This window comes from Mytilus trossulus, chromosome 12 (genome assembly GCF_036588685.1).
Source record: "Mytilus trossulus isolate FHL-02 chromosome 12, PNRI_Mtr1.1.1.hap1, whole genome shotgun sequence".
Lineage (NCBI taxonomy): Eukaryota > Metazoa > Mollusca > Bivalvia > Mytilida > Mytilidae > Mytilus > Mytilus trossulus.
Window position 1 is genome coordinate 51,516,639 of NC_086384.1, and position 121,272 is coordinate 51,637,910.

The 121,272-nt window shown below is 32.3% G+C and overlaps 2 protein-coding genes across 10 annotated transcripts; one reads left to right on the forward strand and one right to left on the reverse strand.

Moving 5' to 3' along the window:
- Window positions 1-18,056: 18,056 nt before the first annotated feature.
- LOC134692796 (tripartite motif-containing protein 2-like) lies at window positions 18,057-79,487 on the forward strand. Of its 7 annotated transcripts, XM_063553339.1 has the most exons (8): window positions 18,057-18,128; window positions 18,299-18,353; window positions 29,219-29,341; window positions 39,692-39,780; window positions 56,857-57,013; window positions 63,889-63,929; window positions 70,821-72,857; window positions 73,702-79,487. In XM_063553339.1, the coding sequence occupies exon 7, from the start codon at window positions 70,823-70,825 to the stop codon at window positions 72,854-72,856; it is 2,034 nt and encodes a 677-aa protein (XP_063409409.1). In that variant the 5' UTR covers window positions 18,057-18,128; window positions 18,299-18,353; window positions 29,219-29,341; window positions 39,692-39,780; window positions 56,857-57,013; window positions 63,889-63,929; window positions 70,821-70,822; the 3' UTR covers window position 72,857; window positions 73,702-79,487. The 7 variants fall into 7 exon arrangements, with proteins under 7 accessions (XP_063409409.1, XP_063409408.1, XP_063409407.1 ...); XM_063553338.1 differs by lacking the exon at window positions 29,219-29,341; XM_063553337.1 differs by lacking the exons at window positions 29,219-29,341; window positions 63,889-63,929.
- A 4,260-nt stretch (window positions 79,488-83,747) lies between these two features.
- Window positions 83,748-106,672, reverse strand: LOC134692798 (uncharacterized). Of its 3 annotated transcripts, none has more exons than XM_063553343.1 (3): window positions 106,389-106,672; window positions 88,071-88,404; window positions 83,748-86,812 (listed from the first exon to the last, which is right to left on the reverse strand). In XM_063553343.1, the coding sequence occupies exons 2-3, from the start codon at window positions 88,351-88,353 to the stop codon at window positions 85,635-85,637; spliced, it is 1,461 nt and encodes a 486-aa protein (XP_063409413.1). In that variant the 5' UTR covers window positions 88,354-88,404; window positions 106,389-106,672; the 3' UTR covers window positions 83,748-85,634. The 3 variants fall into 3 exon arrangements, with proteins under 3 accessions (XP_063409413.1, XP_063409415.1, XP_063409414.1); XM_063553345.1 differs by lacking the exon at window positions 106,389-106,672 and adding an exon at window positions 96,822-96,904; XM_063553344.1 differs by lacking the exon at window positions 106,389-106,672 and adding an exon at window positions 95,298-95,481.
- Window positions 106,673-121,272: the final 14,600 nt, after the last annotated feature.

Here is a 121,272-nt window from a genome sequence, read left to right on the forward strand (position 1 = left end):
TTTGCTGGAAAGGAACTATGTTGGTGACATGGACGGTGTTTAAAAATGTGACATTTATAATAATGATTAATCAGCCAACATCACCAGATATGGATTTGACAATTTCATTGATAGAACGATACGTCTTTTGTTGTAAGTTTGAACAAACTTATCAGATGGGGTTCACGAAGTAAGAAAAATGTGTTTTTGGAGGAGGAAATACCTATTGAGGCTTTAACCACGACTCGGTCTAGTATTTTTCAGCAAGTAAAACGTGCAATGTAACATGGCGGGTGCGAATGAGTAACAAGCTAACTGGTCCATTGCTTATGAATGGCGAAGGGATAAATATGATCCATGGGAACCCTTTTGGACAACTCTTTGTGAGGCCATCTTTATATCAGGAGCTTTTACATTATAGATATAAGAAAAAATACCACGATGTTTGTAAATTTCGAAAAGGTCTCCGATTGTGAATAAACATGTATTTGCGGCCATAAATAAGTCATTCTAAAGAAGTTTAAGAACTTTAGAGATTTTATTTTGTTTTAATCAATCTACCTAAAACTCTACATCGAAGTAATGGTTTGAGGACTCATCTTTGTAAGTAACACCATTTTGGTTTTTTTTTACCGGAAGTTTTATCTTTGTATTTATACATATAAAGCTGAATAGAATTAGTGGTTTTGAGGATGACTAAAAACCAAACGTTTAATGGCCAGCTTAAAAAAAAAACATTTTATTTACATTCTAAAAAAAGTTGAAAATTAAAATGAAAAAGTATCAATATTTCAATGTCCGCCATATTGGATATCACCGGAAGCAAGTGTTTTAAAGACATATGTCTTATACTTTGTATCTATGACAATCACCAAAGAAAGGTTCCTGCACATTATAATGATAGTAGCAAAACTTTAAAACACATTTCAATTACCCTCCCTAAAAATAAATTTATTTTAGTCCAATGTCCACCATGTTGGATTTTACCGGAAGACGGGTTTTGAAGACATCTAATCTATATCATATATCGAAAAGTAGTACATAACAAGGTTTGTACCATATATTATGATAGTAGCATGTTAAAAACACCTTTGCACATACTAGCCTTTTATATTGGGCTAATTTAAGTTTTTGGATTTTACCGGAAGTGAGACTTTTTTTCAAATGCCTTCCTATCTTAAATTTAAGAGCAATAATTGAGGAATGTCTATGCCAAATTTCATGCTTGCAGCAGGATGTGCACTATTTTTCACAAAGCCGCCGTACTAATTCTAGAGGCTGAATGAATCAGATGGGGATACTTAAAAATTCCAAAGATCTTTTAGAGTACATACAATCCTAACCCTCGTTCATCTTGTAATAGTATTAAAACATTTGACTTTTCTACACTATAAACAAGTATTCCACATTCTAAACTAAAAGACACATTAAAAGATTTGGTATTGCTTTGTTTCATAAAAAAGAATGGCCAACGTAGATACAAGTATCTTGTTTTAGGGAGGGACAAATCCTACTTTGTAACGGCTCACTCTGATTTAAACAAAAATTTCTCTGAAACTGACATTATCAAGATGCTTGATTTCTTGATTGACAACATATTTGTTACGTTCGGAGGACGTGTCTCTCGACAAACTGTCGGCATTCCAATGGGAACAAATTGTGTCCCTCTTCTTGTCAACTTGTTTCTTTATTATTATGAGGCTGATTACATACAGGAACTTCTTAGGAAGAAAGATAAGAAGTTAGCATTATCCTTTAACTCTACTTTCCGCTATATAGATGATGTCGGTGATTTAGAGACAGTTTAACTTTCGCGTCAAACGTTAACACTACTTTTAACGCCGTTTCCATTCACATTGTTAACGTCATCATTATGATTGTAGCTGCAAAGATGGAAGAGATAATCCAAGTCTAAATGAATGCTTAGAATCACACCCACCTGTTATGAATGATATTACGGGAATACTTATGAGATTTCGCGCTAAGAAATATGCTACAACTTCAGATTTAGAAAAGGCATTTCTACAAATACAGCTCGACGAGAAAGACCGAGATGCAACGAGGTTCTTATGGCTTAGCGATCCTACAAACACATCAAGTCCGCTAATAACATATCGCTTTAAGTCCGTACTCTTCGGAGCTACATGTTCGCCATTCATTTTGAGCGCCACACTTCTCAAGCACTTTAAAGATAATCCGGGGAAACTTTCAGATACACTTGAAAATGGGTTATATGTGGACAACATTTTAACTAGCTTTGATAACGAAAATGACGTAATAGATTATTACAGGAGATCGAGAGAATTACTTATGAAAGGCGGATTCAACCTACGCTCATGGAATTCAAATAGTCCAAAATTACAAGAAATCGCTAGCAAAGAACAAACCTTAGACAAAGATGAGCTTACTAAAATTCTTGGTATGCAATGGAACGCTAAATCGGACAAGCTGTTTTATCAAAGTAACACGTTCGAGATGGACAAAAAAGGAAAACTGACTAAAAGATATATTTTACGGCAATCATCCAAGATTTTCGATCCGTTAGGACTATTAACCCTCTTGCTGCCAAAGGGACATTTATGGCTTCTACACATAAATCTTGTTGATTGTGTAGAACGTCAAAGGTCCATTGTAACGTCACAATACTCAGGGGCATCGACAACGTCAAAAGACGCCGTCAAAAGGGCGATTTTGGCGGGAATGAAACAAACTGAATAAAATGCTTTAAAAGTATACTTAAAACGGATGTCAAGAAATGATACAGGATCATAAGCTTGTTAGTACTATAATACCAACTTATCTAAAGTGTTTAACAACTATCTAGCTCGTTATTTTCATGTAAAATGTTGTATTCTTTCAAGAAATTTGTTTTACGGTTTTTTTCGTACATCTATCAATCAGAATGGCAGAACATCTCATATATAAATCAAAAATCTTATACCTGTTAAGTAATCATAAAAAAGGTAACTATTATACTTGATTACGAGAAATATTAATATTCATTCACAATATACCATATTTTAGTGGACCTAAATGGTTAAACAGCAAAGAAGATTGGCCGACATGGAACGGAAATAACGTAACGTCTAGTGTATGTACAACTATGTCGGAGAACGATGACAAAATTGAGTCTATGGAGAAAAATCAAAATGTATGTATTGGTATAGGAGAAATCATAGATATTGAACGGTACAATTCTTATATAAAACTAACCCGCATTACCGCATATGTAATGAGATTCGCAACAAACTGCAGAGCAACGGAAACCTAACGAAAGAAAGATTTGTTACGTAGTGATGAAATTGAAAATGCAAAATTCCTATGGATAAGATATACACAAGGTAAAATATTTAGTGACGAAATAAATTGTATAGATAATTCTACAAAACGTAAAACACTTGTGCGACAATTAAAGCTCTTTCTAGACGAAAAGCAATGTTTACGATGTGGTGGCCGCCGAATAGACAATGCGACAGTAGGAGAAACAGTCAAGTTTCCATATCTGTTACCGGCAAAGGACCGTCTCACACATTTGATAGTGTTAGAAGCACATGAGAATACACTACATTCAGGAATAAATATCACTCTAGCATACATACAACAAACATTTTGGATTCCGAAATTAAGACAGTGCGTCAAATCTATATTGATGAAATGTGTAACGTGCCGAAAAGTAATCGGAAAATCTTATCCCGCACCAGAAATTCCACCATTACCAAAAGAGAGAGTTCAAGATGCCACACCCTTTAGCATAACCGGTGTAGACTTCACAGGTGCGCTAACGACAAGAAACAGACACAACGAAGAATCGAAGGTTTACATTTGCCTATTTACATGTGCTGTCACTCGAGCCGTACATTTGGAATTAGTTTACGATCTCAGCGAAGAATCTTTTTTATTGTGTTTCCGGAGATTTGTAAGTCGACGATCAGTGCCGAAAATAATGATGTCAGATAATGCGCTAACATTTTTAAAAAGCTGCTTCAAACGAAATTTCACGACTTTGCAATTCTAGAAAAGTTAAAGAAAATATTCAGAATTATGGCATTGAATGGAAGTTCATCCCAAATAGAGCTCCATGGTTCGGAGGCATGTGGGAAAGAATGATTGGCTTAACAAAAATATCACTTAAGAAAGTATTAGGACGTGCACATGTCAACAATGAGACTCTAAGGACTGTATTAACAGAGATCGAAGCCACACTCAACGATCGACCAGTGACGTATATTTCAACAGATATCAGAGATCCGGAGCCGCTTACACCATCCCATCTTATACATGGACGAAGGATAACAACTTTACCGTATGGATCGTCAAAAAGTGCTATTGACAATCTAAAAATTTGTGAATTAACACACACAAACTTGAACAATCAAGCGATACGACAGAGACAATTGATTGAGAACTTCTGGACAAGATGGAAAGGAGAATACCTTACTTCATTGCGAGAATATCACCAAAGAGCTGAGGTCGACGTTCGGAAGATCAAAGAAGGCGATGTCGTTCAGATACACGACGAATCAAAGCGCGTACATTGGAAACTTGGAGTTGTGCAGGACACTATTAAAGGCAAGGACGGCTTAGTACGCGTCGCTATGGTGCGTACCAAATCAGGAATTACAAATCGACCCGTGACGAAACTCTACCCATTAGAAGTCAACAGCATGGACTGTTATCTGAGACGAAGTGAACGAAGAAACTAACGTGTGTGAACAGACTTGTTAATTTTTCTTATTTGTGAAAAGACTGTAAATTCAAAGAGTTTTTTACGTAATTTAATAATTTAATCCTTTTTTCATTATTTGTGAGATCAATCTATTTTTGTTCTTTCCGCATGCCACTACATATCACAGCTAATGGACATTGCATCTGGTGGCCCCGAGTATGTCGGTGATTTAGAGACAGTTTAACTTATATATACGCGTCAAACGTTAACACTACTTTCAACGCCGTTTCCATTCACATTGTTAACGTCATCATTATCTTCTGTTAACGTTGTGCTATTTAAGGAATAACAGTACTGTAGTTGAAGAGTTGCCACCGTCAATTGTAGATTTGACGGTCGCAAATGCAGTTTTACTGGCGACGCGTAGCGGAGACAGTAAAACGGAGATTTGCGACCGTCAAATCAAAATTGACGGTGGCAACTCTTCAACTACAGTACTGTTATTCCGATTCTAATGCATTACAAAAAGAAAAAATACGATAAAACTTGATAAAATGTCTAAATTTGTCAAATAAAAAAAAAACCGCGAAACTTTATGAATGATTCTGGCACAAAGACGTCATGGCTAAACGTGACGTCATACAAACGAAAACTTACAAACTGGAGGTTCTTACGTTACCTGTACGCTTCAAATTTGGATAAAATTACATTAAAACGGCCTTTTCGAGGTAGGTGTTGTTTTATTTTCGATTATATAGTAGTAATCGGACATTTGTTAATTCATCAATTCAAAATGGTGGGTCTCTCCTTAGTTACGCCTGGTCAACTGTGGATTTGACGGCAACTTTTAGCCAATGAAAAATGTTGTTACATAAAGATTGCATTAGAATGTTATGTATCATGTTGCTATATTGAGTTGACATTATACGATCAAACGAACCAGACGTTGTTTTACTGCCTGTCTAGACTTTTAGTTAACTTTAGTCACAGATGATGTTCTTTCACTAAATAATTCAAAATTTGGTGACTATGTTGAACACATCTATCTCATCGAACTAGAAATAAAGGATACTACAGATACAGTTAAGTCGGCCTCATATCTTGACTTACATCTAGAAATTGACAATGAGTGTCGGTTGAAAACAAAACTTTACGACAAAAGAGATGATTTCAGCTTACCAATCGTGAACTTAACATTTCTAAGTAGCAACATTCCAGCAGCACCTGCATACGGGAGATATATCTCCCAATTGATACGATATTCCCGTGCTTGAATTTCCTATCATGATTTTCTTGATAGAGGGTTGCTTTTCACAAGGAATATATCAAACCAAGAGTTGCAAATAGTGAGGTTGAAATCATCCCTTCGTAAATTTTACGGACGCCATCACGAGTTGGTTGACCGTTATGGAATAACCGTTTCACAAATGATATCGAATATGTTCCTTACGTCGTAACTTTAATCCCCTTCCCTTTTATAAATGTGACCTACAGAATTAGGCTATTTACCGGATTTGTTATAACATGAGCAACACGATGGGTGCCACATGTGGAACAGGGTCTGCTTACCCTTACCCTGAGATCGCACCCAGTTTTTGGTTGGGTTCGTGTTGCTTATTCTTGAGTTTTCTACATGTATGTTGTGTCATGTGTACTATTGTTTGTCTCTTTCATTTTTAGCCATGGCGTTGTCAGTTTATTTACGATTTAGGAGTTTGACTGTCCCTCTGGTATCTTCCGACCCTCTTTTAAAAGATCAAACAAAATACGAAGTTGGAGGGCATAAAACACTTCAATTGATCTAAATCGAAATTTTATTTTGGCAGACATTGGAAGTCCCCTACCTTTCATTTGTTTTTGATTGAAAACTAGAAATGAAAATGAACACCTAAAATACTTAGTACTTATTTCAACGTTATGGCATTCATTAGACATCTTCTGTTTAAAGTATGGTAACCACAAAATTAATGATTAAAAAAATCTTTCGTTGAAAAAAACCTTGATTCCATTTTTAAATACTTGTATGTGCTGAACTCTTGTATATTAAAAAAATATAATTAAGTTTCTGAAGGTTTTCCAGTTCCTTATATAATCCAGAGACAGTGTATATATGTCTCTGTATCATCCATCTTTGATTAAGTGGCCGTATTTTTGTTCTTTGTGTTTTTGGTTTTTTTTTGGGTTTTTTTTTATGGTTCGTTATTTTCAAAAAAATATTCATAATATCGTTGGTAACACAGTGTAAAATTTCATGCAATTACCATTTAGTGATGAACGATTAACTATGGCTATATAGTGGAGGACCTGCTGGACTGTTGACCGATTTACAAATATTATAAATCCAAAGAGAACATACATACGTATCGGGCCTTTTATAGCTGACTATGAGGTATAGGCTTTGCTCATTGTTGAAGGCAGTTCGCCTACCTATAGTTGTTAATGTTTGTGTCATTTTGGTCTTTTGTGGATAGTTGTCTCATTGACAATCATACCACATCTTCTTTTATTTATATACAAACAATATAAAACAGGAAACCTGATGGGGAGGTGTGAGGTCGAACGAAAACGAGTTCATCGAAATGTAAGACGACAAAAGCCCTGTGCATACCAATAGTATAAATGATCTAGACACCATGGTTCAGTAATTCTGTGTTTGTCAGCACAACAAGTCGTCTGTTTGGTCTTTAGTTTTTTATGCATAAAATATTGATTATATATATATATATAACATCTTCATGCCTTATATATCATGTACTGTAGTACGCCGCTAGATTAAAACTGACGTGGAAAGGTAACACATGGCCAACGCAAGCTCTTTTTTTGAGAGCCTAGGTGGTCGTGTGGTCTAGCGGGACGGCTGCAGTGCAGGCGATTTGGTGTCACGATATCACAGTAGCATGGGTTCGAATCCCGGCGAGGGAAGAACCAAAAATTTGCGAAAGCATATTTACAGATCTAACATTGTTGGGTTGATGTTTAGAAGAGTTGTATATATATTTATACCAGTGGTAGAATATGTTTAGTAATTAACCTATGTCGAGTATATCAAGGATTTGCCGACTTTCTAATGTTAAAAGCTTAATAATAAGAGACTTTTCCTCGGTGTTCGATATTTTTGTTATTTATTTTTTGATCAACACTTCCTCTGCTTAATTTGAATTAAAGTTATCATACCGTACTTATCAGGGACATTCTCAACACTATGTATATGATTGATTAAATTAAAGAATAAAGATGTGGCAATTGCACAGGCGTAAGTAGGACGTTTCACGGCTATTCTCAATGAATCAGCTAAGTATTCTTCTGAAATTTTCCAGAAATAAGACGGCCGCTAAGGCTGTGACAGACTCCAAGAGCTGATTTCAAATTAAGCAAGGGTCGAACAACTGAAAACATATAATATATCGTTTGAATCTTGCATTCTCTGTTATATCAAAAAGCACACTGAAAAACGTGTGTGAAGATCTTGATACAACCTATGAAATCATAAAACTTGTTCAAAAGTATCACAACTATAGACTTTGAAAACTCAGTCATAAAATCTGACGATAGCAATACCTCCCTAGCAGTTACTAAGGAATACGTTCATGTTGACCTTCAAGATGGACAGTCCACAGCTGATGTTAGCGATATCAAACAATCAAAGAATATTTAAAACTTAAATAAACCATTTGGTAAATACAATCGAGTATAGGTTTCTTTTCTTCCAATTTTGCCATTAATGAAAATACAGAACAATGACTATTTTTTTTTTATTCAATTTAAGAATTATTAAAACGGTGTAAAGCTGCTTAAACATCTGAAAATAACATTTTGTAAAAGACTGAGAGTATCTACAACAATACAAGAGTTGTTTTTCTTTGGTCAGTTTTAGACTACTCAGTATACATAACTATCCAGATCGAGTAAATAATTTTAAAACGAAAGTAATTAGTATTAGGGAGCTACCATTTGATTTTTATGTGGTGGAGAAGGGGAGGGAAAAAATATTTTCAAAAAGGCAAGAGAGTGGGTTTTTTTTCAAAACAGAATGAGCAACTTTACTACAAAAAAGGCAGGATGACATTTTAAAATGTAAAATATAGTCTGTAAAGGCAGGATGACATTTTAAAATGTAAAATATAGTCTGTAAAGGCAGGATGACATTTTAAAATGTAAAATATAGTCTGTAAAGGCAGGATGACATTTTAAAATGTAAAATATAGTCTGTAAAGGCAGGATGACATTTTAAAATGTAAAATATAGTCTGTAAATGCAGGATGACATTTTAAAATGTAAAATATAGTCTGTAAAGGCAGGACCGAATAGAGTATAAATAACAACGCAGGATAGAGATGGCAACCTAAACAAATGCAGGCCAAAAATGTTCATCTTTGTCCACCCATAAAATCAAATGGTAACTCCTTTAGATGAGAACGATCAAAGGAAGTAAATTCAAGCTCACAATTGGTGCAATTTTTGGAAAATTAACGGTTCCATGTTTTCTACACATGGCAAAAACATCGGAAAGAGATTAATTATTTTCCAAACTAGTTATTATTACTTGACCGTTTACCATTTAAAAAAATGTTCAGCTCGATCATAATACGACAGGCAAAACTTCTTTTGTCTAGAAAAAGTAAAATCATAAAAATAATGAACTCCGAGTAATCTCAAAACGGACAGGCCCTAATCAAATGCCCAAATCCAAAACAAAAACATCAAACGATTGGATGACACTGAACTGTAATATTTTATCATAATTTGGTACATGTACAGGCATTTTCTTATGTAATAAATGATTTATAAAACCTGGTTTTATAGCTGGGTAAACCTTTCATTTGTATGAAAGTGGCATCAAACTTTCAGAATATTGACAACGAACAAAATAAACAGACATAATAGCCAGGTAAAATGACAAAAATTGGGGTACAGCAGTCAACATTGTGTTATAATCTTAATCACTATAAAACCAAACAAATATATAACAATAAAGCACAAAAAGGTATATAGGCAAGGCACATAGGCAAACTTGACAGACAGAATACACAAATTTACAATAGCACAATAACACAATGATAAGATGTATCATCTTCAAATAGAAATCGATAAGTCTGCTGAAAATGTGAACTAAGGTGAGGAATTTAAATTAACAAGGTGCATCGAAATTTGACGGGACAAATTGAATAAATACAAACACAATTTTATAATAAGTTGCTTACCATAGGACATAAACTCATCATAGATAACAGGATCAATATTCTGTATGTCAGATGCACGTTTCGTTTACAAAGAAAAGTAAATTCACAAAAAATCTGAACTCCGATGAAAATTCAAAACAGTAAGTCCCTAAACAAATGACAAAATCCTCAAATACATCAAACGAATGTACAACACTGAACTGTAATATTCCAAACTTGGTACATGTACAGGCATTTTCTTATGGAGAAAATGGCGGATTAAACCTGGTTTTATAGCTACATGTAGCTAAACACGCACTTGTGTGACAGTAGCATTAAATTCCAGTATATTGTCAACGAACAAAACAAACGGACATAATAGCCAGGCAGTCAACATTGTGTTATAATCTTAATCACTATAAATTCATACAAATATATTACAAAGTAGCACAAAAAGGCATATAGGCAATGCACGGCATTATCAAAACTGAGAGGCAGAATGCAAAAAATTACGATAAGACATAAAATCATTATAGATAACAGGATCAATATTGTGTACGTCCGAGTCACGTTTCGTTTACAAAAAAAGTAACCCAAAAAATCTGAACTACGAGGAAAATTTAAAACGGAAAGTCCCTAAATGGCAAAATCAAATAATAAAACAAACTAAACTGTCATCATGTATTCCTAACTTGGTACAGGCATTTTCAAATGTAGAAAATGGTGGATTAAACCTGGTTTTATATATAGCGCTAAACCTCTCAGTTGTTTGGCAGTTGCATCAAATTACATTAGATGAACGATGCGTGAAAACAAAATGTCACAAATAGGGGTACATCAACAACACGAACCCCACCAGGAACTGGGGTGAATGCAGGTTGACACGTATTTAGCGTATATATTATACTTAGGGCGATTCTTCAGAATTTGCAAATGGCAAACAGTCCATATTAACATTTGCACTTTTCACTTCCTATACAAGTGTAATAATTCAATTATGTTCCAACAAAGAGAAATATAGTTTATGTCAATAAAACGAGGGTGCGCTATTAGCGATACAGACATAACCCCTGATGTTACATCTTATACCGTACAGCTAGTGTCTGAAGAAAAATTAAGTATAAATGAATTCAATTAACTTTTGGCAATAACATGCTGTAAATCTTATTGTTGATAAATATTACAATTGTATGAATCTAGAGGAAACTGCTGACACAGTAAAAGTCAATACTCCATTTTAACATGAAGGTCAAAATAGTTCAAATGGACGAATGCATGGATGTTTAACGTTCAGCGGCAAAAATTCCAATGGAAAACATGATAATATGATATAAATATAAAACTGTGCTTTGTACAAGAGCATTATTCTTACTCCGAGCCGACCAGTCTCAGTTGTTTTCACTTTTTTATGCCACGAAAAAGCAATAATCAAATGACCATCTTATAAGTTTTGGTTTGACTCTGCTTAGGCTCGAAGCCACAATCATTCGAACTCTATAGAACATATGGAACGCCAAATCTATCTTATGTGGAATTCTGATATTACGTTATGTTGTTTTAGTATTAATTGATGATAGTTTGTCTTTACATAATATGTTTTGACATTACATAATGATGTTTTGATATAACTCAATATGGAATAGTCATTACTAAATGATATTTCGATATTACATGATATAGTTTCGTATTGACTTGATAAAGTTTTCAATTTGTTAGTAATCATACTATAACTTCATATTTTTATACTAGACCACCGAGCTAGTAAGAGTAACTTTGATGAAACTCATTAATACTGTAGGCATGGTGCATTCTTCTGGTGTTTTCTATAATGAAAAACCTTCACTTTTTTAATGTACAATCGGCAAAGTTCTGCAGATTTCGCTTATAGAGGTGTACCGAAGACAAGGCTTAAAGAAGTGTAAAGATCTACTCCAAAATTTGCATTCAAAATCTACTCTTTTGAAGCAATTTCAAACAAAACAAAAAAAAACATGACAGTTGCTATTTCCCACGAGCAATTGAAGGATCAACTAAATTTTCTAAATAAACAGAAGTTTTTCGAAAAAATAAGGATTTTCTTATCCCAGGAATAGATTACCTTAGCCGTATTTGATGTATTAAAACATCATCGGGCAAACGTGGATACAGATTCCTTTTGTTATTGTTTCCATTGCTTCCGACAACAAATACATCAAAGAAGATGATGTCATCAAACTGCTGGACCTTTTTTTTGTTTGTTTTATGGAATAATATTTCCGCTAACAGTTGGTATTACAATGGATACTAATTGTGCACCATTACTGGCCAACTTGTTTTCGTAATTATATGCAGCAGAATTCCTACGACACATTATCAAAGACGAATAGAAAAGTCATCTTGCGAAGTTCTTTAATGTTACTTTCAGAGTTTGTGTTGTACCGTCACTCAATAATCTACATATATGAGTTCTAACATTTCGGCATACATCCCATTGAACTTGATAGATTGATTGATTGGTTTATTTTATAGCCTCTTTGGCAATTTGGCACATCTTCGTATAATGTTTGTTGTTAGTCATGCTTATGTATGTATGTTTAGACAATAAAATGTAGAGTTACTGAGGTTCACAGCCAATTGACCTAACAAATAAATCACATAGCTAGTGTCAGCAAAAGTTAGCAACAAACAAATTTTTACCTTCTAAACTTGTTTAAGAGCAACCGTTAAAGAAGTAAACTACATTTTACAACTGGTGTATTTAAGAAATAATTCATGGAAGCCATAGATTTGTTGGAAATTTACACATGGCCTGGACCGTGATATTCGAATTTTATCCTGAGCGTTAGCGAGGGATAAAATTAACGAATATCACGGCCCAGGTCATGTGTAAATTTACAACAAATCTATGGCTTCCATGAATTATTTCGATTCTAATAGGACAAATAAGTTAATTTAAATACTGAAGCGAGGGTTGGTATGCCGTGTGTGGAGCTGTTCTTTTTTACTCCTTGTTGGATAAAGCTCAAATATTCTCATACATCTTTAACTTGCATTAATTATTTCGTTAATAACCGCTAGAAAAAATATGTTTAATTCTCAAACCCAATATTTCCAATTTTTAATTTACATGTTTTCTCGTAAGCTACCGTCAAATCCAAAATTGACATTTCGTAAAGAAGGAGCTGCCATGTTGACTCGCTGAATCAAAGGCAATAGAATAGAAAACCTCAGAATTCCATTTTAATACTATATTATACGAACTTCGTTGGTTACAAAAAAGTTTTTATTTTTGTGATATTGACTAAATATTGTTTTTATACTGCAACTTAAATTAGTATATTGATATTTTTTTTAAATCGTAACATAAATATCAAGCTTATTTGCATCCCTTAATGAACCCCTCATTGTAGAGAAAGTGTTCCATGATGAAATTGACATTGCACAAAATATACAGTGTTACTATATTTAGGAAATAAACAAAACTAGTTGCAATACATTAATTCTTTTTATTATGCATCTGATTAAGAATAAAAGTTCTGTAATGTTTTTTGTTTAATTAAAATTAGTAATACAATAAATTTGGCAAAGCGTTTGCAATGTAGGTTCAAATACATGTGGATTTACGTGGGAGGTATATTGTAACATCCATTATTATGTATATCTCTGAGTCTGCGCTAAGTATAGATATATCGAGAATTTTCACACAGTGTTGTTTACAAAGCGAAAGAAGCACGTCATATTAGAATTAAAGGGAAAACATTAACTGCTTTCCGAGTATTTTGTCGTGTATATAAAAATTTCACCAAATTGCAAGGATTGTACTTCTAGTTACTCTTTGATGACGGTGAACCAGAATGTCCTTCGTAACTTTTCCAGGACTTTCTTATAAATGCAGAATATCTAGTATAGTATAAGATATATGTATCTAATTCTGATCACAAGCCGATAAACTTACATTTTATCAGTCAGTGAACTCTCGTTTTATATATACTTCCTGATAAAATCAAACCATAAGTGAGGTCAAACCAAGAATGCAATTGGGTTCAAGGTCATATACTTATATACGGTGATATTTGTAGTTTTGCTTGTTGTTAATAATGCTTATGTATGTATGTATATTTTTAGATGTAGGCTTCTCTCATATGAGGGACGCCAGTCCCGAAAATATGATACGACTACAACTGAATTACATAGAATTGATAACTAATAAAAAAAAATGTCCTTAAAAGAGCAAAAAGTTGTGTTAAAACAGGAATCGTTTAATTATCTCAAATTAAGCAGATTTGTTCTTTGTTAGTCTTGTATTGTTTTTTTTTTGTTGGAAATTTAAGTTCATTTATATGTTTTGAAGTTTAGTGTGACGTCCGCATTTAAGGGGCTAGCTGAAGGCCGTATCCAGGTGCGGGGTTTTCTCGCTATGCTGAAGATCCATTGGTGGCCTTTGGCTTAGCTTTAGGATTGTTGCCTCTTTGACTCATTCCCTCTTTCCATTTTCTATTTTATTTTTATCTCAAATTTAACAGATGACCACTTTCAAAAGATGTTTTACAGTTATGGTTAATTAGAAAGGAAATCTAAATTGCTACTTTTTTCCGTCACCAAATTGATACTTGATTACTTTGTATGGCAATAAGAATGACTGTTCTATTTTGTCTTTTTTCTGGTTTAAGTGACTATTGTTTCAGAAAAGGGAGAAGGTTTGGCACCAATTAAACATTTAATTCCGCTGCAAATGTTTGCACCTGCCTTAAGTCAGGAATCTCATGTTAAGTGGTTGTCGTCTGTTAATGTGGTTCATATACCTGTTTCTCGTTTCTCGTTTTTATATAGATTATACCGTGGGTTTTCCCGTTCGAATGGTTTTACACTAGGTAATTTTTGGGGCCCTTTATAGCTTGCTGTTCTTTAAAACTGTTGTGCAAAAACAACTAAAGGAGAGATTTTTTTTAAGTATGAAATTGAATAATGAGTTTTTATTTTTAAATAATATGGCTAAACTCATATCTCCGATGTTATTTTATTATACTTTGGTCAAAATATTAAAAATTAAAAAGCATCTTCTTGTATAGCGAAAATTTAAAAAAAAAAGTGCGTTATACTATACTAAGATGATTTTTTATTGAATAATTCTTTAAGTTCAAATTGACCTTCTAAAATAACGAATTGACCTAATAAAATAACGAATTGACCTAATAAAATAACGATTTTTTCATAAGTTGAACAGATGTTATATCACATTAGTAATATATATATATATACACAAACATATTTACTTTTTAAATTTAGAGATTACAGTTCTTCTATTGAGATAATCATTTATAATTTTGGCTAGAAACCAGATTCTATGAAGTATTAAGAAGGTGGTTGTTTTCACAGCATTCCATGAACATCTCCAAAAAGGTATGCGGGCAAAGTTTAAGTTTCTTGTGGATTTCAAAAAAAATAAAGAGAATCAAATGGTGAATCATACCGCCACTAGTCTAACTGTATACATCTTACATTTTAAAGAATTTGATAAATTTTCTTTAAAATTGAAAATGAAATTGTGGAATGAAAAAAAAAATGAAAAAAAAACCGAACGAACAGCAGAAAACTGAAGCCGCTAAGGGCCATTCAAATTTTTTTTATGTCGTTATAACGACAAAGCATGTCGTAATTTCGACATAACATGTCGTTGTAACGACATCGCTATGTCGTAATATCGTGTGATGACGTATAGCTGTTTATTTCTGTGTCATTTAGTCTCTTGAGTGACAATCATTATACATATTCTTTTATATATAGTGATGTCGTTATTACGACATGATATGTCGTTACAACGACATAGTGATGTCGTTATTACGACAAAAGTCACATGCTATGTCGAAATTACGACAAAGCGATGACGTTATAACGACATATCATGTCGTAATAACGACATCGCTATATATAAAAGAATATGTATAATGATTGTCAAGAGACTAAATGACACAGAAATAAACAGCTATACGTCATCACATGATATTATGTCGTAATAACGACATGTTATGTCGAAATAACGACATGCTATGTCGTAATTACGACATAATTTATTTATTTTGAATGGCCCTTATCGGCTTCCGTAGTACGAAAACAGATCAAAGCCTATTTATCTATATTGATTTTAAAACATCAGATTCGATATTTCAGGATTTAAGAATCATATTTTAAAGGAATATCTTTTACAGAATGGACATATTCTATCCATGCATACTCGCTTCCTCCTTTTATCGATTGGAAAAATTACCGAGGTTGACATATGGGGTGGGAGAATATATAGCTAACTCTTTGTCGTTGCAATTCAGAGCTTCTCGGGGTTTTGAAGAGGTTCGTTTTTTTGGCTCGGTCTTAAAAGTTTTCTTCGTTTAGCTGTCAAAGACCACAGCGCATGTTGACCTTAGTCCTGGTCTATTGAGGGCTTGACCATAGTATGAAGCCACTGAAGCAAGCAAGTTTACCACAGTCTTATGTCTATTTAAAATGCTTAGCCATAATTTGTAGCTTCCACGGACCGCATGTTTGACCCCAGTCTTGGGTCTATTTAGCGCTTGGTCATGATAAATGATGTTAATTGTTGAAGACCGCACGCTGACCTCGGTTGCCTGGGATCTCGTTATGTCCAATTAGGTTTTTCGTCGACAAGTTGAACCAGCACCCTAGGCTAATATGGCGGTAAGCGGACAGTAAGTCAAACTTGATAAATGAAGATTTATATATATTAAATTTCAGTCATGCAAAGGATATATTTCTTAACACGTTTAAGTAGCAAGTCACTTTTGGCCACATTTTGGTTCCTCAACAGCTATTATTGATATTTTTTAAATAAATTTTGTTTAAAAATTTAGTTTATACTAAACAAATATAAAATCGAGAACAATACTATAATGAAACATGTTTGTCATAATCAGAGGCCAGGCAGCTGAAGTCCGGGGGAGGGGGGCTCCTGATAATCCTTCCGGGTATAACTGTACCAACAGCACTTGCCAAAGCATACCCTGTTCTAAACAGAAATGTTTGAAAAACATACCCTGTTCTAGACCCGCTCAGAAAATGTATACCCTGTTCAAGACACGTTTTTTTAACTACAATTTACCAATGAAGAATGAAAGCAAAACAAAAGATGTCTGATCAACTCGTTTTGCTCTTATAAACAGTTAAATATGTGATCCTGTTAAATTATACAAATACATGTACTGTGTTTAAAAAAAAGACCGTTTTCATTAGCAGAGCACAAAGGCACTTGTCTCAGAAAAAAAATCCTATATACCTAGTATATATAGGAAAAAAAATTCTGAGACAAGTGCCTGTGGCAGAGCATGACAAATCGACCCTGTTCTAACCAGCAAGGCATGAAAAAGGGACCCTGTATTGCGGCATACTCGTACCACTAAAAATATAGGAAGTCCCCCACCCTACCCCCGTCTGCCTCCAGGTGCGAGATTTCAAAGTCTCGGCTTACACTTTGTTGGCTTTCGACTGTTTTTGACTCTGGCCGGGTTGTTATCTCTTTAGCACAATTCCCATTTTCATTTTCAGCCATTTAAAGAAAATAACTGAATTCTTACTGTTTCATGGTCTGTGGGGTTTTTCTCCGTGTCTTTTGTCTGTGGCTAGCATTTTCCCCCTGATTTTTGTCAGTGAAATTTTTACAGTGCCTCAGCTTTGACTCTCAGCCTTATCCTGTGTGACTTTCTGTCAGGCTACTTTGAGTTTCGGCTAATATACATTTTACCCTATTTCACATGGGCCAAGCAATGCAAGGATTTGTATACTAGTAATTTAACTGTGTTAGCAGGTATTATAGTGATCGAATCCTTGCCATGTCATAGTATAATATTATTGATAGAAGTTGATGAACGTCTAGTGCATGTGGACTGACTTAGGGCACGTTTACAGACCAAGATCCTGTTCTAATGATGAATAAGAGGTCAAAGTATAATCAAAACAAAAACAAGATAACATTTCCAGACATACAATGCAATGTATATGTAGCGCACGCACGAAGTTTTTCAAAAAAAGGTAAACTTTTATTATGCTCATCAGTTTGAAAACCTAAACTGATGCAAAATGTGAATTTCCATTTAGTTACAACGTGTCTTCAAGTAGCTGGACATAGATATCATACCGCTTTGTAACTAGATCTATGTAAATATAAACAAATAAACAGGTAAAAAAGATCAATCATTTTCAACAATCAGCTGATGTTTGAACTTAATACTAGGGTCATATTTTTATCCAATCATAGCCCATGTTACAACAACTTATCCTAAAAATAGAAAATCCTATTTACTGGTTGGAGTATTTCAATGAAAATGTTATGGTTTTTGGTGTGTAATCTTTAGAAATATTGTGTTTAAATTTATTAATTTTTATTCATCTCAGTTCAGATTTTTACTTATGTTTGTGAAAAATCGTGAGGATTATGACTCAGTTCTTTTGTATCGATTTGTGAAATGCACAACCTAAAATAAACTGAATATTTTTTTGTATTTTATAGCAACTGCCTGAAGATATGTTTCAATGACAAGGAAATAATTAAACCTGTACAAAGGGTAAGTAAATATAGCTTATTACTATGTACTTTTAGTTTTGTCATCAACACAATGTCAACATAAATATTTGAAGGACAGTCAGTGTACAGTTCTGACAGTGATAGACAGAAGAAGCCATTCAGTACCTTGATAAGATTGTGCACACCAGGAACATGTTGTTAAATTAATTTAATTTGAATCTTCTGTAAGTGTCAGACTATGAAACAAAGAATCCAGACTTGGGGTAGATTTATGTCTGATAATTTTAACACAAGAACATATTAATGTCAACAGTTATGTTTAATTATTTTATCCTTAGTAACTATTTATACTATGATGGGGGTCTCATTGGGGGGTTCTGATCCCGGATCCCGCTTACTGTTTTGTCAGATTCATGTATCCCGCTTTCACTATATACGTAAGCAATTTTCATTTTTTTGTCATTTCCCAGGTGCCGCTAGACCTCATTTCCCGTTTTTTCATGACACAATAATTTGACTTTCACGTGTCTCGCTTACAAAAAATCAGCATTCCCGTGTCACGCTTAGACACCAAATAGACCCACTATGGTACCATGTAACTATTTGGGTTATTTTTGTGGTTCCTCACATTTCCTTGTATTGTTCAATCAACTCAATATATATACACCTTTAAGATTCTGTGCATCAATTGCAAAAAAGCTTGCACATAGGCAGATCCAGGGAGGCTAAGGACAGGCCCCCCTTTTTTTATAGGAAAAATTTGGTTGATTATATAGGAAATCACTGGAGCATGACTGGAGTGGCCCCCCCCCCCCCTTTTAGGTCAGTCAGAGGGCCCCCCTAAGGAAAAGTTCTGGATCCACCACTGTTGCATGTACAAAATGTACCTATGCCAGTGGTGAATCAAGAAATTTTCATACAGGGTGTGTTGGGGGGGGGGGGGGGGACTGACTGCCAAAAGAGTGGGCCCTCACAGTGGTTCCCTACCTTATCAACCAATTTTTCAGCTGTCTACATACATACAACTGTATAATGTAAGCGGGACTTGTACTATCAGTTTGATACAAGTTTTTTGGATCAAGCCATACATTGTTTGATAGCCTTCAGTCAAATGGAAAATAGGTTAGATATATTTTTAAACCAAAAATAGGTTAGATATATATTTTTAAACTAAAAATAGGTTAGATATATTTTTAAACAGAGATACAGATGTTTGTGACACCTGGTTTCTTTATATAGACAACATTGGACAAAGGACTATCTATTTAAATGTACACAATCTCATGCGGTTTGTACACACTAGTTGTACACTGTACATACATGTATAATGTATTTTTGTTAATATGTTATTTTCATTTGACTATTACAATATATCTGTCACGTTATATACTGTACAATGTCTCATGTTTGTTGCTTATAGATAATACTATCATAATTGATAATTGTAAATGCCCCCTGTGAGACCTTGATTGGAATAATAAAAAAATATAAGCAATTTGCTACATGTACATCGTATCTATAGTCCTTAGATGAACTCTGTGAATGTCCCTTACATTTAAGACAAAATAGAATACTATGGATTCATTAATATTCATTGGATATCAATTTTCGTGGATTTCGTGGGTACAAGAGAACCACGAAGTTAAAAGTTCAAAGAATTACAAATATTCTGATGGAATGTATGCAGACTTTGTCAAAACCACGAAATTAAATATCCACGAATATACAGGTTTTTCCTCAAACCATGAAAAATTGATAACCATGAAAAAAAATGAATCCACAGTATAATAATTGAAAAGTGGATATAAAACAGGGCAAACAAATAAGGAAGAGAAAAAATTGGCAAAAATAATTATAAAATAAGAGATTTATAAATGACATGGGGTGTAAAATAAGTAAAAATTATAAAAAAATATAGACAACAGAGAGGGGGGATAGGACCTTTATCGGGACTCTGGGATCGGGTGTTTTTAAGCTCGGGATTTCGGGATCCAGGAATTCTTTTTCAAATTTCGGGACATCAGGATCTGGTGTATTTAAGCATGGGATTTCGGGATCAGGACCCCTCTTACCCTCCGTCAACAGAGAAAATGGTCTTAGAATGAAGAAATGAAGTATGAATTTAAATTAAAAAGTTTTCAATATACAATATAAGACCACCAGGAACTGATTTCAAGTCTAAAATAAGTTATAAAGTAGAGCTAGAACATAACTATAAAATTACAAATGCCAAAAAAAAAAAAATCAGACTGTTTGAAAAAGGTATGTTCATGCCTGCGTGTATTAAACTTGGTAACCTATAATATCCAACCTTTAAACAAAATATAATTTAGTTAAAAAAGAACAGCAAGATTTTAAATAAATTATTTTTACTTTTAAACTGTGAATGAAATTTTTAGCATGTCTTGAAATCAGAGAAAGGATGCAACATTTGTTTTTATAGATACATGCATGTACATCGTATGTTCCATTAACACTAACATTAAATGTGTTTCTTGTTTTTATAAAGATTAGACCGCTGGTTTTCCTGTTTGAATGGTTTTACACTAGTAATTTTTCGGGCCCTTTATAGCTTGCTGTTTGGTGTGAACCAAGGTTCTGTGTTGAAGGCTGTACCTTGACCTATACTAGTTTAATTTATAAATTGTTACTTGTATGGAGAGTGGTCTCATTGGCACTCATACCACATCTTCCTTTATCTAAATACATCGTATGTTACATCGTATGTTACATATATTTATAATTTCCCCCTACATTGTACATTGCATATGAAGGCAAACCAACTTGAGTCTTATAAAACTATAAATCATTAGATATGATTTAGTAGTGTTTTATATTTATATCATATTATCATTTCAAGGTCAATGCACTTTTAAGTTTAAGAGTTAAAATGTGTTTTATGTTAAAATATTCTGACCTGATTTTAAGACGCAGATTCAGTGAATCATGGATATAGAGATTGCATCATATTGCATAATGAAAGAAATTTAAATAGCCATGTGCAATTATGTGGTTGATATTTTATGATGTGTTAAATATGACTGCGGTTATATTTTATGTAGATCAAGTTATGAATATGTCTATCGAAGCTCATATGGTTTATTATTTATAATTAATGTACAATATGCTCTATTATCAATGTGCTCAGAGATGACATTCTTAAGATATGTTGTATCAAATTGGTTATAATTAGCAACACAAAATTTCCAGAAGAAAATTGGGTATTTTGGGGATTATAAGGCATGAGGTTATTTGGTTCATTTTTCTGAAGAATTGACAAGACTTCAATGATTTGCTTGTCATTATAATTACTCTTTTATAAACATTTTATAGCCATTTTGGATTCTTCACTTTTTATCTGGATTTTAGTCATTATATTTATTTTTTAATTAAGGGTTAATTTTGTAACTTGCTATTCATGTATGTCTTTTCCACTTTTGGTCATTGTTGAAGGCTGTACATTACAGACTGACCAATAGTTGTTTAGTTCTACCTCATTTAGTCTCTGGCAGAGCTTAGCTGAGTGTTCTGTGAATTTTTTCTCAGTGACTTTTTGTCTTTGGCTTTTTTTCCTCTGACATATTTTGTCAGTGACCTTTTTTAACAGTGCCTCCCCATCAGCTTTGACCCTCAGCTTTGTCCTGTGTGTCTTCTTTCCTACTTTTGGCTAATATATATTTACCATATTTCCCATGGTCAAGGATTTGTATAGTGAATCCTTGCCATGTTGTATATTATTGATAGAAGTTAATGAACGTCTTGTGCATGTGGACTGAATTAGGGCATGTGTACAGACAAAGATCTTATTAGCCTTCATTTCACATCTTTTAATTTGTATAATGTTTGTTATGGTGCAGTGGATATGTACAATTGTACTACCTTGACGTGCAGAAGGATTTACAAGTAAAAACAAAGTATATTTAGGTGAACTATGAAACTTTTTACAAATGAGAGGACAAACATGTTTGAGGATCTACATGGTGTTTACATGTACAGAATAGAAAATAATTAAATAAATAAATAGACCATAAACAAATCTCAAAAATAGAAAAATATGGGGGTTCATTAATACTACATTTGGAATTTTGGATTCATTATTATTTGTTGGATACAAATTTTTTGTGGACTTATTTTCATGTGAAACCTGTAAACATTTTTTTTAATTTTTATGTGAGCATGCATGTATTTTAATTTTCAAATTTTCTATCTGTTTATTGCATCAGGTTTTTTATATATATGAGGTATATATAATACTTTATACCTGTACATGCATGGACATTGCATTTTCTCTCAAAATACAAGTTTATTGGATCAGTAGGTGATTTAAATACGGAAAAGGTATGGAATCCCAAGTATAGCCATAAATTTTTACAAACAACTGACATTTTTATTATGAAGATTGTTTAAATACTTTATATATTATTATTTTAAAAGCTGGTATTTGGCAGTTTACAATGACACTACCTACAATGACCTGTACTTCAATTATAGTATAAGATTTTGAGTAATGACTGGTTTTCTGTTACCAGTAACTGGTTTCCTGTTACTCTTTGTATATAAAGACAGGTGTTAATTTGAAGAGGGCTTATACTGTCCTGACTTAGACATTTATGGCAGAAAGACTTATAATAGACAATGAAATCATCCATTAGTTATTTAATGAAAAATCCATGGCAGACAGTCACATTAAATATTAATAGATGATTGACCATCATAGATATATAGAAGTGTTGTTATCATAAAAAACTTCCCTTACACAAACTTTTCATTGTTCCAACATTCGTTACTTTATGACCTCAATGCATGATTAAAATTCAAAACCGTGAGATGATCATTATGGAGGCAGATCTTTGAAATAGTCTTTTGCAAGTTATTTATTTGATTTTGATATTTTGGTGTTTTAACGCCACATTAAAGAACAGCTTTTGGTCTATTTCGTGACGGCCAGTTTTCAATGGTGGAGGAAGCCGGAGTCCCTGGAGATTAACCATCAACCTTCTATAATAGGAAAACTGACAATCCTTAAAGATTGGAGTCCAGTGCACATGAACAAGCAGGGTGGAACCAACTCACGTACACAACCTCATTGTTGATTGGTTAAAGTAGTAACTACTTAGACCACTGGGCCCCCTAGGCCCCTTTCATGTTATTTACAAGTGTGGAGGAGGAATAAAGGGGGATGTAGACCCCACCCTTTTTAAATGATGGAGCTATATTAATGGTTAATGCATAGACCTTAAACCAATCTCAGCCATATATAACATTGCTCTGATGCATGGGTCTGTACTTTATCAAAATCTTGGAGCCAGAACTGAGCAGAACTGTTCCAGACTCCTTTTGATTTACAGCTTGATTTATTGTATAGGCCCTGTACCATGTATATGATTCTAGTTAAGACCCAGGTATATAGTATGATTTATAGCTTGATGTATTGTATAGGCCCTGTATTATCAGTGTCATGCTTCTAGTTAAGACCCAGGTACATGTACGGTATGTAGTATTTCAGATGGGTTGTTGTTTTTTTTGGCTGCTATAATGAGTGTATGATTTGTTCCTCACAGCATCTTTAAATAATATTTTTAATTGTCTATTGTCTACCGTATATACTACTAGACAAAATACTTTACTAATACTAAATATATTAGATAATTATTAAAATTCATTTACAAATTTCGTCTTTTATTGATCAGCCAACTTTCAGAATGAGTTTACTTTGAGTCGATCTTTAATAAATTTAAGTCTATTAATTTTTGGTAAAACAAGCTTAAGAAAATAAGGAAACTTTGACAAATGACAAGTTCTGACTGACTTCTAGAAAAGAATTGATTTATTTGAAGTTTATTGAAGTGCTGAGTTTTGTCTCTCAGACTTTAACAATATCTGCATCATCAGTATTGATTTCTGATTGGTGAAATTCTAAATGAATCTTTCAGACATGATGTATCTAGCGAATGCATAGTTAAATATGTTTTTCTGCAATGCATTAGAAAACATTCTGAGATATATTGAAGAAAATAATTGTCCTGTTCATTGTTGTAAACATGTATTTATGAATGTCATTTCAAGGACAGATCTGAGTCAGAAATCTAATGTAATCGGGAAATTATAATTGATAATCAATTTTATTTTCAATTGAACTGATCGACTTTATAAAAATTCAACTTGATGTTTTAAATATTGGCAATTGGAAGTGACAGAACAGAAAACAGAAACATTTTCAAATCTATCATTCGTCAACTTCACAATGTTTAGGATACCTATCTTAAGCAGGGTTTCTTAATGAGAAATAGCTCATAGTAGGGGCCGATCCAGCCATTTTAAAAAGGGGAGTCCCAACCAAGGACAAAGGGGGTTCCAACTATATGTCCCAATTCAAATGCATTGTCGTCCAGAAAAAGGGGGGTTCCAACCCTCAAAAGCCTCCTCCTGGATCGGCCACTGCCTAGTAAAAGTCATCTTGTTCTGACAGTCACGTACTGTAATTGTTTTTGATTGCTTTCTCATTGAGATAAAACAGAATCTTTTATTCATAGTTTTATTTCCCACATTTTGATACATAAATTTTGTCAACATTGTAATGTTGTTGTTTATAAAAATCAATTGACCCACGTCTGTACGTGTATATACAAGCTGGCGTACATGTAACAGTTGTATCTATTGACGTAAGTACCAGGTCAAGTTGACTGTTACAATGATGCAATACATGTATACTTATTGAAGACAATGCTTGTGAGGCTCTGCATAGGGTTTGTGTTTATCAAACAATCAAAGATTCTTTGATATTTAACGCAACTTAGCACTATTGCAGGGGTTGATTCAGCCATTTTAAAAAGGAGGGGTTCCAAATTCATGACCCCATTCAAATGCATTGACCGTCCAAAATAAAATGGGGTAAATTCCCCCCCCCCCCCCCCCCCTATAGCTGACTAGAGGGGCCTCAGTGGCCAAATGGCCTAAGTAGTTACTACTGCAAGAACTAGCCATCAACACTGAGGTTGTGAGTTTGAACCCCAATTGTTGGGGTGCTCTTGACTCCAATCTTAATTGACAAGGATTGTTAGTTTTCCTACTGAAGGTCTGTGGTTTCTCAGGGCACTCTGAGCTACTTCCACCCCAAAAAAACTGGCCGCCATGAAATAGTCCAAAAGCAGTACTTAAAAGGGGCGTTCAAACACCAAAAATTAAAAAAATTATTACAGCTGGCTAGTATTCAGTATGGGTTTTGCTCATTGTTGAAGGCTGTATGGTTAGCTATATAGCTATCAATTTCCTTATCATTTGGTCTCTTGAGAAGAGTTGTTTCATTGGCAATCATACCACATCTTCTATTTAACATAAAGCTCTTAAAAATTTGTTAATTTTGTTCTATGTTACAGACATGCAGACTCATTCTCTTACTAGTGATATGCATATCTGGTTCAGGCTTCTGCAACCTATAAAAAATCAACAAATTTACATGCCAGTAACACTTAAATTGAGAAGGAAATATGTTTTTCATTACATATTTTCATTTTAATTTACACATTACTTTTGAATTAGTTTTCTTGTTAAAAACTAGTTTGTTGTTATAGATATTTTAAAATTTATTTTTAATTGTATGTAAATTATATCTGAAAAAAATAATTTGGGTTCACAATTTAGGTGTTCAATGATCCATATTTTACAGCTGAGTAAAGTTACTAGTCATAAACTATATAATATATTGCTGAATTTAAGTTTTACACTTTCAATTGGTATGAATAAAATTAGTGACCCTATCAAGATCATATCTGTTGATAAAGTTTGTGGCCCATTTGTACTGAAAGGTTTAGGAGTTTATCTTTATGAATAAATAAATACATTCCAAGGAAAATGAAATGAAAAATGTTCTTTTGTTGAAATTTAATGTCCATTCTTGTAAGATCCTTGAATTTGACGTTTGAACTCTCTGAGAAGGTTAAACTGTATGTTAAGGTATTAAACTGTATGTTAAGGTAAATTTGCATTGAAATTTTTTATTCATTCTGGGAATCCGTTTATACTTGCTTTATTTGTTGTTCTTTGAAGTCTCAGGCGAGAAAGTTATTGACTAAATAGTTTATTTTATTTCATATTGTTTGGAATTAATAACCCACATTTCATGATCTGTCATTGTGAAGATTAACCGATATATGTAATGTTAGTATTGATGAATAAACCAATGTTGATATCAGTACTTCAGTACACCTACACTGCATTGGATCAATATTATTATACATTTGTACAAAATAGAAAATATTTATGTTGGTGATCTGTTTGTTTGTTTATAAGTTAACATCTATTGATGATAAAAGTAAATTAAATTTTTATAAAGCACTTGAGCCAAATCTATTGATCAAACCTTACCTCTCTAACCCAAACTTTGAATTTAGAAAATTAATTACAAAACTTAGAATCAGTGACCATTCATTATTAATTGAAAAAGGGAGGCATTTTAAAATTCCTCGCGAAGAGAGACTTTGCAAAAAATGTAAAGTACTAGATGATGAGAATCATTTCCTAATAAATTGTTCTCATAATTCAAATATTAGATTAACATATTTTGATTGCATTAATAGAGAAAGTAATTTATTTGCTAATCTCACTGACAATGACAAAGTTATATATATACTTAACCCATCAACACCAACACAAGTGAATAAACTAGGATCCTTTATAAAAAAGTCAATGGAACTGAGGACAGGGGACCCTTTAATATTTACCTGAATTTGTGTATATATATTGAGTTACTTAGTTATTGTCTTTATTTGTTTTTGTTGTTGTTATATGTCACAAACTGTAAAGTTTATATGGCAATAAAACTTTGAATTTATAGATTGATCGGTACATTTTTCAAAAATATTGGATTTTAAAATAATTATGCAGCTAAATTATATATTCCTCTTGGTTGAAAGTTGAGGTGTGTTGGGTGTGAAGAGAGGTTGTCAGAGGCAGCTTTAGGGCCCAGTCCCCTTTTTGGGTACAAATTTGGTTGCTTTAATAGGGAATTACTGGATTATGACCAGAGCAGGCCCCCTCTTTGGCAGTCAGTTAGTTAGTTTAAACATATTTATTTAAAGTGGATTGGAAAATAAGTTTTACAACGTATATTAATCCCTTTCCACTTTGCGGATGCGAGTGCTACCTTGTAGCAGCATTAGCCTACTCTTTTTCGAAATCTACAAGTGTGTCTTTAACGTGCAAGAGATATGGCTCTCTCTATTAACACGGTCCAGCCATTTATCGTCCCCGTCCGACGGACTATCATCGTTTCCTCAAGACCATACTCGCAAATGGTGTCAAGGGAGAGCCGAAAATTGAGTTCCTGAAATTTTCATCCCAAACGGGAATCGAACCAGGAACCTATTTGTTAGTAGTCCGATGCACTAACCACTACACCACGGCTCTCTTTGGCAGTCAGTGCCCCCTCTTATGAAAATTTCTGGATCCGCCTCTGGTTGTATTGCTTTTTACTGGACCCAAAAAAGCAGTATGGTAAATAAAACAATTAGGTTGCTGCCTCATTCCCATTGATATTGATTGTACAAATACATAGGTTATGAATTATTTGACTGAGAATAAATAGATGATAAATGTTATGTAATTTTAAGAATGAGGAAGTTAGAACCATGATGACCGATTTTAATTTGATAAAAACAGAATTTTTAAATGGTTGGATCTAGTTTTATGCATTATGTAACAATGAGTGATGAATAAGATGCATTAGTTTTAAAGGAATAAATCAAGTTGTTTTGACTTTACTGCCTGCTCCTCATTTGTTCAAGATATATATCGGTCAAATATGTGATTGTGTGTGACAATAATGAAAGAAGCACCTCTAATTGACTTCTTTAAAGGGGTATATTGTCATGATTGTTGATTATTTTAAGATAGAGTAACAGAAATTACCTATTTAAAAACATTTTGACAATTATCCATTGTTGAAGATTTGTTTTTAATTCCATGTTACAATGGTTCTCATGATGTAGCAGATTTTTTAGTCTGTAGCTGATCCAGGACTTTTCATTAAGGAAGGGGGGGTGGGTAAGGTTATTTGTGGCACCTTTTGCATTGCAGGCTAACTACATATCCCCAACTTGATATTTAATAGGGAGGGCAATACTGAGAAATTTTGGAGTACCGGGTACCTGATTTTGATGCAAAATTTATTGTAAATTTAACGTCTCACCTCAGAGTTCCTAGCAGAATTATTCATGCATTTTTTTAAACTAATAACCTGATTCTGTGACCCCTATTGAGATTCATATGAAAAAAATATATACATATCAAGTCACAATTTATAAAATTAAATATGTATGTATTAATTAAGATATATGAGGATAATTTTATAGGAATAGAATATATGCATAAAATTGACCCAACAATCACTAAATCTCCTGATCAGTAGTGCATATAATAATCAGTTGTAGCAATTGTGACTTAATACCTTATCTACATCTGCTCTCTGTACAATGTACACTAATTAACATACTCTGGGAGGAAGATGTTTCTCAGAGATTTAATTTCATCTAATTTAACCAGGAAGTTAATTGTTTCCTGTATGTTTGCCAGATGTGAAACAAATAATTAACTCATTAATGGACTGGCTTTGAGCAACTTTGATGCACAAAATTCCATTTGGTTGGAAATCAAATAAAAATTCAATGTCCCTCTGGGAATCAACAAGAATATTATTGAAAATTGGCATTCAGCAAATTAGACTCAGATAGCTGTCAGGTAAATTGGACATGATTTATTTATCTATGTTTTTTTTTAAAGTTATATTTTGTACCTAGAAAACAATATAACAGAAAGAAAGCAAGTTATGAAATACAGACATGCATTTTCATGTTTTGGAGTTAGGTGTGACCTCCATTTTCACTGAAGTTGTACACATTTTTTATTAAGGTCCAGCTAAAGTCAGTCTATGGGACAAGTCTAGGTGTGAGATTTTCTTGCTGTGCTGAAGACCCATTGGTGGCACTCAACTGCAATCTTAATTGACTAGGATTGTCAGTTTTCCTTTAGAAGGTCAGGGCACATGGTTATTCTGGCTTCCTCCACCAATAAAAACTGGCTACATCAAAATAGAACATTTTCCGGCCAAAATTTCAATTGCTATTTCGAAAACAAGCACATTGACCTTATGTCCTATATATTTTTTTTACTCTTTTGGTTCCTTTATAAATCTCCAATCACTTATTTTGAATCTGAGTAGCGAACCTCCTTAAACAGTTAAGTGTCCATACAATACTCCGTGGTATCATAAGAAGTACAAATATTCACAATGCCAAAAATGTAGATTACATGTGAATCATGGCTACAAATATAGTTTACATCTGTCCAGCCCTGTCAGGTGTTCTTTGTCAAGCTTAATTGCATTAAGTTCAGGTGTCATAATAGATAGGGTGGTGTTTCCCTGACTTTCATGTTACAAATATCATTAAGGTGTAAAGTTGTTCACACTGAAAACCAATTGACAGTATGGTGGTCAGATGGATCATTGACCTTTAATTGGCTTTAATCACTTTTCTAAGCCTGCTGATGCAGCAAAGGGCATAACTCTAAGTGCTTTGTCTTCCCTCACCATAATAACAGATTCTGCACGGTGTCCTTACACTCCCTGGTATTGGGATGGAGATTGTTCTTATAAAAATTGAACATTTTAAAAACGTTATTAAGTGACACATTTTTATTATGTAATCCTGATAGGGAGTGTACACAGATTCCACTGTACTCTCCCAGCTCTCAAGGGGTGCTCTCTAAATGGAAGGATCTACATACAAAAAAACATTACATTTATTGCAGAATTAAATGTGGTCAGATGGATCATTTAAAATATCTTTGACTTTAATGACTTCTCTAGGCCTGAACTGCTGATGCAGCTAAAGATATATAACATTTATAGCCATTTGGTCCCTAACATTTATAGCTATTTGGACCATAACATATATAGCCTTTTGAGTTTTGGACCATTAACATTTATAGTTATTTGTACCATTACATTAAGTATAGCCCCCACCCCACCCCACCACCCCTAACCAAAATCCATAAAGTGTGTCATACCCCCTCACAGTTAGAGTTGCTTTCTTGTAGGAGTTGTATTATTCTTACTAAATCATCTTAACCTAGTTATTCAATGCACTGAATGATTCCCTAAGTACAGATTTACTTACAGTGCATGATGTGGTTTGTAGATATGTCATACATCAAATATCAAAATAAAATACTTGTAGGATTTGATTTAGTAATTAGCCTACAACACCTGTCTGTTATGATTTAGAACATGAATTGTCTTCATTACTCTTGATACCAGATCAAGTCAAGAGTCAGCAAACAAATACAGCTGAGCTTTTAGTTTCTTGTTCTTTAAGGTTTGTTTGTTGTTTTTAGCTTACCTGGCGACAAGGGCTAAGTGAGATTTTCTCATCACTTGGGGTCCGTTGTCTTCGTCCGTCGACAACATCGTTAACATTCGACATTTTGAACTTCTTCTAGAGAACCACTGAATAGAATGAAACCAAACATGACATGAATGTTCCTTATGAGGTGCTGACCAAGTTTTGTTTCTTTGTAGCTGATTCATCATCCAAGATGGCGGCCAGCAGGGGACTTAGTTTAACATAGGACCATATGGGAAATGCATACAAAAGTCTTCTTCTAGAGAACATAACCGAATTGAATGAAACCAAACATAGCATGAACGTTTCTTTCCTTTATGAGGTGCTGGCCAAGTGTTGTTACTTTGTAGCCAAATTTGATCTTTTTATACGACCGCAAAATTTGAAAAAAATTTCTTCGTATAATGCTATCATGTTGGCGTCGTCATCGTCATCGTCGTCCGAATACTTTTAGTTTTCGCACTCTAACTTTAGTAAAAGTGAATAGAAATCTATGAAATTTGTAACAAGGTTTATGACCACAAAAGGAAGGTTGGTATAGATTTTGGGAGTTTTGGTCCCAACATTTTAGGAATTAGGGGCCAAAAAGGGCCCAAATAAGCATTTTCTTGGTTTTCGCACTATAACTTTAGTTTATGTTAATAGAAATCTATGAAATTCTGACACAAGGTTTATGACCACAAAAGAAAGGTTGGGATTGATTTTAGGAGTTTTGGTTTCAACAGTTTAGGAATTAAGGGCCAAAAAAGGGCCCAAATAAGCATTATTCTTGGTTTTCGCACAATTACTTTAGTTAAAGTGAATAGAAATCAATGAAATTTAAACACAATGTTTATGACCACAAAAGGAAGGTTGGTATTGATTTTGGGAGTTTAGGTCCCAACAGTTTAGGAATTAGGGGTCAAAAAGGGACCCAAATAAGCTTTTTTCTTGGTTATCGCACCATAACGTTAGTATAAGTAAATAGAAATCTATGAAATTTAAACACAAGGTTTATGACCATAAAAGGAAGGTTGGTATTGATTTTGGGAGTTTTGGTCCCAACAGGTTAGGAATAAGGGGCCCAAAGGGTCCAAAATTAAACTTTGTTTGATTTCATCAAAATTGAATAATTGGGGTTCTTTGATATGCCGAATCTAACTGTGTATGTAGATTCTTAACTTTTGGTGCCGTTTTCATATTGGTCTACATTAAGGTCCAAAGGGTCCAAAATTAAACTTAGTTTGATTTTGACAAAAAATGAATTGGTTGGGTTCTTTGATATGCTGAATCTAAAAATGTACTTAGATTCTTGATTATTGGCCAAGTTTTCAAGTTGGTCCAAATTGGGGTCCAAAATTAAACTTTGTTTGATTTCATCAAAAATTGAATAAATGGGGTTCTTTGATATGCCAAATCTAACTGTGTATGTAGATTCTTCATTTTTGGTCCTCTTTTCAAATTGGTCTACATTAAAGTCCAAAAGGTCCAAAATTAAACTAAGTTTGATTTTAACAAAAATTGAAATCTTGGGGTTCTTTGATATGCCGAATCCAAACATGTACTTAGATTTTTGATTATGGGCCCAGTTTTCAAGTTGGTCCAAATCAGGATCTAAAATTATTATATTAAGTATTGTGCAATAGCAAGTCTTTTCAATTGTATTGCACAATGGCAAGAAATATCTTATTGCACAGTATTGTGAAATAGCAATTTTTTTTTTTTTAATTAGAGTTATCTTTCTTTGTCCAGAATAGTAAGCAAGAAATATCTAATTGCAAAATATTGTGCAATAGCAAGAATTTTTTTTAATTGGAGTTATCTTTCTTTGTCCAGAATCAACTTAAATCTTTGTTATATACAATATACAATGTATGTTCACTTTTTACTACCAACTGATAAATTAAAATAATCTTTACCATTCAGTGATAACAAGCAGTTTTTTTACATCTTAATATTTTATGATGTATTTAAATGAGTAGTTATTGTTGCAAACTCCATTAGAAATTTTAATTGAGATTAGTTTTGGAATAAGGGAAAGGGGGATGTGATAAAAAAAAAATGGGTTCAATTTTTCTCATTTGAAATTTCATAAATAAAAAGAAAATTTCTTCAAACATTTTTTTGAGAGGATTAATATTCAACAGCATAGTGAATTGCTCTAAGAGAAAACAAAAATTTTAAGTTCATTAGAACACATTCATTCTGTGTCAGAAACCTATGCTGTGTCAACCATTTAATCACAATCCAAATTTAGAGCTGAATCCAGCTTGAATGTTGTGTCCATACTTGCCCCAACCGTTCAGGGTTCAACCTCTGCGGTCATATAAAGCTACGCCCTGCGGAGCATCTGGTTTTATATGATTTCAAAAACCCAAATAGATTAACGTGAGCGATACAGGCTCTTGAGAACCTTTAGTTTAAATAAATCATTTGATATCATGAGCAAGATAATACATTGGAGAGAGGGGTTGAAAACGGACATGTGAGGTCATAAGTGAACCTGACTATGAGGGGTAGGAAACTTGAGACTTGAGTCACAAGGGGAAGGAAGAGGGAATCTGTAGCAGGAAAGGGGGGGGGGTACGAAAAATGGATAATGATAAAACAAAAATTGGACTGGTCTTAATTGTTCTGGCAGAGGTAGTTCATCCCTCAGAAAATCACATTGTCACCTAGGGACCCAACACCTCTGTGTTCTAGTAGTCCTAGTGTTCTGATAAAAAATCTTAAGAAATTCTTTCACTCTTCAGGTCAAGGCTTTAAGCTAAGAATCTACTTCAAATCAAGGGAAGAAATCCGGTCACACTTTTTAGTACTCATTGCATTTTAAAGATGACTGTATCAAGTACTTCAAGTTCATTTAGGCATTAAGTTTTGTTATTATTGAACAGGACACATAGGATTGAATTCTTCAGGGGCGAATCCAATCATTTTACAAAGGTTGTCCCAACCCAGGATAAAAGTGGGTAACTTCCAACTATATGTCTCAATTAAAATATATTGATCATCCAAAAAGCCGGGTTCCTAACCAGTTGCAACCCCCAACAATAAAATTGAGAATGGAAATGGGGAATGTGTAAGCAACAACAGCCTGACCATAGAGCAGACAACAACTGAAAACCACCAATGTGTCTTCAATGTAGCTAGAAACTACCACACCAAGAGGCGCCCCTAAACAAATATACATACTAGTTCAGTTCTAAACTCCAAATTATACATAAGAAACTAACTAACGCCAATGACCCTGGGTCTGCCACTGTTCTACTTGATAAGACAGTAAGTTTGTTTAGGCAGTGGAAATATCCAGCAACCTTCTTTAAGATCTGAATATGCAATATTTTGTTTACTCACGAGTCATGCACTGACAATAACTTTGACCTTGAACTCGAAGGAGTTTTTAATTTTTTTTTCGAAAGGTATCAGAGGGGGGCTTAAATTTAACTTAGAATGAACATCATAAGTATTATTTAGGCATCATAATTTACATAAAATAGGTGCATCTGAACCTGGTTCAAAAAATTTGTTTGAGTCCTTTTAAAATGTTTTGTAGTCCAATTTCTGTGATCTAAAGCATATGCCAATCCAGAGACAATCTTTTTTCTGTCAAACTGACATTTTACCACAGAAACAATAAAATACCATCAATCAGACGAAATTAATGTCACTGGAATTAGTCACCATATTAATTACAATAATGGAACAGTATATTGTCTAATCAAGCAGAACCATGTGATGACATTTATGTATATTTAATAAAAAAAACATCTATTACTTATATATTGATTATACAAGGGCTGTATAGTTTATGGTCTTTTAAGTATGTTTTATATATATATTGAAAAGATATATAGGGACTGATTAATAGACATATATATATGTATCATCATTGATTGAATTGAACTCTTCCTGAACTTTTTACCTTTATATATATAGACTGTTGGGTATATATGGTACAACATATATGGTACAGGATAGCTATGTTTGCATTTTAGTACAATTGTCAAACTTGAAGATAACTTTCTCTAACATTAACAATTAGAATAAACTACACCATGTAAAGAACTGTTTGCTCAGTAGACTGTGTGAAAGAGATCTTTTTTTTCATATACAGAAAAGGGGGAAATAATATTTTATTATCCAATCAGGCCCTACAGGGGGCATACAAAATAGCTTGCATTCATATAAGTTTATATAAAATAATTCTCATTGCCACAAAAAATTTATTATTTTCACCTTTTTTTATTACAATCAATGCAAATGGGGACCCCGCTTTTATTCTGGGTTTAGGACCCCCCATTAAAAATATCTGGATACACACCTGTAACTATACATTCCTTGATAATAATCACAATAAATCACATTCGTTTGTCCTTGGCACTATGTTAGTTTGAATTATGATATTAAAATGTAATATTTTTTTCAACCAATCAAGTGATCAAAAACCTTAAGAAAATAGAATATTTCCTAAAATATAGCATATTTTTCATAAATTTGTATTTAGTTGTCCTCGAATAAATTAAGTTATGTTCACTCTGGTTGCAGATTATCCTGTACTGTAAATTCAGAAATTGTTGCGTGCATTTATTATTGCGATTTTGACATTTTAGACTAAAACGCAATTTAGTTTTTGCAATATTATGAAAAATCCTGTTTAAATCTGATTTTTTTTTATTAAATGCGATTTTAAATTAGTCGCATTTTTGGCATTACTAAAAACATCACAATAATTTCTTCTAAAAGATGTGTATTTTATTACAATTCTGCATTTACAGTATATGAAATGTATTGGTGTAGATATCTTTCCCTAGTTGTACATTATATGTCTTGCTCATGTATAAATTTACATTGTAAGAAGAAGAAAAAAAAATGGAAAACTCATCATGGAATTTTTACACTTGTTACTCTATAAGGTCAGAGTACACTTCGTACTATAATAGATTTACTATTACATGAATACTTAGTTGTGGTTGTACAGATATGGTAATGTGTAACCTAATTTGAGGTTTATCATATTTCACACTCATAAGTTACATAAGAGATTATTTACCTGGTGACATAATTACAGGTACACACAAGTATAATCAATGTTTACATTCTGTCCTCATGCAAAGGTATGTGGTACTACATTTGTTGTATTTCCCCATGTTTGAATGTTTATCTTAGAATGCATTATAAAAACTGGAATTTAAACTACTTAAATCATATTTAAATGCTTTCAAATTGTTAAAGTTTTGTTCTGAGAAGTTCTATGAATTGCAACAGAAAATTGTGTGACTGCGTAAAATAAGGAAATGGCGTAGGATTGCTAATGAGCTAACTATATTGTACCATTTCCTGATGTTTTGTAATGTTTATCTGAAATGCATTAAAATAGAATTCATTTACTTCAAATTGGATTTAAATGCTTTCAAATTTTTAGGGTATTGCTCTCTGAAAGAAGTTCTTTGTAATTGCAAATGTTTCATCAGTTGTCTCTGAAAATCAAAATAAGGAGAGAAGATGTGGTATGAGAACCATTGAAGAAGCCAACTTATAATCAACCAGAGTCCAATTGGCCCAACAGTGACCTTGAATTAAGCAATTAAAGGTCACTGTAGGGCCTTCTACACTGTGAGCAAAACCCATATCACATATATCTTTATAAAATGCACTGACATGACAAAGTGCCAACCACATATATAACTTCCTTGATATTTGAACATGACCTTGCTTTGAACTGTTTTGTTTACATGTATTGTTTTTATTATCTTCCTGGTCCTGCTTAGTGACAGGTCAAATAAGTTAAATGAGTCTTTCCCTGTACCATACAGAATACTTGATTTAAGTTTAAATGTAAATTCAGAAATTATTGCGAAAAATGAAAAGTTGTAAACGCAATAATTAAAACTATTATGTATGAATTAAATAGGATTTTTTTTCAAAATAGTAAAAATTTAAAATCGCATTTTAGTATAAAATGACAAAATCCCAATAATAAATTCCCAAAATTTATGAACTTATAGTATGTAAACTTCCACTAGCCATGGTAGCCAAAATGGCAAGAAATTGTAGATGAAATATAAAACTACCTGTGGTGGAATAGCCAATGGTGCTGAAATTAAAGTAAACAGCAACACTCAATCAAGCAATGTTATTTAAACTAAAATATATTAAAGTTGTTCAATAATTTATGGCAGGTTCTTTCAGCAATTAAACATTTTTAAGGGGCACTAGCTACGAGATATATAAAAAATCAAAAGTAAATTTTTTTTTTGTTCAATCATTAATGAAAGTGAAAAAGTGAAATAATAATTTGCTTTTATAATGGTTCAATTTTGTCAAATTAATCTATAAACATTGATAATGAGTTATTCACTTGCAAGTGAATAAGTCCACCTTATTAAACCTGTATTCATGTGAACTCAAATTTAACCCCGTAGTAAGAGATAGAAAAAAGCATGCAATGTCCCTGTATGTATTTAAAGGAAAAGAAAGTCATCATTGAAAGCGAAACACAGGTAAATAATTTGATTAACTGATTTGATCCACAAAAAGTCGATCATTCTTAAAAAGGTAAAAACGGCGGTAAACATATATTTTGAATCTATAATACAAAATTTAACAGACTTTTAAAATCCAATTGCACATGTTGCTTAATCTATTTATATCTGTATTTATGTTTATATCACTTATATGGTCATAAAAGGTCAACTCAATAGTTAATTAGATGGCGTTTTGACTAAAATTGTCCTGAATTGAAGCTACATATTATTGAGACCATGTCCAATAAATTGTTTAGTTTATACTTTTGATAGTTTGAAAAAATGTTGTTATAAATAAACTGAGAACTGAAGTCAAATCTGTGAACATTAATTTGGCAGGACGGTAGTGCCCCTTAAAATGTTATTTGTATATGCTAGATATCCAATTTACTGTTTCAGTATCTAATGCATTCTGGGTTATATTTCCAAAGGGGTACATCACAACATTGTGATTGGGCCTTAAAACAATACATCATCAGTTAATGATTGCATTGATGTCTGTGTGATCACTTTCCATTTACTGGTCTTTAAAACAAAGGTCCTTTCTAAGTAGGTCTATCTGTGTTATAAGTATATATATATACATGGTGTACATTTTCTGCCCTTTGATGTCAATTTCACCCTCAAATGGTTTGTAACATATTTATCAAAGGGACAGTTTATTATAGGTCGACTTGATCTGATAAAAAATGGTGTCTGTTTCAACTTGTTTTGCTACTATAGGAGTAATTTACTATATTAAAAGTAGGTTAAATGCTGACTTGACATTTTTTTTAAATGCTACTGTGGATTCATTAATATTCGTTGGATACCAATTTTCGTGGATTTCGTGGGTACAGTAGAACCACGAATTCAAATGTTCAACGAAATACACATTTTGTAAAGGAATGAATGTAAACTTTGCCAAAACCACGAAATTAAATATCCACGAATATGTAAGTTTCACTCAAACCACGAAAATTGGTACCCACGAAAATAAATGAATCCACAGTTTTTTAAATTTTAGTACTACTGTGTGAAGGATTTAGATTTATTTCCCCAAAGTTATCAATTCTTTGATTCAGAAGTTGTTTTTTGATTGATACTTAATTTCTTGACATTTTTCTAAAGACTGTACACATACAAGCCAGGTATGAAAACAGAGAAAGTTGTTTTTAATAATAATACAGCATATTGTTACATATATATATATTTTTCATGAAAATATTTAACATAGAAAACAATATAGTGGAAATATCCTGGACTGGTTTACTTTATTAATTGTTACTGGGATGGAGAGTAACGTATATGTCTTTGGCACTGACCTACCACATCTTCCTATATCTTTTTCATTCAAACATTCTGATCTTTAAAATCAATTTAAAAAGGTGGGGTCTACAAACCTGACTCACTGAAACCTGAAGTAGACAGTGGTAATTTTGAAAGAAATTTTGTATCTGCAGAAGTATATAATAGCTGGTCAATTTCTTTCCATTCTATTCTACAAAATACTCATCAGATGGTCCGGATACTTGGTATGGTAATTTTCTAGTCGACTTACCCTGTCATTATAACTGGTATATTTAGCAAGCCTGTGTTCTGTTGACTACCCTATCATTATTACTGGTATATTTAGCATGCCTTGTATTATTTGTTTGACTTTGACATAATTGAGATCTAGAAGACAGATTAATGAATGGTTAGCCAAATGAGGCATACACATTGACTAAATGAGGCATACCTGATCAGGTTTGGTCACTGTAATCAGACACACATGACAACAGCTATAATTTGTCACCTTGTTTGACCTTTATAATGTACTGTAGGATTAACTTGTTACTGTGTTTGATCAAATACAAAAGAAAGAGTATCTTGAATTACTATGAAAGAATGACTTATGTGACAGCATGCTTTCATGTTACCATAAACCATTAAATACTATGGTACAGCCATTTTATGAAGAAAAAAGACTATAAGGCTTAATTCTGATTGGTCCTTGTGTGCAGCAAGTATTTATTTACTTGTCAATTTCGTGCACTCTGCATTATATCAGTCTAAATCCTGAGCCCCAAAGGAAGAAGTTTTTTCTACGTTATGTGAAGAGACTTTTTAAGAGCAGATTTGATAGGCAAGGGAAATAGGTACAAATTGCATGAAGAAAAGCAATCATCATAGACTTAATGGACTTAAAATAAATTATGTTTACAGTCTAGCAAAATTTCCTTCTTAAAATCAACTTTGTCTGTAGTTCATAAAAGGCTGCAATGTTGGCCTACGGGGAAATTAATTGCGTTTTGCAATCTTTATCCTTGTTATTTTTTCTTCATGAGTTGTTTCCCTTTAGCTTAAGAAGTAATTTCCTTTTCAGCAGGTCTTTCAAATAGTGCAACAAGTCTACACTAAGGGGTTGCATTTAATGTGAAACGTTCCAAGACTTGAAAGTGGTCTTGCTAATGTATTAAATTGTATAATTTAAATTTGAATCTTTTATTTGACAGGTTGGCTGCAAACCAGCACTACCAGTAGCTCACAACAAACTTGTCTCAGAAACTGGTAACAGTATTAACTGACAGATTCATTGTAAAAGGTAAGATTGAATAAACAATAATTTTGTGATACTGGATTGTTTCCCTTCATTAGTGGATACTTATAATGTCAGCCATAAGCAGTTGAGCAAAGGTAGTACTTCTTTAGCTCAGTCGGTTTGCACCTTGTAACACATATTTTTTTTAGGTTAAAGGCTGATGGAGACAATGTGATTTTTGTCCAGCCTTAGTAACAACTTAAGTCGAAAAAGCGAGACTTAGCAATCCTACATTCCATTGGTGTCGTGGTTATTAGATTCATAAAATATCCTGGATTTTTACCAGACTTGGACAGATAATAAGCATCTCACAAGCAAAGGATAGTATTGAGAGGAATATTTTTAGTAATTTTTTCCTGATTTTTGTTGAGCCTGCGATTAACAGCAAAAGTAGGCGAGACACTGGGTTCCGTGGAACCCTTACAATTTTTTACATAAGAATTATGCTCTCTGGTTACAGTAGTATCTTCTTCAATTCTGGAATATATATGCATGGTGACATCTCAATTTACATCATTCCAAAAAAAATAGAATTTTAAGAAAGGGTCAGTTAATAGTGTATTATTTGCCATTTTAAAAAAAAAAGTTATATAGCTTATTTTGCTGAAAAACATGAAAAATATTTTTTTTAAATTTATTTAACATTTTTCATTAAACTTAATTACTCTTCAAAAATCTTTTGTATTTCTAAGATAAGCAATACCCAAAAGATGTCCGAAAAACATAAAAATGCGGTAAAGAAGCGATGAGTCAGTTTTAATGAAACTTGTTATATAATAATTATATAAAGTAATTAATTCGTGAGTCAGATTGTTAAATAATTGTGCAAAAAATATGAATTCTCAAGTGACAACAAGTTTATTTTTGACATATATAATAAACTTGAGGTTAAAAGGTCAATAATTAGATTAATTAATGAAATCAGATGTGTCAAGGATCTAGACAAAAATGTTCACTCAGATTAGGGTTCAGAGTTCATATTTCTTATAACTCAAATAGATTTCGACTTCAGTGATAAATTAGTTCTTTTGTACTTTATCACTGAATTATCAAAAATAAATTAAATCAAATTGTGAAAAACAAGACTGCCAATCAGCATTTTTTTCTAGCAGTATATAAAAACCATTGATATATAATGGTGCTTTTGTATTTGTTATTTCATTCAAGTAATTTTCAATCAGATAAATTATAGTCTAACCAATTATTTAAACTTTAAACATATATTTTTAATTTAAATTTAAATCAAGGTGACAAATTGTTACATTGTGTTTTTGCACAATAAAAATGTTGACAGATTAAGAGATTTGTGTTAAAAGTTAAGTTTGGATTTATACAGTCAATGACCAGGTAATGACCATCACTGACCACACACACTTATAATGTACTGGCTTAGAAACAGGTCTGTTTTATTAACATATAGAAATTATGATAGTTAGTTTAATTTGTTGGCTTTAGACATATTACGTAACTTTGTACCATACATCTATCAGTTTTTCAGTGTTTTCTATCAGTTTCATAATAGAATATCCGCTTCGCTTACACATTGCCAAAATTTAATTAATTAAATTGCGACTATGAAATCAACAATTGATGCCACTATGGAGCTTATAATAAACTTTATTGAAAAGCACTTTACGCCCATATGGACCAATGGCTTAAAACATTATACATAATATACAGTTTACATAAAACAATGAAAATAAACAATGGACACACTTTGAACTATAATTTGTCTTTTTTTTAAATCAATATTTGTCTTTTTTTTAAATCAATATAAATGCGTTTTGTTTAAATACACTTTTTCACTCTTTTGGTCTTTTGGAAAATGTTGTTTGTGCTGTTTTTAGACCCTTCTACAACGAAATTTGTTTGACATGCACACGTATAAAAATTGCGGTTTTTATCCAACGCAGTCATAGGTTTGAACGTAGTTTTCAATTTAGACTCGTATATATATATATATATATATAAGAGATTCAAATTATATCAAGGATTCCCTGCCCTCAGTCTTAGTGACATATATACATTACAGTTATCATCTAACTGTCATTTATAGAATGTAAAATTATTTTGCAAGAACTTGGCCAGTATGATATAATGTAATTGTTACATTAACTTATATTGTATATATTTTTGAGAGCTATTCAGTTTTCTGTCGTCATTGACACGGAGGACTGACAATAATTGAAGGCTAGACGATCATAAAGGTCAGTTTATAACTTCCTAAAAATTGTCTCCCCCTAATGACCAATATTTTGCCTGATAACTTGTTTTGAAAGACAACACCTGCTCTTGGGTCAGTTTATTTGGTCTGATATCTTAATGGATATGTAATAAATAATAAATAAGTGACATTGTGATGTGCTGTATTGCCAGAGACTAAACCAGTATACATATCTATTCATAACTTGATCAGTGGGATGTGAATTATGAAGTATTCATGGGATGATAATATTACTCTGTTTATTGGTTGTGGGAGGCTTTATTTTATTGATATAATGATATAGATACATAAGTTTTAATGGGTTGCATTCTAAATCATTGAGGTGCTAGAGTTTTTGCTGTTTTGAGGTATAACTAAAATAATACACTCAATGCTGCCTCATTTAGCTCAGTTGAATTTAAGATCTATAATATATGTTAGTAAGATCTGTCCAGGCCAGGCTAGGAAACTGTAAAGGCAAATGCTCACATTAAATTTGAACCAATACAGTGTGTTTAATGTCCTAGTACTCCTTTACACTTTTTACTTAGTACCTACCCTAAAAATTCATATCTACCGTAACATATTTCATGGACTTTGATGAGTTACTGCATATATATCCTGGGAAGATGGTTTAGTTTAATGAAACAAAATTCAATAAATTCAATATTTTTTATTGGAAAGAGCACAATAGAGGCGTGATCCAAATACAGACAATTATAATATTAAAACAACATATAAATGAAATAAAGATTCATGTAACAAGTCATGAGCCAATTCTATGTATACAAATACATTATAGACTGATATTGATACCATAGACTTATATTTCAGTATTATTATAGATTTTCGTATATTTACTTAAAACACACAATACAAGATATTTATATATATATATATATGTATATGCACAAACTACTGTAAAAGATTATTATCTGATGAAACGGTATGGTGGTCTCTCAAATCAAGAGCTTCTTCAATATACATACAAATAGATTTTAATTCCTTTTCAGACATAGGATTTAACATTTTGGTAAAATTTTCATCCAAATTATTTGAATTAATATCATTTATTTTATATTTAGATCTAATGTTTTTATATTGCGGACATTCAATCAAGAAATGAATCTCATTTTCAATTTTTTCTACAAAATAAAGTAAGAAAAAACATTCAGTTTATGATTGACCCAATGTTGTTCAGTTTGAAATTATTTTAAAATTAGGAAGGGTTTGGAAATTGTACTTCTGAAGCTTATTTTAATTGTGGGGGTAGCAAGGTAGGTTGAAATATGCTGCTTTACATTTGCACCTTAACTATTTACCTTTTGACCCCGATTTACTTTTAAGCTTAGTCAGCAATAATTAACCTTGATGTAATGTGCCATAGGTTTTGGTATGGACAGAGCCCTCTATAAAATGTCTATATCAAAGTGATTTTTTCTCATAAACATGCAATTTCTACATTAAACTGCCACTTTTAGTACTTAGAGACGATATGATAATTCCAGCTGTGTGCTTTATGGCCAATGGTCAAGTTAAGCACATCAAAGCCAAGGGAAATTAGTTTTTATCAGCAGCTATCAGAATTAATGAATATTTTCTCAATATCATTATATGAACCATGAAATTAAACTGATAAAAAAGAAGCAGAAATTGTTTAATAATTAAGACCATGGGGAAGTTATTGGCTGTCTGATCCTGACCGAAATTATAGTTCAAAGTGTGTCCATTGTTTATTTTCATTGTTTTATGTAAACTGTATATTATGTATAATGTTTTAAGCCATTGGTCCATATGGGCGTAAAGTGCTTTTCAAATAAAGATATTTGACCTTGAAGCTTAGTGAGCAGTAAATTAGTCATATCAGGGTTTCTCAGTGTAAAATTTATGGACCAGTAAATTAGTTAGCAGTAAACTAATGTCCCTCCCCCACTTCAACTTAGAAAGATAAATAGAATGAAATGTCAAGAATGGAGTATTAGAATGATAGAATGTCAATCTTTAAACGTTTGTCAGGTAATTGCTGTTTGATTATTTTTGGTGGCAAATATTTCTGGTAAAATCCAAGTCGGTACCCCAAAAAACTTAAATAAATTGTCAATTAGAAAAAACAATAAGGTCTTTTCTCAATAGGGGAAGACCTTCAGGTAGGTTTATATCTACCTAATAAAGGAAATTAGAGTTGAGATATATATTTGAACCCTGATTAACGTTAATGTACCAGGAACAAGATCTGCTATAACTAAAATTAAGAATGGAATCTGGGAATGTGTTTAAGAGTCAACTTCTCTATCAGAGAGTTGAAAAAAGCCCAATGGTTACCCAATGGGTCTTTAAGGGCATACGATACAGTTACAGGGAAAGTAATGACGTTGCTAACGTAATTTGTTATTTTCGCAACGTCAAACTGTGACATATCAGGAAAAGATGCATTTTTCGACTGATTTTTATCATTCAAACTGATTTAATTTGAAAACGAGTTCATGGACCCCTATTTTTTTAAACGGCATTTGGTTTCATTTTGCAGGGAGATTATGTGACCCAAATTTTATAAAACTGTAAATAGAGGATTTTTTAAAATTTTGATAAACATGCAGTAAAAAATGACGTTTTTTCCTCAATTCATGAGCAGAGGCGGATTTAGGGGGGGGAGGGGCCCAGGCCCCCCCCCCCTTTTTTGGAAAAAATTTGGTTGCTTATATAGGGAATCACTGAAGTGTGACTGGAGCGGGCCCCCTCTTAGGTCAGTCAGTGGGCCCCCACTTATGAAAATTTCTAGATCCGCCACTGATGAGCATTTGATAAATATGAGTTATTTCTGAATAAAAAATTGAATATTTTTTTATGATATTTATAAAATTAAGAAATAACCGATTATTTAACAGAAAACAATTTGTGTTTATCTTTTATAACAAAAAAGTTATGTCTGCAATTCTTTCGAAAACGAAATTACGGCCACAAATCTGAATTTTGAGCAAATTTACAAAATTTTGACCTCATTTTACTCAAAAAGTAGCACATGAAGGTATATTTTTTATTACATTTTTCATTAAATCAGGTAGAAAATAGCCTATATGCAAATTTTCATGAACTTGTAAATACAGGATCAAAACTGTATCGTATGCCCTTAACACTTTGAGAAAATCCTGCATCTGGAGACAGGCTTTAACTGGCCATATCAGGCTTCAATGCAGATTTTGTCATCAACAAAAATATAAGTTTTCCTCAATCAATTTTTACTGGATTGTTTTAACTTTTTGGTTTGGAATAACATTGGTCAGATCTGATCAGTTTGATCAAAATGGCAACAAGAATGGTCTAGATCCATTTACAACCTTCTGATTGAGAACAAGATTATCAGTTTCCAGTTAAGTGGACATTCAAGTGGTCAGTTTATTGACAGTCAGTTACTTACTAATGGTCAACTAGAAACAAGGATCTTGAATTGTTTTTGAATTATGGTCCATTATCTCAAAGTTTTCATTGAAGTGGTCATCCCTTTGTAACAAGTGTTTGACCAGTATATAAGATAGTTTTATGATGAAACTTAGATGGAAAAGTCTTGTAGTTGTAGAGTGAGAAATAAAACTTTCTACGATAAACAGGTCAGTTGTTGAAGTGCTTTCAGATGTTATACTGAAACAGTTTTTGGAAAGTTTGCCATGAATCATTTTTGCACAATAAAAATGTTGACAGATTAAGATAATCATGCACCAGGTACAAAACATTATAAGTATACAGTACTGTGGATTTATTATTATTCCTTGGATAACAATTTTGTGGATTTCTGGGGTACCGGTAAACCATGAAATTTAATGTTCTACAAATGATAAATGTTCCTTAGGCTAGTGTGCAGACTTTGGCAAAACCATGAAATTAAATATCCATGAACATACAAGTTTTCCTTAAACAAGGAAAATTGATATCTACGAAACAGAACGAATCCACAGTAATAGTATGGTTCTCCCCTGATTCCATTTTTTGCTGAGTGTGGCCCAAAAAAAAACCTAAAAGTTCTATAAGTATGATGGATGAGTATGATGAAATATGGAATTCATTAGATTTCTGACAGAAAATACAACATGTACAAGGTGCTTTAGTTTAATTAAGATCACTGAAGGTTAAAAAAATGATTTTCTGTGACCTTGTAATCACTCAAAAGTCACAGTATTTAATGATAACTTAAAAAAAAATTAATTTATTGATCATGGAAAAGCTTCTGTTTGTTTCTGTCAAGGTTTGACAAACAATCTGATGTTATAAAAAAATCTTTAACCAGCTAACCAACTGAACCCTACACCACAGAATGAAAGGTCATTATGTCTTGCTCGATTAAAATTCACCCTAAAAGATTTGCAGACTCAACAAAGACCACAAACTTGACCAAATTAATGTGGATCCAGGCCCCCGTTTTGTGGCAAAATGTGGTTGCTTATATAGGGAATCACTGAAGCATGGTGGGAGCGGGCCCCTCCATAGGTCAGACAGCCTTATAAAAAGTTCTAGATCTTCCACTGCAAGTCCAATTTGGTCTCAGCTACATTTGTATGCATGTACAACAGCAAATTTCAATGAAAGACATATCATGCCATGTCCTATGTACTAAAGTGTATCTACAAAGTACTGCATGGTGATAGAATTAATGACATGAATGAATCCATGTACCACTAAACTACCTATTCAATTCCAGTTTAGGTCATTCACTGAAGCATTATAAACACTTACCCTGTAATTACATGGTGACTGATTTAATAACATGTAATTATATGGTCGTTATAACATAACATACAATCATTGTCAACACCTTATACAATATTTTATGGTTTAAATCCATTATTTTACTCCTGATTTAAACATAGGAGATAATCAAGTACACCTTTATGAGGTAATCAAGTAGGCCTTAATGTCTTAAGCCCATTACTTAGACCATACCTTTACTGATTGAAGTACTCTGATTATAAATACCTATTTCCGTTCCCCGCCCCCAAGGTATTGTTGAGCGTACTGTTACATTTCTTTGTTCATACTATGAATTAACATAGTGTTAAGATTTTCTTTTCATTCTAACATCTTTGAATTAAACCTACCAGGCGTATTATTACATAGTTGTTTTTACACCTATTGTTAAAATCTCCTTACCCTAGGGGTCTATAGCTGTATAGTCCTCCCCTCTTTAACACACCAGGTAATTGTTTGTGTGTAACTACTTGACTTTGAGGCTTAAGTTTGTCTTGGTTCATTAATAATATTAGGGAACTGTTACAGTTAAATCAACCAGTTTAAAACATGAATGTACTGGATTTCTGGTGTGTATGTAAAATCGGCAGAGCCAGTTTTTTTGTGTGTCTGAAGGTTGTTATGCATTAAAATTTAGATTGGACTTAACTATGAAGAGGTACATGTAGAATGAATAAGAAATTTTGAAAGTTTTAAGTGATTGAAAACTTGTAATTTTAATAAATAAAATTATGGAATTTTATTATCTTGTACATGTTGTATGAATTATAAGTATTTTCTTTTCATTTGTAAAAACATATAAGTTATAAGCTAATAACTTTCACATAAGTAGTTGGTGCTTTTTGTGAAAGGATATTTGTAAAAATTAAAAAAAACTAGAAATAAAAGAAGTAAACGATCTTGTCTAAACACAATGTAGACCTCAAATAATATCTGAACTTATATATAGAAAATAAATTATCAGCTATAATTATGTACTAAACATGCCTTTACATGTGATTACACAAGAGAGACCACTGATAAATAATTTGAGCCAAGGTTAATTGTTAATTATTAAGGAGTAATTGGATCGGAATCATTAACCTAATTCTTACTTTGACCTTGACCTTACTTTGACATTGTTGGTATAAATCTGTGACCTGGTAATTTACAACATTCTATACTTTGAATACCAGGACCAAGATATTTATTACATAATTCTTAAGAAATTGGTCACTGCATGGATCAATTCCTAAGAATTGTTCAAAGTTATATTAATAATTCATTTGAAGGCAATAAATGTTATTTATGTAGTAATAAATGTACACATCTAATGGTCTGGATTGGCCTCTTTAATTTCTGTATTCATTGATATTATTTTTGAGGTCATTTTTCTCTATTTTTTACCCATTTCTTTCTGGATTATATTGCCCCATTAATCTCTATTCTGTAAACCCCATCATTTCGCCTTTAGAATAAAGCCCAATGATGGAAAACAAAGATTTATGTATTTATGCCTACAGCATAGAGAAAAAGCATAAAATTGGATTAAAAAAAGATTTGTTTTTCCTGTCCCTGCCGTCACAGAGGGGACATTAACTTTCACCCTACTATGTGTGTCCCATAAATGGTTTCCATTCTCTTACTCTAGTGTTGCATGAAGAGAGCCGTGGTGTAGTGGTTAGAGCATCAGACTACTAACACAAAGGTTACTGGTTCGATTCACATTCTGGATGAAAATTTCAGGAACTCAATTTTCGGCTCTCCCTTGACACCATTTGCGAGTATGGTCTTAAGCCAAGTTAAGGAAACGATGATAGTCTGTCAGAAGAGGACGATAAATGGCTGACCCGTGTTAAGAAAGAGCCATATCTCTTGCACGCTAAAGACACCCTTGTAGATTTAGAAAAAGAGTAGGCTAATGCTGCTACAAGGCAGCACTCACACCCGCAAAGTGGAAAGGGATTAATATAAGTTGCAAAACTTGTTTCCCAATCCACTACATGTATAAATAAAAATGTTTAAACTAAACTAAAACTAAACTCAACCAAATGTTCTGAAACTTATCCACAATGCTTATATTAACTCACTGGTGCACAAAACTCAGATCTAGAACAATTTTGGTAGGGTCACTTTTACAGTTCTTGAGTATGTCACTTTATTATGTTATATGCTAGTGGGGGCATTATCAATGTCCCATGGACTAGATTCCTATTTCTTTTATTATGATTTTAACTTTATACACTTTTACTGACTTTAAACATCTAGTGAAATAGTCCCCAGAAGATTACCCATTCAAGAGCTAGGACACTTTGAATAAGTAGGGTTCAAGTTATATAGGTCATTGCTGCCAAATTCTAAATTTAGCAAACATGACTTTGCAGCCAAGCCACAACAATAGAATAGTGAAAAAAATAGTATCCCAATGAGAAAGCAATTACTATTTGATGTATAGTTTGGAATAACATCAAAAACATTGTTTGCTTTTTAGCATCAGTGGTTTTAATTGTATCTGTTTGTAATTGGTACAATACTTTGTGACTGACAGTTTGTTAAGTCTAATTGAGTATGAAATCTACATTGATTAATTATTTACCTACAAATACCAATTTTTAGTCTGACTTCTTTGATGAGAAAATTATTTGTAGTTTATGATTAAAGTTATTTTTTTAAAAGTTCATATTTCAAATAGAAACCCTCTAGAAAAATGCTTCACTTGAAGGTTTTATACTTTGATGGAGAGCCTCAGCCTCAGTTAACAGAATGTGCTGTTGGTTCATGGAGCATTATGGCTCTTGCATTTAAAGATACTGTGGCCTGAGTGAATGATCTCCATGGCCTCTTTTAACGATGGCACCTTGTCATTGTTAAAAGAGGCCATGGAGATCATTCACTCAGGCCACAGTATCTTTAAATGTAGGTAATCATCTAATTGCGCCAATTCTATTTATTTTTCTCATCCGTCGTCCGGCGTTAACTTTTACAAAATTCTTCTCCTCTGAAACTGCTGGGCCAAATTTAACCAAACTTGGCCACAATCATCATTGATGTATCTAGTTTAAAATTTGTGTTTTTTGACCCGGCCAACCAACCAAGATGGCCGCCATGGCTAAAAATAGAACATAGGGGTAAAATGCAGTTTTTGGCTTATAACTCAAAATCCATAGCATTTAGAGCAAATCTGACAAGCGGTAAAATTGTTTATCAGGTCAAGTTCTATCTGCCCTGAAATTTTCAGATGAATCAGACAACCCATTGTTGCTTTGCTGCCCCTAAATTGGTAATTTTAAGGAAATTTTACTGTTTTTTTGGTTATTATCTTGAATATTATTATAGATGGAGATAAACTGTAAACAGCAATAATGTTCAGCAAAGTAAGATTTACAAAAAAGTCAACATGACCAAAATGGTCAGTTTACCCCTTTAGGAGTTATTGCCCTTTATATTCAATTTTTAACCATTTTTCGTAAATCTCCATGATCTTTTACAAGAATCTTCTCCTCTGAATCTACTGGGCCAAATTAATCCAAACTTGGCCACAATCATCATTGATGAATCTAGTTTAAAATTTGTGTTTTTTGACCCGGCCAACCAACCAAGATGGCCGCCACGGCTAAAAATGGAACATGGTGGTTAAATGCAGTATTTGGTTATTACTCAAAAACCAAAGCATTTAGAGCAAATCTGACATTGGGTTAAATTGTGTATCTGGTAAAGGTCTATCTGCCCTGAAATTTTAAGATGAATGGGACAACCCGTTGTTGGGTTGCTGCCCCTGAATTGGTAATTTTAAGGAAATTTTGCTGTTTTTGGATTATTATCTTGAACATTATTATAGATAGAGATAAACTGTAAACAGCAAAAATGTTCAGCAAAGTAAGATTTACAAATAAGTCAACAGGACCAAATGGTCAGTTGGCCCCTTTAAGAGTTATTGCCCTTTATAGTCAATTTTTATGAAAATCTTCTCCTCTGAAACTACTGGGCCAAATTTTACCAAACATATAGCCAGAATCATTATTAGGCTATCTAGTTTAAAAAATTGTGTTTTGTGACCGGGCAAACAAACCAAGATGGCTGCTACGGCTAAAAATAGAACATAGGGGTAAAATGCAGTTTTTGGCTTATAACTCAAAATCCAAAGCATTCAGAGCAAATCTGACAAGGAGTAAATTTGTTTATCTGGTCAGGATCTATCTGCCTTGAAATGTTTACATGAATCGGACAACTCGTTGTTAGGTTGCTGCCTCAAAATTGGTAATTTTAAGGAAATTTTGCTGTTTTGGGTTATTATCTTGAACATTATTATAGATAGAGATAAACTGTAAACAGCAATAATGTACAGCAATTTAAAAGACTCAAAAATAAGTCAAAATTACCAAAATGGTCAATTGACCCCCTAAGAAGTTATTGTTCTTTATAATCAATTTTTAACAATTTTCATAAAATTTGTAAATTTTTACTAACATTTTCCACTGTAACTACACGGACAAGTTCATTATAGATAGAGATAATTGTGAGCAGCAAGAATGTTCAGTAAAGGAAGATGTACAAACACAACACAATCACCTAAACACAATTTTGTCATGAACTGTCTGCTTCCTTTGTGTAATTCACATATGCCAAGGTGAGGGACATTATTTATATAACAAATAAATGATTGACTTCCCTCCTTCTTTATCCAGGCTTGGGACCAGTTATCCGCAGTTCTCAAAATTTGACTTTCTAATTTCTTGACATTTGTTTCATGAATATGATATAATTTTCTATTCAAAATAATTGTACACGATTCACCTGTTAATAACTTAGCACAACACGACTTAACTGTACATCTCCACTTTATTTCCCTAGTTTTCTTTACAAATGCCTGACGGAATTTATGTTCCACAATGATGACCGTTTTTCCTCTATCAGACTCTATTTTCTTGAATGCTGGGTATGATCAGACATCTTGACTCGTGAAAAAATATTCTATAATTACTAAACAATTTATTTTTTTGTGAGTTTTCTTAAATTTAATGAGTGTTCTGTTAAATCTTAAGTGGGAAGTTAATTATAGTACATGTATGATATAGGTAAAACATGTACAGGTATGATATAGGTAAAAAAGTATTAACAGGTAATTGTGGCGCTATTTCATTTCATTTATTGGCGCAATTAATACCATCAAAATAAAAGAGAATGGAGCAATCAATACCTTTTCAAAACTGCAATTGGTGCAAATTGATTCTGCCCGTTCAACTGACTTTACAATGAGTGTCTTTATGACTGTTGACCTTGGGCAGTATGCTCCTAAGGCTTTTGTCAGTATGCCCCATGGCCTTGGTCATTATGCCCCTAATTAAGGCATTGGTCAGTATGCCCCTAGACCTTGGTCATTTTGCTCCTAGGCCTTGGTCAGTACGCCCCTAAGCCCTGGGTCTTTATGACTGTTGACCTTGGGCCGTTTGCCCCATGGCCTTGGTCATTATGCCCCTAAGGCATTGGTCATTTTGCTCCTAGGCCTTGGTCAGTACACCCTAAGCCCTGGGTCTTTATGACTGTTGACTTAAGACAAGTCAAGTCTTACTTTTTATTTGGTATCCTAAATTAAACGGTTGGTAATTCAGAACCCGGGAAGTTAAAGCGAAACTCATAAAAATATTTAATATTTCAAAAACGGCACGAAAAATTCACACTCAATGAAAAACTGTGTGTCTGATAATCATGATGGGTATACTGTAATAATGTTTAAATAACATAGCACATATTGCATAATCATTTTACTAACTAAGTCTACATTAAATGTCAAATATAATGCTCATCCACATAATTCAAGCTGATTAAATATTTGAAATTTTATCAAGTTTCAAGGAGAACTGAAATTAGTAAATAAAACATGAAGCCATGATTTGTTAAAAGTACATCGTATGATTTTGCATTTCCTAGCTTTTTTTTCCACCAGAAGACATGCATGCATGCAGCATGATACTTGCTGTCTTAAATTTCAAAACAGTGTTATTTTTCACTTGCAGGTGTAGGGTTATAAATAAGTTTTTTATGCTAAGTTTTATCAGTATTTAATCTTTATGAAGGTTGAAATTTCCATAATTTTGTAATAAGTTGTCTATTTGATATAGCTGTAGATTAGGATTACTGTTATAGGTGTATAATAACACCATGATTTATAGAGGTACTTGTGTGAAAGGACTAATTCATGGTGAGGTTGCTTGTTGGGCATCTTTTATCTCTCAGAAATGTGTGAAATAATCTATTTTAAATGTATATTTATTTGGTATCTTCCAAACATGTCCATCAGAATGCAGGATTATGCATTTTAGTAAAAAAAAAAATTAATTGGGGGGGGGGGGGTGTCATGTCCCAATAGACCACTTTCGAGTTCATCCGTCACCGGCAAAAACTCGTCAATTATGCACACCTTTATGACGTCATTTACCAGATAGAGGGGCTCGCCTGTATCCCTGCACTATTTACGTTCATCAAGCGTCTTAGTGATCGTTTTTGTGCAGGATAAACTAGAAATAATGATTGCTCTGTAGGTACTTACTGACAATTCCCTAATGACAGCAGTGTTGATTGTCTATTTTTAGAATTCAATTTGCCGAAAATAATTTGTACAATATAGAATTATAATTTTCCAACCACTCGCTCAACCTTGTAAGGAAGTGACGACGCCCCTAAACGCACAGATGACTGCGATAAAGGCGCGTATAATTGACGAGTTTTTTCCGGTGACGGATGAACTCGAAAGTTGTCTATTACTCCCAAGAAAATTTCGCACCTGTGGCGCTCACCAGTGATCCAATACTACTGAAAAATACTGATTGACTAAACTAGAAGTAAACACCTCTGCAAGTGCTCTCCCAATGTCATTCAAGTAAAGAACACAACAAAAACATGCATCATGCAATGACCGCTCAGCCACTTTGACATAAATTTATTATTTTTCTGTTAAAAAAATATTTTAATCTAAAGTTAATGTCTATCAAAAATATAAATAGATTGAGAGAAATGTTATTTTCTTAAAAAAATTTTTTTTTAAAATAATTTAATCTAATATTCTAAGAAAATTAGTAGAATTTCTACTAGGAAAAAACAATCATTTGTTTTTATCATATGAATAACCTTGAATGAGGAATGTGTGGTTTGTCAAGTTACAATTCAATTAACCAAAGTTAAGTGCATCTGTCTACCATTTTACATCTCAAGGTCTTATACAGTTCCAAGGTCATATTTCAAGAAGTGTTTAATAATATTTAGGTCTGATCAATACGAAGTGAGATGACAATTACACAGGGACAACACAAGATGACAGGATTTTTAGGATTTTCAGGATGAGGATTTAGAAATCAACTGTAAAATCATGAAAGTGAGACATTATATCCCAAACAACAGATTTATTGATTCTAAAATCTTTAGAAATAAAAAGAACAAGACAGAGATATTTTGTTTCAAATTTATGAATTTCATAGTGAATGGTGTCTCAGCCACAAATTTATGTGGTTATAGATTACAGTACTGATTCCATACCTGCAGGGGTGAAAACTTTTGCCTAACCACAAAATTACGCAAAAAATTCAATTGTTCCTAAATATGCAGGGGTTTAATGGTACCCAAGAAAATAAATGAACTGAACATTAAATAAAGCAGGATTTTGTGGGTTGATTTATTTTCTATGTCCCTGTAAATACGACAAGCCACAATTAAATATACATGTACTCAAATATAAAAGGCGGTAAATATATAAAAAAAAATGTTACTAATGTGTGGCATTCTTGTTAAACATAAATATTCAATTATCCATAGACTGAAAGTGCTACATAAAGACATCATGGAATGAATAATTTAAGTAGTAAAACATTGGTTTATGTCTTAAATTTGATAAAATACTGCCATGTTGTATGTGGAAAATCTCACAGTCTGCAACAATATGGTGTAAAAATCTTCATTGATTTAACGTAAACTCTGAATCGGGTAGGCTAACTTGAAGCTAGGTGACTGACTGTGCAAGAAAATTATTAGTTTGAGACTGCTTATAGAAATGGATATATGAATGAAAAGAGATTTTTAGGTATTAAGTATTTGTTAATGTGACAGCAACATTTAAACACAAGAAAACCTACAAACTTTAGTTAAATAAAAAAAAGGTGTTAAGGAGAGGGGAGGGATAGATAAACTAGTGAAGAGCAAATTATATATATCAGGGGCTGATCCAGCTATTTTACAAAGGGGGTATTCCAACAACATGTTCCCATTCAAATGCATTGATTGTCCGAAAAAGGGGGGAGTTCCAACCCTCAGGCCTCCCCCAAAGATCCGCCAATGTATATTTTCTTTTCTGATAGGACTGATTAAACATATGTAATTATTAGGACTTGTGGGGATTTCTTCTACTGATGAAGATAAAAGCAATACACCATTTGTATTTATAAGAACAAGAAGGTTCATTTCATGATCTATAAAGCTTGATAGAGTTATAATTCAGACTTTTTGTAGAATAATAGTCCTTAATCTGATATTTGTAAAAAGAAATAAAAAGTTAAGTTCAGACTAACTTCCCTCTTCTTCCAGGGAATCCCCCTTCTCCTGGTTCTACTCCTACAAACTTATTAAGTGTTTTAAAGAACATTACAATTCAATTAGGAGCTTGGAAGAAAAGCTTTTAGTATGCATTTTCATATTGATTGATATTTATATGTAGATAAAGCTTTCAATCTGACTTTGAAAGAAAATACTAATGTCATATTACTCTTGAGTTAAATTATATCCTATATCCTCTATAAAACTTTTGTATTTTTCTTCCATACCTCTTGGGCCTGAATGCTGATCTGACATGCAATATTTAGAAAGTTACGTAACATTATAATATTAGGCCTTATCACAAAACTGTCAGTTGTATTTTAGACAAAGATCAAATAAATGGTTAGGCGGAAAGCAAAATTATACCTGTCTTGATAAGTCTAAATACTATAATGCATATTTCACAGATTATAGGTGTTAGAATTCATAAAGATCAAGTTACATTTTATATTGGCTTCAGGCATGTACTTTAATCCAAATGCATTTAACCTACAATTTTGTATATATTAAGTTTGCTTTTACATTGTAATTGTTTCTTGGAAAAACAGCTACCCGTGAGATAAGACATTAGGTAACATTTTATTTTTTGAGTAGCTAATCCATCAAACATTGACATTTAAGCAAGCATACTAAAATCTGGACAAATGTGTGTAAGTAGAAGTATAGACAAGCTGACTATGCAGTATGGGCTTTGCTAATTGTTGAAGGCTGTATGGTGACCTATAGTTGTTAATGTCTGTGTCATTTTGTGGACAGTTGTCTCATTGGCAATCATATCACATCTTCTTCTTTTTTTTTATAAGAAAGTGTTTTAGTGAGGGATTTAACTGCAATGCAATTTTAATCTTCAGTTTTATTCTGCATTTTATAGAAAAGTTAACCAAATTGCATCCAAAAACAGAACATTAGTATACTGATATATACTGCTGTCAGATCATTAGTATACTGATATATACTGCTGTCAGATCATTAGTGTACTGATATATACTGCTGTCAGATCATTAGTATACTGATATATACTGCTGTCAGATCATTAGTATACTGATATATACTGCTGTCAGATCATTAGTATACTGATATATACTGCTGTCAGATCATTAGTGTACTGATATATACTGCTGTCAGATCATTAGTATACTGATATATACTGCTGTCAGATCATTAGTATACTGATATATACTGCTGTCAGATCATTTCTTTGTACATTGTACCAGGGACATATAATGTTCCCAGAATGCACCAGACATGTTGCTACTTAATGGATTATTGCATTGACAACTTTAGGTGTGACATATATTGCTTTAAAATTTATCATTGAAGAAATTTGAAACAATTAATTACAAGTATATATAACTACTTTATTTACTAAAAGTTATTTCTGAAAGATTACTTTCTGATAATTGTTCGGAACTTGATGAACAGGTACCAAGTATATTGTTATAGAATAAATCAAATGAATACCATTATCAAGTTTGTTCTAACAATATATCAGTAGGAAATAATAGATGATTTAACTTTTCTTTTGATAGATGCTTAGAAATTGTAGAAAATAATAGATGATTTTGTTTTTCTTTTGTCAGATGCTAAGAAATTGATATTGATTGCTGAGATAAGAGCCACTAGAACAGATTGCAATTATTTGCTTGGTTACCATGAAAGCATTCTTGCAACCCAGATGATCAGGATCATCTTAACTCTTCCACTTAAGGCTTCCTAGCCCAACAAATTAATTTTCAGGTAAGCTTGTGTAAATTGTCAATCAATTCTGGTTCTGTCTAATGAAAATAGATTCATAATTCTATTTCTGAACTTCATAGCAAGAAAGGCCATGTAGTGTTCAAGTTTGGCCATTGATTTAACCTTAGTATTCACTACATGCTATTCAGGTCTTAATGTATAAAACAGGTATACACAAAAACCAATAGCCATTAAAAACATGCATACATTTTTTGTACATACAATAGCATAAAAATTGATCATTAAAAAGTTAAGATAATGCTACACAAACTTATCCAGGAAGGTGTATGTGTATTATGTTACAGTCAGGACATTAAAACCATTGTTTTTTTCAAGAAATTTTGTCCTGTAATTTATTAAAACAGGATATTCTTTAAGGGAGGGAACTATTTTACTACATTTGTACAAGGGGATCAGCAATATTTTTATTTGGTAAGTTAATAATAAGTAAAAAATAATTGAACAAAAAAAATGTTTTTGCATCCAATGGATAAATATATACACACTTTAAGGTACAAATTAAATTTGCATTAAAGTTTGATAAAAAGCATTCTAAAATATTAATGCACTGTTTAAGAAACGAATAGTTGTATGCCTTAACTTTTAAGGTTAAAAAAATCCACTTCCAAGGATTATCAACAGTATTAAATTGTTTGTCGACTCTCTTGTTGGCAAAAAATTTGGTAATAATTTTTGACTTGTACCATTTAACCTGGTTCACACTTAAACATTGAATTACCAAACAAATTTGTGATGCTCCTAGAAAAACTATTACTAAAAGGAATTTTTAATCTAAAAATTAGCAATATGTTTGAACTGATTAAATTTACATTCCTGTTTACAGTTAAGTTGTAAGGGAAAGTTAATTTTGTTTCTAAGTGAATCTAACGGAACATTTGATAGCGGTGTTTGGTCAAGTTTTGTCGTGTAGCAAGATAATATGCTTCCTGAAATACCATTCATTCGAAAGTATAAAAGATTACCCATGTTATTATATTTTAGTATTAACATGATAAAGGTGAAAAGAATTTAGATTTGTTTGTTTGGACAGGGATATGAAAATTGATTTAGATATTTACTCGCTCAGTTCTCACATAAATGAGATAAAATAATCATGAAGAATTCGGACAAGGGACTTAATAGATATTATAAATAAAAACAATTATTATGACTTTCACACAAAGGATGTTACTTAATTTTTGTTTGTCCGATACAAACATTTGACTTGTTTGGACAGTGTGCCATGTTGGTCAATAGTTTTATGTGTTAGTTCGTATCAGTTGAACGTTTTGATGGGGAATCAATATTACTATTGGCTTAATCAAGAGTAGTGCATAGGCCAATTATTACAGTGACTAGCGAAGGTTATACTTATACCTATTCAATGACTTTCTCTTCCATGCAAGTTATGTATCGTTACTAATGAGATGTTTAGCCTGTTGCAAATTGTAAGTTATTTCTAATATTTTTTATTATTTATATGAAATCATTATCTTTTTGGATTCTTTTCTTTCATATTTAGGTAAGTTGACAAAAAGAAAAAAGTAATATTCAAAGTTTTTTTGTTTCAAAGTTTTTATGGTGTTTACTATCAGAATTTTAGAAGTCAGAAATTTGCAAGGAAATTTTTAACTTGATTATTTTGTAAGCATGGAATGAAAGACATGTGCAATGTATATATTTATATTCAAGGGATATTTTTCTAATTAATTAGAGCTGCTTAGATAAGCTCTAAAATCAGTTTGCAGCCCCTAAAAAACTGTATGTTGAAACAGAAATTCCCAATTCACAAATTTTTAGGAAATGTTTCTGCAGCTGATTAAGGCAACTACAAGGTACAATTTTTCATAGCTTCGTTGCTCAAGTTTTTAAAATCTTGAAAAGGATGCTGTTGATAATCACATTTTAAAAATTTTTTTTTGTAAAAGGTTACCATACTGTAGCTCAAGATGCAAATATTTTCATGTATCAACTTGTAGAAAATTGATGGATCTCCTTTTGACATTGTACTACAAGGTTCCATATCACAAAGGGAAGGCTGGGATTGAGTTTGGGGTAATTTTAAGTGGAGCACAATGAAAAGCTGTTCCTTTATTTTGGAAAGAGAAGTTTAAAAATACAATTGGTCCGCCCCTTTTTCTGTCCATACTAATTTTCAAATCATGCAAATTGATTTTTTTTTTAAATTTTCTGAACAATTTGTAACTGGACATTAGGACTTTGGACTAACAGACCTTTCAATACTATTTTCTGTTTGTATTATCATATTTTTATGGGCCAGCTGAATTAAGCCCTCCTGTGGCTCAAGATTTTTGTGCTGTGTTTAAGACCCATTGGTGGATTTGGGCTGTTTTTTGCTCTTTGGTTAGGTTGTTGTCTCTTTATCACATTATCCTTTTCCATTCTCTATGAGAATTTCAAAAAATTGTTTTATTGATGTAGATATAAATCTAATCTACCATTTATCTTGATATTAACATCAATATCATATAGACAATGGTGTTTCTATTGAATGTGTAAAGCCCATTTATAAAACTTTACATTATATCGATGAAAATATTAAAAAATGATATAAAGTACACTTGTTCAGGTAGTTTGAATCAATGTTATACAGCATCCCAGTGGATCAAGGGATACAAACTTCATGCCTTTTACATTAATAATTTAAATTTAAGTCTTCCATGCTTTATTGAATGGTGTTAAAATTTAAAAGGTTATTATGTGAGATATAAAATATTAACATCATTTTATGATATCAAAACAAACAGAAAGGCTTCTAGTATTTAATAGTATCTAAACTATTGATCTTACAATTGTCAGCTTTTCAAATAAAAATGAGGAGAAGTTAGGTGTGGATTTAAGGGGGGTCTAGCTTGCTGTGCAAAGCCCTTATGGAGCATCAACAAAGGGGGCGGGGGGGGGGGGGGGGGGGGGGGGGCTAACTTGCTGTGCCTGCGTGGCCCTTATGGAGCTACATGTACATATTTGGTTAATGCATAGACTTTTTACATGTCCCATACCAAACCATTTTTACTTTGTTAAGTTAGAAGTCCTCCCCTTGTTTATTATTTTGGATCTGAATACCAAGGTGACAACTTTCCACGGGAGACCAAATGACATATAATAAGCAACTATAGGTATTCAACAATGAGCAAAACTGACGCCATGAAGATAGACATACCGGTAAAAGACCATAAAATGACATGTAAAATAATTCAATAAAAAAACCAATGGTCTTTAAACTAGCTTTGTATTACAAACAATAAAAACCTATATGACAGTCAGCTATTGCTGCAATGGCAACCACTGGGCATAAACAACTGAGGGTCAAAATTAATTTTGTTTCTCATAGAAACTCAAAAACTTGAAACAGAAACAAACTAACATAATCAGAAATATAAATTTGCATAACAAAGTTGTGAAGTATTTTCCAGATTTTTTGCATAGTTTGTTTGATTAGCAAAATTCAAAATAGAACTTGAGGAAATTTAAAGCATCTGTTCTGAATTAAAAAAAAAACCAAACCAAAATGAAAATAAGCATAAGCCTTTTGTTTATAATTGTCTTATATAACAGATGCTAATTATTGATTCCTCTCATGGCGTTCCATAGATATTGAACTATTCCAGGCTTTATTTTTGTTAATTGTTTACATTAATCGTTACTGGATTATGTAATTACTGTCTCGCAGGCATTTAAACGAGAATTAGTTCTTTTAGTTCTGGTTTTGATGTATGACGTCTGTGTTATTTTCATTGATTTAAGGAACTTCGATCAAAAATATAAGTTTACACAACAAAGTTGTGAAGTATTTTCCAGATTTTTTGCATAGTTCATTAGAAATTTGATCACTTTAAAGTACGGAAGGACCATTTTGGGGATGTCAAGATTGCTGGGTCTTTATTTTTTGTGGGAATTCAGGGTTTCAACGAGGATAGCTCGGTTTAAATACACTTTACATCCTCATATACCAAATTAGGGGGGTGGAGGACCTTTTTCAGGATGTCATGGATCAGGTGTTTTTAAGCTTGCGATTTCGGGATTGACCCTTTCAGGATGTCAGGATTTCATGTTTTTAAGCACGAAATTTGGGAATCAGGACCACTCCAATACCTCCTCCCCAAACTCCCCCATTATAACTCTCTGTGTATAATTTGTTGAAGCTTTAAATTTAAAGCTGTTACAATTTCGTCGGTTTCTTGTATTACATTTGAATGTCAAACTCGTGGTATTTCTAGAAAACTGTTCTGATGCCTGTTATTAAACATGTTGCTTATGTATTTTAACCGAATTTTCAACTTCTTCTCCTTAAAATATATTTTCATTGCTGTCATGGTAATTACTTTTGAATGCTGAATTCCTAATGTTGCAAAATATCTGTCACAGATCTAGGGAGAAACTGAAAGATTAGTAACAATTTTAATTGATATTTTTGCCTATTTTAGCAATAAATTGTTTTTCCGTCTCTTTAGGAATAATCTAAACAGACCCACTATAAATCAATCATTTTCTACTGAATGACAGTATTCTTTAGAATTATGCAACAATAACAAAGCTATACTGGTGGGAAGTATCGACTATACAGAATTAGTATGCAAAGCTTCGGCAGTTTTCTAGAGAACCCTTGTACTTGAAAGAGAGACTTGTAATTCTCTGACGCATGTAGATATATTTATATATTTGTGTGCAGTCAGAGACAATTAGATTTTCATTGTGATTATTTACGACCATATTGTCATCTCACTGAATCTTTTGCTGAGGCTGACAATATATTATTGACCTCCAGCTGAACTCTCTAGGTGTATTATTGGATATTGGGAGTAAATGAAGAATGTGGATCTTTTTCTGATATTTTTAGTGATATTGACTTTTCAAAATGATGGCCACATTTTCTCCAGAGGAAGGTCAGTGAATTTTACTTGTATAATATGTACAAATTTAGTATTATACACAGATATTTTCAATGTACACACTTCAGTGTTTATAATTCAAAAAGGGGGGGGGGATGGAATTGAAAGAGTATATTTATTTGGTTGACAGAGAAATAAAGGGGATGGGGCTGTCATACTTCACTATTGATTTAGTTTGTTAATTCTACATGTATAATATGTACAAATGTTAAGTATTATACAAAGATATTTCCAATGTAACACACTGGATTGTTTATATGCAAAAGGGGATATGGGAATTAAAAGGGTATATTATTTGGTTGAAGAGAAATAAAGGTGATGGGGCTGTCATAGATAGATGGATAGTTTATTCTCATAAAACCATGAGGGTATAAAGGATACAGAGAAATTAAAAATTATATACATAAAAAAATACATTAAAAATGCATAAAATTCAAAATTCATTAGTCTCGTACTTTACTATTGATTTAGTTTGTAAAAACTGAAGGTCATTTATTACTGCAACACTTGAATTATATACATTATAATCAAGAAGCTATTATGCTCACAAATCAATAAAACAGTGAACAAATAAGTAGCAGTATGAATGCATATTCTTTTACATGTTTTATTGATGTCATCAGTTTTCAATAGGGTTAGGTCATTGAAATATATCAAAACCTGATTGGAAGGTGGATTAGGGAGAGGGCATTTTGCTTCCCCTCCTTTTGGGGGAAAAATTGGATGATTATCTAGGGAATCATTATAAAGCATGACTCCACCAGGGCCCCCTTTAATGACAGTCAGTAGGTTCCACTTTATGAGAGTTTCTGAGGCTCTTCCACTATTATAAAGATTGTATTTATTTACTGATCTCTGAAGGTGGTACCCAACACTTTCACTAAAATTAATTTGGCTCGTTTAATTTTCATAAAATTTTGACAAAGTATTTTCTTTGACCCTTTGAAATAAATATAAAAATATAAAAAAAATTGAACCAACCATTTTATCAGAAAAATTACACTGGTTATATAGCAGTTTGACAGACACTAATTTTGATCATTGAGAAGCTTAATATTCCCTTACAACGCAACGTAATTAAAACGTTTAGCTGATTTTACAGAGTGATCTCCCTGTAGTGTAAGGTACCACCTATGGACATATGTCTGAATGTCCCTTGTAGAATCTTAAAAAGAGAGTTTTCAAACAAACCAAAGAATGATCTAAATGTTTTACTATAAATAAGATAAGATATTTTTATTCCAATTAAACTGGGCCCATGAAGAGCAAAATAATAACCGGTATATGAATACTAATTATAGATATTTTCTAGTACAATGTATCTTTAAAATTCGAACAATTAACAGTATAACCTCATAATAACTGGTATGACGTACCTTATAGAAGTTTTCTGAAACTTTGCCCAAAGTAAAAAAAATAAAAAATAATGTGTACGACAAAAAAAATATTTTATAAAACTTTGCAATTAAGTGGTTAAAAGCAAGTTGAGTTAGTATTTATGTAATATTGTCTTCAAATTTTTGACGAAAAATGTAATCTCTGAACACAGGATTAATAGCTGAGATCATTACTATTTGTGGGGAAAAAAGAATTCTGTTTTTTTGAGCCCTCATAGTTGCATACTGATTCCTGTTTTCAGAAACAAGGAAGAAAATACATGTTATCAGCTAGTTTCTATAAAAAAAAAGTCAAGGTTATTGCATGTTTTATATAAAATGAGTTAAAATCAATGATTTAGTGCACATTACAGATAAAATATCGCATAGTCAGGACATGTGTTCGTGCATCATTTATTTCCTAACTGTTCATTCACCTACCAAATAACAGCTGTCATTTTAATGAGAGATTATCCCCCTTGGCTATCACACCAGCTGGTTTAGAGATTATTGACCAGAGTTTTATTACCCTCAAGATAAATTGACTTGTCCAGTTTTGTTTTACATGGTTTAGATTTCTTTTAAACAGGATCTTTTGGAGTTAAAAGTGAAATTACTCAAGTGTACAATGTAAGTACTTTTAGAGAGTTGGCACTGTGTTTTGGACTTTGGTACTTTTCACATTTTGAACTTCATTCTTCACACTTGCTGTAGTAATTAACAGTTCCGCATGAAGGAGCACCACTAACTTTTCAATGAAACAATGAGCTAACAGAAATTTACTGTATTAATAATGCTGTATTGTTTTTGTATTTGTATCATATGATTATAAACATATTTGTTGACAGTTCATGTATATCGCAGGGAATATTTGAAGGGGAACATTTACCATGCACATTTTTTCATGTCCAAGATTATTTTATTCATCATTTAAAGAAAGGTCATTAAAAGTGTACAATATAATTCTACATCCCATTAACAAGTTGAATTCTATGCAATGTATATTATGACAACCATTGATCGGTTAGAGCCCAGTATTTGCTTTGCTTTCTCAGCTACAATTATGATATGATTTATTTATTAAGGAAGCCTATCAAATGTTTCATATTGCTTAGGTTTTTTTCCCATTAGAATTTCCATATATGTAGGAGTATCATTATCTTGTTGTTTGCTGGGAAACTTGATAATATTTTAAATGATTTATTTATTATAAAGAAGGCTATATAAATTAACTTAATTAAAGTTTTTTCTATTTATTTATTTAGAGTTATCTCCCTTTATAAAAAATTGTAAATAAAATTTGCAACCTTTTTAAATTGATTTAACATGTTCAGTGGCGGATTCAGGGGGGGGGGGCGTAGAGGGCGTACGCCCCCCCTCCCCCCCCCCCCCCCCCCCCCTTTTGCTCGGACTTTTTTTTTTTTTTTGTAAAATTATTTATCAGACTAGACTTCGTGAACTTCGCCATTTCCCGAGTATTTATTTTTTATACGACAATTCTTTACTTATAAAGATATTTTTCGGTGGTATTTACTGATTGTCAAAGTCGTGTGATTTGCTATGGTGAAGTTGACCAGTGCGTTGAAAAAACGGCAAACGGTCATTTTGAAATCAAAATTACAGTAATAAACATTGCTTAGGCTAAGGATGTCATGACAATCAGGAAACCTTCAATGCAACACAGGATTGAGCAAGAACGTATTGACTTCTTTTTCACTATTCCACCAAACAGAAAGTAATTGTAAATACTCTATAGACTATTGCACTCTCAAGAAAAAGAAGGTTCCACAATATCATTTATCTACGAAAACATGTTTAACCCCAAATGCACCAGCTTATTTTATAGATAACAAAGTTGAATAATAAACCCCTGTCACCCCGCCGCATTTTTGCGATTGTTCCAAGTCAGGAGCCTCTGGCCTTTGTTAGTATTGTATTATGTTATTTTTAGTTTCTTGTGTACAATTTGGAAATTAGTATGGCGTTCATTTTCACTGAACTATATTTGTTAAGGGACCAGCTGAAGGACGCCTCCAGGTGCGGAAATTTCTCGCTACATTGAACACCTATTCGTGACCTTCCGCTGTTGTTTTTCTGTGGTCGGGTTGTTGTCTCTTTGACACATTCCCCATTTCCATTCTCAATTTTAGTATAAGCTCTAGAAAAATTTCAAGTCTCAGGTACAAACCATTTGATTTGAGGAGACAGTCTTATATATTTGAGAGAGAAAAATTGACTCTGATTCTTGCCTTAAACAAAAATTCTGAACCGTATCTGGATTGAAAACAATAGTCTTGTCCAGTTTTTTGCTTTTAAAAACGAAAATTTCCAACAAAATTATTTAGCATGAAATGAACATGATGAAAATGTGGCCGGAGTTTGCGTGTCTGACTTGAATGTCTGTTTCGCCGGACTTATATATATTGAATACTTTGTTACCTGCCTACTGGGTGTGACCTTTATGTCTCCATTTGTCGACCATCATTCTAAATTGGTTGTCATTTCAGACACTTTCGTAATCTTTGTGGGGTTTGGAACCCCTCACTTCGGTTCTCTAAGTTATGTTGGGTGAAACATATCAATCAAAAATTTTGATAAATACTGCTTGTTTTTCTTTTTTAACTCGTGTTGGTCGTATTGTAAATTTCATCGAATGTCCATGTCCATAAAAAATGTCCAACCCTTACACTTTTAATACAGCAACTATAAAATATACATGCCCCAAGCCAGGAACTGTTTAAATTGTGCATATTACACTTATTTTATGTTTTTTTTAGCCGAAAAAAGGTCCCCAAATTTTTTCGCCTCGCTCCGCTCGCCGAAATTTTAAATCTTCGGCCCCCCTTTCCAAAATCCTGGATCCGCCCCTGATGTTCATATGTTGAAAGTGTAAATAATTTAATTATGATAGATATAAAACATGCTTTTAAATTCGGTTTTGTTCTGACAGACAGAATCAATGACTTTCCTAGGTAACATCTGCTCTAAGGAAAGACAACTATATGATAAAAATATTTAATTGGCAGTAACCATAGGCAGATCCTAGGCCATCGCTCCCCCTGTTGTTGGAAAATTTTTGTTGATTAAAAAAGGGAATCACTGAAGAATTACTAGAATCTTTTAGCATCTTATGTTTAAGAAATGATTAAATGTCTTAAGTAAAAAAATAAACCAGACTTTTTGGTAACAGGCAAGAACAACTCTAACATATATGTGTGACAATTTACTCTTGGTTAACAAAAGGAATCATAATTTTATCAGCTTTTGACATTTTATCACTAACATATTTTCTAGACATATTTTATTTTATGGCCTATTTGAGACCCTTATTGGCAGTCAATGTTGTTAAACACCCCTGTAGAAGTTGTAGTCATGTTTCTGATGGCAGTTCTCTTTGATCTTGGATATGCAGTTAGTGGTTTTCTGAAGTCCATCTGGGTTAATAAAAGAAGTTGGCATTGATGCTGGAGCTTAGATTGTTTCAATTGAATTCATTAAGCACTGTATATATTAACTGGCCAAAATTTGAACTTTGAGTGTCCCTGAGGAGATATATTACCATATGTTATATTGTCTATACAAACTGATTAGTTCAGAGCTTCTTGTTAAGAGCTTCTTGTTAAGAGCTTCATGTTCAGAGCTTCTTGTTCAGAGATTCTTGTTCAGAGCTATTCTTGTTCAGAGCTTCTCTTTTAAGAGCTTCTTGTTCAGAGCTATTCTTGTTCAGAGCTTCTTTTTAAGAGCTTCTTGTTCAGAGCTATTCTTGTTAAGAGCTTCTTGTTCAGAGTTTCTTGTGCTGCCTTGTCACCACAGCTTGGTATTCTTGTTCCCCTAGCAATATGAAGGGGCTGTACCATGTTTGAAGAGAGTGAAATCTACTCTCAACTTTCTTCTGCTGCTGTTTTTGTCCCCCTTGTTGTGGACCCTACTTTGTTATGATGGGCCATGGTTGACCAACAAGTGAATTCTTCCAAATTTTTTGTGTGACTTTAGTTTTGTTGGGTTGCTGTTTCATAATTGGTTAACCAACATCAAAGTGACATAGATATTTGTAACAATTTCTTTAACATGCCCTCTTTTTCTGTTGGTTGCCTTTCTCGACCTAGGTAATGAAGAACAAAGGAAACAAGTTTATAAAAAGGGAAAGAAACTGGTAGATGTGTCTCGTGATAAAGTTTCCGTTAAATCAGGAAACACCACTTATCACAGGATGTATATAACATGTTTGTTAAAATAAGTTTTGAAAGTGTAAGTTTTTACAAGGTTGTAGTTGATTACTGTTCTAACAATGGGTAAGTCCTTTGTTAAGTTTTGTCTGGATTTAATTATACTTTGGGGTTTCAATTTTCGTGAAATGAAGAAAAAATTGTGTATATTTTATTTCACGGTTTTGCCAAAGTTTGCAAAAAAAATTATAGAAAGTTTGTGAAAATTTAAATAAGTGAATCTTTGAACATTGGTATCCATGAATGACAAAGAATAATTCTCATTACCTCCAGAAAGTCTTAGAACTTTCACTGTAAAACAAAATATGTAATATAAGAGGCACATATGAGAGTTTTTTCAGGGTGAATTTTGGTTAATTATATAGCGTATCACTTATTAAAGAATAACTGGAGCAGGCCACCTCTGAGGCAGTCAATGGTCCCCCACATAACAATTCCTGGATCCGCCACTGATATTAAACAAAGATTTAAGATAATGAATAAAACTCATACACCTCCTTGAAAGGGTCCCCTTAGTCCTATTTTAACAGAATTCCTTCCTAGAATTGACATGTACATGCCACCTTTTGGTTGTTGGCACCTGATTTCTCAAGAAATAGTTAGGTAGATTAATTTCAGGATATTATAAATAGATAGATTCTAACCTGAATTGTCATATTTTACCATTCAACTTAAACCACTGTACTCTTACTGGAAAGGTTAGTTGGATAAATCTGATACAAATCGTTCAAATTGATGATTATATGAATAATTTATTATGTTTTCATTGAAAACAGCTGATTAATGGCAATAAATAAAATTTTCAAGAATCATGCCAGATAAAATATTCAAGAATCATGCCATTTGGATTTTTTTTTAAATTTTAATTGGAAGTTGTGATGATTAAACATTAAAATCTCTGTCTTTAGTGAAGTGCTCTCAGCAGTTTTATGGTTTACATAAATGTTTGAGTAATTACAGAACCCAATGTATGGTAATTAAAAGTACATTTGTGGGGGGGTTTATAGCCTATGAATTATATTATTTTATGAAATTAAGTCCTGATATACATTTGTATTTCAAGTCATCTTTATCTCTCAGTTCTGTCAAATAAAAGTAAAAATAGTAATTTCAGAAAATGTTCATAAAAGTAATCAGCTAATAAGTTATTATAAACCATGATGACAGTATCGTCTCCTCAAAAGACCAAATGAAACAGAATTATGGGGGTTGTAGTGACAGCCTTCAACAATGAGCAAAGCCATACCTCATAGTCAGCTATAAAAGGCCCCAAAATGACAATTTAAAACAATTCAAACAAGACAACTTATGGCAGGCTAATTTATGAACAAAAAATGAAGGAAAAACAAATATGTAACACATAAACAAACCACAACCATTGAATTACAAGCTCCTGAGAGTGATTTAGGACAGGCACGTACAATTGTTTGTGTCATAGAGATTGAATGCCATGAATTAACCAAACTGCTAACAAGAAGGTTTCTCATAAATATTTCATAAAACATTTAAAGGAACAGGGAAATATTCGGTTATCTGAAAACTTTTAGGCCAGACCAAATTATTATATTATTTTTTATAAAAAAAAATGGTAAAGAGTTAGAGAAATATAGTTTTCAAATTCATTGTATTTTTTTTATCCTATTTATAATTTTAATTTTCAAATTAAGATAATTGCTTTAATTAACTCTCCCCAGGGGCCGATCATGCGCCATTTTTAAAAGTGGAGGGTTCCCACCAAGGACAAAGAAGGGATTCCAACAATATGACCCCATTCAAATGCATTAATCATCAAATAAAAGGGGGTTCAACCCGGGAACCCTCCACCCCCTGGATCCGCCACTACTACCTGGCCAGTGACCATACAGTGACTTAGTTGCTCTTCAACATTTGGTCTCTGGTGGAGTCTATATTACTGATGGGAGTTCTTTTTGATCTTTTTGATCTTGATATGCCTGGAAGTATTATATTGACTTCCATGATATGCCATTATTGGGTTTCTTTAAATTCTTATTTTCATATATAGAACTTTGAAATATGATATTGGGTGTTTCAATTAACTTTTGTCTTAGTGTATTTCAATCTACTAAGTTATAGTATTTGTCAAGTTACTAAAAAGAATGGTAAATTAATATGATTTAGCCTATAAGGATATAAGTATTTCGTGTTAAACATGATTTATATACTTATCGTACCATTGTCTCTTAGTGGTTTGAACTTTTTCATTAGACAAAGAAAAGGAAGAATTTCAAGGTTTTAAAAGATTTCTCATTATGTTGTTAAAACTTAACCATTGAAAACCAGGACGGAAACATAGAATATATTTTTAATTTGACGGAGTATGTTTTTCCTGCTATTTATTATCTGCAATTTGTTGATGTCATTCTCTGATTGACAGTATTTGTTTTATCAACTTAAGACTTGAGACTTGAGATGTGAGATTGAGACTTGAGACTTGAGTTTTCAGACTTGAGATGTGAGATTGAGACTTGAGTTTTAAGACTTGAGAATTGAGTTTTAAGGCTTGAGACTTGAGTTTTAAGACTTGAGATGTGAGATTGAGACTTGAGTTTTGAAACTTGAGTTTTGAGACTTGAGGTTTGAGACTTGAGTTTTTAGACTTGAGACTTGAGATTGAGACTTGAGTTTTGAGACTTGAGGTTTGAGACTTGAGTTTTGAGACTTGAGTTTTTAGACATGAGACTTGAGATTGAGACTTGAGTTTTAAGACTTGAGACTTGAGATTGAGACTTGAGTTTTAAGACTTGAGACTTGAGATTGAGACTTGAGTTTTAAGACTTGAGACTTGAGAATCAAGTGATGGTAAAGAATTCTAGTTAAGGTCAACCTAAAACTTGCAGCGAGTGAGGCATGTGTTTTCTCTCTGCTTAACGTTACGCCTTACTGTGAGTTGATATGTTATGAACTGCATAAAAAAAAACTGTCTCAAATTTGCTTTAGTTTTGTTCCTAGTGGGAAAGGAAATTGTTTTTTTAAAACACCATGTTCCTTTATTCTTAATGATGTACATAATAAGAATCATGCTGTGTTTTCATTATTTTTTGTGATACCAATTTGTATGAAGATAAATCAATAATTTAGATGTTCAATGAAATAAATTTGTGTGTATGCTAAAATGCAGACTTTGGCAAATCAAAGTAATAAAAGATCCAAGAAAATGTAATTTTTATCGCAGTTCATGAAAATTTGTATCCAGGAAAAAACAAATGAACCCATAGTACCAGATATTGCAAAGTTTATTTTCATGATTTTGAACTATTTTATTTTCTATTTTCAGCTATGATGTCATCAACCCTCGTTGAGACTGTATCCATTAACTATGAAGATTTTAATGACAGTTTCCTGACATGTGGGACCTGTTTGTGTGTATACGATAACATTGAACACTCGCCAAAACTACTACCATGCTCTCATACAGTTTGTCGTAGTTGTCTGGACAGAATTGTTGAATCTCAAATACATGACACAGGGTATTTTCGTTGTCCAATCTGCCGAGAACACATAGGAATTCCACGATCTGGAGTAGCCACATTTCCTCCAAGCTTTCTGGTCAATCAGTTATTAGATCTCATGTCGAGGCAAAGACGAGACGTTATACCAAAGTGTTCAACTCATAACAACCAAGAACTGCTCTTTTGTGAGACTTGTGATTCCGTATTTTGTACTTTATGTGCTGGTGGTGAACATAATGGCCGGGGAGCAAGTGAACATACTGTAATTCCCTTTTCAATTGCCATTAAAAGAATGTCAGAAATATTACTATACAAAGCACATTTATGCATAAAAAATCTGAATCATGCTTATGACACTGTTTCTAGTGAGATGCAGAATTTAGAATCGTCGGTAGAGAAGACTGTCGAAGGTATAAATAGATCATTCCAAGATCTCATCGCATTGGTTGATAAAAGGAGACATGAATGCTTACAATGGGTGAGAAAAATACGGGAGGAAAAACGCAAGAACTTACGAGAACAATTAGATATTATTCAGGCTGAGAAAGAAAAAGTTCAGTCTGAATGTGACGGGCTGCAATATCAAGTAGAAGTCAGAAACATAACGAAGAAAATTGGTGATCTTAACGAGAAACTAGATGCAACTTCGAATCTTTCGGAACCTAGGGAAAACTCATTCTTGAAATATGAGTATCGACATAACTCGGCACTGAAAGACATGACAAAGTTATTAAATGAATTCGGGAGGATCAAAACCAGTACAACATTCCCCGCTCTTTGCTCAGGGAAAATTGGAGAGGCTGTGACACATTTGAAATCATCTGTTACCCTTTTGACAGTTGATTACCATGGAAATCCCCGTACAAGTGGGGCAGATCCAGTAGGTGCAGAGGTCAGGTCAGACAAGGGAGAAATCATTGAATCAAAAATTCGTGACAAAGATAATGGAACATACGAAATACAATATGTACCCACCAAGCCTGGGAAAGTGAAAATGTTCATCAGTATATTTAACCGACCTGTTAAGGGAAGTCCTTTTGTAATTGATGTCTCTGAGCACAATAATCCAGTTATGAAATTTGGCTCCTTAGGGAATGGAGAGGAGCATTTACGACAGCCAGTTAGGGTCGTTACAAATAATGACAATAACATTGTGTATGCTTTAGATACTGGCAATTGTAGGATCAAATGTCTTGACAATACTGGTCAATTTAAAAGTCATATAGGACCATTAGGATTAGAAAGTTCGGGAGGTACGGGTCTCGCTCTGACGCCAGAGAAAAACTTGGCTGTAATAAATTGGAGAACTAAATATGTAACTGTGATGAATCCTGATGGAGATCTTCTCTCCAAATTTACACATCAGGACTTTTTGGAACCGATAGATATAGCCGTAAATAGTCGAGGGGAGATCATCGTGGCTGATAATGGTGCAAACCGTGTATTTATGTTTGATGCCAATGGCAAACTTTTGACAACATTTGGTGGGAAAGGAAGTAAAGAAGGACAATTTAAACTTATTTGTGCCATAGTCATAGGAAAATGTGATGAAATCCTTGTTGCAGATCACCGAGTTCAAATATTTAGCCGTGATGGGAAATTTTCCCGTGTGATACCTGACCAGGGTAAAGGTCAGTTTTGTGGATTAAATGTGGATTCTGGTGGATTGATTCTTGCTACAAAAACAGAGAAAACCCAGAGCTACGTTCAAGTGTTGAATTCCAGTGGCAGACTTATGTTTAACATAGATAGCCACCATGACAAACTGAAGCGACCAAGTGGCCTGGCAACCACAACTGACCACCATGTTTATGTGGCTGACCTTGGCAATCACTGTATCAAAAAGTATCGTTATAAATAAGGTAAATACATTTCTTATAAAGATGAAAACATGCTGAATAATCAATCAAAGTATTTTTAATGTGAACTGGCCATTTTATGATCTACTAGAACTAAAATGAATTGTATCTTTAGAATATTTCAGTGAATTCAATATCTTATATTGGTAGCCTGATTAAAGGGTTATACATAAGTGTTATTTGATTTGATTTATTTTCTTTTCAAACTATGCACCATGTTCAATAAAAGGATTAGATATATAGTCATTTTATCTGCATCCTTACAAACTTGTTGTATAGTTTTTACAGAGTCTAGAATTTATTGATTGCAGATTGGCGTGACTTTATCATCCTTGTAGTTTGTATTAAAAGGACATATAAGTTATGTAAATCAATATCAATAGAAAGGATAAGAAAACTGCTTTGATTTCTAAAACTAATGTACTGTGGATTCTGTTATTTTCTTGGAGTGAGGAACAATTGTATTTTCATGTATATTTGATTTTGTGGTTTTGCGGAAAGTCTGCATACAATCCTATAGCAAATGTGCACTTTGGTGGAAAATTTTAATTTGTGGACCCCATTACCCATGAATTCAACAAATATTGGTACTTCACTAATATTAATGAATCCACAGTATTATTGAGGATAGCTAGTCATCAGGGATAAAATTTCCTCAAAGTTGTCAAATGCAGATTTAAGATTTTTGAAAGGAGGAGCACCAGACACAGAATAAATAATATATCAAGGAAGATTTGTTATTGAGTTTATGATAAAAATGATAAACATTTATCATGCAAAGATAGATAACTCTATTTCATTTCTAAATTTTTTTCCAGTCTAAGTTTTATATTATTGTATTTTTCAGAATTCTACAATTTACCAGACAGAAGACACAAAGAGAAGAGTAACAGACATGACAGACAGACAGACAGTGGCCAAACCAGAACCAATTTAAATCAAAATGACCCCAGTTCGCTGATGACCAATGTGCAATGTTCATTTTTCATTGTAAAGCCATACATTTTTTTCACTTACCTACTTTAGCCAGTTGTAAAGCCATGCATTTTTTTCACTTACTTTGGCCATAAGATCATAAATAATTAATTTCACCTAGTTTTGTTAAATTTTGTATTATGTATGATTTAACCATTTATTTATTGATCTTTGAAAAATATAGTTTGATTACTTGAGTACGTGTGAGTCAAAACTCAATTTGCCTGTGTGTTAGGATGTTAATTACCTTGTAAATGTGAAAATAGATACAAACAGAATCTTTAGTCATTCTTTTGTTATCAGTCTCATGACTATCAATATAACTTATGTTACCCTTTCAAGAGGGAGTTGAGGGTTATAGTTGTGTTATTGTTCACCTAGCAGCGTGATTTAACTGATGTTGCCCTTTAAAGAGGAAGTTGAGGGTAATAATAATGTTATATTACCCTTTAAAGAGGATTTTAGTTAAGGGTAATAATAATGTTATTGTTCACCTAGCAGCATGAAATAACCGATGTTGCCCTTTAAAGAGGAAGTTGAGGGTAATAATCATGTTATATTACCCTTTAAAGAGGATTTTAGTGGAGGGTAATAATCATGTTATTGTTCACCTAGCAGAAGATGTTAAATACTTCATATTATTGTCTTTATTAACACACTCAAGTATATTTTCTGTAAATGAAAGTTTTTTTTTCATTATTGTTAATGATTTAAAATGGTGCAGACATTTAAAGTATTTCTCATTTTACAGTTTTAAAATAGTTGAGAAACACATTTAATAAATACCAAAAAAATGTGTATTTTACAAAAATGTTTCAAAAAGATTTCTTATTTCAGAATTTATGTATTTTGGGTAATATTTTCAAAAGTGTACACAAAAATGTATTCATTGGTTAAAATTTCTCCTTACTTTGGAAAATAATCCAATGCATCAAATTATTTGCATTTTTGTGTATGAACAGTCTTTTAGATTCTGTAATAGCAAATTGAATATTTTTTTGGTGAAAAAGACACTTAGCTAAAATATTTGAAATAATTTCTAGGCAAGAAACACAGCCTCTTATTGAAACATTAAAACAGGAAAAAAGTTAAAACAATTTTCAGGGTACATAGAAAAAATGTTTTGTAATGTATGACATTTCTTCTTATGATAAAGAAGATAGAAAATATAATGTTATATAAATCTTTATCAGGACAGCATGATTATATTTTTATCAGGAACTTATGTGATAAATAGAAAATATTATTTAACAAAATATTAGGGTTATTCCATTAAAAACGAATGTGGTCGGATAGGAGGTATATCTATTGATGCATGCAAAATTAAGAAATAGAAGAAAGAAATATTGGTTGTGATAAGATTTTTGTTAACCCTTGGTACTACTATGAGGGTGTTTGGGGACCTTTACTGTCTTGTGCAGTCAGCTAAGCTCCTTTTGTAGCCTCCCACCTCTGTTTTAATGGAATAGGCCTAATTCAGTGTACAGTGTATTTGCAACTAAATGTAATACTTTTTATGTGAAAAAGATTTTTCTAATGTTCTATTTTTCTTTTCTGTACATCTTATTGATTGCATTTTTATCTTATTGGCATAATTATGTGTGCATGTGACAATCAGCATTTAACATCATATCTTGAAAAAAATCATGTGGCTTAATAACATACAAAGAGAGATAACTCTTATTGAAAAACTTGTCACCAGTAGTATTATTATTCTACAGGAAATTTTGTCATAAATAAATATTTCAATTGTGCTTTTCTCAGTATTGTGATAGTATTAATAACCACTGTTCTTGTTTTTTCCATAGAGGGTGGATATGAGAGTACATGCTAAGAATGAAAGATTAAGTTTCAATAATTTTTTTTAAAGCATTTGAAAAAATTAATCCCTGTACATGATTTTTGCTAGAGTTGTGTTTTTTGAAAGTTCAAACTTTTTGCAGTTGTGTATTATTAATTTTTGTTCAAATGATTAATTTAATGGCATTTAAAATATAGATACAAAATAAAGTCTTTATGACAAATTTACAATCCTAAAAGTCTGTCTTTCTTCAAATTTTTATATGATATGTAGGAAATTTTCAGGAAATTTTACTGGCCCAAAACATTATTACCTGTCTAAAACTCTAAACTGCAGACCATAGCAGTTACTTGAAAAAACTTCAAATAGTATATTGAACAAATAGTTATAAAATTCATAATTTGGGTTATTTTGAGTTTGAATATTTAAAAAAAAAACAATTCTTGAATACAGCAGTGCAAGATTCAACAACTTTATTCAAAGGGAGATAACTTACAAAACAACTTTATTCAAAGGGAGATAACTTACAAAACAACTTTATTCAAAGGGAGATAACATACAAAACAACTTTATTCAAAGGGAGATAACTTACAAAACAACTTTATTCACAGGGAGATAAATAATAAAATAATTTTCTTGTAAAGATCTACACTGTTGTTTGGTCTCTCAAAGCAAGGTACTTTATACATGATATATAATCCTTGCTGAAAGGAAAAAAATCTCATAATTGTTTATATGACAAATACTGTTGTACAAGGAGATTTTGTTCTTGTTATCTTTATTTAAAGTCATCATGACAAAATTGCTTTTTCACAGGCAAACTGTATTTTATCTATTGTACTAGAATGTATGGAAAGGATTTTTGTTTTCAAACATACAAATATGTAATATTGATAGAAAAAAAGAGAATTTACAAGAGTGATAGCTCAATGACTTTTTGTGACGCAATATTTTATTAACAATAGAAAATTTATGCAATGTACTTAAAGAATTATAAGTTTATGCAGATTGTATTTGTGTATTATAATATACTCTTGCACTGAGTGAGTGGATACTTCATATCATGAGTGTGTAGTTATTTATTTTCTAAGTAGCCAAGTCAATATTTCATAACAAAGCAGACATGGGTTAAAATTGACATGATTAATTATGAATTTCTTCATTATTGACAAGAAAAATATGTTTTTCATTTTAAAACATATTTGTAAATTTGCATCATGAAAAAATCTTAATCAATTATCTAAAATCTTTCTCGACCAATAGACTATTTTCATATTACCGATATTTGCCTCCTGATTCTATATTTTTCAACAAGTTACCTGCTCCTACCACAGAGAAGATATCCTGTAGAAAGAATATAAATTCCACAGTCAAAAGTCAGTTATTGGAAAATTGTCTGTAAGCAAGAAAAAAAAATCTATACTCAAAACATGTTGATTTTTGAAGAAGCACAACAGTCTATTTTTAGAAAGTTCTACCTTTAATGTTTACTTGTCATCTACTGAGATATAAAGACAAATGAGGGTCTGAATGGGGTTTACAGAATAATAACATTGAAAGACTAAAGTGGACCATGAGTACAGAAAAAGGGGGCCAAAAATATAAAAAATAGAGTAAATAGGCTAAAATAATTAGAGAAAATTAGAAAATGTCATGAAAAATAAAAGAATGCAGTAATGGAGTACCCTCATCCAGACCCCAACAAATGAAGAAACCCTATCCAGACCCCCACAAATGAGGTACTGAAAAAAAAGAAGGATTGATGAGCTACTGCTTAAACATACTGTAACAAATTCTGCAAAAATATGTAAAAGATGCCATATATAAAGAAAATTTGAATATTTTCGTTACTTTCTATTTTCGTATCTAGCACTTTCAGTTTTGTTGCAACCAAGTAGCTTTATTTCGCATAAACAAAACTTTAGGACTGTGTCTCTGATTTCTTCAATTATGGAATTTATAGATCTATTTTCTTTAGAATGAATTTATAAATCACAAGTTATATGCTAAAGTGTTTTATACCAAGACGGAAATCTTTTCACAAAAACCTTTAGTATCTATACTGAAATGTTAATGACTTACATGTATTTTTTTTCGTAGAATTTTTGTGAAATGAGTCACAGTAGAAATGTAGAAACTTGTAGACAAGGTCATGTTGAATTTATTTTCCTCTTTATAATGAAACAACATATATTTAGTATCTCTTTCCCTGAGATTTAGAATAAGAATAATTTTTCCAATTTTCTTCCAAATATGGTGATTGATAAAGATGCAGCCAATAGTGGTTTTACCAAAGTTTAGCTATCTCTCCTTTGATATTGTACTTCAGTTTTCTGAATATCTTTTAAAACGAAAAAGTTATCTCCCATTTGATATTGTACTTCAATTGTCTGAATATCTTTTGAAATGACAAAATTATCTCCCCTTTGATATTGTTCTTCAGTTTTCTGAATATCTTTTAAAACGAAAAAGTTATCTCCCATTTGATATTGTACTTCAATTGTCTGAATATCTTTTGAAATGACAAAATTATCTCCCCTTTGATATTGTACTTCAATTGTCTGAATATCTTTTGAAATGACAAAATTATCTCCCCTTTGATATTGTACTTCAATTTTCTGAATATCTTTTGAAATGACAAAATTATCTCCCCTTTGATATTGTACTTCAATTTTCTGAATATCTTTTGAAATGACAAAATTATCTCCCCTTTGATATCCTACTTCAGTTGCCTTAATATCTTGACAAAGTTATAGGTATTTTAATATGATGACCTAACAGTTTCTTTTCCTGATTTAGACTTTTGTGTAACCTTTCTTTAATCATGACTTTATTCTAGACTGTTTATTTACAGATATGAACATTTTTGTTCCATGTCTGACTTTTGTTATGAAGTAGTATTTGATAGTAACGTTTCAGTTAATGGAAATCTTATTTTTAATCTGGTTTTGATAAAATCTTATTCAACGATCATGGTTAAATTTTAACAATATTCTTATATATGAATATAAAACTTGATAGACCTTATTGCTATTTTCCCTCAGTAGCTGGACATCAAAAAGATTATAATAAAATTTGGATGCCACAATAGAAAATTGATTGGCAATGGTTCATGTGTTGCAAATTCCCGAGTCAAGTTTTGCATTTTCCCATATAGCAATAATGTCTATTTATGGATCACAACTCCAAAATCTTTGAATTATTATGAAGAAAATTTCTTTGTAGATATAAAATGATGCAAATGCATTTATAGTCATTTAATTTAAAGCAAGGAAATATGTATCTGCTAAATTGTACTTTGTTTTTTACAGACATTATGACCAGACAATTGTGATTTCTAAGCTCCTTATCCCTATTGCCCCAATGTCCATTTCTTTTTCAACTGAATTTTATGTAAAGAAAAATTATGAAATTTCATTCGGAGATTGCTCTTTTTCATAGACAATTAAAACTTTCTGAATGTTTTATATTTAAAATTATTTCAAGTGGATTCATATATTTTGGCGTGTACCAATTTTCATGGATTAGTCTTAAGATAATACTGTACTTTTATGGATATCAAATCTAAAATTTATTAAAGTCTGCAAACATGCATATAGAAAATTTGAAATTTGAATATTAAAATTTGGGGTCGCTGAAATCCACGAAAAATTAATATCCCATTTAAATAATGAATGCAAAGTAAAAGATATTGTAAGAACTAGAAAATTGTTTTGATGTGGCCTTAGAAAATTCTGTTAATAAATAGTCTGTATTTCCAATAATTAACACTGGTACACTAGCTTTTACATTCTCTGATAGCATCTTTTTGTTTTGTGAATTTTTGATATATTATCAACATTAAAATTCAATCAAGATACTTCTTATTTTTTCTCTATCACCATGGAGCCTTATACATCACTTATTGCTGAAACTAACACCTAGTGGACCTTACACTATCACAAATTAGTGGTTGTGGTTGCCAATGAGACAACTTAAGTCAGCAATTATAGGCCTTCTACAATGAAAAAAAACATACTGTTTTGTCCTGACATGAAAAATGTGAAACAATTTAAACAAGAAAACTTACGACCTTATTTATAACGAAACAATTTATGACATAAACCAACCCAGCCACTGAACCTCAGGCCCTTTTCTTTAGACAGGTGATAATGAATGTGGTGGGGCTTAACATGTTTACGAGCAAGCAATTTTTCCTAACCTGGTGTAACAGCACTGCATAAAGAATTTACTGTAAAAATCAGTTTTAAATGGCACAACTCAAAAGATTGCTTATAGTCACTATTTATAACAAATATAAAAACAAAAGACACAAATATAAAAAAATATAAGAAGAAATGGTATGATTGCCAATGAGATTGGCTCAGGTCATAAAGTTCATACATCTAAACCATAAAATAACGGAATTTACAGTATTCATTACAGATGTAAGCTGGAGGTCACTGCATGGCCTTCAACAATGAAAAAACCAGGCTTTGGATAGGTCACCCCATCATAGGACTAATGTTAGATGCAAACTTGAAAAAAGATTGAATGGTCAAATGAATCATAACATTGAACACAAAATAGAGAATAGAAACGGAGAATATGTAAGAGACAACAACCCTCCCAAAGAGTAAAAAAACAACCAAAGGCCACCAATTGCTCTTCAACACAGCAAGAAAATCCTGCACTTAGAGGTGTGCTTCAACATATCAAATAGAAAATTCTGAAAAAGTTGTGCCAAAAATGGCAAAAATCATATTTGCCTGAAGATAGAAAACCTTAGTATTTCAATTACATGAACTATATTAACAGAAAAAGACAATATAAATAAATGATATTTCATGTAAAGAATAGAAGTGATGACTGTAGGGCTAGTAACACCCTCTGGAAAATATGTCAAGTAGCAGTAGTATCCAGTGATTGTAAAATCTCATCAAAGAAACCAAACTGGTCCGCCGTTCTATCTATAGCTTTGCACCGTCAGTGTAGCAATAAGTGAACACAACAGGGGACCAGTTTACAAAGATACCAGGCTTATGATTAAGTCAGACCACCAATAAAACTATAGAAAGGTAAAAAAGTACCCGACCTGACAAACCATTCAAGAAAATATGCTAAGGCTCCATGTTAAAGACAGTACCTTGACCTATAATGGTTTACTTTTATAAATTGTTAGTTGGATGGAGAGTTGTCTCATTGGAACTCATACCACTTCTTCCTATATCTATTGATTCATGATTAAATGAATAGTTACAACAAGAAGTAAGTATGACAGACACTGATTCAGCAACAAAGTACAACCACTGAATATCAGGCTCCTGATTAAGATTGGCACATAGAGAGTGGTTAAGTATTTTCTTAATGTTCAATTCTTAGCAAAAGTTACATTTCAACAAAATAATAAACAATAAAATATCATTTGAAGAGAGCAGTAGAAATATATGTTTTAGTTTCCTTTAAACTTTACATTAATGAAATTTCAGTAAAGATCTGTCAATTTATCTTCAAATTATCAGAGACACATAAAATGTCAGTGAAATAATTGACTTAGGAGTTGATTGACGTTTTTGTAAAAGTTTATAAAATCTCATCTCATAATTTGAAGATTCATATTCAGAGCCGGATTTAGGATCATTTAGGATAGGGGGCCTTGGTCCTACCTTTTATTGGAAAAAAAATTGTTGATTTTATAGGGAATCACTGAAGCATGACTACTCTTTAAGGCAGTCAGTGGGCCCCCACTTATTGAAATTTCTGGATGTGCCAGTGATATTGACTTTCAAAAATTGTTCAGCTGAAAGTTTAGGGTATGACATCAAAAGATGTAAGAATAAAAAAAAATAATTCAAATAGTTTGGGGGTGGGGGGTTGAACTGCTGCAAGATTTGGTTATCTGACTTTTGATGTTTACATATATCCATATGGGTAAATCAATTTTTTTCAAATTAAGTTAAGAGGGGGTTAGGGGGTCAGTGAAAAAACTATGTGAATTAAGTTTTTTATCCTTCATTGAACTTTTGGTGTCATACCTTAGTTGTATAGCATTAAAGATTTAATAATACAGTTTGTATATCTTTTGAAAATATCTGGAGTAATCTCCCATTGACCAAATGTAAAAGTTTGCATATTCAAAGTATGAAATGAAAACTTAGACTTGCTACATGTCCCTTCCTAATTATTATTTTTTTTTCAATTTTGCCCCTTTAATAATTTTACTTCTATAACTAGGAGATTACAATTATACTGACATCTGCAGCCTTTCTCCAAGGGCAATCAGTAGGCTGGCACTTATCAGTAAACATATAAATTAGTAAGAGAGAAATATTAGAAAGGGAATTGTAGCAAGTCTAATGAAAACTGTCAGGAGCCTGTAATTCAGTGGTGGTTGTTTGTTGATGTGTTACATTCTTGTTTTTTGTTCATTTTTTTAAAAATAAACCTTATTTCGAGGCCTTTAAAGCTGACTATGTGGAATGGGCTTTGTTCATTGTTGAAGACCATACAGTGACCTATAGTTGTTAATTTCGGTGTCATATATTATATAGTGGTATGTTATAATGATTTTTTATTGGATTTGTCCTTTATTCTTCACTTTTTTTACCATTAATTTCTATTATTTAAAGCCATCCTGAACCTTATCTAATATCTCAGTAATCCATTTGGATGAAGAAATCTCAGTTAAACTTTAAAAGTGTACAAAACATTACATTACCCAGGATCCTTCAAGTTCACAAAATACAGGATCACATGTTCCCTTCTTTAATGCTTTTGGTCATATCTACAGGTACAGTTATTATCCTAACCTAGCATTACCAACATCAGGGTTTTCCCTGCTTTTTGTTTTTTCCCCCTCTACTTTGCCAAAACCAATTATTTTCCACCATCATTCACATGTTTTGGAAAACTTGCATAACCCTCATAGTATCATAGTAGTAGTGAAACTTTAATTGAAAAATACAGAACTTAAATGTACTAAGTTATTCATTTCAAGCTCCCCACAGGAGTTTGTTAAGTAATTTTATGCTGACACTATAGAATTTTATAGTTTGTCTATAGCTGTTATTGAATTTTCAATATACCGTAGATTGACTATTCCTTCTGCCTATGTAGCTAGTGGTGATGGGAGAATTAATGAGAAATTTATGTTAAGGCATTCAGTGCATTGTCATTCAAGGACTAATAAAAATAAACTTTGAAATCGATGTTTCTATCCAGATTCTCATTTGAGTTGTTTATTTATTTATTCCTTGTAGAATTTTACTATAAATAATGTATTTTACTTTTTACAAAACCATGATGCCATATTTGTGTTTTTATCAATAATTCAAAAGCAACCATTTTTTTTGTAAATTGTATATGTAAACATGTATCATAATAGTGTTAAAGCTAGATAAACGGACAAATAAGAGTTTTTTTTAATAGCTGTGCCAGGCCCGTAGCCAGGAATTTCCGAGGGGGGTGGGGGGGCTTCGTTGGACCCACAAACTCGACTTAAACAGTCACAATTGTCCGAACCCCCCCAACCCTCCTGACTACGGGTATGCATGCAGTAGCAAATATTAAACCAGGATATGAGCCTCATTGCTGATTTTTTTTATCAAAATAAACAATACTTTACCATCATTTTCTACATTCTGAATATCCTTAGATAATAGTTCTCCTAAACCAAACTTAGACATGTCCACCAACCAGGACACATTATTTAGACCAAACCAGAGTTGAAATTCGATTTCATGTCATTGATTAAACAAGAATGTGTCCATAGTACACTATTCCAATAATTTCCATTTTCAATGGACCTTGAAATTGGGGTAAAAAATCTACTTTGGCATTTCAATTAAAAAGATCATATCACATGGAACATGTTTACTAAGTTTCAAGTTGATTTGACTTCAACTTCATCAAAAACAACCTTGACCAAAAACTTTAAACTGAAGCAGGACAGACGAACGCACAGACAGACAGACTTACGGACGCACATAAATGGGACATAAAACACAAACATGAAATCTGTTCCATCCGTTACATAGAACAAAACTGGAACAAATCTACACATAGAGGAAATCGTTGGACATGTTCAAATGGATTCATAAACACATTGAAAACTGGTCAAGAAAAAACTAATTCTGAGATTGTTTCATATATAATTTAATTATGAATGCATAATTTAAGGCATGATATGACAAAATTGCACATACTTTGCAAGATTTGACTTCAAAAGTTGCCTGACCATTGAAGATAACATACTTTGGAAGCAAGTAGCATTTGAACACTCATAAATACATGTACTACAAAACCCGTTTGCAAATTGCACACTTTAAAAAAAAATACATAATATAAAAGTAATGTCTTTCTCATTTGTAATGAAAATTCAGTTATAAAAAAAAATGAATTTCTATAAAAAAATATCTGAATTCATATTTAAAAGTTTGTTAAATAGTACTATCAAAGGTAAAAAAAAACCAAACATATATAACTGTTCTATTTCAATACTACAACTCTATAAGCAACTGTTTAAAATGAAATATTTTTGGTAAAAACAACAGGGCCTGTAGCCAGGAATTTCCAATGGAGTTATTTTGACTCACAAACTCAACTTTAAGTCACAATTCAAACAGAACATCGACTTTAACAGTGCTCATTTGTTTTTCAAGGGGGGTTCATACGAACTCCTGAAATATATCATACATATTACAAACAAGACATCAAATTGTCCATCAATTTTGACTGCAAAATGTAGTGTACTACAACTAAGCTTCATTGATGAACTAGACCAAAATCCTTGGGATACATCAACAATGATCAAAATGGGTAAAACAATAACAAAAATAATATAATATGGCTCTAAAATCTTAAGGATTCAATTTGTGATTTCAAAATAAATATATAGAAATATATTACAAGCACACATGTACCTTGTATATCTTGTTGCATTTATCATCCAGAAAACATCTAATATGCATGAAATATTTGCCACTGGACATTAGGGAAAAAAATCAGACAGTCGTTGTATTAATAATAGACATTTAAAATGATTAGGTCAATTTTAAAAATTTAACTCTAAAACATATTAACATATAACATTTGTTTCATTTGATCATAAGTAAAATCATTTTAAAATGATTAATTATCATGATTATACTACATTGTAACAAACAGTAAAATAGTTTACCAATAAAAACATGCTTCAACTCATCAAAACATTTCTTCTAACTGGTCCATTTTTCAAAATAAAATATTAGATATAATAAAAACTGCAGCAAAAAAATAATAAATAAAAAATGGATGATTTTTTTTTTTTAAATGACATAAAAGTGATCTTGATGTAAACAAGTTATAACATAAGTACATGCAATATGACTTGTATATATGTAATGTATGTTGTAAGTAAAGTGCATACATGTACATGTATTGTATGTAATAACATCTGCAGGTAGGAATGTTCCATGTGAATTCAAGCAAGCATTGGTTCATACAGCCCTGAAGTGACTAGATATTACAATTAAAGAACCTTTGTGAGCTCGCTCAAATACCCCACGCCCCAACATTGTCACTGGACAAACAAAATCTCACCAGATTCATAAGTTTAAAGACTCATAACTCTACAAAAGTCAACTGTAAATACCAGTTTTAGATAATATCAAATATTTCTGAAATTGCCTCATTTTTTTTAAAACAACAATGGTTCTACCTTGAAACATTGGTCTAACCTGTTCATCAATCAATATATTAATTAAGTTACTGTGGTTTTACTATTATTCTTGGGAAAACAATTTATGTGGATTACATGGATATAGGTAACCCACATTTCTAAATGTCATGTTTGTCCAACCAATAACAAAATTTATATAGGCCTCTATGCAGAATTTATCAAAACCACAAAATAAAATATCCACAAAAAATATTATTTTTTCAAATACATGAAAAATTTGAATCCATGAACATGATGGAAAATAAAAGAATCCATGAAAAATAAAGAATCCACTGTATATATAAAGCCCATTTACATTGTGTTTTGTTTACTGTAATTCATCATAAGCCATCTCAAACTCGTTATCATCCATCACAATTTTCAATTTCATTTCACTCACACCAATATCTTTATTAATCTGTTCAGATAGCAACCATTTCTCTAACAGACATAAAATTTGTCCATTATCTATTTCTTTTTTCAATGACTTAAGCTGTGCAATGGTCATCGAGATAGTTCCAATAATTAAACCATTTTCTGTATAAATATGAAGCACCAATGTGCCGCGTATTTGTTCAAAATATTTAACTATTTCTAAATGAGGTTTTGGTTTAAGAATATCATAAAACTTTTGTTCATAGCCATCGAAAGTTGGTCCCCTTTTTTTCCACATGACACAATGTTCAATTGGTTCTAAGTTTTCTAACTTTAAAGAATCACATGAAATATTAGCATTAGAGTTCTGTACTGATCCCTTACATCCAGATTTCCTCATCGATGGAGATGAATTTTCTTTATTGTCACTTTTCTTCACATGACTGTTTGTTTTGCTTTGCTTTTTGGGTAATCCTCCAGCTTCATGTTTATTTTTAGAAGGAGAATCCGTTCTATTTTTAGAATCACCTCTTCTTTCATTTGATATATCCCTTAATGGAGATTTAGTTCTTGTCTTTTCAGATGTTTTAGCACTGGTTTCCTGTTTAATTTCAGACTGTACCAGACGGTAATCAGTATAAATATTTTGACCACTAGGAGTGGATGTAATTGGTGTTTGCGAAGAATGTGGTTGTTTCAAAACTTTCATGAGCAGCTCATCATTAGCACTACGATCATTCCTTCTGTTAACATATTTTTGTTGTGTTTTGTTGGAAGGTTTTCGTCTCTTCTTTTTGCGAGGACCACAGAGACAAAAACAGAATCCCTTACGCTGATCATCATCTGAGTCCTCTTCACTTTCATAAGAATAATCTAACTTTTTACGACTTTTAGGTGACATAAAGTTTTCTGGATCGTCGATTAATGTCATGTCTGCATAGGATTTATGCATTCGCCTCGGTGTACGTAATAATCCATCAAAACAGGAAAGTTTCCTCTCCTTTTCTGGAGTATCTCCATGTTTCTCTTCAAATGAATCTCCCTCCTCCCACTTAGGAAATACAGCCTTTATAGCATCCACCTGTATATTTAGAGTTATCTGCCCTTTGTGCCTTTGTTTCTCCAAATAACCTGAATTAAAAGAGACATGATGTGTAAACAAATAAAGAGTGTAAAATATGTGTTAATATTTTTTCAATGCGAAAAACATCATAATACAATAGGTTCACATAAAATATTGAACTGCTGAAACTTATTTTACATTTAATTTACATGTACACACTTTTTAATATGAACTATTTATTCTTAGACTGTATTTATGTTGACTGCTATAAAACTTTTGGTTATCTGTGTCTTAAGGTTGCTGTTTCACAGATGTATATCCAACATCTCCTTTCATTTATATTTTATACTTTAACTGTGTTGTAAGACAAACAAATATTGGGCAAAATTTGCAGAATAAAAGCTGAAAATTAAAATAACAAGCGAAACTGCGAGCTACTGCTCACTGATGATACCCCCACCGCAAGTGGATAATATTAATAATGTAAAAATATGCAAGTGTTTGGTAAACAGGAAGTTGTCAAGTGATGAATCTGAAAACGCATCACACGTTATAGCTGACTTATATAAATCCTGAAACCAAATTTCAGAAATTCTTGTATTGTAGTTCCTCAGAAAAATGTGACGAAAATTTTGAACTTGGCTATCATGTGTAAAATCATACAAGTGTTCGGTTAACAGGAAGTTGTCGAGTGATAAATCTGAAAACGCATCACACAGTATAACTGACTTATATAAATCCTGAAACCAAATTTCAGAAATCCTTGTATTGTATAGTTCCTGAGAAAAATGTGACGACAATTTTCAACTTGGCTATCATGTGTAAAATCATACAAGTGTTCGGTAAACAGGAAGTTGTCAAGTGATGAATCTGAAAATGCATCACACGGTATAGCTGACATATATAAATGTTGATACCAAATTACAGAAAGGGTGGATGTGTATATATAGTCTTGAGAAAAATGTGACGAAAGTTTCATTGGACGGACTGACTGTAGGACTGACGGACGGACGGACGGACGGACTGACGGACGGAAGGACGGACTGAGGGACGTACTGACAGACGGACTGACAGACAGAGGTAAAACAGTGTACCCCCCTTTTTTTAAGCGGGGGTATAATAAAAAGAATAATGGGTTAGAATATATAAGAGAGTAACAGGGCTGAAAAATAAAATACATTAATAGAGAAAAATGGTTGGAGATAATATTTGAAAGATCCCCATTCAAAACTCTTTTAGAGAGTATTGACCTAGATCAAGGGAGACTACTCAAGTATAAAACCTTGTAAAGGGAAGTGAACTGTATAAGAAATACCGATTACAAACCTTTGCCATAGCATGGTTTAATTCTATGTTTATCTAGAGAGCTGGCAAGAGTCAGCTGTCCTGATTGGCGTAAAGCATTGATAAACAGACCAATGGCAGAGCTTCCTATTAACTCCAAGTGATGTAACAAAGCTGTGTTCCGCTGTTCCCGGTTATTTTCCTGTAAGATGCTGTTACAGGTAGCATCGTCTAGAACACCATGTTGTAACAAATAATCTAGGATTGCATCTGAATCTAAAGATTGAACAAGGTCCTGTCGATTGGTCAGTTGTTCTGTGAGCATTGCACTATGGAATAGTCTGACTTCAATTTCTCACCAGTCTATAGTTGGAATCTGAAAGTAAATATAATAATAAGTCAAATTTTGCATTTAAATCTAAAAATCTGCTTTGAGTTCTGCAGCCTGAAAAATTGCTTTATGTAAAAAATTCTATAAAACCAGTGGTAGATCCAGAACTTTTCATAAGAGTGGGCCCTATGACTGACATAAAAAGGGGGGTGCTTTAGTCCTGCTTCAGTGATTCCCTATATATTGCCATAAAAAAATATTGAAGCCACAGTGAAACAAAATTCTAAACTCAAGGCAACTGGCTTTGTTTAGCAGAGACATATTTATAATGCTATCAATGTCTGCAGTTTTAGGTATTTATACCAGAACTTAAACAAGTTTCTAATCACTGAATACAGAATTATTCCTCTAGTATCCTTGAAATAGGTATATAAACAGATAAAAATAAAGGCAGCCACACTAAATCAAAAAGCTCCACTAAATCTAGCTCATGTTATTAAAGTTAGCAGACACAATACATAACACTTTCAATATCTGGTTTAAATAATTTTCACAGTAACTAACCAAAAAAAATTAGTTTGAAATAGCACAGTGACAAATTCTCATACCTGTATATTTAATAAATTGATAACATGCATAATTATCTTTTATAAATGGTATAAATGATATAATATTTAAAAGCATATTTTAGATAATTTTATTCATGTCACATGATAATTTATCCTCCATGTTATACCTGTATTATGAAGGCCGTGTGTATCCATGATGTCAGATCTATCCATTTAATTAAATTACTAATTGACATAATTACTAATTGACATAATTACTAATTAGTTTGATTGGCAAGGTCAGGTATTATTGTTAATTAACACTGATTTGATTAACACAGTTCATAATTCATCAGTGATTGACAATCAATGAATCCAGGTATTCCTAAAGAGGGTCTAAATGGAAGGACATAAAGAGCAGCCGTTAAGTAGTTATTAGAAGATGTTGTATGAGCGCGAATATTATCTTTTAACACTAACTGCATTTTATATTTTCTTTGTAAAATTGTTTCTTTTTGTTTTATATACTAATTAATTGTAGCTTTCCGTTTTTCTCTAAAGTCAACAACAATCTGAGACAGAGTGCTAAAAAAAAATAGTGCTAATTAGACAACTCTCTCCATCCAAGTCACAATTTGTGAAAGTAAACCATTATATAGGTCAGAGTACAATTTTCAACTCGGAGCCTTAATTGGTTCTGAAAATTCAGTTCAGAAAATGATAAGTCCATGCCTTGTGGTGATAATTTTAAAAGTTGATTTCTGTGACACTCGAAATTTGAAAAATCCACATAGGTATTGTATCTGGTGTTTAAAGCTCAATTTTATACTCAAGAGTACTGTGTAAAGTTTATGACTCTTGGACTTATACAGTGAGAACCCTATGTAATTATTGGAACTTTAATCACATGTTCTAGTAAAATTTTCAATGGCGTATTTATACTTGTTGTAGAATGTATAAACCATTGTATCATGTATAACCTTCTGGTCAACAGCTTTTGAATTTCATATCAAATTTTCAATGGTGTATTTATACTTGTAGAAAACCTACGCCTATATCATGTATAAATTTTGCCTTTCAATGGTGTATTTATACTTGCTGTAGAATGTCTTAGCCATTATATCATATATATATCTTGGCTGGTCTTACGTGATGAAACCGGGAGTTCAAGCATTTGATTAAAGATATTATAAGCCTTTGAGTCACGTTCTTCTGGTTAAAAATATGTTGACCAACCCTCAGGACTACTTAAACATAGATACTTCCCAGTATGTGATTCTATTGACCAAATGATAAGGTGATAATTGATGGTATTCCAAGGGTAATTGATTGAGTGAGCAAAATGTCCTGCTGTGAAACTTGACTTAAAAGTGGGATGTGTGAAAATTTATATATTGTAGTGTTCTAGCAATGTTAAACCAGTTGCTTCGCAGGGCGCAGCATTATACGACCATAGATGTAGAACCCTGAACAGATGGGACAAGTATGGACACAACTTTTAAGTTTGATACAGCTTTAAATGTGGATTGTGATTAAATAGTTGACACAACATAGGTTTATGTCACATTATGATTTGGACCCTTTGGACCTTAATGTAGACCAATTTGAAAACTGGACCAAAAATTAAGAATCTACATACACAGTTAGATTTGGAATATCAAAGAACCCCATTTATTAAATTTTTGATGAAATCAAACAAAGTTTAATTTTGGACCCCGATTTGGACCAACTTGAAAAATGGGCCAATAATTAAAAATCTAAGTACATTTTTAGATTTTGCATATTAAAGAACCCCAGGGATTCAATTTTTGTCAAAATCAAACAAAGTTTAATTTTGGACCCTTTGGACCTTAATGTAGACCAATTTGAAAACGGGACCAAAAATTAAGAACCTACATACACAGTTAGATTTGGCATATCAAAAAACCCCAATTATTCAATTTTTTTATGAAATCAAACAAAGTTTAATTTTGGACCCTTTAGGCCCCAAATTCCTAAACTGTTGTGACCAAAACTCCCAAAATCAATACCAACCTTCCTTTTAAGGTCAAAAACCTTGTGTTTAAATTTCATAGATTTCTATTCACTAAAAATATACTAAAGTTATAATGTACTGATTTCAATTCAAATTTCTAATGAAGTTTGCAACAATAACTACTGATTTAAATACATCTTTCAATATTAAAATGTAATAAAAAGTGCTTGTTATCACTGAATGGTAAAGATTGTTTTAATTTATTAGTTGGTAGTAAAAATGAAAACACATTGTATATTGTATAAAACTATGATTAAAGTTGATTCAACTACTATTCTATACAAAGAAAGATAACTCCAATTGAAAAAAATAATTGCTATTTCACAATATTGTGCAATTAGATATATCTTGCTATTGTGCAATACTGTGCAATTGAAAATTTCTTGCTATTGCACAATACTTAATATGATAATTTTGAATCCTGATTTGGACCAACTTGAAAACTGGGCCCATAATCAAAAATCAAAGTACATGTTTAGATAAAGCATATCAAAGAAGCCAAAGAATTTAATTTTTGTTAAAATCAAACTTAGTTTAATTTTGGACCCTTTGGACCTTAATGTAGACCAATTTGAAAACTGGACCAAAAATTAAGAATCTACATACACAGTTAGATTTGGAATATCAAAGAAACCCATTTATTCAATTTTTGATGAAATCAAACAAAGTTTAATTTTGGACCCCAATTTGGACCAACTTGAAAACTGGGCCAATAATTAAAAATCTAAGTACATTTTTAGATTAAGCATAACAACGAACCCCAAGGATTAAATTTTTGTCAAAATCAAACAAAGTTTAATTTTGAACCCTTTGGACCTTAATGTAAACCAATTTGAAAACGGGACCAAAAATTAAGAATCTACATACACAGTTAGATTCGGCATATCAAAGAACCCCAATTATTCAATTTTTTATGAAATCAAACAAAGTTTAAGTTGGACCCTTTGGGCCCCAAATTCCTAAACTGTTGGGACCAAAACTCCCAAAATCAATACCCGTAAACCTTCTTTTTATGGTCATAAACCTTGTGTTTAAATTTCATAGATTTCTATTCACTTATACTAAAGTTATAATGTGAAGACCAAGAAAATTGTTTATTTGGGCCCCTTTTTGGCCCCAAATTCCTAAACTGTTGGGATCTCAACTCCCCAAATCAATACCAACCTTCCTTTTGTGGTCATAAACCTTGTGTTTAAATTTCATAGATTTCTATTTACTTAAACTAAAGTTATTGGGCAAAAACCAAGAATAATGCTTATTTTGGCCCTTTTTTGGCCCCTAATTCCTAAACTGTTAGAACCAAAACTCCCAAAATCAATCCCAACCTTCCTTTTGTGGTCACAAACCTTGAGTCAAAATTTCATAGATTTCTATTTACTTAAACTAAAGTTACTGTGCGAAAACCAAGAAAATGCTTATTTGGGCCCTTTTTGGCCCCTAATTCCTAAAATGTTGGGATCAAAACTCCCAAAATCAATCCCAACCTTCCTTTTGTGGTCATAAACCTTGTGTTAAAATTTCATAGATTTCTATTCACTTTTACTAAAGTTAGAGTGCGAAAACTAAAAGTATTCGGACGACGACGACCCAGACGACGACGCAGCCAACGTGATAGCAATATAAGACAAAAAATTTTTCAAATTTTGCGGTCGTATAAAAATTCAAATATGTCCATTGCTATGGCAAAAAAGACAATGTCCACTTAAGGCCAAATATGACCTTGAAATCATTAATTATCAAGGTCATAAGTTTGTTCATAATTGGACCTATTTCAAAAGCTAAAACTACTGAGAACAAGTTTAAACAAATCTCTTCAGAGAAGTGCACTGTAGGCTTCAAAGTTAACATTTCTTTTATTATAGTATCAAAAGGAGAATCTTGGATGATTACATGTATGTGCATTTTTGGACCTTAAAAGCTGGAAGAAACATAATGGACTTATCCTTCTATTCAATGGTCCCACTTCAGAACTATAGGTTCATAAGGTTTTCTATACCAAGAACATGACACAGATTTTGACCTTATTATCATAGAATTCAGTTATGACCTGATTTAATTTCCTTAAGTCATGCCTCTAAGAAAATATGAAGATCTGTTTCCCTTGCAATGATAAAAAAAAATATTCTTATGCACGTCACAGAAGATTACATTTACGCACCCCGCCCAAAATATGTGATTGAAAATATTACATAATGAGCTTCAGTACTTTACTTGCACCAAATCACTATCAGACTTTATCAAATCTTTTCCGAACATTTGATATAAAACTTATATATTTATACAGGTAGTTACGTAAGAGAAATCAGTGGGTGTATTAACATGTCAAAATATTGAAGACTTATAATCGGGAAAAATCAACAATCTGTGTGAAAACCTGCTCTATGTATAATTTAAAATTATGTTAGGATTTAAAAATCTCAAAATTTAGTCATATGATCTTACTTTCATGTATTTAATTTGTTTCATACACAAAAATCAATTAATACATGTACATGATCAAAAGTGTGGATGTGAGGAATTCAGTCATTTATTTATTTTCTGTAACTTTTCCTACCATTTTTCTCTATTCTTTACTTATTTTGCTCATTCTTCATTATTTCTTATTTTTCACCCATCATACCCTATTTTTTATTTCTTTGTCCATTACTCTGCACAATCTGTCCATAATATCCTATATTCTGCAAACACAAATCTGTAGTGGATTATATAAGAAGATGTGGTATGATTGCCAATGAGACAACTGTCTAGAAGAGACCAAATGACACAGCTAGCTGAAATTAACAACTATAGGTCACCATGCAGCCTTCAACAATGAGCAAAGCCCATACCTCAAAGTCAGCTATAAAGTATTAAGTTTGGTGAAATGACAATTCAAAGGAGAAAACACTAGTAAGACACTTAACTGGGAAGAGGAAACCCCATTTAGACCCTCATACATGTACATCAATAAACATGACAATTGATGCATGATGGTGCTTCTCAATGGTGGTCTAGACTGTGATATCAAGCTTTATGTAATAAATCGGTTAAAATATGTAAAGGAAAAGTTTAAACATTTTTCATAACAAGAAAAGTGTTAAAATCTTTCAAGTTCAAAGACTCTTTTAATATATAAAGAGGTATAGTTAATTTTCCTGGTATTTCAGTTATAGAGTTGCTGAAAGCTATATATGAGTCAATTAATTCTTGTACATCTTCATTAATTTCCTCAAGGATCTAATCCATGCAAATGATGTATAATAAAATTAATGTTCAGCATTATACACATTGAAGTGCTTATTTAATTTGACACATAAATGCAAAATCTTACATGATTCTCTCAAAATTTTGTAGCAAGACATCTTTAACCAAGTCTTGAAAAATAATAGGCCCATTACGCCCTTACCTGGACCCTCCCCTGTAAATGTATATATGAACATATATACTATATTATAATCACCTTACATAATGAACATTTTACGTGAGTTTCAAAATTTCTTAAAATCCAAATTATGCTGTCCTCGAAACCCATGTTTGTGTTGTAAACATTACAAAGTTTATGTAATTTAGACACATACATGTTTCTATTACATTTTTAACCGCCTAAGGGACAAATCATTATTTATTTGTTTGCACCTATTATTATATACTTGAAGTGTGTAAATATTAATCTGATTGAAAAGTGATTTGATTATTTGTACCAAAAATTGATTTATCCTTTTGTCATTTTGGTGTTAAAATATTTATAGTGGTTTAAAATACCAAGGTCTTTGACATTCAGGTGAATGACGATAAAATAGATGAAAATTGAAATTGAATTGAGAAAATAAGCAACAATATTTGTATGGACATTCAAAAACTTATAAGTTGGATAACAAAATGACAATGCCATGGCAAAAGACACACAGAATATATATAAAACACAACATAGAAAACTAAAGACTGCAGAGAAAAACTAACCCCACCACATGTATGGTGTAGAATTTGAATCCAGAAACACAAGAATAATACCAGGTTTCAAAAAGACCGGCCCCTACACACAATCGATTGGGGTAACACATATATATAGGAGCATAACTGATCATACCCTGCAGCGACTTCAATTAGGAGCAAGAAAAGTTTGAAGAAAATTGTCATATTATAATGAGTTTTTATCTCTTAAAAGAGAAAAATAAGGTCTGGACTTGTAGATTATGATGGTTTGGCCAAATTCAACAAAATAGTAATGAAATATACTAGACAAAGTTCAAAAATTAGTCTGCCTGTTTTATCTTATAAAACAAAAAGTATATATATCAAATGTGATTTCAAGACTAAAATAACTGCTTTACCTGAAATTGTCATTTGACATGAAAAAGACATATCTTTTGACTTACCTGAGGTATTATAATTCCCTGTATGTATATACAATTGTCCTTAATTATGCCCTAAATTAATCCTTTTTAATATTTATATCCTAAGAATCCAAGTATATTGAAAACTACAGAGTTTTAAGTCATCTAAAATAAACATTGACTTAATCCCACCATTTCTTACCTTTACCAGGTAAAATGGTCAGGTATCAAAGTTCAATGAACTGTGACAACCAATCATATGTAATCATAAGTAAATTGATTGATCATTAAAAAACTTACAAACAAGGTATCTGGTTAGATCTTGTAAAATGGAGATCAGATGACTGATAACAACAAAACATTACATGTATTGGAAATTTACAAATATGTTATTATTAACACTCTTGAAATACAAATTTTTGTTTTTGAAATTATGATATAGATTTATTACACAGGCATGTCGGTCCGCATGTCTCTGTAAAGTACATGATATACTTTAATAAAACGTATAAGGTTGTTTTTTTCAGAGGCTGACTGTTGTTTCAATTTTTTATTTTAATTATTTTCAAGTATATTTGTAGTATATTAAGATTTTTCCAAAAAAAATACTGAAACTGTTCTAATTTTTTTTCTCAATAAAAAATGTTTTTCTTTACCATGTTTACTGGCAAAATTTTTCAAATAAAATAAAGAACAAAAATCAAAGATGAGGGATGTATAACCAGTAGTATATAAAACTTTGTTTACTGCATTAAATTCAGTAAATAATTTGAAATAGATAACTTACTATAAATGCTGTTAGGAACCTTATGCGAAAATTATTTCCTGATATTTAACTATTTCCAAATAACATCACATAAATTATACGAAACTATTTATGTTATGAATTTATGTCAATGTACGTAGTAGAATATTTGCTCATAAAGAACCTGTTTTGTTTGTGATGTTTTAGTATTAATAAAATAGTAAACACACTAATTGTATTTGTCTCTCCATCGATGCACACATTGCATGAGTAAATAACATTATGTAGCCTTGTCAAAACTACTAGCCCATAGTACACCAATTTTCTCTTCAATCAAACTTATATTAACCACAATTTGACTTTTGTTTGAGGCTATGTGACAAGTTCCTTGACAAAATTACTCTAGATTTTCATCTAAGGTGTTACATGTTTATTTGTGTATATTATTGTTGATTGAATGAATTTTAAGTGTGACATTAAATTGTTTTGAAAATAAAATTCATTAAGACACACTTTTAGTATTCCATAAAACTTTAAACATTACCATTACTTCAGTGGATTTAACTTTATCTATTCAATATTACATAACATTTCTTCCAAAGGGAATCACCATTTCAAATTCATGGATTGACTTGGGATATGTCCACATTAAACAAGAAAATGTAATTGCAGGAATTTGACTGCAACTACTGATTTTTTTGAAACTTGACTTTTCGCAGCTAAAAATTGTTTTGTATAAAAGTTATACCTGCACAATGCATGCTGTTCTTAAAATTCCACAACAATTTTACATATAAAAAGCTTTTTAAGGTTACACTTACTGTCAGACATAGGAAACCAAGAGCTAGTTTCTTAAGGTATTTATTCCAGTTGCAATTTCCTTTGAAATCTCTAATGGATCTTAAACAGGGGAGATAACTCTACAAATATCACAATGATTAATGGGAGATAACTCTATAAATATCACAATGATTAATGGGAGATAATTTGTCAAACCTGTTTAAATTCCATGTCTTTATCTATATAATTAATGAATAATTACCACATGCTAGATCCTGTGCAGGACATTTCAAAATAAAGTTAGATAACTCTTATCTAAAGTAAATAAAATGTACCACCTCTGAATTTGACATTTATAATTAAATGTACCAGTTATATCTTATAGTAATATAAAAATATAAGCTTGTTAAAGTCAATATGTTGACGATGTTTCCAAGGTGTTGAAAAAATAGATGTCTAAGAAAAATATCCTCATAAAAATTTACCCAGCAAACAGCTGAAATGACGAATCAGGAATATGTTCAAATTTCAAAGGTAGCTTTTTTACCTATTGCAAAGCGAATGTAATTGAGCAGATAGATCTACACTTGATCGTACCATGGAAGTATATGTATAATATCTTTATTTGCAAAACATACAAAAACCAATTTTGGTTGTGGCAAATACATTGACAAACAAACATAATGAAACATAATGAAAACTCGACAATATTATAAGAAATATGATAAAAACAGTTACTGTTCTCCTTTCCTCAGTTCTAATGACCCTTTAATAAAAGAAACAACTGCTTTTACATCATTTGGTGTTGATGGATTTAGTATTATCACGAGTTTATCAGTAAAATTAAGTGTATTAAAATTTACATATTTTTGTATATAATATTTTAGAAAGATTTCTCTTATATTTTTATTTATTTTACAGTTGAAGAAAAAATGAAATTCATCGTCTAAGATATGATACTGATTGAGTCTAGTGTATGAGCATGACATGTGACAAATCTCCTTAAATCTATAGTTGAATATATCACTGGAACTAAAGCAAGATTACTATTTAATGAGGGTAGTACAGGGTTATTTTCATGCAACATATTTTGCCTCTTTTATTTCAGGTGCAGCCGTGAAAAAGGTTCGTTATTGACCGTGTTTCATGAAACCGGGAATTCTTTTTGGAATTTCGGGATGTCAGGATTTGAATTTATTTAAATTCAGGACCTCAGGATTTAAATTTATTTAAATTCAGGACCTCAGGATTCAGTGTTTTTAAGCACAAGATTTTGGGATCAGGACCCCTCTGATCCCCCTCTTTTCTTGCATTGTTTCAAATTTTACAAGTTTCATGAAATTGGAAGCAAGCATTCTGTATAATATAATAATTGTATGTGAGAACAGACAGATAGATGGGCTGACTCACATACATTGTGATTTGGAATTTCTACAAAAATAACATAAATAGGACTGTAGTAAGAAATGTAAACAGATGGTTAAAAGATCTTTGACACTTATATAAGATATATATATATAATACAATGTAGACAAGTCTAAATTGAAAACAACGTTCAAACCCTAAAGCTGCTAACTGCCATGAAGATTGCCAAATAAATCGATCACCAGGTGTAACAAATTGGGTCTCTATATTAATTTAATTAATACCATTAGTAGAAAACAATTAACTTGCGGCAAAGAATGGTAAACCACAAATACAATGTAGATATATAGTATCCAATTTAATTAAAGTACTGTATAAAGAAGAACCATAAATATTTACCAACATTATTGTCTCCACCCTTTGTAAACATTAATTGTTTGTTAAATTTAAATTACTTCATTAAAATTTAAAGACACTCAATATCTAAGCCATAAATTTATCATCAGATACTATTAAAGTTGTGAAAGCTTTAAAAGATTGGTAAATAAATGATTCTAAGTATATCTGACCTCCAAATAACCGCTTGTATTTATTATACAAGTTTTCTTTAAAAATCAAAATGACTTCATATTTGCTAACCCTTTTGTGCAAGCATAAGACATACAAAAGACTGTTTGCAAAAAAGAAATAAAATGCTTTTTAAAAGGATTGGAATTACTTATTTAAATACACATTTTAATTTGTATAAGAAACTTTCATAATAATACCTTGAAAATTTATTGGGATCTTTTTTATATTGCAAACATGAGCCTTAAAATTCAGCTGAAAAGTTTACATTTATGTCATCTCATTTCTACAACTTCAAATTTGACCTTTGTAATTCATGCATTTATTGTAGGTCAAAATAACAAAAAGTATTTGGCAAACATTCCTTGATATGAAAAATAAGAAATGACTGCTGACAAAAGATTTTTTGTAACCATGAAAAAAAATTAAAAGGCTGTCCTCAATAGACGGAATAAACTTAAAGAAAAGAAGAATAACATTACAAAGATATAGGAAGATGTGGTATGAGTGCCCATGAGACAACTTTCCTTACAAGTCATAATTAATAAAATTAAACCATTTTAGGTGAAGGTAGTCTTCAACACAGAGCCTTGGCTCACACCAAACAGCAAGCTGAAAAGGGCCCCCAAAATATCTGGTGCAAAACCATTCAAACAGGAAAACCAACGGTCTAATCTATATAAAAACGAGAAACAGACATCAGATTCTTTTTGTAAATTTAAAGAATAATATTAATTTTGAATGTGAAGAAATCTTGAAGACTTCCAGATGATTTAAGTTTCTGTTAAGGCAATCTATCAAATTACAAAAACAGACAACAACCTGTTTTTAAGAGAATGTGATGTAATTTGTATTTAACTTTGATCTACACTGGATTACAATATTAAATCGGTTTGTTGAACTGAAATTTATGTTTTTTCTATTAACAACATAATGGCTGCATTTTATTGAAAAGAACATTAGAACAGGAAAAAAATTTCAAAACAAATTTATGTCATAAAACATGTAAAATATTTTGGGTAGGCAAAAATGGCCTTGAAAAATTATAGCTTTATTTTAGTCAGATGGAAAAATGTAAATTTGAAAATAAGTAATCAAATTGAGAATGGAAATGGGGAATGTGTCAGAGACAAAACCAGACCATAGAAAATTAGACATTACAGCAGAACTAGGTCACCAACAGGTCTTCAATGTAGCGAGAAATTCCCACACCCGGAGGCGAACTTCAGCTGGCCCCTCAACAAATGTATACTAGTTCAGTGATAATGAACGCCTTACTAAACTCCAAATTGTACACAAGAAACTAAAATTAAAAACAAGAGGCTGTCACAACGACAGCAAACCGGATTTATTAGCATTTATTTGTGTCCTGGCAATATCACAAGAACCATTACTGATGATTGGTGAAAGTTAAAATTGTCAATATCAAATTTGACCTCTATTTTGTCATCAGTATCAACATATTAAAATTTGAAAAGCTCAGATTGAATGGTTTGTAAGTAAATGCAACAACGTGAATGGAAACACCATTTTACGATCTTTCAAGAACCATAACTCCTGAACGGTAGAAGTCAAAATCGTCATTATTAAACTTGACCTCTATTTTGTCATCAGTAACAACATATTAAAATTTGAGAAGCTTTGGTTGAATGGTTCACGAGAAAATGCACGGACACGACTGGAAACACCATTTTTCAATCTTTCAAGAACCATAACTCCTGAACGGTAAAAGTCAAAATCGTCATTATTGAACTTGACCTCCATTTTGTCACCAGTAACATATATTAAAATTTGGGAAGCTTTGGTAGAACTGTTCATGCGTAAATGCATGGACACGACTGGAAACGCCATTTTTCAATCTTTCAAGAACCATAACTCCTGAACGGTAAAAGTCAAAATGGCCATTATTGAACTTGACCTTCATTTAGTTGTCAGTAACAACATATTAAACTTTTAAAAGCTTTGGTTGAACGGTTCTTGAGTTAATGCACGGACAACATTTGATTGCCGCCCACCCGACCGACCGACCGCCCGCCTGTCCGCCCGCCCGCCCTGCCGCCCGCCGAGCATCCCCAATTTAATAACCGACATTTTTGTCACAAAAATGCGGTTAATAATACAAGACAATCACAGGCCAGAGGCTCCTGACTTGAGACAGGCGCAAAAATGTGGCGGGGTTAAACATGTTTATGAGATCTCAACCCTCCCCCTATACCTCTAGCCAACGTAGAAAAGTAAGTATATTTTCGTTGTCATATAAATTTGAAAAGACTCTTCACAAATTAAAAAACTTCTTGGTTCTACAGACTTGAAAATAATCAATAAGCCATGGAGTTATTTCCCTTTAAAATGTCCTTTACAGTGTGAAATGAATTTGACACAACATCCATCATTTAATTGATTGCTATAGAATTAGGTAAGTGTCTGTCAAAAAGAAAAGAAAATGGATGGGAAATGTACCATGTGTATAGGAGATACTAATACTTACAGATTATTGATGGTTTTTAAACTAGAGGATATGTTTCTCTGAATCTTGTGGAAGGGCAACAGCCATGAGATGAATTGCAACATCCTCTGGTTTAAAAGACTATTGATATAAAAAAAGAAGATGTGGTATGATTGCCAATGATCTGAGAAAACTCTCCACAAGTGGCTTTGAAAATGTTTTTTTAGTTTATTATCTTTCTTAAAAACCTTTTGCTAATTAGAGCTCAAATTTGTAAACCTAATAAGAATCTAATAAGTGTTATCTTATCTTAGAGGCAAAAAAAGAAGGTACATTTTAGTTCTTTACACAAAAATTCTTATGACTAAAACTCATCGAAAGTACAATAATTTTTTCTCATAAGATATGTTTTGTGAAATGATTCTCTGTCTCGGAGTGTATTCCTAAGTACATTCCACACATTCCTTAGTACATTCCATAGAATGATTAGTCTATGTGTTTTGTATTACAAACAAATCAGATGTCACAGAGGGGATGATGCCAAGTTTTATCAAGAACTACATATCTTCTGAAGATTACATGCTGTGAGAGAGATAGCAAAGGCTAATCAATACTGTCAAACACTTCAGATTCATATTTTACATTGCTAAGAAAATTAGTACTTTGCTTTATAGATGTTATTTGTTACTTTTGTTGTTTTTACTAAGGGAAAGGTAGGGGATGTCTTAAAAAGAGTTCAAGTTATTATTACAGAATCCATTAACTTTTGAATGATGGCTCTGGGTAAAATAAGGCTGACCATCATCAGAGGTTCCATTTTTATTTACACACAATGTTTAAATATAATATGATTTCAATAAAGAAAAAAGAAAGCAGCCACATATTAAATGTCTGAACCATTGGACAAAACATGGTTAAAAATTTATTATATATGTATTCAAATTGCAATTTTTCGAATCAATAAAAACTTTAGGACATTAATATTCTTCCTGGAGTTTTAGATGTTGTATGGATATATGTACAGTACTAGTGAATCTTATTTAGTCCCTATCCTTACTTTTGATAGCTAATGAAGCAGTCTTTATTGCAAATTTCCATCTTTGTCATGGTGCCATGTTTTTTTTATTTTGATTATGTTCCTAAAATGAAGTTGAATAATCGAAAATAACACAATCAGCCATCATTCTTGTGATGTTCAGCATAAACATGATAAAATGCAGTAAAGTATTGATCAGTTAAATTTCATTGATTTTGCATTGTTGATGCATGGGAAATAGTTGATGATTCAGCAGTTAAAAAATGTATTTCAATTTTGTTACATACAATTAATATCTCATTATATATATAATGTACATAATTATTAAGCCATCTACAATCCAAGTGTTTTGAGGAGAGTGATGTCAACTAGGCCAATATAAAAGTGAGATGTGGTACAATTGCCAATGAGACAATTCTTCACAAGAGACCAAATGACACAAAAATAAACAACTAAAGGTCATTGTACAGTCTTCAACAATGAGCAAAGGAAATTATAAATCCCTAAATGAGGCCACGGTTATTAGAAAAAGGGGAAACAGATGAAAAGACTGGCAAGGGTTTGATTCCTCATAGCTATATATCAATAAATCATTGCAATTGAATGAATAAACATCGAGATTTTGATACAAGCTTTAAAAAAAAAGGGGGGAGAATTATTCACAGATTTGAAGATATAAAAGCTTCACAGTGACTCAGCAATATTATTTACTTCAATCAATATGGTGCCTCTAGTGGATCATTGTTAAGTCATCTGTATGTCAAATGTTATTACATTGTACCGTATGCTACAGTGATGTAATTAATGCATCTGTGAAGGTGATGGCATTCCAGTGCACAATACGATTTACTTAATTCTCACGACCAAGTTTCTTTCTCTTGTTTTTTCCCCCTTACCATAATTGAAAGAATTAGAAAAGCGAATGCTGAAAGCTCAATTGATTTTTTATCAAAGTGCATACACTTTAAATTACCCATGGTACATGCAAAAAAATAAAAGGTGAGAAAATTTTGGCATACAGAATTTTAGTTTTTCCCTATTTATAGGAGTAACAGAGATCTGTTTAAATTGCTCCTGATCACAGGTGAAGAAAGTAAGGGAATAATCACTTACAGTGGTGTACGTGTAGGAGACTTAAAGTGGGAAAACAGCAAAATACTGCAGCTGTGAAAAATAGGTGCCTACTGCAGGGTCCCCCTCCTTTCGAAAGGAAAATTTTGGTTGATTATTAAGGGAATCACTGAAACAACAAGTAAGCAGGTCTTCCTATGGCAGTCAATGTCCCCCCTTTCCTTTTTGAAAATTTATGGTATATTTTATTAAACAGGTCTTCCATTTACCCAGGGTTTAATTTAGACTCAGGTTTTACTGTACATTATCAAACCTCACTTTGAAGCTGAAGAAAATCTCATAAATGAATTTAACTGAATAAATACAATCTAGCTAGTGCCAATGAGACTGCAAAACAATCTGCAGCCACCTGATTCATCTCTGTTTATTTATTATTGATTATCATCAGTGTGAATTAAAACATATGGAAGACTTTATCATCTGATATCTTAGTAATTTGTCAGACAGGTTTTATACTACAAACATTTGGGAAAATTTATGAACTATTTGCTTCAAAATGCTATAGGGTTGCTGTCTCATTTTAGACCATCAATCTATATCTCTAATGGTAATAAACAAATTGTATGAAGTAGCATTCAGAGTAATTCTGAGCACATAATTTTTTTTAATAGTCTCCACACTAAATTCTTGTAACGCTATCAATGTTTCTTCTTTAATGTTTTTGTTTTATCTTTTGTAATGCCGGAAGGGTATTTCAGATATCCCCCTCCCATGGGAAAGATTTTTATATACTATTGTAAGCAGAATGAGTTTATAATATCCAATATTGGCAGGGCGCAATGCAATGGAGCAAAGGAGTAGTTCTGGTAAGGGCCCATTTTGGTCTCAAATTTCAAGTTCATTTCACGAAAGATTTTGGCAACTTTTTAAACACTTAAAAATAAGTGTCTATTTCAATTGATTCAATAAGTTTTTGCAAAAGATTTTAATTGCTTAAGTCATTGAAAACGCTCCAATTCAAACTTAAATATGAAAAAATCATCAAATATGCCAAAAAACATCACTTTTCAGATGGTTTTTGGCAAAAATAAAAGTGTCCTCAACCTTTATATATGTTATGTATTATTACCAAATACATCTTACATTTCAGTATTATGAATGAACATGAATAGCCAGTAAATATATCTATAAAGTTACATTTTCACAATTTTGTAAAAGTTCCATATTTTGGGGCTAATAAGGGGTCTTACTGAACCTACTCCTTTGAATCTTTATACCTCATTATGTTAAATGGGGTACTAGAGGTTGAAACCCCTTTTATAAGGACAATCAATGCATTTGCATAGGGTCTAATAGATGGAACCACACTCCCCCTTTCATCCTGGGTTGGTACCTCCCCCCCCTTTTTTTTATAAATGCCTGGATCCATTTTAGCAGCAGTATTTCTAAATTGTTCAAAACAAAGATTTTGTGGTTTAGTACAAATCCTTTTTCAAAACCTATTGATTTTTTAAACAAACATGCACATGCATGTTAATTGAACATGTAATTTTAGCTTCAATGCTTCCATGTTATGCAGTTAATCTGTAGAAACACATAAGACATGTAATACTGTTTGTTTTCCACATACATGTATGTCAGAAATATTGCAAATGTAAATGTAGTTATAAAGCTAAGGCCACCTCAACAATTTCTTTGTTTAAACATTGTTCAAATTGCCTACCCATGCCTTGTAGGGTAAGGTAGGTAGGTATAGACATTTTTGTTAATTTTGCTAACACTGGCAACAGTTTACATATTGAAAGTTACATGTAAGTGCATACCCGTAGCCAGAGGGGGTTCAGGGGGTTTGGACGAACCCCCCCCCCCCTTGAAAACAAATAAGCACTGTTAAAGTCAATGTTCTGTTCGAATTGTGACTGTTAAAGTCGAGTTTGTGAGTCCAACGAACCCCCCTTTGGAAATTCCTGACTACAGGCCTTAAGTGTGTTTGTCAAGAAGGCATAAACACAAACAAACTTATGCAAAACAAAAATTGAAATGATTTGTGTCAAAAAGGCTACTTTATTGGAGGGTTCTATCTATGATAAGAGGATTACAAACTGTTGCCTGCACACAGAGCATGTGGCAGATCCAAATATTTTCATAAATGGGGAGCCTTTGACTGACTAAGAGGGAGCCAGGTCCAGTTATTCTTCCCTGTATACAATCAACCAAATCCCCAACCTTAAATCTCCTTCTGCAGTATATGATAGTGGCGGATCCAGAAATTTTCATAAAGGGGGGCCTGTTGACTGTCTAAGAGGGGGCTGGTCGGTCATGCTTCAGTGATTCCCTATATAAGCAACCACAGAAAAAGGGGGGGGGCCTAAACCTGCCTCTGTATGTGATCAAAAATATTCAAATAATAAATGTATATGCACAAGACTTTCTGAATTTTTTAGATTTATTTTGTATAGGAATATATATATATTTAACTGAAAAAGACAACATTTATTTGACATTAGCAGTTTGTACAAATATTGCTAGGAAATAACAAACACAAATAGTTTACCATTTTACTTATCTAGATTAGCACTATGAACCATTTACTTAGTATTATGTTACTTTAAGGATGAGCAGCTTATCCTTGAGGGTCTTAAGGGGGATCATTACCAGGAAGACATCAACATACACTAATCTTTTCTTGATGAGGAAAAACAAATGGAGCAGATAGACAATGTTGCTTAGAACACAAAACATGTTGACCAGTCAAAAATCATATCATAGATAGTAAGATACATGTAGATCTATAAAGTATCAAGATGTACATGTAAATATTTAGTTACCTTATTGTAAAAATGCCCCTTCCCCAAATAACACTACCCCCCCCCCCCCCCCCCTATTATCATGTCAGGCACACACAAAGGCTACACGAATCCTGAGACTACTATAACATTATAGTGGTCTCAGATGAATCATAAATGTCAAATATAAACATAAATTAAATTAATTAATCTTCAAGTGTCCTTACATCTTATAAATGTAAATGCTCACTAGAAACAAGATCCATATGGAAAGAAGGTGTGTAGCATTTCTCAATAGAGATAAAGAAAAAAGAAAAATGTAAAAAATGACAACTACCTGTTTTTTGCTGGTCTTTGTTCCTCATCAATACTTTCTCTCCATCAGCTGGTGATATTGATTTTCACATGTTTTGAATAATCCTTACACAAAGTCGGTATAATTGGATTCTCTACGCATTGCCTTATCTTGTAACATGCCTACCAACAACTAATATTGAGATGTTATCTCGGAATTCCTCTCAAGAAGATCTTACATGCTTATCTTTGGTGTATTTTGTAATTTGAATTCCCGGTTGGCCTGATTCGAATGTAATTTGATTGAATGGTATGTCGGTCACATGATCTTAGATCAAATATACAAACAGTGGTCAGGTGATACATATTTTACTATTTTTAGAAACGCACATGGCTTTTAATCAAAATGAAAGTAGTTTAATTGTTGTTTGTCATCGTGTCAAATATTTCATGCATTTTAAGGACGAATGACGTTTTTGGCGTATAAAGTCAAAATGATTTGTTTTATTCGAAGAAAAATACAAAAATAGAATTTTATTTTCCTTTTTTGAAAAGATCTTATAATAAAATACCTGATGGAAATCTTTTGAAAACTAAGGTTTACGATCGGCGTTTTTTAAATTTTCAAATGACAAAATCGGGCAATAGATTGTTCTCTTGAAATTAAAACAAATTCAACACCGTTTTCGTCTTATTACGAGGTTTGTGTACCATATATGGAGTATGATCTGTTACCTAGGCTACATGTTTTATTGTTTAATGTTTATTATGTTGTCATCTGTCTGTCTGTCTGTCTGTCTGTCTGTCTGTCTGTCTGTCTGTCTGTCTGTCTGTCTGTCTGTCTGTCTGTCTGTCTGTCTGTCTGTCTGTCTGTCTGTCTGTCTGTCTGTCTGTCTGTCTGTCTGTCTGTCTGTCTGTCTGTCTGTCTGTCTGTCTGTCTGTCTGTCTTTTGTATTGGTTTATTTATTTAGTAAAAATCCTATTGTTAGGATTTAAAACTAATAAAATATTTATTCTTATTCTTATTATGCAGCTTGCTTACCCTTCTGGAGCACCTAATACCAACACTGCGGTTTTTTGGTGGCTTTCGTGTTAATCAGTCTTTAGTTTTCTATGTTGCGTTTTGTGTACTATAATCGATTGTTTGTCTGTTGGTCTTTTGCTTTCATTGGCATTCTTTTCATGGACGGATTGTTATATTGATGTCATTTATGAATATTGATAAATGAATCATAAAAAGATTTGTGGGTTTATGTCAATGAGAAAGAACATCAACCGAACAGACATAAATAATCAAATATGAAGGTTGATTATGAAATTATCTCATAAAACACACTTAAGAGTTCATGAAATTATATGAATATATATTTGGTACCTTTACTGTCAAATCAGCTATGAAGTTTTAACAGAAGAAGATTGAGCAACCATGGCAAAAGGGATGTAAAAATGGTTACAAACAAAAGAAAAGAGACCCATTAAATAATATAAACAAGAGTGCACAAACTGAAATACCTCGCTTTCTTAACTTGCCATTGATATTATGTTGATAGTCCTAAAAATCAAGCTTTTCTACAAATATCACATAAACTAAATATGATCCAAGAAAATGAGGTCACGGTCATATAAACCAAACGAGAAATACATGTACACCTTACAATCTTTCATTACACTAAATACTAGTATAGTTGACCTATTGATTATAGTTTCGAAGAAACAGACTTAACCACGAAATCTAAACATTGGTCAATGAACCATAAAAATAAGGTCAAGGTCCATTCAGATGAACCATGCCAGGCAGACATGTTCAGCTTACAATCTTTCCATACAACAAATATGGACGACCTATAATTTGCTTATAGTTTGAGGAAAATAGACCAAAACAAAAAAACTTTAACACTGAGCAATGAACCTTGAAAATAGGTCACGGTCAAATAAAATTTGCGAGACTTACATGTACATCATAGAATTTTTCGATACACCAAATACTAGTACACTGGACATTTTGCTTATATGATATGGGGACTTGACAACCACAACTTAACCTTGTTCACTGTTCCTGGAAATGAGGTCGAGGCCAAGGCATCTATATACAAACTTTATGAAGCATCCAGGTCTACATCCTTCTAAAATATAACTTTTAAGACGTTAGCTAGCGACACCGCCGGATCACTATCCTTATGTCGAGCTTTCTGCGGAAGCAGAGTTGTAGGCTCGACAAAAATTGAGAAACACAGAAAGATATGCCTTGTTGAGAGTTTTTTGATCTAATAGATATGGTCTATTTAAAGATGTTCACGGAGTAAAATAATAAAGTAAACAAAAAACTACAAATACTTGCTGCATTTTTTCATTTATATAATACTTTTAATCTGGTGTATAGTTTTACAACATTTGATAAAGCCATTTCCCACCGACTAGATACAGCTGTTTACATACAGATTACAGTACCATTATTTTTGTAAAGAATAAAGAGCTTTCTAAAAAGCATCCTGATGGAGTTATAAATAGAATATAGAAAAACGGGTAACAACTTCTATGTCAAGTGGTCAAGTTGTAAAAATATTGAATCAATTCGAGGGATCCAGGTTTTTTTTTAGTCTATTACCATGCAATCTGACAATTATTGGTGCCTTATCAAATAAAACTTATCAACGTATCTGATTGGAATACCAGGATGGATGTCATACTTGGAGCAGGATCTGCTAACCCTTCCGGAGTACCTCAGATAACCCCCAATGGTGTTAGGGTTAGTGCTACTAGTGACTCTTTAGCTTTCTGTTGAGTTATTAATACTCAGTTTGTTTGTAAAGAGTAGTTTGGTTTTTTTATATTTTTGCATGTGTTGGCTTTGACAGTTTAGCTTTGACTATGAGTCCTTCGGAGTTTATTTTTGACGTTAGCATTAAACTGGTTTTGCGTTTCAACTAATAGATTAGATAATATGATACGCATAAAAAGTGGGTGTTCCAACTATAAGTCGCCATAAAAAAAATAGTGTTTGTCAAACAAAAAGGCGGCTTCCAACCCCTGAAATTATCGCTTTGAAAATATTACGTTGTTCTCATATGACTTCTTTTCTACTTTTTGTAATAATCCAAACCTCTCTTCAACTAGTAATGCGACTTGTCAACGAGTTTTTACTTGCCGTGCTGTCATTAATATGTTCACATGACAGATACTGATTATTCTTCCGGATTAGACCGCAGATTCGGAATGTTCTACCATATGAGAACAAAACGGTAAGATATTGAAAGCGATGATATGTGAATCTCATCTTTATCATATACAACCCTTGGTTTATTACCTTAATCGTAAGCAGCAAACAATTAAAAAGGAAATCGTTATGGTATAGCATGATAGGAAGTCCTTGAAATGTATAAACCAAACTGACACCAATGATAACAAAGACGTAAAAAAGAAACAAACCACATACAATAGCGTACCATGTCTTATCATGCATGTATAGGTTTGTTATTGATAAACTAAAATACTTACTTTCAAAAAGAAGAAGGAGAAGAAGAAGAAGTTGTATTAGAAAAAAAACGAAATGTATTTAAAGAGAGACAATTCATGCATTCTTTTACTACTCAGACTTGAAGTAGTCGATCTTTTATATCTGGGCGTCGCTGGCGAGTCTTGTGTGGACGAGGCGAGTTTTTGGCGTATTGAATTTTAAACCTGATGCATTTTATTATCCATTAATCATGTGTTTCTTTGTCTAATACGTTCTCCTATTTATTTGTATTGTAGTCTTGTAATAGTATGTTGTCATTTCAATGTTATATTTAACATTGCCATTAAACGGTACGAGGTTTGACATGCCACTAAACCAGGTGCAACCCACCATTTTTGTCGAGCCTTCGACTTTAGTCGAAAAAGCGAGACATAGTATTCATACATTCCGTCGGCGTCGGCATCGTCGGCGGCGTCAAAAAATCATCACTCTGTGGTTAAAAATTTTGAAATTTAAATAACTTTCTTGGAATATCCTGGATGTCTACCAAACTTGGACAGAAGCTTGTTTTAAATGTTCATAAGATTGTATCCAGGAGTAAATTTTGTAAAAATAAAATTCCATTTTTTTTCCGTATTTTACTTATAAATAGACTTAGTTTTTCTGCCAGGAACCATTACATTCACTCTGTGGTTAACGTTTTTTTTTTTTTTATAACTTTCTTAAACTATCCTGGAATTGTATGAAACTTAGCCAGAAGCTTGTTTATGATCAGAAGATAGTATCCAGGAGTAAATTTTTTTGAATAGAATTCCATTTTTTCCGCATTCTCTTATAAATTGACTTAGTTTTTCTTCCAGTTAACATTACATACAGTCTGCAGTTCAAGTTTTTAAAACATTTTTAAGATTCTTAAACTAGCCTGGATTCTTACCAAACTTGAACAGAAGCTTCTGACAATCCAAAGATAGTATCAAGAGGAATAATTTTATTGATTTTTTTTCATCATTTTTGTTGAGTGTGTGATTAACAGCAAAAGTAGGCGAGACACTGGGTTCCGCGGAACCCTTACAAATTTGTATCTTTAAAAATGTCCTGTACCAAGTCAGGAAAATGGCCATTGTTATACCGTAGTTCGTTTCTGTGTGTGTAACATTTTAACGTTGTGTTTCCGTTGTGTCGATTGTTTTCTCTTATATTTGATTGTGAATTCACATTACTATAAGACGTGTCACGGTACTTTTCTATCCCAACTTCATGCATTTGCTTTTGATGTTATATTTGTTATTCTCATCGGATTTTGTCTAATGCTAGGTCCGTTTCTGTGTGTGTTACATTTTAATGTTGTGTCGTTGTTCTCCTGTTATATTTAATGCGTTGCCCTCAGTTTTAGTTTGTTACCCCAATTTTGTTTTTTTGTCCATTGATTTACGAGTTTTGAACAGCGGTATACTACTGTTGCCTTTATTTAACTGATGCACTTTTTCTTTTGTTTCTTTTCCACGAAATATTCTCGAGGCAGACATCAATTGTGTCCTATCACTGGACAGACAGATGTATTATCTTTTAAATCGAGTTTATTACAATAAAATTTACGTGAATTTCAAGAAGTAGTTTTAGCACTGCACATCTTTACGTTGTCAGAAAAACAAAAACAAAAACAAATGATCATAACTTAAAAAGTCAGTGATGAATTGAAATATTGCAAAAAAAGAAGGCCGAGTTATTCTCTAAAGTGAAAAGGCGGATATCTCCAGTATCATCTTACTGGTACGATCAAAGTTCTTTTATTACTCACCGAGTAAATGATAATACCTTTTACTCGAGGGTTAATGAGTTAGAAGCACTGCATCTTTTTGTCGTAAAAAAAATGAAGAAAAAAAAACGATCTTATCTTACGAACTCGATAAAACTTGAATCTTAAGAAAAACATGAAAGTAAGAGAGGAGTAATCTCGATCATGAAAGGGTAAAGGTCTTCTGTGTATTTTTCTGGCCAGATCAGAATTCTGTTCTAGAGAAAGTGACATCTGGTTGGACACAGAAACCCGTGAGATACATAATGTATGTATGGTCATGCATGCTGTTCTGGACGAATAGTCCTTCTTTTTGTATTCTGCAAAATGTTATATGACATACTCAGTCTATATTCTTTATATTTTTGACTCTCTATTCTCTATTTATATTTTTGCCCTATTTCATTTTTATATTTTTGGCGCACTTATCATTATTTTTCATATGTTTGGCTAATTATTCATTAATTTATTCTTTATATTTTTGTCTCACTTTTTTATTTGATTTTTGCCCAGTTATTCTCTATTCTTGTATTTTTGGCACACTAAACATTATTCATTATTCTTTATGTTCTTTCTTATCTCTATTTTCTATACTTTATATTATTTGCCCACTATTCATTATTCTTTGTATTTTGCCAAATTATTCTCTATTCTTGTATTTTTGGCACACTAAACATTATTCATTATTCTTTATTATCTTTCTTATCTCTATTTTCTATACTTTATATTATTTGCCCACTATTCTCTATTCTTGTATTTTTGGCACACTAAACATTATTCATTATTCTTTATGTTCTTTCCTATCTCTATTTTCTATGAAACGTCGCACGATACTGGTGTCACCTAACGTTACACGCTCAAAGACGTAAGACAAAATAAAATCGTTGGAATGCATGTTGTTCAGATGACTTAGTCTTTTTACATTTAATTATATAAAGGATTGATTTTTTTCCCTAAGAAAAGACTTTTTTTTTCTTAGATAAAAAATGTTTAGCTTTAGTTTTATTAACAAATTAAAAATAAAAAAGTAACTTGAAGTGAAACCATTTAAAAATTTTATACACTATAATTATAAAGGCAATCGATTTTTTTATGGATACACTATGCACTGCAAATGCATTTATTTTTGCACTTCAGAATGGCAAGGTGAAAGAAGTAGTCTACGGCATATCTAGCATTGCAGTTCTGCACAAATATATGCAAAGGAATTAGCGGGAACAATTATTATAGCTGTTTTTCCATTAATTTGTATTTTAGCGGATCCGACTATTATAGTCCGGAAGACACTTCAGTTCCGCGAGGAAATCTCTCCCTCCCCCACCCCTTCTTTATGAATCGAAAGAGCTTCAACATACAACATTAATTTTAAAGTTTTCTTATTAAGCAACTAAATAAAACAGCCGTATTCCAAATCGGCTGTGAAACCCGCAATCATGACAGTTAGACGGAACGTTAGAAGCATATTTTATTAAATAACGTCAAAATCGTATGTGGGGACATTGTATCGGACATTTTAGTTTTATCTGATATCTCGTATATTAGACATAATTTATGGGAATTTAATATCAAAATAGAGATAAATGTTTGTACTTTTATCCATGATAATGATTTTTATGTAGCGAATGGCACTGTATTAAATAAACATCATGGAAAAACAGAAAACGTAACCCTACGTTTAATTTGGTTTGAAGGGGACAAAATGTCGGACATTGCTAATCAACTCGAATAAAAAGAATTTGTTTTAAAAATTCCTGATTATTGCATGAGGCGAAAGTGTGATCTTTGTACAAAAACTAGTATAAGAATTATTTACTTTCGACATGGGGATTGCTCTGGAATTCCCTTTTTTGGGACAATTTAAAAAAAATTACGGCAACCTTGCGCGCATGGGACACATAATTTGTATCATCTTGATCGCTTTTTTTCATATTTCCGTCTTTTCGAGAGAGAAAAATCGACATTAAGTCATCGCCTACTTATAAATTGCTTGTTCTAGACAAACTTTTATATCGTTTGGTAAAACATTTATATGGTTTTTTTACGGTATTCAGAATTTCACAAAACTAAAAGTGTAACGCGGGACAAGGAAATTATATTGCAAACTAAAGGTTTTATTGAGTTTTAATTGATGAAAATGGTCTGTTACATATACACAATTGCAATAATATGAAAGAAGAGTTTAAAAGCTTTAAAAGGATATACAACACTTTATATATTTTATTTTTTATGTTTAAAATTTAACAAGATGAATGTGTCGTGTCCGTGATTTCACCAAAGTAACACCAGTAGCGTGCGACGTTTCTATACTTTATATTATTTGCCCACTATTCTCTATTCTTGTATTTTTGGCACACTAAACATTATTCATTATTCTTTATGTTCTTTCTTATCTCTATTTTCTATACTTTATATTATTTGCCCACTATTCACTTTTCTTTGTATTTTGCCAAATTATTCTCTATTCTTGTATTTTTGGCATACTAAACATTATTCATTATTCTTTATGATCTTTCTTATCTCTATTTTCTATACTTTATATTATTTGCCTCTATTTTCTATACTTTATATTATTTGCCCACTATTCTCTATTCTTGTATTTTTGGCACACTAAACATTATTCATTATTCTTTATGTTCTTTCCTATCTCTATTTTCTATACTTTATATTATTTGCCCACTATTCTCTATTCTTGTATTTTTGGCACACTAAACATTATTCATTATTCTTTATGTTCTTTCCTATCTCTATTTTCTATACTTTATATTATTTGCCCACTATTCTCTATTCTTGTATTTTTGGCACACTAAACATTATTCATTATTCTTTATGTTCTTTCTTATCTCTATTTTCTATACTTTATATTATTTGCCCACTATTCACTTTTCTTTGTATTTTGCCAAATTATTCTCTATTCTTGTATTTTTGGCATACTAAACATTATTCATTATTCTTTATGATCTTTCTTATCTCTATTTTCTATACTTTATATTATTTGCCTCTATTTTCTATACTTTATATTATTTGCCCACTATTCTCTATTCTTGTATTTTTGGCACACTAAACATTATTCATTATTCTTTATGTTCTTTCCTATCTCTATTTTCTATACTTTATATTATTTGCCCACTATTCTCTATTCTTGTATTTTTGGCACACTAAACATTATTCATTATTCTTTATGTTCTTTCCTATCTCTATTTTCTATACTTTATATTATTTGCCCACTATTCTCTATTCGTGTATTTTTGGCACACTAAACATTATTCATTATTCTTTATGTTCTTTCCTATCTCTATTTTCTATACTTTATATTATTTGCCCACTATTCTCTATTCTTGTATTTTTGGCACACTAAACATTATTCATTATTCTTTATGTTCTTTCCTATCTCTATTTTCTATACTTTATATTATTTGCCCACTATTCTCTATTCTTGTATTTTTGGCACACTAAACATTATTCATTATTCTTTATGTTCTTTCCTATCTCTATTTTCTATACTTTATATTATTTGCCCACTATTCTCTATTCTTGTATTTTTGGCACACTAAACATTATTCATTATTCTTTATGTTCTTTCCTATCTCTATTTTCTATACTTTATATCATTTGCCCACTATTCTCTATTCTTTGTATTTTGCTAAATTATCCTCTATTCTTGTATTTTTTGCACACTTATCATTATTCTTCATATGTTTTGGCTCACTATTCATTATTTATATTTTTGTCTCACTTTTGTCTATACTTTATATTGTTGGCCTATTATTCTAGATATTCTTTATACTTTTTTGTATTTTTTTGTCCATTAATTAAATAATCCTATTATAATGCTGAACTGTCTTTTTTTTGTAAACATCATTTTGTTTGGTTGCTGTCGTTTTCACATTTGCCTTTGACGCCGATAATTCATCTAATAAAAAACTATTAAAAACATGGTTTGATATTGCGCAAGATCCAGCGTGCTAAAATAAAGTACTGTCTTTTGTATCGTTCATATCAAGGTGAATTAAATATAGAAGTTTATCACAAATAACGACATGAAACTTGGCTACTTAAATAATTTTCAGACTGGTATTTTTTTCAACTGTTTTAAAATTACCTTATATGTGCATAGACCCAAAAACCGTTGATTTATTTAAAAGAATATCTATATATGGACTGACCTAATTTATATTGAATTTTGATATTCTAACGTGACTTGCTTTTCGAACCTTACCTTACATGTACATAAACACAATATTTGCTTTAAAATAACCGTTGATTTATCTATATCTATTTTTTTCATGCCGCTGCCATTCGTCCGTCCGTTCGTCCGTCCGACTGTCCCACTTCAGGTTAAAGTTTTTGGTCGAGGTAGTTTTTGATGCCCCGGTTATTTATGGTCATTATGTTTTCTGGTCCGTGCGTCCGTTTCTTCGTTAGTTCGTTCGTCCGTCCGACTGTCCCGCTTCAGGCTGAAGTTTTTGGTCGAGGTAGTTTTTGATGAAGTTGAAGTCCAATCAACTTGAAACTTAATACCGTGACATGTTCCCTTTGATACAATACAATACAATACAATACAATACAATACAATACAATATTTCTATTTTCCAAATTAACGGGCCCATTAAGAGCATAACATTAATTACAACATGACATAAACATTACAGAGTGATTAAAGAAACATAAAATAATAATTCAAATGCATGAAGAAAGGATCAGTGGTCAAGGGGAGATATGATATGACCTTTCTAATTATAATGCCATATTTAAGTTTTTTATGCCTTTATCACGGTCCCCTGAACATATAAAATGATAGTGTGAATGGTGCATCCGTGTACTGGGGACACATAACGTCCTTATTGTTATATGAGCTTTAGCATATTGATTCCAAACAGACCGATTGTTTCAAGAGGGGCTAAGTATACCAGAGGGACATTCAAACTCATAAATCGAAACATGATCAAAGTGGGGCGAAAGATACCAGAGGGACATTCAAACTCATAAATCGAAACGTGATAACTGTCAAAGCCTTAAGAGTATAAAAAGACAAACTCTATTACACAAAACAGAAAACTACCCCCTTCCCCCCCCCCCCCCCCCCAAAAAAAAGACCCCAACAAGAACACACAAACGGGCGTATGAAATTTGCGCCGATTTTGAAAATTTTCATTCTTTCATTTGCGCCGATTCCATTTTTTCATTTGCGCCGATTTTATATTTTTTCCTATTTGGATTTACAGGTAAGTTACAGGTAAGTTTATACTTTTACATGGGCTGAGCTCAGAGTATATAGACAAATCAATTACATTGCAATTGGTAAATGGCTATCCCAGCGAGTGTTTCGGGTTACCATTTCTTTCCCTAAATGAAATCGATGACTCACTGCTTCACGTTTGACATTGTCTGACGCTCCGCTCCTTCTGATGACAAATGTCATACATTCTTAGACAACGTACAAGTACACATTCACTAACGGTCAACCAATTCGTGGTGGCATCCATAAAATTAAAGAAGGGATGATTTCAACTTCACCATTTGGAACTAAGATTCCTTGTGCGAAAATGCCAACTCTAAAAATGCACCCACCAGAACGTATGCCTGACAAAGAAAAGATGGCCTTCGTATTCGACAATTACGCCAAACATAGAAGGGACAAAATCATAAGAAAGGAATATATTAGACGTGTTGCCTATACATACTTGGCAAGAACAGATTTATGATTTGAATGTATTCCGTTTTACGGATTTAAATGCTGTACATATATTTTTAATTCGTCATTTTAGCACAAACAAAGTGCTTTTATCTTAGGTTTTTACTTCTTGATTTTAAGCAGGAGACAGTTATCTCACAAACATGTTTAACCCCGCCGCATTTTTGCGCCTGTCCCAAGTCAGGAGCCTCTGGCCTTTGTTAGTCTTGTATTATTTTTATATTAGTTTCTTGTGTACAATTTGGAAATTAGTATGGCGTTCATTATCACTGAACTAGTATATATTTGTTTAGGGGCCAGCTGAAGGACGCCTCCGGGTGCGGGAATTTCTCGCTACATTGAAGACCTGTTGGTGACCTTCTGCTGTTTTTTTTTTTTATTTTGGTCGGGTTGTTGTCTCTTTGACACATTCCCCATTTCCATTCTCAATTTTATGATTGACAATTCATAACATATGTACAACTGGCAAGCGGAATAGGTCTTTAATGATAAATGAAAATAACATTACTGGGATAGAGAGTTGTCTCATTGGCACTCATACCACACCTTCTCATACCATTTCACCTGTAATTTACCTGTTATTTACCTGTAAAAAAATCGGCGCAAATGAAATGCAGATCGGTGCAAATGCAAAACACCGACACAAACTTGGGGTGATCTCAGGTGCTCCGGAAGAGTAAGCAGATCATTTAACGGTTAAAAGGGAGTCAACTTTAATTGAAAATACAACTGAGCAATTTAAATTGAAATTTCGGGCATTGATTGCCAAGTTTGCAACGGTATGATTGAAACTAAGATAATAAGGACCTTTCTGTCAGAATTTCTCTTTCCTTGATTAATTGACAGGTTGTGTTTTGTAGTAACTTTTGACCTCGATGGTCCTGCGGTGTAATTTGTGAGTTTCAATTTTATGAACTCATTCATGACAGGATGTGACGATGAAAGCCTTGTCAGTTTCCCTGGCAAATATCTGTTGTAACAGTTTCCTGGTCTTTCCTCTACCAAGAAAAAAACCTGCCCGCTTTGATAGGGCCAAGCTCACTCAAAGTGGCTTTCAAAAACGCAAACAATCATTAGAATAAATCTATTATTATATACTGAAAAAGAAGATGTGGTATGATTGCCGACGAGACAACTGTCCACAAGAGACCAAAATGACACAGACATTAACAACTATAGGTTGAACCGTACGGCCTTCAACAATGAGCAAAGCCCATACCGCATAGTCAGCAGCTATAATAGGCCCCGATAAGACAATGTAAAACAATTCAAACGAGAAAACTAACGGCCTTATTTATATAAAACTAGAGGCTCTAAAGAGCCTGTGTCGCTCACCTTGGTCTATGTGAATATTAAAGGAAGCAGATGGATTCATGACAAAATTGTGTTTTGGTGATGGTGATGTGTATGTGCATCTTACTTTCCTGAACATTCTTGCTGCTTAAAATTATCTCTATCTATATTGAACTTGGCCCAGTAGTTTCAGCGGAAAATGTTAATAAAAATTTACAAATTATATGAAAATTGTTAAAAATTGACTATAAAGAACAATAGGGCGTCAATTGACCATTTCGGTCATGTTGACTTATTTGTAAATCTTACTTTGCTGAACATTATTGCTGTTTACAGTTTATCTCTATCAATAATAATATTCAAGATAATGACCAAAACAGCAAAATTTCCTTAAAACTAACAATCCAGGGTCAGCAACCCAACAACGGGTTGTACGATTCATCTAAAAATTTCAGAGCAGATAAATGTTGACCTGATAAACAATTTTATCCCATGTAAGATTTGCTCTAAATGCTTTGGTTTTTGAGTTATAAGCCAAAAACTGCATTTTACCCCTATGTTCTATTTTTAGCCATGGCAGCCATCTTAGTTGGTTGGCCGGGTCACCGGACACATTTTTCAAACTACTTACCCAAAAGATGATTGTGGCCAAATTTGGATTGATTTGACCAAAAAGTTTCAAAGGAGAAGGTTTTTGTAAAAGATAACTAAGATTTACGAAAAATTGTTAAAAATTGACTATAAAGGGCAATAACTCCTAAAGGGGTCAACTGACCATTTCAGTCATTTGACTTATTTGTAAATCTTACTTTGCTGAACATTATTGCTGTTTATAGTTTATCTCTATCTATAATAATATTCAAGATATTAACCAAAAAGAGCAAAAAATTACCTTAAAATTACTAATTCAGGGCCAGCAACCCAACAACGGGTTGATCGGTCATCTGAAAATTTCCAGAGCAGATAGATCTTGATTTGATAAACAATTTTACCCATGACAGATTTGCTCTAAATGCTTTGTTTTTTTTTGGTTACAAGCCAAAAACTGCATTTTACCCCTATGTTCTATTTTTTTGCCATGGCGGCCATCTTGGTTGGATGGCGGGGTCATTGGACACTTCTTTTAAACAAAAAACCCATAAGATGATTGTGGCCAAGTTTTGGATTAATTTGGCCCAGTAGTTTCAGAGGAGAAGATTTTTGTAAAAGATTACTAAGATTTACGAAAAATGGTTAAAATTGACTATAAAGGGCAATAACTCCTAAAGGGGTCAATTAACAATTTCGGTCATGTTGACTTATTTGTAAATCTTACTTTGCTGAACATTATTGCTGTTACAGTTTATCTCTATCTATAATAATATTCAAGATAATAACCAAAAACAGCAAAATTTCCTTTAAATTACTTATTCAGGGGCAGCAACCCAACAACGGGTTATCCGATTCATCTGAAAATTTCAGGGCAGATAGATCTTCACCTGTTTAACAATTCTATCCCATGTCAGATTTGATCTAAATGCTTTGGTTTTTGAGTTATAAACCAAAAACTGAATTTTACCCCTATGTTCTATTTTTAGCCATGGCGGCCATCTTGGATGGTTGGCCGGGTCACCGGACACATTTTTTTTTAAAGTAAATACCCCAATGATGATTGTGGCCAAGTGTGGTTTAATTTGGCCCAGTAGTTTCAGAGGAGAAGATTTTTGTAAAAGTTAACGACGACGGACGACGACAGACGACGGACGACGCCGGACGCCGGACGCCAAGAGATGAGAAAAGCTCACTTGGCCTTTTAGGCCAGGTGAGCTAAAAAATGAACGAAAAACAAATATTACAATTTAACACATAAACTAACGACAACCACTGAATTACAGGCTCCTGACATGGGACATGCGCATACTTAAATAATGTGGCTGGGTTAAACATGGCAACGGGATCACAACCTCCCCTAACCTGACACAGTGGTATAACAGTTCAACATAAGAACGAACTATAAAAATCAGTTGAAAAAGGTTCAACTCATCAGATGGACAAAAATACAAGTGGATTAATCTATAATAGAAAAAACAAAGTTTGTAGGGTATCCATCCATGAACCAAAACTAACTAGTACATGCACAACCAAAAAAAAAAACACTCACAATAAGCAGAGGAATGGCGCTTTTATGGATGTTCTTCATCTCAAAGTCACATTAAGGACTTATACCCGGAGAAAAAACTCGCACTTTGTTTTGCCTACTTTTACATGGGCAAGTATGAAGTATATATGCTAATGCTCAGTTTAAAGATATCGATAGATATAATGCCTACCAATGTTAAAACAACCAACGCATGGGATGGCTGAATTATTACTAGATATATATACCCTGTTTTGGTGATCTTCTTTTATTGAATTGTCTCAACTTTTCAACAAGTATCAACGTCACCATATATTAAAACACTGTGACAGAGAATACATAATTATTGCACTCGTCTTGACAGGAATATTATTCTACCTGTTAGGCCGCCACTGCACAAATTGTCAATATATGTAGAATCTCATAAAACTGACGGACATACATAACAAAAGCACACCCGTAGACCGTAGTAAACAAAAAGGGGACTGAAAACTAACAATATGATATTCACGATAGAATCTCTAATTAGAGATTTATGCTGCAGATGGAGATTTGCTATTAAATCAGAGATTCTACA

Coding starts and splice junctions, on each gene's coding strand:
- LOC134692798 (XM_063553343.1), bottom strand. CDS start 88,353: ATGCTCACAGAACAACTGACCAATCGACAGGACCTTGTTCAATCTTTA. Junction 86,813..88,070: donor TAAACCATGCTATGGCAAAG/GTTTGTAATCGG, acceptor CTTTTAATTCAG/GTTATTTGGAGAAACAAAGG.
- LOC134692796 (XM_063553335.1), top strand. CDS start 61,890: ATGATGGCCACATTTTCTCCAGAGGAAG. Junction 61,918..70,820: donor CACATTTTCTCCAGAGGAAG/GTCAGTGAATTT, acceptor TTCTATTTTCAG/CTATGATGTCATCAACCCTC.